The sequence below is a fragment of the Camellia sinensis genome, chromosome 13 (genome assembly GCF_055761805.1).
Source record: "Camellia sinensis isolate YWXY chromosome 13, ASM5576180v1, whole genome shotgun sequence".
NCBI classification, from domain to species: Eukaryota; Viridiplantae; Streptophyta; class Magnoliopsida; order Ericales; family Theaceae; genus Camellia; species Camellia sinensis.
In genome coordinates, this window is record NC_138973.1 from 2934280 (window position 1) to 3044271 (window position 109992).

A 109992-nucleotide genomic window follows, 5' to 3' on the forward strand; every position below is an offset into this window, starting at 1 on the left:
AGACTATAATTGCACGAGTATCTTGTAAAGTGATTTGCATGGAAAAAATACAATTTAACTGTAACTTAGAAAAAATATGAATTACTAATAGCATTATAGTCTAGAAGTTTGGAAATATTAAACCAAAACCATCACACACAAAGTCTAACTTATGCGTAGCTTTAATCATTTGATTCTAGAAGAGTTTAAAATGAACTTTGCATTTTTTTCAACTTATTTCTCGACCAATAACCAACAATGCAAGATCCAAGAATCGTAGATGATCCTCACCCAAAAAACTCTTTCAACAAATTAATGCACAAATTAGCTTCTCTCTTTTTTTAACATAAATTTTGTGCGACCTTTATAAGTTCATGTGCTAGTGAAAAGCTGCATTATGATGTACGTGTGTAACAACAACCCGCAAAAACCATGGCTAGCGAATGATTGGTTGGGGCTTACTTATACTATTGGTGTGATTGTTATGGCCATTTTTTTCACAACCATTGGTTCTACAGATACATTGATTGGGGGGGAAACAATCTTTTACAAGCACCGTATGCTAGGACTCGATTTTGTAACCAACCTAAATTTAGACATAAATAATGATTAATGAGCATAAACAATTTTTACAAAGGTTTCCATGCACAAGAAAAAAAAAAAAAAAAAAAACACATTTTTCTCCTGGCACCAGCAATGCAGCAACAGCAGACTCCCCATAATTGAATCGTTGACAGAATCAATTTATAAACCTTGTATAAGAAAAGAATTGCGCAATACTAACAATTCATTTCTAATGAATCATGAATTTGAATAAAACAACATTGAGACTTCAATTCCCATGAAAATCCAACAGATATCGAAAATAACATCTCCAGATACAGAATTAAGAGCTATAAATAAAAATAAAACTTGGTGCATTAGAAATGTATATACATTGTATCTGTTAATGAGGTTTTTCCACTTGCATTTACATTGATCAGTGCTTCTCCGATACCCTAACTCCCTCATTCTAAAGGAGACAACCTCCCAAAGTGTCTTGTTTCGCTTAGCAATAATAAAGTCTCTCTCGAACTCGGCACGAATGGCGATGAAGTCTCGGGTCTCTTGGTGGCTCCACTGTGGCACTCTCTCATCCCTCCTCGAAAATTCATCATCGTCTTAGCCGGCTAAGGTGGAGATCGCCACCAGATTAAGTTGGAGAGGAAGGGGCATTATCATCTAAGTCAGCCAACCTAGACCTTCATTCTCCCTCCCTCCGCTGCCGCCACCGCCACCACCACCACCGTGCATCATTTTATTAAATTCAGGAGATTGATTTGTTTCCTTTTATTTATTATTAGGGTTCGTTCAAGCAATTTGGTCAGAGAAGAGGACTCCAGACTTTGTGGGGTGGGGCTTCCTTTGTCTTTCCTTCTCCGGGAACAGAAAGAATAAATGACTAACAAAAATGTTTAAAAAAATAATAAAAAAAATAAAAAGTACTTATATATATGTCTGAGGGAAATGTAGAAAAACTGGTTTTAGTGTAGTGTCACACTTTCTTCACTACAAACATTCTCGTTGGTGTAGGATATGGGTTGTGGGTGTTAGTAGCCTCATTAAAAATTCCATGGCTCATGGGTGACTTGGGCCAGGTCTGACCCAACCTATCCACTCATGGCTTGGTTCAGGCTCTAGTATGGCCTAGTATGGTCATGCTTATAGGTAATTTTTCATATTAGTGTTGGGAGTTTTGCATTGATTAAATTCCTAATACATATAATCTTTTCGTCCTAAATATACAAAATAATTATCATACTCAAAATTTTGGGATAACTTGGGAATATGGTAAGAATGATGAAAAATGGACTGAGGATAAAGGCACCGAGATAGCGTTTGGTAGAGTTTTCTAAATATGATTTGGGAATAGAGTTGCATTTTGAGTTTGTGAGTTTTGGAATTATGATTTGAGTGTAGAAAATTTGTTTGGTTATGAGTTTTGAAAAGAGTTTTGAATTGAGTTTTGAGTTGAGTGTAGAATTGAGTTTTTAATGTTTGATGTGACATGTAAAATAAGAAAATTTGTTTGGTTATGAGTTTTGGAAAGAGTTTTCAAAACTTAATTTAAATTGTTATAACTCATAACCAAGCACTATAGCGATCCCGATTTTTCCTCCATTGGTTGTTGTATCCCGGACTAGGTACCGTGGTTGTCTGTTGTTGTATATGTTGCATTTCCATCCTTTAAGTCCTTATATTTGAGTTTTAGGATGTGTTGGGCAGGTTTGTAACAGGTTGGGTGTATTTTGAAACAAATGGTTGCTGCCCAGATATTGGTGTCTTCGCTCAAGTGAGGCTTTTGTCGCTCGAGTGAGCTCTATGTTTTAGTTCCTTCGCTCGAGCCAGGGTTCCTTCGCTCAAGCAAGAAGTCTTGCGCTCAAACTTGCGTCTGCGTCTAGTTTGGACCTGAAGGTTGCATTTCTTGGCTTGAGCGAGCTTTCCTTCGCTCGAGCGAGTGAGCTGTATGTTTTGGGTTTCTTCGCTCGAGCGAGCATTCTTGCGCTCGAGCGTGCTTCTAGGTTGCAGACCTGAAGCTTCAAATTGTTGGCTCGAGCGAGGCTTTGTGTGCTCGAGCAAGGTTTTTTTGTGTCTGGTCGCTCGAGCGACCACTCCTTCACTCGAGCGAGCCTCGAATATATCAGTTGGCAGCAGCGGATTACATTTCACTTTTTCATCATCTTCTTTACTCAAACCCTATCCCCAGCTGTTTCTCTCTCTATATTCATCTTCTCTCTACAAATCCATCTAGGTCTAGTGGTCTTTTACCCTAGTTCCTTTGTATAAAGTGTAGAGCATGGTGTGGGCTACGTTTTGATCCGAAAATCTTTGAATTTGGAGCATCTCGAGTTTTCTTCATCTTCTCCTTTAGGTCTCTTCTCTTGAGGTAGGGATACCCTACTCCATCTTATGAGTTTTGACATAAATTTTAGTCATTTTGATTAGATGGTATTATTTGGTAATTTTGGGAAAGTTAGGGTTTGTTTTAGAGTTATAAAAATGGGGTTTTCTAATGTTAAACTCCATGTGTATATGAGACCTTGGAAAATGGAATTATTGTTGTTAAATTGATGAAATTGAACCTTAGGGTTGATATTTGAAAAAGGGGGGGTAATGCCCTAATTATGTTGAATAATTAATTTGAATAATTGATTTGGGGAAATATGAAATTGAGTTGGAAATCATGAAATTGGGAAATTATTAGATTGAATGGTGTAGTTGGATAAATAAATCACTCACCTATGAAAATGTTGATACTTTATCTGTTTGATAAATTCATTATCTGTTTAGAGATAAATGCTTTGGGCTATCGGTGGAGGATAGTCTTGATTGTTGTAGACACTGTATGTTGATTAGGGAAAATTGAAACTGGTCACCTAGAATATGTCATTGAATATGACGATTGGAATAATACATCGAATATGTGTATTGATTGATCATTGTATATGATAAGTGTTTAAATACATTGTATATGTATATTGTTTGGGAGGAGATAGGGGATGTACTCCATGGTTTGAGAGGAGATAGTGGATGTACTCTTAAACCTATTTGGGAGGAGATAAGGGATGGACTCCATTGATAACTAAGTTGGCCGGAGTGTCCAGGGTGAAAGTCTCGAAAGTCTTAATTACGTTTGCATAACGTAGATAATTGAAGTATTGGAAGTGTTTTATTATGAGTTGTAGTCTCATTTGAATTGTGGATAAAGGAAGTGTTTTAACATGATTAATTGTTTGGCCAAGTACTGAGCCATGTTTTTGAATCGAAATTGTATAAGTGAAGGAAAGTGGAATGAAAAATGGATGTATTTGTTGTTGAATTGAAAAGTATTGTAAGTTGGTTTATAAGTGTTAACCATCTACCGAATGCTAATGTTTTAGTTATTTCTCATACTTGGTTTAGTATATCTCTATTGGGCGTTGGCTCACCCTATATGGGACATCATTTTCAGGTTCAGGTGATATGCCACCTCCAAGGACGTAGCTTGGGAGGCTTAGAGGCTGAAGATCTTTTTGTTGTTGTCTTTTTGATATTACATGTAAATTCAAGCCAGCGGCTTATTTTGTATAAAGAGTTAGAACTCTTCTTTTGTTGTACCCAAGTGTTGACTTGGAAAGTTGTAAGCCCGTAGGGCATTTATTTTTGATGTCAACGTGTAATACTTTTGTACTTAATACTCTGATAAATGAAAATATGCTTTATTCTCTTATGTCTATGCACGTCAAAAATGTTGGGTTTATATATATTATTTTAAGGGCGTGACAAGCATACTACTCCAAACTCTATTGAAAATTCTGATCAACACTCATAACCAAACTCTTTTTAAAATTCAACTAAAAAAATTAATTATTAACAGAAAATACCATTAATCAAATTTTTTAATTGAAAATATTATAAAACAAATAATTTTTTTCAAAATAAATATCAATTACTGATTTAAAATAACTTTTGATTGTAAACTCTTTTGATTGCACCACTCGTGCATTCTGTACTCACTGTAACATTAATATCTCGCTCATTTTCTCTATTACCAAACAACAGAGGTAAAAAAAAAAAAAAAAAAGGTTCTCACATTTCCTTCCATCGCTATCCTCTTCCTCTCTCTAATCTCTCTCTACACCTTTTTTTTTTTATGTGTGGGTTCTGTGAAGGTGAATTGCAAGAACAAGCAACGAGTTCCATTGTAGCTAGCTCTTTACCTTCGAGCAAATCCATTGTTAAAGAGTGTAGCTCCATCGATTTTTTTTGTGTGTGTGTGTGTGTGTGTGTGGGTTCTATGAAGGTGGAATGCAAGAACAAGGAATGAGTTCCATTGCAACTAGCTCTCTACCTTCGAGAAAATCCATTGTTAAAGAGTGTTGCTCCATCGAAGTTTACACTGTATAAGAAAACAGAAGGAGAACATAAGAAGAGATCAAGCAAAAGGATGAGTGGCGATTGACCGAGAAGCAGGAAAAGGTGGAGTGGCAGTCGACCAGCTGGAAGTCCGGGTGGACAACTGGCTAGATGTCTTGGTGGACGACCGGCTCAGCCACTTTTACCCAAATCAGAGAACCCATTCCACCTTCTCAGCTATTCCATACCAGATCGACTGAATGATATACGTATCAGCTGTGAACCATCTTTAGCTTTAAATTTCATTGCACGTGAAGCTTTTTAGAAATGGATAAGACCAAAGAGAGAGAATATGTACATTGGGAAGCTTTTCAGAGTGGAGAAGACGAGCCAGAGAGAAATCTACCAAACAGAAAGGAGAATTACATTTTGAAATATGTGGTGGAATTACATTTTGAAAACTCTATCCAAACATGAAATGAAAATGGAGGGATGGAATTACATTTACAGAACATAACCAAACACAGCCCAAGTCTCTCACCAGTAGAGACTTTGACAGCAATTACACTGGTGATGCCATCGTAGTTGCTTTTCATTTTCCAACAATCTTAATTTTGGAAGGATTTTAATTTGTTGGTGACTTGTAATATGATTTTGTTAAAAAAATTTTGTTTTTTATTTTAATGATTGTGGTTGTATTCTTTTAGTGGTAACGGACTGTTAGTGTAGTAGAAATTTGGGAGTTGATTGGTGGCAAAAGGGTGCACAGGTGATAATGGTGGAGATAGTAGAGTTGTATGTGATGCGCGATTGTTTGTTGTAGATAAATTGTTTGTCACATAGAGAATAGAGATAAAAGGGGAAATGACTAAAGTATATTTTACACTTGAAAGTAGTCATATGGCATTCGCATGCATTTTTATGAAAAAAATGCCTAATGAAAGTAATTTATGGGAATAAGTTGACACAAAATACAAAATTTATGGTGAAAATTGAGTCAATTAAAATTACGAAAACTAAAGTGAGACAATAGGTAAAGTATAAGAACTACTACCATAAAGAGTGATTAAAATTTTGTCTTTGACTAATCTTAAAATATATATGTAATCCTTGAATTCTATATGAACTTTTAATTATTAATCTCCTTTTTAAAGGTTCCAACAAATAATTTAAGGATTGATTTGACAAATGAATTTTCAATAGTTATATTTTTGTTTTTTTTTTAAAATTTATTTTACTTAAGTTGATTCAGTTGGCAAATGGTCATTGTTTTTTGTTATTAAAAATTTTAGGCGAGGATTTCACCCTCTTTTTTTTGGTGTTTCTTTTTTAATTTGAATTTTTTTACAAACTATAAAAATTATTAGAAGTAAAAAAGTATACTAAAAAATTTAAAGAAGTTAATAAATTATAAAAATTCTTTTTTTAGCATTTAATAAACCAATTTAATCCAGTACTTTTTTTTACTTAAAAAAATCAGATAAATAATTCGAAACAAAAATGTCTTTTTTTTTGGGGGGGGTCAAAGGTAGAATGTTGAGTGATTCTACTTATACCACCAAATAAACTCCTTACAACCATTTTCTTTTTACACCACACCCAAAAATTCCTCTCTTTACACTTCTCATAATGCCAAACTTACTCTCATCTCTTTCATCCTAACATTCCAAACCCTAAGGCCCCATTTGTTTTTGGGTTATGGGGAGGGAATTGGGATTCATAGTAAGGTGAGACTCACTAATATCATGTTTGTTTTGAGAGATGGAGAGGAGATTCGTAATCCCCTCCGGACTACGAATCCCCTTAGGGAGGGGATTAGGATAGGCCCATGGGACTTGGTATTAGTCCACCAGACTATTTTTTTTTTTTTAACATGTTGGCCATTTTTTTTAACATTAATTTTTTGTATTTTTTGTTAAGTAAAAATCATTGTTTTATTTGTTTTATTTTTTTCTAGAATTTTTTTTTTTTACATGTTGGGAATTTTTTTTGAACATTAATGTTTAATGTGTTTTGTATTTTTTTATTTGTTTTATTATTTTATATAAAAATAATTTAACAATCCCTACACCAACAACTATCATCAAAACAAACACAATTTACTTAATCCCTTCACTAACAATCCTCTCACTATGAATCCCCTCAGTATGAATCCCCTCACTATCAATCCCATCACTATTAATCCCCTCTATTCTACCTCTAAAAACAAACAAGGCCTTATTGTACTTGTTTTCAGAGATAGAATGGAGGGGATTCATAGTGAGGTGATTAATAGTGAGGGGATTAAGTAAAATTGTGTTTGTTTTGATAATAATTGTTGGTGTAGAGATTGTTAAATTATTTTTATACAAAATAAATATAAACTAATAAAACAAATAAAAAATACAAAAACATTAAACATTAATGTTCAAAAAAAAAATGCCCAACATGTAAAAAATAAAAAAAAATAAAAAAATTCCAAAAAAAAAATAAAACAATGATTTTTACTTAACAAAAAAAAAAATAAATAAATAAACATTAATGTTCAAAAAAAATGCCCAATATGTAAAAAATAAAATTAAAAAAAATAGTCAATCCCCCTTCTAAGGCCCAATCTAATCCCCTCCACCATCTCAATCCCTTCCCTAAATCTGCAAACAAACACACCATTAAATGGGTCTCACCTCTATTCTAATCTCATTCCTCCCTCTATACCCCAAAACAAATGAGGCCTAAAAATTATAGTAACTAAACTTGCAGTTTAGACAACAAGTACAATAAGTCAAATTTATAAGGGTAAATTATAAGCATCAAACTTGGTGAAAAATAATGTATATTAAACTTTTTGGCTTTAATGTATTTTCACAAAATCTCAATGAAAATTATTGTAATTTGTGTTGCAAAATGGTTTTATAAACTTTTTTTGTGGCTATATTTGAACAATAATTAAGGTGAGTGTTAATTTTGACGGATCCAAGTGGGTTCATGTTTAATGTCGCGTAATGAATAACATTACGTATTTGGTTGCTTATAACTATTTTCAGATAAATAAGAATTCTGTTAGGTCCCTTTATTGTCAAATCCGGGTACAAAACTTTGTGTTGAAAAAGTTGTAATTTTTTCTATGTTTTTGTCTTTCCTGCTCGAGCGGGACCATTTGGCACTCGAGCGGGGATTGGGGTCTCTCAGTATTTTGTCAGGTCTGTAAAAATACTGGAAGGTGTGATTTTGTGCTCGAGCGGGTTCTCAAGCACTCGAGCGGAACTCTATTTTGTCACACGCATATTTTGCTAAAGCTGCTCGAGCGGGCTGTTGGGCGCTCGAGTGGAGATCGCAAGCTAGGTTTGTCTATATATATCTGTTTAGGATATTTTTAGGTGTTACTTTTCCTAGATCTTATTAAAGAGTCCTAGGGTTTGGTTTGAGGTTTTCTTCTGAGGTTTTTGTGAGTTTTCCTTGATGTTTTTGAGAGAGTTCTAAACTTATGATTTGAGATTCATATATCAAGGAGTTTGTTACTTTATATTCAAGAGATTTCTTTTCGGTGGATTCCGAAGATTCAAGCGTAGAGTTTCAAAAGGCGTTTGATTCTGTATGTAGTCGTTAATTTGACAAGTGAAGTTGTGGATTCAACTTCAGGATTGATCAGTTCCGAGACGAAGGCGTGGTGAAAGAGTTACAGAAAGTGTGAAGACAAATTGACTGAGTTGGGTAATTTGTGTATTATCTTTGTAATCTTTCTTTCTTCAGTAGTGGATTGATTAGTGGCATTTCGCCCGTGGTTTTTTATTACAATTGAAGGTTCTTCAATTGTGATTTTTTTCCACGTAAAAATCGTTTGTGTCGATTTATTGTTTATTCAGAAAAATAACAATCTAAATTACTTTCGTAAGTGCTTGATGATTTAGATTGTGTGTTTTGAATAATTAGGATTTTGAATATTTTAATCTTGATCTAATCACGAATCACTTAGGATTTTCAATTGGTATTAGAGCAGGTCACTCTTTGTTTTTATCTAAACTATAAGAGTGTGATTTTGTGTGACTAGTGATATGGATTTTATTCGTGAAGGTAACTCGACCCATAGACCTCCTTTACTCGATGGTACAAACTATTCTTACTGGAAAGCTCGTATGAGAGCGTTTTTAAAATCCATCGATGAGAAAGTCTAGCACTGCGTGATCTATGGGTGAAGTGAACCTACTATCACCATTGATGGTGTTGATATTCCTAAACCCCTTGATAAATGGGACACAACTGATTACCAAAACTTGAGTTGGAACAGTAAGGCTCTCAATTCCCTGTTTTGCTCCGTCACACCTGAAGAGTTTCGTCGTATCTACACATGTGAGAAAGCAAAAGAGGCTTGGGACATTCTTGAAACGATTCACGAAGGTACTACCTCTGTCAAAAGGTCAAAACTTCAACGTCTCACCTCCGCCTTTGAAACCCTTTTTATGCGTGATGATGAGACGTTTGATGATTTCTATGCAAAACTTAGTGATATCGTGAATTCCTGTTTCACACTCGGGAAAAAAATCCCGGAAACTAAAGTTGTTGGAAAAATTTTGAGGCCATTACCCGAGAGGTTCCAATCAAAAGTGACAGCCATTGAAGAGGCTCAGAATGTTGATACCCTCAAGCTTGATCAGTTGGTTGGAAACTTGCAGACTTATGAAGCCCACCAGATTTCAAAGAAAAAACAAAAAGATAGTGTGGCTTTCACTAGTGCTCATAAGACTGCAAAAACTCCGGAGACTGAATTTGATTTAGAGTCTGAGATGACGGCTATGTTTACTAAACAGTTTAAAAAAATTTTGAAGAAAAAGAAGCCTAATTTCAGATACCCTATTTCAAAAGACAAGAGTAATGAAAAACCCAAAACTTTTCCACCAAAACTTGCTCCAAAAACTGAAAAGAAAATTGTAAAGGGGCAAGGGGTCAAGTGCTATGAATGTCAAGGGTATGGTCATATTGCCCTTGAATGCCCTTCGAAAAAGAATCAAAAGAAAGTCTACACTGTGACTTGGGATGATGAAAGCGGGTCGGAACAAGAACCCGAAGAACTTGAATCCGGTGAAGATGGGGATGGTGCTTTCATGTCATTTTGGTCCACTTTCACTCAACCTCTTCCAAAGCCAGCAGAATTAGCTCGTGGTCAGAACCTGCATCATGCCCCCACCTTTGATAGGAGTAACTACCTGTATTGGAAGATCAGAATGAGGGCGTTTCTGAGAGCTTTTGACCTAGAAGGCTGGCAAGCCATTGAAGAAGATACAGAAAGTGCTGACAATCCAAGCAATCAAAGAGCCCTGATCACTATTCGTGGAGCAATTTCTGCTGAAGAACAACAACGGGTTGTTCATTGCACAAAGGCTAAAGAGGCATGGGAAATTTTGAGCCAATTCCATGAAAGAGCAAATCCACCTTCACCACAATCCAGCAACTTTTCTGCCTTAGTTGCCCGACTGGATGAGGTCAAGAAGAATGAGGAGCAAAAAGATGATGATGAAACATCTACATCTGAAGACAATGATGAGATCACTGCTGATGATCTACAACAAGCTTACGAAAAGCTTTATGATGAATCTCTGAATCTATCTAAAATCAATGGCAAGCTCACTCTCAAGCTCAAAGCATGTGAAAGTAAGAATGTCAAGCTGAAAGGAGAACTTGTAGCAGCAAAGTAGAATATCATCAAGATCTCAAGTGATAGGCAAGACTTATATGGAAAACTTCTATCCTGTGAAACTGAAAGGAATGAACTTCTGAAGGTGTATCCTACATATGAAGAGAAGCTTGAAAGCCTTGAGATGTCACAAGCTACATTGGAAGAGATAGTCTTTCAGAAAGATGAAGAACTTTGTATTGCTACAGCCACTATTGCCATGTGGAACAAAGGTTCCACATCTTTAGAAGACATCCTCGGGTCTCAACAAATGGGTTGTGACAAAAGTGGTCTAGGCTATGGTGCAACATCTCACATGACAGGCTTCTACTTCACATGATCTAAAGACTCAAGCAAAGGGAAAACTGAAGGTAGACCAGGCTAATCCCACTCTTCATCTACCTAAAAGGGGTAAGATCGTCAAAAGGGAGGTAAAACCTGTTTTTATTTGTCATCACTATGGTAGGTATGGCCACATTCGTCCTTATTGCTTTGAATTGTTTGGTAAGGTGCCTCAAAAGGGTAGAAATTCGAATACTTTTTAGGTTAGGAGACAACCTTACATGTCTAGGTGGAATACCAAGTTTCATGAGGGTGTTCACAACGCCAAGACATATACCAAGACCACTAGACCTGATTTTGTTAAGACCAAAAAGATTTGGGTGAGAAAAGATGACTTGACGTGTTTAGTTGTTCACACTACTCTAAAAGCACATGACTCACACATGTGGTATCTTGATAGTGGGTGCTCTCGTCACATGTCTGGTAACAAATCCTACTTTACCTCCCTTGAAAAATATGAAAGAGGAATTGTTACCTTTGGAGATGGCGGCACTTCTAGGGTCATTGGTAAGGGCTCTATAAGTGTTGCTGGTCTTCCCAAGCTGGATAATGCTCTACTTGTTGATGGTCTTAAAGCAAATCTTTTGAGCATTAGTCAAATGTGTGATTCCCATCATGAAGTATTGTTTTTAAAAAATAAATGTGAAATTTTGGATAAAAAGGGAAATACTGTCTTACATGGGGTTCGCACATCTGACAGCTGCTATGGGATTGTCACTACTAATGATCTCACTTGTCACTCTGCCATCATAAGTAACATTGATTTGTGGCATCAAAGATTAGGTCACATGAATTTCAAAGACCTAACTAAGATAGCCAACAAAGAGCTTGTGAGAGGAGTACCTAAACTGGGTAAGAATTTGAGCCATGTGTGCCGACCATGTTAACTTGGAAAGCAAACCCGTGCCCCTCATAAATAGGTGAACAGCTTTACAACCAAACGTCCTCTTGAATTGGTTCACATGGATTTAATGGGTCCTACTCGCACTGAAAGCATTGGAGGTAAAAGATATATTTTTCTAACTGTTGATGATTTTACTCGATTTTCTTGGATGAATTTTTTAAGGGAAAAATCTGATACGTTTGATGCTTTCCAGGCTTTAGTCTTTAAAATCCAAAATGAACAAGGTGTTTCCATTGGGCGTATCATAAGAATCTGAACTGATCATGGTCGTGAATTTGAAAATAGTTCATTTTCGGATTTTTGTGATATGCATGGAATTAAGCATGAATTTTCTGCACCCATTACTCCACAACAAAATGGAGTGGTTGAGAGGAAGAACAGAGTTGTTCAAGAAATGGCTAGGGTCATGCTCCTTAGTAAGAGTCTTCCTCCAAAGTTTTGGACTGAAGCCCTAAATACTGCTGTTTATGTCATAAATCGCGTGTATTTAAGGCCCGACACTTTACAAACTCCATATGGATTATGGAAGGGATTGAAACCTAATGTAAAACACTTCAAAACCTTTGGGAGTAAGTGTTACATCTTCAAAGATAGAGAGCCCTTGGGCAAATTTGACTCTCGAAGTGATAAAGGTATTTTTCTAGGGTATTCAACCAACGGTAGGGTTTTTCGAGTCTATAACCTGCGAACTTCATCTTTAATGGAATCTATCAATGTGGTTATAGATGACACATGTGCACCTACTCCAGCAACAAATGAGGATGACAATGGTGAGCCTCCAATCTTGGATACTGAACCACAAAATCAAGGAGAAGCTGCGGACCAATCACAAGAAATTGTTACAGCACCATCCTCACAGGTAAGTTCAAGTCCAAAAAGTGCTCAAAGGGACATCACTCCTGTTGCTTCTGTCACCGCAAGTCCTGAGCTTAAACCATCAGCAAGGGTGAAACTGAATCATCCAGCTCAACAGGTGATTGAAAGTGTCTCGAATCGAATGAAAACCCGAAAATAGATTCGGGATGAGGTATCACATATGTGTTATGTTTCATTAATTGAACCTAAGAATTTTAAAGAGGCCTTGCTAGATGATAGTTGGGTTAATGCTATGCATGAAGAATTAGGTCAATTTGAATGGAACAAAATTTGGACTCTAGTTCCCAGACCTAGAGACATGAATGTGATAGGTGCCAAGTGGATCTTTAAAAATAAATCTGATGAGAATGGTATTGTTGTTAGGAATAAAGCCAAGTTGGTTGCTTAAGGCTACACACAAGTAGAGGGTGTTGACTATGATGAGACGTTTGCCCCAATTACACGTCTCGAATCTATTCGTATTTTGCTTGGTGTTGCATGTTTTCTTGGCTTTAAATTGTTTCAAATGGATGTGAAAAGTACCTTCCTGAATGGGTACTTGAAAGAAGAAGCATATGTTGAGCAACCAAAAGGGTTTGAGGACCCTAAATGTCCAAATCATGTCTACAAGTTAGACAAGGCTTTGTATGGATTGAAACAAGCTCCTCGGGCTTGGTATGATAAACTTTTACATTTCTTCTTGATAATGACTTTCAAAGGGGTAGTGTGGATAAGACTCTATTTGTGAAACATACTAACTCTCATATTCTTGTTACTCAGATTTATGTTGATGATATTGTGTTTGGATCCACTACTGATCATCTTGTGAAATATTTTTCGGATTGCATGACACATGAGTTTGAGATGAGCATGATGGGAGAGTTTTCTTATTTTTTGGGTCTTCAAATTAAATAGTCTCCTTCAGGTATGTTTGTTTCTCAGTCTAAGTATGCCAAAAATCTTGTGTCAAAGTTTGGTCTTGAGTCTGCCAAACATGCACGCACTCCCATGAGCACCAGTCTTCACCTTTCCAAAGATTCTTCTGGTACTGATGTTGATCCTACCCTTTATAGGAGTATGATAGGGAGTCTTCTTTACCTCACAGCCAATCGTCTTGATATTGTTTTCAGTGTCGGTGTTTATGCCTGTTACCAAGCCAGTCCTAAAGAGTCTCACCTTCTTGTGGTCAAACGCATCATCAAATATGTTAATGGGACATTGGGGTATGGGGTCTGGTTTTCTACTGATACTACAGCTAAAATTACTGGTTTTTCTGATGCCGACTGGACAGGGTGTGCTGATGATAGGAAAAGTACATCCGGGGGGTGTTTTTACCTTGGGAATAATCTGGTTTCCTGGCATAGTAAAAAGCAAAATGCCACCTCCCTTTCGACTACTGAAGCTGAGTACATTGCTGCAGGGAGTTGTTGTGCACAAATGCTGTGGATGAAGCAAACGCTTCATGATTATGGAATAGAACAGAACACTTTCACTTTTTTTTGTGATAACACAAGTGCCATAAACATTTCAAAAAATCCTGTCTAACACTCTCGCACCAAACATATTGACATCCGTCATCATTTTATTCGAGAGTTAGTGGATGAAGGCCTTGTTGTTTTGGAACATGTACCTACTGAGCATCAAAAAGCTGATATTTTTATAAAACCCCTTGATCTTCTTCAATTTGAGTTTCTTCGAAAGACCTTGGGTGTAATGCTCGGTAACTAGGTTGTCTCCTGTTTTTTAAGGTGAGGTGAGTGTGAGTGGTTGGCTTACTGTTCTTGGATATGATAATCAAATTGTTATTGAGTCCTGATATCTTTGCATCAATATTTTATATGAACACTGCTCATGTTGTTTACAAGATCTCATTCTTCTTTGTTCATAGCTCATTCTGAATGCCCATACTCATTTACTTCATGATCTTATTCTGTACACATCCTTGAGCTAAATTGTTGCAGGGGTTTCCGCACAAGTGATCAAAGTTCTCTATGGACCAGTAACAGTGTTTCTTGTACTTTTTCAGAGGAATTGACCTATATTAGTATATCATGAGCGATGTTGAGTCTCTTAACTATCTACCATCTTTTTTCACTTCCATGGTTTCTCCCTCAATTCATTGAAATCCAGGCATTAGGAAAAGGCTACCTCAGAGGCACCAACCAGGTCATCCTTTTTCATTCCATTTGTCTCTGGTTTGGTCTCTATACTCTTAAGCATGCATGCCACCAGTGAGTGCCCACAAGAAAGAAAAGTTCAAAAAAAAAAAAAAATCATTGATTGAGGGAGAGCCTCCGCGTTTACTCAACAAATACCCCGTGATTCCTAATGGTTTGACTTTTCTCTGTGATGGTCAGTTACTCTTGTCGGAGGTCCAGCCATCTGATCACTACGAGGATTAACTCTAGCTTTGTGACTCTTAAGGATTGCACACACACACATTTTATTTGTGAGCTCTCATGTGTGTTTTTGAGTTATGCATTCTTCTGATGCTTATGGCTTTGATTATATTCTATCTGTTTTGTTCATGACATGGTGCTTCAAATTTTTTTTACAAATTTTCAGGACTCATGATTGATGGATTCTTTTATCCTAGTGGTATAGTCATTCACTTGGATTCCCTGCTTATTACAGGTCATCCTAGTTATTTTTTTTGTTTTTATATAAAAAAAATAAAATAAATAAAAGGGTCTCCGCTCGAGCAGACTGTTCCATGCTCAAGCGTGTTTTTTAGCCTTGCAGCATTTTTGTCCTTGTTTTACAGTTCTGTGAGGGGTGTTTTTGCGCTTGAGCGTCCTTCTTCACACTGGAGCGATTATCTGCTTGCCTTACCTCACACTTGAGCGCTCTTAATTACACTCGAGCGGACCTATTTTGTATAAAACTCCCTCCCTTGACACTTCAGGTCATTTTTTTTCCTTATTTTTCCGTCTCTCATCCCTAGGGTTTGGATAGTGGTCTTTGTGTGCTCGATTCCACCTTCCTTTTCCCTCTTCCTTGCCGACGTCACCTTTGGTAAGTTTTTTCCTCTCTTCTTCTCTGTTTTTTTTTTCTGTAATTTTGGCTACAATGGGGGTTGTATTTCGTTTTTTTTTTTGGTGTTTTGTGTCTAGATTTGTTTGTTCCCTTCTCTCACACACTTTCACTGAGTCGTCTTGATTTTTCATGTTGGTTTTCATGTTTTTTCTGTGTCTTGTTATGTCCTAGACCTAGGGTTTATCATTGTTCATTTTTATATGGTCTCATGTTTTTGATGGGTTTGAGTTCGAATATGCTAACTTGGGTATCCCATCATGTTGATTTGGGGGTATTGGTTCTGATTTACAAGGATTTTGATCCTTAGTAGCTATGCTTAGACTTGGTTTGCTATCCCATGCTTTGAGCTTGTCTTTGCCAATTCTTGCCCTGCACTATGTCATCACTATTATGAATTATGGTTGTTGATTTACTTCTTTTGTTATTTTTATATTCGTTTTAAGTATTGTCAATCTCCATCTCATTATTACACTTGTTACTAATGGTTTGCTTTGGTCATTGTTTGGTTTGGTTTTTGGCTTTGTTGGGTTTTTGGGTTGTAGTTGTGTCTCATCTCATCATGTCTGCCCCTAAGCGCCGAAAGGCTACAATGTCTCGTCCTGCCTTTAATACTGAGAGGTTTCAGACAGCCAAACAGGCCAAATTGTTCCATAAATCTTTTGAAGCTCGAACTGTTTACCTAGAACGGAATGTCCAGCCTAACACTTTTGAGTCCATTCAAATCCGTCCATTGTTTGACCCCCCAGGTGGTGATTTGGTGTTGTCTTCTTCTGGTCGTCAAAATCTCGACTAGGTTCGAGAATTTTACTACAATATTCAGCAAATTAGTGACATTGAGCCTTCTTTCACTACCTGGGTTAGGTCTCAATCTATTTCTGTCACACCTGATCTCATTCGTAAGCTTCTTAAGATTGAGAGAGTCTTTCCTAAGTTCTATCCTTTTCCAGTCTGTCCCACCTGTGATTTCAATAATGTGGCTGAGGTGTTATGTGGTGTTTCCCGTACTTGGCCTAGGGGTGCATTGATTAAATAGTTTGAACTCCTTCCGCGGTTTAGACTGCTTAATCTTATTGTTTGTGCCAACATCCTTGTGACCACTCACTCATCCGAAATTAATCAAGACCAAGGACTTGTTTTGTTCTGTATCGCCCGTCACATGTCTATTGATCTAGCCACACTGATTCTTAAGAAGATGATAGGTGTTTCTGGGAATAAACAGTTAGGACTTCCTTATGGTTGTATGACCAACCGTCTTTTGTCTGAGCTTAAGGTCCGAGTGTTAGAGGATGATGAGTTTGCTTTCCCCTCCCGACCATTCACTAAAAAGACTGTTTCCCAGAGTCGTGCTCACGTTAAGGGGAAGTCTTCTAGGGCTAGTACGTCTGCAGGTACAGCTGCTGGACTTGCTGAGGAGGCGGAGTTTAATGCAGCCACAACTGGTGGTGAGGAGGATGCTGTTCCACCCCAGGCTTTTCATGATCAGCTTCAGCATTTTGAGGAGGCTCTGACACAGAGGTTGGACTTTCTGGATGCTCGCTTCGATGCATTTGATGGCCGCCTTGGGCAGTTAGAGCAGTCTGCCATCGAGACTACCACTCAGCTGACGCACATCATTTCCTTACTTCAGATTCTGCAGCCTTCGCCTCCCCCTGGTGCATGATCTTTGTGTTTTCTTCCTTAATTCCCAGTCAAAAAGGGGAAGTATTTCTTGGTGATACATGGTGATTCATTGGACATTGGTGGTACATGTTTTGTTGTTTTGACGTTTGGTTACTTTTCATGTTTGGATATTGTGGATAGTTTGTCATCTGTTGGATACTGTATCATGGTTATCTTTCTATGTATGTTTTGATATATTCTTATATAGTTCCACGAGTTTTGTTGTTCTGGTATGTTGCTAGCTATTTCACAGGTGAATGTTGGATGAAGTTGGATGGATGGATTGATCACATGGCAAGATTGTTTGATAATAGAGTTGTTTAGAGTCTTTTTTCTTTGTTATTAATCTTGTCTAGTGCGTGTGTTTAAGGACAATTGTTTGGAAAGGTTTTGTCCGGGAAGTGACAAAGGGGGAGATTGTTAGGTCCCTTTATTGTCAAATCTGGGTACAAAACTTTGTGTTGAAAAAGTTGTAATTTTTTCTATGTTTTTGTCTTTCCCGCTCGAGCGGGACCATTGGCGCTCGAGCGGAGATTGGGGTCTCTCAATATTTTGTCAAGTCTGTAAAAGTACTAGAAGGTGTGATTTCGCGCTCGAGCGGGTTCTCAAGTGCTCGAGCGGAACTCTGTTTTGTCACACGCATATTTTGCTGAAGCCGCTCGAGCGGGCTGTTGGGCGCTCGAGCGGATATCGCGAACAAGGTTTGTCTATATATATTTGTTTAGGATGTTTTTAGGTGTTACTTTTCCTAGATCTTATTAAAGAGTCCTAGGGTTTGGTTTGAGGTTTTCTTCTGAGGTTTTTGTGAGTTTTCTTGATGTTTTTGAGAGAGTTCTAAACTTATGATTTGAAATTCATACATCAAGGAGTTTGTTACTTTATATTCAAGAGAGTTCTCTTCGGTGGATTCCGAAGATTCAATCGTAAAGTTTCAAAAGGCGTTTGATTCTGTACGTAGTCGTTAATTTGACAAGTGAAGTTGTGGATTCAACTTCAGGATTGATCAGTTCCAAGACGAAGGCGTGGTGAAAGAGTTACAGAAGGTGTGAAGACAAATTGACTGAGTTGGGTAATTTGTGTATTATCTTTGTAATCTTTCTTTCTTCAGTAGCGGATTGATTAGTGGCGTTTCGCCCGTGGTTTTTTATTACAATTGAAGGTTCTTCAATTGTGGTTTTTTTCCACGTAAAAATCATTTGTGTCGATTTATTGTTTATTCAGAAAAACAACAATTTAAATCATTTTCATAAGTGTTTGATGATTTAGATTGCGTGTTTTGAATAATTAGGATTTGGAATATTTTAATCTTGATCTAATCATGAATCACTTAGGATTTTCAAATTCAACGCACATTTGAGCTTCGTGAAAATGAAAGTGGGCTTCCTACATATTTGTAAAATGTGCTTGCTCCATATAGGAAATGCTTGAGGTTTTTTATGAGTATATAAACTCTAAGTGGATACACTTGGGATGGGTCCCAAGGGGCATCCCAAGTTTTATAAGGAGGGGAGTTATAACAAAGTGAGTTTAACCCAAATTCACCACACATGCACGGGTGCAGTTGTCGTCTAGTCAGGTTAGTCCATACTATATTTTTTGAACAAAATTCGTTTGAATTTTTTCAAAATTTCTTGCTGGAAAATTCGAAGTTCAAATTTGTTTTCTTTTCGATTTTGCACCAAAATTTAAATTTGTTTTCTTTCATTCATTCAATTTCTTTCCAATTTTCGTTCTTCATTATCTTGTTCTTCTCTCTCCTCTGGTTTTGCATTATCTGCAAATAGTTTTAGGAAGAGTCAGTGAGAAAGAAAGAGTTTCAACACTGGTTTGGCTCACCAGGCTTGGAATTGTTGTGCTACATTTCTAAGATATAGTCGTTGCCTCTTGGGAGTTGTCACGCCCCGAATTTTAATTACTCGGAAACATTACCAAAAGCCTTTAATTTAGGTCCATTTTTTTTTTTTAACTATCTCTTACCCTTGAGTAATAGAAACATGATAATACATGTTCGCTCTCATAATGAATGCAATAATAACAATAGTACATGCCAAGCTTTCGCTACGCAGTTACAAATTAATAATTACAAACATTAATGTACAAAATTCATTCTAGCACATCTACTATGAAATTACACTTGACAGACACATGAACTTCTTAACTCTCTAACCAATCCATCCGAATTCTCTTCCTGTAAGAAAAATGAAACAACAAGGGATAAGCACAATTACCCAATAGGAATCTCATAGTTCTAAAACAATAACCATCCTATAGATAGAGATGATCATGCATGCAGGGTGATACCATATAGCAGGTGACGTTTCGTAATTTCAAAATATCAAACATAGAGTACCTTTTTCTCAAAATTTATTTAAACATTTAAGGAAAACCTTCAACCATAAAAATTATCCCTTTTCATCAGAAAACCATAAATCATTTTTGGAAACAAATTTGTTTAAGGAACAACATCATTTTATATTTATTAACATATTCCAAAATATTTCTAATTTAATTTCCATCTTAACATTCCTCTTTTTATTTCCATTTCCCCATTTTTACTAATTACATTTATTATAACATCATAACCTCGAGTTCAAGTTCCCTTAATACTCCAAAACAACCCGCATACATTCTATTCCCACCAGTCTATTTATATTTATTGTAACTCCTTAACATAGAAATTCAAATCTCCTTTATATTCAATAATAGTTATCCTACACTCAACTCCTACTTGTCTAACAACTACATCACATCCACACTTGCATTATCAATTATAATTCAACATATCACAACTACATGACATTCACATTTGCGTTATCAATTATAATTCAACATATCACAAGGATGATAAACCCTTTTTAATTCAATTTCTCCATTAATTACAAAACAAAACTCTTAATCTTTCCTTATAGTTGCAAATAACCTGGTGAATTCATTATCACCAAACCCTTATCTAGTTACTATTTCACTATCCATTCTTTTCAAATAATTTCTATATGCGTTCCCCTTCCATGCCAAATTACACATCAAATTGTGATTTCATAAGTCCATCACAAATCACACGCATCATCACCGATTCAATGCATCTCACAACACATTCCACCTTTTGCTGACTTGATACGGCGAGATAGTGGGCACCCAATTCGTAATACCCTCCACCTTTTGCCGGCTATTATACGACGGGAAGTGAACTCTTAAAAACCATTTTTGTCAAAAACAATGTTTTTCCACATTTACCGACTGTCACACGGTAGGACGTGGACCCCAAAAAACATTTTTCAACTTTAAAACCATCCACACATTTCCTGGCTATTATACGGCAGGAAGTGGGCACCTAAAACCATTTTCAAAACCATCTGTTTTTTCACTTTTGCCGGCTATTATACAACAGGACTATGTGGACACCCAAAAATCATTTTTCCACTTTGCCGGCTATTATACAACGGGACTGTGTGGACACCCAAAAATATTTTTCCCACATTCATCCAACGATAAGCCTAGACAAGGCATTTGGGCACCTTTAATTCCAAAACCACACATTTTTCGGTTATTATACGACGGGACGTGGACCCCAAAAAACCTTTTTCAATTTTAAAACCATCCCTTACACTTGACGGCTATTATACGATGGGAAGTGGGCCCCAAAAAACATTTCTGACTCCCCGCACAGATACCAACCACAACACAACCCAACACAACTCAGGTCAACCCAACACAACTCAACTCCACACAACACAACACAACTCAACACAACATAACTCAACATAATTTAATATAACTCAATACAATTCAACATAACACACAACAAAATTCAACAAAACCATTTCAACACCATTCAATACAATTTGGCATAATTCAATACAACTCTTAGACCTCCACATCATCATTTCATCACAAAGCTCATATCATCCATACCATTAGTAATTTATTTCCCCTAAGTTTGGTTTCATATTATAACATAATTTAAAATATCAACATTGAGGCCTCAATCGTAACTCTTACATAAATTTTCAAATTCTTTAAAATTTCAATTAAACTTGTACATTTGTAATTTAACACCTCAATTTCATGATTCTACTATCAATTTAAGCAAAACCATCATCTATCTTCATGGACCAAACTAGGGTTTTTAAGAGAAATCAAAACTTTTCACAAAACACGTTTTATTCCAACCCTTCTATTGCCTTTACACCTAAACTTACGACCCAAACCATAACCCAACAAGTAAACCTCAACTCTTCAAACCCTAATCCCCAATCTCATGATTAATCACAATCTGCATAAAAATATGAACTTTGTATTTATATAAAGAAAATACCACAAATCTATCTATGAATAAGGGTACTAAAGGAGAACTAGAAACCCCTACCTCTTGATACAAAGAGATGATGACCCAAAAATCATTGGTGACGAAACCATGAACTATTCGGACCAAAAGGAAGCCCTTGGCAAGATCTCCAACCTTTCTCAAAGGACCAAGATGAAAAGATCACTCTAGGGGAGTAGATTTAAAGATCTTGGTTGAAAAAATTTGAGTTTAGAGAGAGAAAAGAGAACTCACGATTTGAGAGGGAAAATGGAGAGGAAAAATAATGAGAGAGAAGTGGTTTGGGTCTATTTATAGTAGTAGAAAATAGTCCTAAGGTCAATGAAAAGAATAAGTCAAAAACCCCCAAAAAGTAGAGCCCAAACCAGTCCAAAAATCTGAAAATTACACACAAGTGTTGACCCTTCGGGCAGAGGTGTCGACCCTTCAGGAAGAAAAGCAATGTGTGCAACAGGCATGGTGTCAACACCTCCTAGATTAGTGTCGATACTAAATTTCAACAAGCAACTTCCAGATTCAGCAACATACAAGGGTCGACCCTTCCCAGACTGGTGTCAACCCTTGAGGCCAACAACAAAAAGCAAGTGTCGACACCACCAAGATTGGTGTCGACCCCAAAACAAGATTTCCATGTTCCCAAACAACTTTTCAATGTAAACAAGCGTGAATGAACAATCCTAACAAGATTAAATTGAATTGTACTCCTCCAAAACCAAAATACAACAACTCCAAAAGACTACCAAAATGAAAATAAGGGAATTAAATACACTCTCTAATGGATTAAAGGATGTGAGTGTCACAGGTGTAGTAGGCGTCGGTAAATCTCAAAGCACCGGAGTGAGGATGAAATCTACTTTAAGGAGAGTGTGTCTAACACAACTCAACTTAAAATTTTGCAATTTTAAAACACTGTAAACATTAAATTTGGAATTTAATTTTCATAATTATTTACTTGTTTATTTTAGCTATACATTTAAAATACGCACACATTATACAAAAGACTGCTAAATTACTTTGAAAATATATATAAATAGATAGGTCAAACCAATAAAAAAAATGGATCACATTAGAGCAATTCCAAAGCCGAATCCACTTTAAATTTGGTAAATGCATTACTTGTAAAGTATGTGTTTGTATGCATTCCATAAATCTGCTCATTATTGATTTGAAATTGGATTTACAAAATTTATCATAGGTTACATCTAAAAAAGTTGATCTATATATACATCTTGTATTTCATTAGCCCATGAATTTTTGTGTTCACATTGCAAAATATAGCATCTACCAAAAATCTTATTATCCCCATGATTTCTTGACCTATGATTTCTTTGACCTACACATATAGATGCATATATGTGAAATGGACCCACAATGCTTAGTGGTTGCATATGTGGCTACAGGAGGAGGTGGAGAGCGGGGGACCATACACTCCACAATTTTCATTTTTCAAGCCTGTCCTTTCAAGTTGCCGTTGTAATTCACTTGACTATTTTATCCTTGAGTTCACTAGTTTCCCAATGGAGGTCACAAGGGCAATATAGTCATTATGGACAAATTCAGAAAGCAGGTTTTCAGGTATTACCAGATTATTTAGTGGAGGTGAGACCCACTAGGTATGGGCTTCTCATTATTTAGAAAGACCCAAATCATCATTTTAAAATTTCACTAAATTATTTACAATTCATTCATTTTATTGGCGCATTTTACTTTTAAGAGTAATACTACAAATTCATCTTTATCAACTCATAAATTATACAAAAATTAATCCATCACACCTTACCTAAACCTTACAGTATACAAATTAATTTCCACCACACAATCACCACCCCAAAAATTTTGGGTGGATAAGTTTGAGGCTGTATACTTTCCCTATTTTTAATCCTACCTCCACCACCAGTAGTCGTCGCTGCTCTATTTTTGCTACTTGTCATTGCCCAACCCCTACCTCGCCACCTCTCATCCTATCCTCACCTACTCCCACCATTCATACCCTAACCTTCCTAACCCTTCTTCTCCATCCCTCCTTACACTCCTCACTTGTAACACAATATGTTGATAAATTTGTTAAAAAATACTACACATAACTAATAAAATTTATTCGTAAATAATATGTCATAGTAGAATTTTACTTTTTGAAACAGAATTCACTAAAACAATAACATTCATTTTTTTACTAGTATTTTTGGGCAAAATGTTATTAGTCAATGCACCAAGTGCATTGCTTTGTATTAAGACTCAGGTGAAAATAATTTATGAATAGGTAGGAGTTTTAAAAAGTGATGTTTTAGTTAAGTTCGATCTTAATCAATTAAGAACTAAACAAGTTTAATTTGTTGGACTAAGTAAAGTAATAATTACTGTTTTTTGTTTTCTCTTTCTAAATCATATTTCATAAAAATCACCTTCAAAATAATATAAAATTACACGCAAATAACACTTAAACATCTCCCAAACTATTTTACAAACATTGAACAATACTTTTTACACATTGATAGGTGTAAACACTAAATTATTAAAATAAAAATTAATATCGTTTATAAAACATTTTTTGAAAGAAAAGAAATATATACATATGTATATATATTTTTTCAAAAATAAAATTTTAATTATTTAGAAATTGTTTGGAATGATTGTACATTTTTGAACTTTTTATGAAAAAATATATAAAAATAATAGAGAATCTATATATTATATAAGGAAAAGAGAATTTTTAGTGAGGAGCCTTGTAAGAATTTCAATATTTTACACTAATTTTCTTGATTTAATCAATTAATTTTTGTGTAAGTTAGTTGCTCTTTTGACCTAGCCAATTATGTTCACTACAAGAATTTTCACTTTTGGCGACTAAATTTTTAGTCACCAAAAGTCAATTTTTAGTTGCCAATGGCTTTTAGCGACTAAATTATTTGGTCGCAGCATTAGTCGCTGAAGAATTGTCGGGAAAGGTAATTGGCGATTAAAATTACTTTAGTAGCCAAATGTATTCAATTACTGACTAAATTTTTAGTCGCCAAAAGGTTGGAAATAAAATTAAATAGCACATTTTTGGCTACTAAAGGTTTAGTCGCCTAAAGTGTTATGTTTTTTACTACTAAAATTTTAGTCGGCAAATAGTTTGTGTTTTGGCTACTAATATTTTAGTCGGCAAAAGTGTTATGTTTTTGGCAACTAAAGGTTTAGTCGCCTAAAGTGTTATGTTTTTGGCTACTAAAATTTTAGTCGGCAAATAGTTTGTATTTTGGCTACTAATATTTTAGTCGGCAAAAATGTTATGTTTTTGGCTACAAATTTTTAGTAGGCCAAAGTTTTTTTATTCTTCAACTTTTGTTTTTAGCTACGAAATATTTTAGTCGCCAAATGTTTGATTTTTTTTTTGCTACAAAACTTTTGGTCGCCAAATGTTTGATTTTTATTTTTTTTTGCTACAAAACTTTTAGTCGGCCAAACTATTTTCCCAATTTCTTTTTAGCTACTAATCATTTAGTCGCAAAAAAATGATCTTATGTTTTATCACAAAATTATAATTTCTTCACAACCTGTCTATATTCCATGCAACCTTAATACGCATGTAAACAAAATAATACGTATACTATCAATCATTCCACAATCTACATCCGTATACAAAAAATGAATAACTTTAAATGTCAAAGTTCATACAAACCAACTATTGACCAAACTAAAATAATAATTCCATACAAAATATAGAATCATATAAAAATCAAAGCCTTTCGTATACAAAAAATACTTTCACAAAAGCAGAGGAAGACATAGTTAGCAGGATTACACAAAAGTGTCAATGTCCTCCATAAACAAAAATGTAGACTATCTACAAGTCCATGCCAAAAGCCATCTACAAAAAATAAAAAAACAATTGCATCCATTACAAAATATCAATTCAGAAAAATATAGGAAAAAGGTTGTAATAACATGCATTTAAGGTAGAACAATCTATAAAAATATTTTTTTGAAATACAATCATATGTATGTATCATGAAAGATTTATTTCAAACTTGATTTAAATTTACAAATAATACAATTTTTAGGAGCATACTTCTTCATAAAATAAATTTTTACGAGTAGAATGTTTTGGTGGTAAATTTATTTTAACTCTTCTTCATTCTCATTTTCCTAATCAAAGTAAAAAATTAAGTAACCTACGGGGTTATCTCCATAACCATATCACGCTTTCTTAATACGTTTACCACCCAAATGACCACCGTGTACGATGAAACGATGGCATCATTTACAATGAAAATGTTGAACATTTATTGGATGTCAAACTCTCCCTTTTTCGAATAAGTTTAAATTGTTTCCGGCTCTAACTCCCAAACTACGTGTGCTAATGACATTCCGTCTATTGTCACAAGTCATATATGTCACGGAGAAGCTGGCTGTGACATCCCTACGGTGGTTCCGGGGCTGTTTCGATTTTTCGCTCCCTTAACGCCCTTTTTCGGTTAAGCTTAAGGCGTTTTTGGCTCTAACTCCCAACCTACACATGCTGATTACATTCCGTCTGTTGTCACAAGTCCTATTTGTCACGGGGAAGGTGGCCGTGATATTCGTATGGTGGTTCGAGGGCTGATTCGCATTTTCACTCCCTTAACGCCCTCTTTCAGTTAAGCTTAAGGCGTTTTTAGCTCTAACTCCCAACCTAGACGCGCTAATTATATTTCGTCTGTTGTCATAGGTCCTGTTTGTGACGAGAAAGGTGGGTGTGACATCCGTACGGTGGTTCTGGGATTGTTTCACTTTTTTGCCCCCTTAACGCCCTCTTTCGGTTAAGCTTAAGGCATTTTTGGCTCTAACTCCCAACCTACACATGCTAATTACATTTTGTCTATTGTCATAGGCCCTATTTATCACGGAGAGGGTGGTCGTGACATCTGTACGGTGGTTCAGGGGTTGATTCGCATTTTTGCCCCCCTTAACACCCTTTTTCGGTTAAGCTTAAGGCATTTTTGGCTCTAACTCCCAACCTACACGTGCTATTTACATTATGTCTATTGTCATAGGTCCTATTTGTCATGGGGAAGGTGGTCATGACATCCATACGGTGGTTCGGGGGTTGATTCGCATTTTCGCGCCCTTAACGCCCTTTTCGATTAAGTTTAAGGCATTTTTGGCAGTAACTCCCAACCTACACGTGCTAATTACATTCTATCTGTTCTTATAGGTCCAATTTTTCACAGGGAAGGTGGCTGTGACATCCGTACGGTGGTTCTGGGGCTATTTCGCTTTTTCACTCCCATAACGCCCTTTTTGGGTTAAGTTTAAAGCATTTTTGGCTCTAACTCCCAACCAACACGTGCTAAATACATTTCGTCTGTTGTCACAGGTCCAATTTGTCACAGGAAAGGTGGCTGTGACATCCGTATGGTGGTTCGGGGGCGGATTCACATTTTCGCCCCCTTAACTCCCTTTTTCGGTTCACTTTAAGGAGTTTTCGGCTCTAACTCCCAACCTAAACATGCTAATTACATGTCATCTATTGTCACTGGTCCTATTTGCCACGGGGAAGGTGGCCGTGACATCTATATGCTGGTTCGGAAGCTGTTTCGCATTTTCACCCCTTAACGCCCTTTTTTAGTTAAGTTTAGGGCGTTTTTGGCTCTAACTCCCAACCTAAACGTGCTAATTACATTTTGTCTATTGTCACAAGTCCTATTTTCCACAGGGAAGGTGGTCGTGACATCCGTACAGTGGTTCGGGGGCAGATTCGCATTTTCGCCCCCTTAACTCCTTTTTTTCAGTTAACTTTAAGGAGTTTTCGGTTCTAACTCCCAACATAAACGTACTAATTACATATCGTCTGCTGTCACAAGTCCTATTTGCCACAGGGAAGGTGGCTGTGACATTTGTATGCTGGTTTGGAAGCTGTTTCGCATTTTCGCCCCCTTAACGCCCTTTTTCGGTTAAGTTTAGGGCATTTTTGGCTCTAACTCCCAACCTCAACGTGCTAATTACATTTCATCTATTGTCACAGGTCCTATTTGCCACAGAGAAGATGGCCATGATAACTGTATGCTGGTTCGAAAGCTGTTTCGCATTTTCGGCCCCTTAACGTCCTTTTTCGGTTAAGTTTAAGGTGTTTTGGCTCTAACTCCCAACCTACACGTGCTAATTACATTCCATCTATTGTCACAGGTCCTATTTGTCACGGAAAAGATGGCCGTGACATCCGTACGGTGGTTCGGGAGCTGATTTGCATTTTCGCCCCCTTAACGCTCTTTTTCGGTTAAGTTTAAGGCATTTTCGGCTCTAACTCCCAACCAAAAGGTACCAATTACATTCCGTCTATTGTCACAGGTCCTATTTGCCACGGGGAAGGTGGCCATGACATCTGTATGCTGGTTCGGAAGCTGCTTCGCATTTTTGCCCCCTTAACACCCTTTTTCGGTTAAGTTTAAGGCGTTTTCGGCTCTAACTCCCAACCTAAACATGCTAATTACATTCTGTCTACTGTCACAGGTCTTATTTGCCCCGGGAAAGGTGGCGATGACATTTGTACGCTGGTTCAGAAACTGTTTCGCAATTTTTCCCCCTTAACGCCCTTTTTGGTTTAGTTTAAGGCGTTTTCGGCTCTAACTCCCAGCTAACATGTGCTAATTACATTCCATCTATTGTCACAGGTCCTATTTTTCATGGAGAAGGTGGCTGTGACATCCTTACGGTGGATCGGGGGCTGATTCGCATTTTCACCCCCTTAACGCCCTTTTTCGGTTAAGTTTTTGGCTCTAACTCCCAAGCTACACGTGCTAATTACATTCTGTCTATTGTCACAGGTCCTGTTTATGACAGGAAAGGTGGCCGTGATATCCGTACGGTGGTTCCGGGGCTGTTTCGCTTTTTCACTCCCTTAACGCCCTTTTTCGGTTAAGCTTAAGGCCTTTTTGGCTCTAACTCCCAACCTACATGTGCTAATTACATTCCGTCTATTGTCACAAGTCCTATTTATCATGGAGAAGATGGTCGTGACATCCGTATGGTGGTTCGGGGCTGATTCGCATTTTCGCCCCCTTAAAGCCCTTTTTCGGTTAAGCTTAAGGCATTTTTTGCTCTAACTCCCAATCTACATGTGCTAATTACATTCTGTCTGTTTTCATAAGTCCTATTTGTCACAGGGAAGGTGGCCATGATATCCGTACGGTGGTTCGGGGGCTGATTCGCATTTTCACCTCCTTAATGCCCTCTTTTGGTTAAGTTTAAGGCATTTTCGGCTCGAACTCTCAACCTAAATGTGCTAATTACATTCCGCCTGTTGTCACAGGTCCTATTTATGACAGGAAAGGTGGTTGTGATATCCGTACAGTGGTTCCAGGGCTGTTTCGCTTTTTCACTCCCTTAACGCCTTTTTTCAGTTAAGTTTAGGGCATTTTTGGCTGTAACTCCCAACCTACACATGCTAATTACATTCCGTCTGTTGTCATAGGTCCTATTTATCATAGGGAAGGTGGTTGTGACATCCATATGGTGGGTCGGGGATGATTCGAATTTTCACCCCGTTAACACCCTTTTTCGGTTAAGCTTAAGGCATTTTTGGCTCTAACTCCCAACCTACACGTGCTAATTACATTTTGTCTGTTGTCACAACTCCTATTTGTCACGAGGAAGGTGATCATGACATCCGTATGGTGGTTCGGGGGCTGATTTGCATTTCCCCCTCCCTTAATGCCCTTTTTCAGTTAAGTTTAAGGCATTTTTTGCTCTAACTCCCAACCTACACGTGCTAATTACATTCCGTCTGTTGTCACAGGTCCTATTTGTCACGGGGAAAGTGGTCGTGACATCCATACAGTGGTTCAGGGGCTGATTTTCATTTTTGCCCCCTCAACGCCCTTTTTCGGTTAAGTTTAAGGCATTTTTGGCTCTAACTCCCAAAGTACGTGTGCTAATTACATTCCGTCTCTTGTCACAAGTCTTAATTGTCACAGGGAAGGTGGCCGTGACATCCGTACGGTGGGTTTCGGGGCTGTTTCGCTTTTCTGCTCCCTTAACGCCCTTTTCGGTTAAACTTAAGGCATTTTCGGCTCTGACTCCCAATCTACGGGTTTGAATTATATTTCGTCAATTGTCACAAGTCCTATTTGTTATGGGGAAGCTGTTCGTGAGAGCCACAAGGTGGTTCGCCGGCTGTTTTGAATTTTCGCCCCCGAAAAGCCCTTTTTCGACTAAGTTTAGGGCGTCTTCGGCTCTAACTCCCATCCTATTGATTTGAATTACATTCCGTCAATTGTCACAAGCCCTATTTGTCATGGGGAAGCTGTCCGTGAGAGCCACATGGTGGTTCGGGGGCTGTTTTGAATTTTTGCTCCCAAAAAGCCCTTTTCAATTAAGTTTAGGGCGTATTCAGATCTTACTCCCAACCTATTGGTCTGAATTACATTCTGTCAGTTCTCACAAGTTCTATTTGTCATGGGAAAGCTGTCCGTGAGAGCCACACGGTGGTTCGGGGGCTGTTTTGAATTTTCTCCCCCAGAAATCCCTTTTTCAACTAAGTTTAAGGCATATTCGGCTATAACTATGGTAAAGCCATAAACATTCCTAGTGGGTTGATTGAGTGTCAAATGAGAAGTTAATGCATGTAGAATCTGATTCAGAAGTGAGATTACACCACTTTTCATGAGTACGATCGTGATTACAAAAGTGAGATTATATTTTAGCTTCCATTATGCAATACCAGACAGAAATTGAAGAGGCAAATAAGATTAAAAATTCATCCAAGTTTCAAAGAAAGTAAGGGAGTTTTCCAATTTTCATTTATCAATTAAATAATATTTGAAGGAAAAGATGAGAAGTATCAAAGAATATGATAGTCTCCTAGTTTTCATTTGCCAGTCAAATGAGGGACAAGTGCATGGGCAAATTTTGTATTATTAGCAGCAATGACAATGTTCTGCATGAATCCATTATCTTAAAACATATATTTACATAAGAGTATGGCAGATTGCAGAATAAATATATAGGATATGACTAGAGGACTAGAGAACATACTCAATGTATCCTTTAGACAGTTCACAACCACCAACAAGACCAGGTCCTCCAATTGTTGGGTGCTGAAATGAAATAAAAAATCAGACCGCTTGGCGTGAAATATCATAACTTAATCTAAAGAGTTCTTAACAAGTACCTCAATAATAACAATTTAGAGCCATTCACTATAACTAAAAGAGGAACAGAAGTGCAAATAATAAGTATATATTTTACTGTTTATAAGCAATAAAATAATTGACCACATGATTGCACACTCTGTTACTTGCGTATTTGGATTTAATTTTACCATTAATTCACTTCTATACTATAAGATTCAATGAGTGAAATTAATATAGATTTAACACGCTTTGAAATTTCCTAACATTTAATGCAAGGAACTTCTGACAAATTCACCTTTGGCACTTAATATCAAGGAACACCCCTCCCCTCTCTTCTTCTCTTCATGCATTTTACCACTCCTAAACGAACAATCTAATCTCACCACCTTTAAAAATAGTCCCTTCCTTCTATTCAAATGCCTTACCTACCTTTCAAATATTCCCAACCCATAACCAAGATATTTACCCTATCTCTCATTGGAATGGGAGGTTGAATAGAAGGGTAGCTGACGATTATCGAGTAAGCTATTTGTATGACATCTAATAAACTGGCAGAAGTATAATTTCAAACGTGTCCCAAGCATAGGAGAAACTAAAAAATCAAGGGCTAACCCATCACCTCATCTAAGAAATCAAGAAACAAAAATAAATCCGGATCTACAACTTGCAAATCAACATTTGAGAGAAATTAAAACATATATAAAATAACTACTATGCATTGAACAAGTCTTTGTGATATCATAAAAATACACCAAAAAAACAGAAAGTGATACCCAAAATCAACTTTTAAAATTATCCAAACACGAACTAAATAGATTATTCTTATCAAAATGAAACAACCAAACTCATCAAGTATAGTTTAGTTGCATTTGTTGCATTTGTTGCATTTTTTTTAAACTTGTCAAGTATATAGACTTGATAGAAAGAATAATGTCAAATTGGAAAATACATGAAGCATACTTGGGGCATTGTGGAGTTAAGTTTTCATTTTACTTGAGCCTTACTTAACATTTACATTATGCAATGCAGCCAAGATGATATGGGACTTGCAAGAAATCAATGTTGATATATTTTAATTTATTAATAATCATTAGGACCCACAAAAATGCTATTGCTAAATTTTCATTTTATTAGGACTTTAAGGCCCTGTTTGTTTCATTGGATATAAAATTGAGGATATAATATAATGTGGGATTTAGTCAGGATATATAATTAGTAGGATATAGGTATTGGATAATATATCTCCCAATTCATGTTTGTTGACTTGATATGTATTATCCATGTTTGTTTTACAAAATATATTGTGGGATATAAACAAGTAATTTTCAAGATTGCCCTCATAATATATTTTAAATACCCATATTGGAACTAATGCAAATAAACAAATTAAAAATTCAGAACTAATGCAAATAAACAAATTAAAAATTCATATTATTTTTTATTGGAACAAATTAAAGATTCATATTAAATTCAATAATTTTTCCAAACAAAAAATAAATTATATTATATTAATGTCAACCTAATAATGATAAAAATATATATTATATGAAATTCAAAAATTATATTAAATTAAATTCAATAATATTATATTATATTAAATTCAAAATTTATATTAAATTATATTACATTATATTAAATTAAATTCAATAATTATATTATATTACTTCAAAAATTATATTATATTATATTAGATAGACAAGAGGGTAAATTGGACTTTTTAAATCATATCTCAACCTATGGGATATGATATAATGCAGGGGTGGTGGTATTGTATATCCTCCAATTTTGGGGGATATACAATCCCATAGTATATTGTATCCTCTTTAAAAAAAAATTGCAAACATGGGATATGTGGACCCCACAGTATATAATATCCAGTCCCACCCTTTATATCCTGGAATCAAACAGAGCCTAAGAGACTTACATGAGAATTTTAGTGGTTATTACGTTCGATAGAGTTAGTTTTAATGTGTTTGGTAGACTTGATTTTAATGTGGTTTTTATGTGAGAAATAAGTATTATCATTTAACAAAGGTAAATCATAAACAGACTAGAACAATCTAGTTCCAATACTGAGTATGGTAGTTCAAACAAAGAAACCAAAAGGCCAACTGAAATAGAATCCATAATGTTGTTTCTTTATTATCAACAGAAACAACTACATCTCTATACAAGTAAAAACAAAAATTATTTAACTGAAGCTCAAGATTATTTTTTCTTTCTATTTAACTGAAGCTCAAGATTAAGAAACATTTAACTGAAGCTCAAGATTATTTTTTCTTTCTATTTTTATTTACAAGATGCACATAATTTATTTTTAAGCAACTCAATGCCCAAACCGGCTTTTGAAACTTCACTTTGTTAAAATCTTTAGCCTATGATTCCTCTAAAAAGCATCATCTACGAAGCAAATAAATTTCCTTTCTATAATAAGTGGAAATGTTCACTTAACACATTCAGGAATTCTACAATCCTCCTTCTATTCCTCCTTTATAACCCGTATTCCATACAATTAGATCATGAACAGTAAAACATGTTGTTGGACTCCAAAGTCAACTTTTTCATTAATAGAGAACAAGAACAGCATTTTTATTGCCATGTCTTACAATAAATTATCAAACTCTTGGCATAGACTTAGTCCTACATCAAAACTAAATTTTCTCAAAAAGTCTTGAAAAAGATAGCAAAGATGTCACTATCTGGCAGGTAGCTAATTGTCTATAAGCTATTCGATAGATCAATATGCTAAGATAAATTTTAGGAGACAAACCTAGGATCCATAGTTACTTCGTTTGCTGGTCATACAATTGTACTTGGTTGAAAAGGGCTATGTTGTACTCTTTCTTCCCCATATGTGAAGACGGGCCATGTAGGAATCAGACAATTATGTTCTAACATGAAAATAGATACAACTATGGATTAAGATACGATACTGTCAACTGCTGCAATAGCGAGGGGTAGTCGATTCTTAAACTTTCAAACACATTTTTAAACATTTGGGTATTAAACCAACAAACCAGTCCTCAAAACCTCTCTATGATATTTTTACATACACTTGGTGAGCATAAATCAAAAAGATTAGTTTGATTACCAACACAGGAAAATAGACCAACCCTTTTTCACAAACATTGGCACATGAGGAATGAATGAATGACAGATTTCTCTTGCAACCCACTGAAAGTTGCATATATATATATATATATTCTTGATTTCATTAATTAAGCCGAAAGGGGGTCATAGGAAGGGAAATAGGGGGTTTTGCAGAGGGGTTTGGGAAGAGGGTTTCCCCTGGTGGTAAGGGAGTTGCAGAAAGGGGGAAAGGGAAAGAAGAGATAGATTGAAAAGGATATATCTATTACTTCAAAATAATTCACCACATCAATTTTTTTATAATTATTTCGGTAAAACTTTATTTTTAAACTACTAAAATACAACAACGGTTAAAATTAAATTATTTAGGCCCTTCCATTTTTAAACAAAAATTTGGGTCTTCTGTGAGACCAAGGTCGACAGACCCAAGAGAGAGAGAAAGAGAGAGAGAGAGAGAGAGAGAGAGAGAGAGACCGAGAGTAAGAGAAAACCTGGGAGGGTGCGGCGGTGGTCGTCGTGATTTGCGACGGCGGTGGCGGTGGCGAGCGGCAGTGGTCTGCGCTAAGGTGAGGTTGGGTGAGGTTTGGTGCTTACAGAATCTGTGTGTAAGAGAGAGCATCAGATGTGTAAAAATAAACAGGCGCCAACATTTATTCATTTCCCTCTATTTCATTCAACCTTTAGCGACAAAACTACTAATTTGTCCAAAAATAGTGACAAATGTTATTAACGGCGACCAAACCATTAGTCGCCAAAAGTGAATATTGGCCGACTAACTTCCTGGTAGCCAAAGACGAACAGTAAATGTCTGTTTTGGGTTGGAAACAAAATACATAAATAAGTAATAACGAATCGCGACTGAATATTTTAGTCGCTAATTATTTTTTAATCCCTCCAAAATTTGAAATCTCCCTCCAAATATTTTATTTTTTGCGACTAAAATATTCTTTTGTAGCTAAAGATAAAAAATAATATTTTTCTCTTCATTCGGCTACTAAACAATTTTAGTAGCTAAAATTAACTATACGACTACTAAAATATTCTTTTGTCGTTGAAAAAATACTTTTGGCGACCAAAAAAAAATTCCCAAAAGTGGTATTTTTTAGTCACCACTTGTGATATTTTTAGCAACTAATTTTTTTTTTTTAGTTGGCAATAATTAATATTCCCAACTAAAAAAAATTAGTAACTAATTATTTGACTTTTGCCCAACTAATATCATTTTTTAGTCACCAAAAGTGGTCGCCAAAAGTGCATTTTGTTGTAGTGGTTGAACTACAACAAAATAGGATTTTGGTACTAGATTTATGTTTTAGAAGGCAATACCAAGCTAGGAAGGATGGTGGGCATCGTAGGACGAGATGGTGGGACTTAAAAGGGGATAAACTAGAAATATATAAGAATCGAATGGATAAGAAAGGTACTTGGGACTTCGAAGGTGATACTAACACTATGGGGAATTCGATGGCCAATTGTATGAGGAGAATCTCAAGGGAAGTGCTTGGAGAGTCGAAAGGAACGGGACCCAGCTCTAGGGAAACTTGGTGGTGGAGGAAAGAGGTCCAAGCGGTAGTTAAGGCAAAAAAAGAGTGCTTTAAAAAGTGACAGAAGGATAGAACTAAGGAAAACCTTAAGAGCTATAGATTGGCTAATAAAGAGGTCAACAAAGTAGTGAGAGAGACTAAGTTGCAAGTTTATGATGACCTATACACTAGACTAGATAGTAAAGAGGGAGAGAAGAGGGTATACAAACTTGCTAAGATACGGGAGAGGAAAACAAGAGATTTTAATCAAGTAAAGTGAATCAAGAGTGAGGATTCTAAGGTATTGGTGAAGGATGATGAGATTAAGGAAAGATGGAAGAATTATTTTGAGAAACTGTTAAATGAGGAACATGGAAGTACGACAATAGGGGAAGAAATAATCAGTAATACGATAAACCAAGACTATAGGTTCTATCGCAGGATTAGGAATTTTGAAGTGGAGATTGCACTTAAGAAGATGAAATCAAATAAGGCTTTAGGACCTGATGATATCCCTATTGGAGCTTGGAAGTGATTGGGTAAAAAGGGAGTTGCTTGGTTGACTAGGTTGTTTAGCAAAATTTTGTTGACTTGGAACATGCCAGATGAGTGGAGGAAGAGTATTTTAGTGCCAATCTATAAGAATAAAGGTGATGTCCAGAACTGTAACAATTATAGAGGAATTAAGCTAATGTGTCATATAATGAAAGTATGGGAGAGGGTGATGGAACGCCGATTGCGAGACATAACAGAAGTGTCAGAGAATCAAATTGGGTTTATGCCTGGTAGGTCAACAATGGAAGCGATCTATCTTTTGAGGAGAGTAATAGAAAAGTATAAAGAAAAGAAAAGAGACATTCATATGGTGTTTATAGATCTTGAGAAAGCATATGACAGAGTGCCCCGAGATATAATATGGTGGGCGTTAGAGAAGAAAGAGGTGACAAAAGACTATATTGACGTGATTAGGGACATGTATGAAGGGGTGGCGACCACTATTAGATCGCCAGCTGGAGAAACAAATGAATTTCCTATCACTGTAGGGTTACACCAATGATCTACCTTAAGTCCTTATCTTTTTGCTTTAGTTATGGACGAGTTGACGATAAATATTCAGGATGACGTGCCATGGTATATGCTTTTTGCAGACGATATTGTGTTAGTGGATGAGACTAAAAAAGGAGTTAACACAAAGTTGGAGATTTGGAGAAAAGCTCTTGAATCTAAAGGATTTCGAATAAGCAGAACTAAGACAGAGTACATGGAGTGTAAATTTAATAACAATAATAATGAAAGCAGAGGAGAAGTGAAGATTGAGAACCAAGAACTGCCTAAGAGTGAACATTTTCGTTATTTAGGGTCGATTATCACAACAGCGGGAGAGATTGATGCAGATGTGGCCCATAGGATTAAGGCGGGATGGTGTAAGTGCAGAAGTGCGTCGGCGTATTGTGCGATAAACGAATACCCACTAGACTAAAAGGTAAGTTTTATAGAATGGCTATTAGACCAGCTATGTTGTATGGGACGGAGTGTTGGGCAACCAAGAAACAACATGTAGATAAGATGAGTGTGGCTGAGATGAGGATGCTAAGGTGGATGTGTGGTAAGACTAGACAGGACAAGATTAGGAACGAGTGTATTCGGGAATGGGTAGGAGTAGCACCGATAGAAGATAAGTTGAGAGAGAATCGTTTGAGATGGTTTGGTCATATTCAACGGAGACCAACAAATGCAGTAGTGAAGAGATGCGATGCTGTAACGGTAGATGGAAGTGTTAGGGGACGGGGTAGGCCTAGATTAACGTTAACTAGCGTTATAAATAGAGATATGAATCTACTTAATTTGACTAATGAAATGGCCTTTGATGGGACTTAAGGCTTGGTTTGGTTTGGTTGAACTATTTTCGATTTGACTGATTCGTTGGTTTAATAGTGATCTTAACAGTTTTATCAAAATATATTAATTTAGATTTGTTTGATTCGAAATAAACTAAAAATTGACCTAATTAAAGATTAAATGATTGATATTATTTGATTCGAAATAACTTTCCACCCAAACAATTATTAATGTTTATTTTATATAATCCCACATCGAAAAAAGAAGGAAAAAATGATTTATTTCAATTATGGAAAGTAAACATATGCTCATATTTAATTGTAGTCTTGTGCATATTTCAGTTGAAAATAGTTTACATTTTAAAATAAAATTAAATTAAAAAATTTTAATTAATTAATTTTTGTGTAATTTAGTTGGCATTTTGACCGATTTTAATGATTTTATCAATACGTGTTGTTTTATTTCTAAAAGGATATATTTAAGTTTTACGACAAACTTTAACATAAAATAAACTAAAACAAAAAAATTCATAAAATGAAATTTATTTTTATTTTCTTATAAATATATATTTTTTTAATTTATTTTTAATTATTTATTTAACTCATGCATTGCATAAGTTGATATGCTAGTTAGGCTATGTTGGGTATCATCTTTTTGGGCTAAAATAGTCGTACAAAAAAAAAAAAAAAAAAGAGCTCAATAAGAAAAAATATTACATCTAAATTATAATCATTTTATTTTTTCTCTCACAAAAGTCAAAAAAATCGAAAATTCTATTCCAAACGAGACTTTTTGACCTCAAATTAAAATAGTCAAAAAATTAAAAAGTCAACTCATATTTCAAACGAAGGCCTAAGACAATTTCCAACGGTGAATCAAATTCAGTATCAAATTTGAATTTGATGAAAAAAGTCGCTTTTTTGGCTCCAACGACCGATATCAAACTGAGAACGGAACAAAATTTTCATCAAATTGAGAATCTGCGGGAGCCTTCACCAATTCACTGTGCTGTAACGTTGTAAGTGGGGCCACGGTCAACCTGTTGGACGTCCGGCCAATCGACCGGTAAAAAGTTCAAACAGTTCAAATATTCAGATTCAAACAAATAAAAAAATATATATATATACATATATATATTTGTCTTACCAGTCGACCCTTGCCTTTGATGACAATCATTGGAGCAATCTATATCAAATTAAGAAAATAGTCTTTTTTTTACTCAGATTTAATGAAAAAAAAGTTAAGCATTAGAGATGTTTTAATATTACTCAAATAAATGTATTTATTTAAGATGCGAAACAAATTCTTAATTTAAGAAATTAAAAAATAAATCCAGTGGGGGGGGGACAATTGGGCTTTGAACAACAATAATTCGCGCCATTAAAAAAAATTTATTACTAACATTAATGAATTAGAAATGTCAAAAAAAAAAAAAAAAAAATTATCCACTGTAATGATGCTAATATCCACTGTCACATATTATTAAAACATCACTTTTACTACACTCAACCATTTGTAAACTTTGAAAAATGTGTACTAGCTTTCTTTAGCTTCGTACGTGCGGAAGGTCGCCGTTCTCACGTGCCAATCCACTTTGCTCTCATTGGATGTAGTGATGCCCCTTTAATACGAGCATCTCTCTTTCTCTCTCTCTCCCCCCTCGCAATCTCAAATCTGCATATAACGGAGGAGGTTTTGTAGTTTCTCACTTTACAGCTCTACTTTGATTCCTCTCAGCTCTGATCGCAGATCGAATCAAGGTCTGTGTTTCTTCTCTGATTCTATTTTTCTATTTCTTTTCAATTTTTTTTTACTCAACAAAAAATTAACTGAATAATCAAAGAAAATGTGCTCACAAATTCGATTACTGTTCTTTATTTTGTTCAATATTTATGGTCTCTCGTCTCGATTTAAACCATACATTACGTATTTTCGTCTTTAAATTTTGCATTCTAGTGTTTCCGAAGCTGTAGTATCTCCAACCCTGTAAATTTATGTAATGTTTATATGCTAATAATTGGGGCTTTTAGGTGCAGAATTTTGAGAAATATCAAAGCTTGAATGGAATTGGGCCGGTTAGTTGGGTGTTTTGTTTGTAATTGAGTTGAGGGTAGCTGAGACTCTTAATTGGGCTTGCAAGTGACTTGGAATTAACAAGTGAGTTGGGTGAAGGGATTCTAAGGTTGTTTTTTTGGATTCTAAGGTTGTTTTTTTGGAACTAGTCCAGACTTCTTTTATTTTATTTTCTGAGTCGATAGGCGAATTTATTTATTTATAAAGTTAAGTTGGATGTAAGGCAAAACAAAAGACAGGAATCTAAGTATGTAACACAAGGGATTTGTGATGAAAACTAAGAGTGCGACAGCTATGCAGTACAAGCGAGCCGAAGTCAGCGAATGGGTTGAATTGATGGTGAGCAGCAGGTGAAGGTAGATAATAAAGGATAAACAGCGTGTGAATCTGTTTCCGGAATTGTTTTATGGTGGCCCATAATTTAGCTACCATACTATTAGTCAAACCAATGCATTGTGCAAAACCCATAACCCAGTGGCTAGATTGATCTCTAAAGACGCCTGCTAGGCTGGCTGGACCTGGTGGCCCAAGAGCACAAAAATTAGTTTAAGAAAATCCAACCCTGGAGATGTCCATCTGAAAAGGATTTTACACCGAGAGGGCAGAGGTTTGGTAGTGAAGCCAAGAAAGAAGTATTCCATGGTTTGTTGGAGTATCATTTTAATGTGACGGTTGATAGACTTCGCCTAGTGCGAGAAAGCACTGAATTCAATCCTTAAAAGGAAGGACATTGTAGATTTTATGATCAACGGTGGATGAAGTCAATTCCATATATGTATAGATTGCGGCCATACACAATCACAAGGGCATGTATAGAACTTTCATCCGCTTGGTTACGTCGGTGGTAAAGAAATGATGGGGAGATCCAGTTTAACATGATCGCACAAATATATGTGTGTGCAATGCTATAGAAAGTAATTATTATTATTTTTTGGGGGAGGGGGGGTAGTGTTTGTGCCAAAGCTAAGCAGGATACCACAAATTTGATCAAGTAAGGTAGGTGACAGTGTGTGAGTGAAAATATCTAGTTTTCATATTCCTATAGTTCTAAGGTCTTTGATTTGGAGAGTTTCCCATGCAAAAGGCAGAGAGGCAATGAAAAGGTGGTGAAGGGGTCCTTGTGGGAGTCATTTGTCATACCAAAATGACTTGTATGAGTGAAAGCTGATTCTCTATTGGATGTCTATAAGAAGCGTATCACGGGCTTTGAGAATTTGCTTCTAGAGAGGACTGTGTGTGGTTTTGGGCTGGGCTACCCAGAAGGAAGAAAACCCTCTATCTATTTTGGGGGATGTAACAATGTTCCATTTAAAAATAAGTTGAAGCTCATCCCCTAACATGAGTAGAATGAGGCAAGAATATTTGATAGCGTAAGACAATCTTTGTGGTGGCACAACAAAAAAGTGGATATCATCCGCTAAAAATGAGTGCAAGTCACCTAATCCTCCTTTTGACACTTCAATAGGGTGAAGTTTGTGAGCTTCACAAGCAGAAGTAAGATCCAGTGAGAGCTGGTTGATCCATAAAATGAAAATATATGGTGATAAGGGTCCCCTTGTCTAACACCATATGTTGGAAGAAAAAAAAGAGTGGATGGCATACTATTCCAAAGAATAGAGAAAGAGACCGTAGAGACAAATAGCATCACAAGATTAGTAGAGTGCTTGGGAAGACCATGTTGGGCAAGTGTTCCATAAATGAGAGACTCAATCAACGGTTTTGAGCGTGAGATGCATTTTTCGAAATGAGCATCACATTTGTATTATTTAGTCCTTTGGAATTGAGCATGAGCAAAGATGTTGCAAATTGTAGAGCAAATAACATGATCAATGATTGGCTAACACCTTCGAAAGAATCCAAAGTGATAACCATTCGATGTTGCATCACACAATTCATAGAAGTGCATCAAAAGCTTTACAAAGTTCTCCGTTGAATTAAGTAATAAACTTTGTTTTATATAGACTACGGATATTTCCTTGACCTCTAAAAATCGATTTAAGACCAAATAAAACTTATAAATCATATTCAATACAATAAGGTACTAAAGTTTACTTTGTCCATAACTCCTTCCTTTTACAAACTTGGGGTGCCCCTTAGGTCCAAACCAACCCAAGTATTCTCACATAGAACTTATATACACATATAAGTTATCTTTAAGTTTCAATTTGGGACAACCATTTCAAGGAAACTCACATTTTACTTTTTTAATTGTCCATTCCACGAACCCAAAACCGACGTCAACTTCCCATTCACTCATAAATGGTTTTGACGAACCGTTTTCACCGTGTGACTTGCCATGCGGTAAGTAACACGTCACCTCTTTGAACCCACTCCAAAAGACGTGTGAGCTCCACTCAAATTTGGATTCAAAATAAACCTATAAAAAATCATAATTCTAACAATTCTTCACATGAATGGAATTTGACGGAGAGAAAATGCAACAACATGATCTTGTTACAAAGAGCCCAGAAATTAAAAATATTCTGCAAAGGATAGGTAGCTTTTGGTTTTGAACTTTCCCTTGTGAGACACTATTGAATTTACTAGCTAACCAGTGAACATGATATCTTGAGCTGTTCAGACATTTGTGTAAACCAAGACAATAGAACTCACACAGTATATTACCAAACATAGTTTAGTTCTCACTATTGTGTTCATTTTGGCGGGCCCTGAACAACTTGGTATTTCATGCGTGCTCTAGAGAGTTGTATCCCTTCACAAATCTTATAGAACCGGCCCAGTTCACACTCACATAGGTGATTCGTATGAAGAGTATCTTGCCATACTCCACTAGGTATTCCTAGATATAAGAATCATTAAAAGTATTACTTAAACCTAAAACGCTGCAGACATCACTATTTCATCATAGAAATGGGTACGAGTCTAACTCCCCAATGATCCTTTTGAGTTCTACACAACTCAGTTGTCCCTTTGAACCTAGATCTTGGGATCTCCAATCAACTAGGTTGGGTTGCTGTTGTGGTAACTCTTATTTAATAAGCTTAAGTCCCATTCCCCTCGATGAATTCTCAACTAACTCTCTTGCTAACCCTTTGGTTAGTGGATACACTATGTTGTCTTTAGATTTCACATATTCAATGGAAATAATTCCTTTAGAGAGTAGTTGTCTTACGGTGTTATGTCGACGATGAATGTGTCGTGACTTACCGTTATACATATGATTATGTGCTCTACCTATTGCTGATTGATTATTGCAATGTATGCATATAGAAGGTACTGGTTTTGGCCACATTAGAATATCTTCAAGGAAGTGGCAAAGCTATTCTACTTATTCCCAACTTTATCTAAAGCTATAAATTCTGATTCCATAGTAGACCTAGCAATGCAGGTTTGTTTGGAAGATTTCCAAAATATAGCTGCACCACCAAGAGTAAAGACATACCCACTGGTGGATTTTGAATCTCTAGTATCCGATATCCATTTTGCATCACAGTATCCTTCAAGTACTGTTAGATATCTAGTATAATTTAGCCCAATGTTATGAGTAAATCGGAGATATCTTAGAATCCTTATAGTTGCTTTCTAATATTCTACTCCTGGATTACTCGTATATCTATTTAATTTGCTTATTGCATAAGTTATATCAGGGCGAATGCAGTTCATCAAGTACATTAAGCTTCTAATAATTTGGGCATACTCTAATTGAGAAATACTTTCTTGTACATTTTTAGAAAAACAAATTAACATCCACAGGTGTTCTAGACAGATGATGATCATCTTTACTGAATTTGTGAAGTATTTTCTCAATGTAATGTGATTGTGACAAAGCATAACTTTCTGATATTTTGGTAATTTTCATACCAAGTATTACATCAGCAGTCCCTACCTATGTCTTTCGTGTCAAAATGTTTATTCAGCATTTTCTTGGTAATTTTAATCATATTATTATTACTACCTATGATGAGTATATCATTCACATAAAGACATACTATAACATAACCTATGTTTGTGTTTTTAATATCAATACATTTGTCACATTTATTAATTTTAAATCCATTTGACATTATTGCCTTGTCAAATTTTTCATGCCATTGTTTTGGTGCTTGTTTTAAACTATATAATAATTTAACCAATTTACACTCTTTTCTTTTCCTGGAACAAAAAATCTTTTTGATTGTTCCATATAAATTTTTTCATTTAAGTCGCCATTTAAGAAAGCGGTTTTTACATCCATTTGATGAATTTTTAGATTATACAAAGATGTAATGGCAATTAGTATTCTAATGGATGTTATTCTAGTAACTGGTGAGTATGTGTCAAAGTAATCAAGACTTTCTTTTTGTCTAAAACCTTTGACCATAACTCTTGCCTTGTATTTGTCAATTGATTCATCCGCTTTCATTTTTCTTTTGAAAATCCACTTGTAACCAAGAGGTTTACAACCTGGTGGCAAATCCACCAATTCCCAAGTGTGATTTTGCAAGATGGATTTAACTTCACTATTTACAGTCTCTTTTAAAAAAGGAGCTTCAGGACTGGACATAGCTTCTTTGAAAGTTAAAGGCTCATTTTTTAACAATAAAGTTAGAAAATCTAGACCAAAAGATTTTGAGGTTCTAGCACGTTTACTATGCTTAGGTTCCTTTTCATCATTTTGATCTTTCTCTTGCTCTTGTTCTTGTTTTTGTTCGTGATCATTACTAGTAATAACATCATAAGATCTTTTATAAATACTAGTCTTTTGTCCAGTTTTATTAGGAAACACATGTTCAAAGAATGACGCATTCTGAGATTCAATAATAGTATTTACATGCATTTCGAAATGTTCCAACTATTCTTGGCATAACTAATGAATATGCAATCAACAGTTTTAGGACCTATCTTAGTCTTTTTAGGACTAGGAATAGCCACTTTAGCCAAACACCCTCACACTTTTAAGTATTTTTAGGATGGTACTCTCCCATGCCACATTTCATAAGGTGTTTGATTCACTTTCTTTTAGGGTACTTTATTAATAATGTAATTAGCAGAAAGTATTGCTTCTCCCCATAAGTTCTGAGGTAATCCAGAACTTATTAATATTTTAAAATCTTATTTTTCTTTTCAGCAATTCCATTTTACTAAGGTGAGTAAGGATCGGTGGTTTGATGAATTATTCCATATTCTTTACAAAACTCACCAAAAGGTAACTCATATTCACCACCTCTATCACTTCTTAGTTTTTTAATTTTCTTACCAAGTTGATTTTCAACTTCATTCTTATATTGAAGAAAAGTTTCTAAAGTTTTATCCTTGGTTCGAATTAAATAAATATAATTATATCTAGTATAGTCATATATGAAAGTGATAAAATATTTTTTCTCACCTCTAGTTTGAATTGATTTAAAATCACAAATGTCACCATGAATTAATTCAAGTGGTTCCGTACTTCTTTCTAGTGTATGAAAAGGAGTTTTGGTTAATTTTGCCTTTAACACAAATATCACATTTATGATTTGGATCAATTTAAATTTAGGTAAACATTTCATATTAATTAATTTATGCAAAGATTCATAATTAACATGTTCTCATTTGCTATGTCGCAAATTTGAAGACTTAAGCAAGTGAGAAGAAGATGTATTTTTATTAATAATAAAGGATACAGCAGTCATTGCATTCATTTTGAAAAGGCTATCAGACATGTAGCATTTTCCTACATAAATCCCATTTTTAGTAAGTATAAATTTATCACTCTCAAACACTAGCTTAAGCACATTTTTACTCAACAGAGATCTGGAGACTAGAGTCTTGCGGATGTTTGGCACATGCAGCACATTGTTGAGCGTGAGTTTCTTTTCAGATGTCATCTTCAGAATAATCTTTCTTTGTCCTTCGACTTTAGAAGTCGAAGAGTTGCCCATGAATAGTTGTTCGCTGTTGTCCATCACAGAAATAGGATGTGAACATCTTTTTGTCGGCATAGATGTGGCGAGTAGCACCAGTGTCCACCTACCATTCTTTAGGATTTTCGACAAGGTTTCCCTCGGAAACAGCTGTAGAAAGATTTATGTTTTCTACACCATTGGAAATTTTGTCTACCTCGGTCATATTGGCTTGAGTAGGCTTCTTGATCTTCCTTTGCCTTTACGCTTGCTATGGTAATCTTTGGCCCAATGTCTCTCTTTTTGACAGATGTAACATTTGCCATTAAACTTGTACTTCTTAGTTTCCCCTCATTTAGAGCCTCGTGAGAAACTTTCTCCAGAAAACTTTCGTTTCTTAGCTTTTGGTACATGTTCCACTACATTTGCCTCAACTCTATTGGATGCTTACCAGTCCGTTTCTTAGAATTGCGGTTGTCCTTCTAAATCTTCAAACGCACAATCAATTTCTCCAATGTCATTTCTTTGCGCTTGTGTTTGAGGTAGTTCTTGAATTCTTTCCAGCCTTGTGGTAATTTTTCAATTAAGGTAGCAACTTGGAAGGATTCACTAATAGACATGCCTTCTGCATGAATGCCATGCAGAATAAGTTGAAGATTTTGAACTTGACTGATCACAGTTTTTGAATCAATCATCACAAAATCCAGAAATTTGCCAACCACAAATTTCTTTAAGCTAGCATTTTTTGTTTTGTACTTGTTCTCCAAAGACTCCCAAAGTTCTTTTGCCGTCTTGATAGGGTTGTAGACGTTGTACAATGTGTTATTAAGTCCGTTCAAGATGTAGTTTCGGCGAAGGAAATCAACATGCTTTCAAGCATCGACTGCAGCAACCACTTGTCAGTCGATTTCATCTTCTTTTAGAGTAAGAGCATTTTCACGGAGAAAATGAGCCAGGTTCAGAGTAGTAAGATAGAACAGTATTTTCTGCTGCTATCTTTTAAAATCAGTTTCTAAGAATTTCTCTAACTTTTCACCGTAATTGACTAGCACAGTCACAACAGAAGGAGAGGTTAGAGCAATTGCAATCACCATATCAGTATTGGTTTGAACATCAGTCTGACTAGTTTCAGTGTCCATGAATTCTAAATTATAAACACAGAATTTAATTTTGTAAAAGTAAAAGAAACAAAAAATTGAAACTTTTATTTTCAATTAATTTGAAAATAAAATTCTATTTAAACAAATTAATTCCTCAAAGAAAAATATTTCTATAACACTTAAAAAATTAAAATATTGAAAACATAATTTTAATTAATGAAAATTCAGAAATTATTTATGACAACTAAAATTAATTTTTGACCAACTTCACAAATGAATATTCTGAAATTGTTAATGACTACCAGTATATTACTACTAGTTGTCAAAGAAAATAAACAGTATATTACTACTATTTGTATTTTACAACCAGAATATTATTTTGTGTAAGCATAGAAAATAATTTATGTAAGAAGAAGAAAGAAAGATAAGGAAACAAACAAAAAATTGTGTATAAACAGAATAATTTGACTCTATCTTAAGATTGTTGGAACAATCTTCTGTGTATAACAAAATAATGTGAAACAAATCAAACAAATAAAAATTAATTACTTACGAAATTTATTTACTGAAATGAATAAGTACAAAAATTGATCAAGTCAAGTGTGTGACACTGTCCTTGAGACAAATTCGTCCCACTCTGGTGCTTATGGATAAATGACGTCTATCTCCTAGGATACAATGATTTACACAGATTGTAGTAGCACTCCAAACAATATGTACGGCGAACTAGAACCTGTGTTCTATACTCAGAAATTTCTCTAAAAACTAGTATGAAGAATAATACAAAAAGAGCAAAATTGGGAAGAGAAATGAATTTTTTGGATGAAAAAATCTGCTGGAATGAATCTGGATTTATAGGCAAATTGGTGACTATTGGACAGATCCGAACAGGTGCAAAAATCTGTTTGAAACCAGGTTGATCTATTGAAAACTGTTGGGCAATTTTAAATCTGTCTGGGAAGAATAAAATCTGTCTAGGTGCAATATGTTAAAACAGGTTGAAAAACAGTCTAAATCTGCTTGGATTGGTTTGGAAAGGACACTGGTTGGGAGCAAAAAATTTGAATTCAATTTTTCCTGCAAGATTTTTTTGGAGAAATTCAAATAAACTTTGTCCAAAAAATTAAAGTTAGGACCTAACCCACAACCCGTACTCGGCCTGGCCCAACCCAGCTCAGACGAACGACGGCGGAGCGCACGCGCGCATGTGGTGGTTTGGGCCAAAGCTTACTTTGTCCATAACTCCTCCCTTTTACAAACTTGGGGTGCCCCTTGGGGCCCAACCAAAGTATTCTCACTTAGAACTTATATACACACATAAGTACTCTTTAAATTTCAATGTGAGACGACCATTTCAAGGAAACCCACATTTTACTTCTTTAATTGTCCATTCCATGAACCCGAAAACGTCAACTTCCCATTCACTCATAAATGGTTTTGACGAACCATCTTCACCGTGTGACTTGCTATGCAGTAAGGAATACGTCACTTCTTTGGACCCACCCCAAAAGACATGTGGGCCCCACTTAAATTTGGGCTCAAAGTTGGCCCAAAATAAGCCTATAAAAAACGATAATTCCAACACTCTGCCTCTTTCTCTCATTCTCGCAGAAATGTGACAGTCGCGGTGATGGTGGATTGCAATGGTGGGGACGCAGATATGAAAGTGTTGCAGAAGGGGGTAGTTGCAGCAGTTCTCCGTCACCCCCATCTCCTCTTGTCGTTGCCCTCCTACTCCTTTTTCTCTCATCCAAAAACCCAATCCTAGGTTTTATCTATTTCTGTCTCTCTTTCTCTCGCTCTAACAGTGGATTGTGGTGGTGGATAAGCAAATCTGAAAGTATTGCAGAATAGGGTGGTTGAGGCAATGGTGATGGTCATGGCAGTAGAACGACAGAGGAAGTGGTGGCTGTAGCAATGAGGGTTGCGAAGGTGGTTGAGACAATAGTGATCGCGATGGTTGAACGGTTGTGAAGGTGGTGACATTGGCTGCCGGAGATAGAGCAATTGTTAAAAGTGGTGGTTAGAAGACTAAGGGTTTGAAATGTTGGGATGAAAGAGATGAGAGCACGTTTGGCATTATGAGAAGTGTAAAGAGAGGAATTTTTGGGTGTGGTGCAACAAGAAAATGGGTGTAAGGAGTTTATTTGGTGATACAAGTAGAATCACTCAACATTTTACCTTTGACCTAAAAAAAAAAAAAAGATTTTTGTTTTGACTTATTTATCTGATTTTTTTTAAGTAAAAAAAAAAAATACTAGATTAAACTGGTTTATTAAATGCTAAAAAAAGAAATTTTTATAATTTATTAAATTCTTTAAATTTTTTAGTATACTTTTTTATTTCTAATAATTTTTATAGTTTGTAAAAAAATTCAAATTAAAAAAGAAGCACCAAAAAAAGGAGGGTAAAAACCCCACCTAAAATTTTTAATAACAAAAAACAATGACCATTTGCCAAATGAATCAACTTAAGTAAAATAAATTTTTTAAAAAAAAAAAACAAAAAATATAACTATTGAAAATTCATTTGTCAAATCAATCCTTAAATTATATGTTTAAACTTTTAAAAAGGAGATTAATAATTAAAAGTTCATATAGAATTAAGGATTACATATATTTTAAGATTAGTCAAAGACAAAATTTTAGTCACTCTATATGGTAGTAGTTCTTATACTTTACCTATTGTCTCTTTTTAGTTTTCGTAATTTTAATTGACTCAATTTTCATGATAAATTTTATTTTTTGTATCAACTTATTCCAATAAATTACTTTCGTTAGGAATTTTGTCATAAAAATGCATGCAAATGCCATATGACTACTTTCAAGTGTAAAACATACTTTAGTCATTACCCCTTTTATCTCTATTCTCTATGCAACAAACAATTTGTCTACAACAAACAATCACGCATCGCATACAACTCTACTATCTCCACCATTATCACCTTTGTACCCCTTCGCCACCAATTACCTCCCACATTTCCACCACACTAACAGCCCGTTACCACTAAAAGAATACCACCACAATCATTAAAATAAAAAAAAACAAAACATTTTCAACAAAATCATATTACAAGTCACCAGCAAATTAAAATCCTTCAAAAATTAAGATTGTTGGAAAATGAAAAGCAACTACTATGGCATCACTAGTGTAATTGCTGTCAAAGGCTCTATTGGTGAGAGACTTGGTTCCCCTATCCGCAGTCCATTTTTCATCATCCATATCACAGTCCCAAGTTATCCCAAAATTTTGAGTATGATAATTATTTTGTATATATAGGATGAAAAGATTATATGTATTAGGAATTTAATTAATGCAAAACTTCCAACACTAATATGAAAAATTACCTATAAGCAAGACCATACTAGGCCATACTTGAGCTTGAATCAAGCCATGAGTGGATACCTGGTCCAATTCACTCATGAGCCATGGACTTTTTAATGAGGCTACTAGCACCCACAACCCATATCCTACACCAATGAGAATGTCTGTAGTGAAGAAAATGTGACACTACACTAAAACCAATTTTTCTACATTTCCCGCAAACATATAAGTACCTTTTTCTTTTTCTTTTTCTTTTTTTCTTTTTTTTTTTTCCAAACATTTTTGTCAGCCATTTATTCTCTCTCTTCCAGGAGAAGGAAAGACAAAGGAAGCCCCACCCCACAGTCTGGAGTCCTCTCCTCTGACCAAAACGCCCGAACGAACCCTAATAATAAATAAAAGGAAACAAATCAATCTCCCAAATTCAATAAAATGATGCATGGAGGTGGCGGTGGCGGTGGCGATGGCGGCGGCGGAGGGAGGGAGAACGAAGGTCTAGGTCGGCTAACTCAGATGATGATGCCCCTTCCTCTCCAACTCAATCAGGCGGCGATCTCTGCCTTAGCCGGCGGAGACGATGACGAATTCCCGAGGAAGGACGAGAGAGTGCCACAGTGGAGCCACCAGGAGACTCGAGACTTCATCGCCATTCGTGCCGAGCTCGAGAGAGACTTTACTGTTGCTAAGCGGAACAAGACTCTTTGGGAGGTTGTCTCCTCCAGAATGAGGGAGTTAGGGTATCGGAGAAGCTCTGATCAGTGTAAATGCAAGTGGAAAAACCTCGTCAACAAATACAAGGTATATACATTTATAACGCACCAAGTTTTATTTTTATTAATAGCCCTTAATTCTGTATCTAGAGATGCTATTTTTGATATTTGTCGGATTTTCATGAGAATCGAAGTCTCAGTGCTGTTTTCTTCAAATTCATGATTCACTAGAAATGAATTGTCAGTATTGCACAATTCTTTTCTCATACAAGGTTTATAAATTGATTCTGTCGGCGGTGCAGTTATGGGGAGTCTGCTGCTGCTACATTGCTGGTGCCGGGAGAAAAATGTGTTTTTTTTTCTTCTTTTTTTTCTTGTGCATACCTTTGTAAAAATTGTTTATGCTCATTGATCATTATTTATGTCTAAATTTAGGTTGGTTACAGAATCGGGTCCTAGCATGCGGTGCTTGTAAAAGATTGTTTACCCCCAATCAATGTATTTGTAGAACCAATGGTTGTGAAAAAAACAGCCATAACAATCACAGCAACAGTATAAGTAGGCCCCAACCAATCATTCGCTAGCCATGGTTTTTGCGGGTTGTTCTTACACACGTACATCATAATGCAACTTTTCACTAGCACGTGAATTTATAAAGGTCGCACAAAATTTATGCTAAAAAAAGAGAAGATAATTTCTGCATTATTTTGTTGAAAGAGTTTTTTGGGTGAGGATCATCTACAATTCTTGGATCTTGCGTTGGTGGTTATTGGCCAAGAAATAAGTTGAAAAAAATGCAAGTTCATTTTAAACTCTTCTAGAATCAAATGATTAAAGCTACTTATAAATTAGACTTTGTGTGTGATGGTTTTGCTTTAATATTTCCAAAGTTCTAGACGATAATGCTATTAGTAATTCATATTCTTTCTAAGTTACAATTAAATTGTATTTTTTCCATGCAAATCATTTTACAAGATCGTGCAATTATAGTCTAGAATGATGGATTGCATTTGCAAAGAAGACCTATAGTGATCGATGAACCTTATGGACTTTGCTTCTATTTGAAGAACAAAATGAATTTAAGGAAATATGTTTGCATTTACTTTATTGCATCTTAGAGCATTTGATGTACCATGTCCCCTTCTTGTTCCAAGTACTGAACTCATTGATACAAGAATCCTTTGTTGATAAAAATTGACAATCTTAGAAGGAACATGTTTTATTTTCTTCATCAAATTTCTTAATTGATAGAAATTGACTCTTATTGATATGAGAATCCATCAAGGATAGTATGTGCTATAATCATTAAAGACGAGTGAAGCTCTTCCAGCTACACACACCAGCACATGCATATATGCACACACATGTGCCCTCCAAATAGTTTTGGAAAATGAACTTTTATTGTTCTTTTCGATTTCTTTAAATAAATGAGATTTGAGTGTCATATTCAATGGTATGTTTGAGTATTTGGTTTCTCATCTAATAAATGTTTTGGCTTATTATCCAAGTTCTTTGAGATTTGTTTTATGACACAGTACAAAACAATTTTGATTTGATACATGATACAGTAGGATACCATTTGACTCCTCTTTGTGTCTGTAACTAGAAAGAACTTTGTCCAAGGTCCGAAGTAGTTTAATTTGAGTTATTGTGCATATATTAAGGTTTTCTCTATAGGGAACTACTAACGATTGCCCATTGGATTGTAGTTAGGGCTGTTTTGGGAACACTCTAAAATAGCCAAAAAGTCACTACAAAAAAGTCGACTCTTTGCTCTACTTTTTCGCATGTCTTTTCGTAAAAAGTCAAAAAGCCAATTAAAATAGCTACTTCCCAAATCAGCCCTTAATAGTGGTATGTGTGTAAAAAGTGTATTCACATATGTGAAAGTGTATAGAAATATGTAGAAGTGTATGGGAATTAGGGGCGGGAATCCCTGACTTGACATGATAACACAATTTGAACTGTTCACGAAGTTAGCTGGTGAGGGTTGACCATTTTCTGACACGAACATGTAAATGACATTGCCCTCTAACACCAATATTAAACGGGTCGTGTTCGGGTTGAACCCATGTAGCCCAAAGTGGACACACTTGATTTGTTTAAAATTACGGTTCAACTCATTAACACGAATCCAACCCCAACCCATCCATGACATGTGGATGTGTATATATATAAATATTTTATCGAAAGTGATCTTGGCCATTCATTTTGTATTCAATAAAACTAATCTCCACCATTCATGTAAGTATAAAAGCTAAAGACATGGAATGGATGGAACCCTAGAACTGCCGACTCAAGAGAACTCGTTTCGCTGTAGAAGGTTAGAAATCATAGCTTGATTGACTTAAGAACTTCTTCGATCGGTAAGCTTCTTTGTCCAAACGACCGCTGATCCGTAAGCTCATTCCTTTTATGGTTTTTGGAACTTCTTTTTTGTAGAAATTGTAGCCCATTTATTCTTCGTTTCAGATTTTCTTCTTCGTTTTGTTTGATAAGTTTCTTTGTTTTAGATCTATAGAAACCCTAGCCCTTTTGTTTCAGATCGTTTTTCTCATTTAATTTGTTTTGGTGCTGTAGATCGATCTTTAGAGTGGGGTTGATTTGATTCTCTATTATCATAATCTTACGATTCACGATTTGATTTACAATTTATGCAAAATCGATACGAAGCTATGGGTGAATTTCTTTTGGAAGTGAATTTAAGGTGAATCACATGATTTACAATTGATTTATGATTTGATTCACTTTTTACGATTCATGCAATTCTTGAAACTATTGTGTCCGACATATTTTGATTATCTTTTTCGCCTCTTTTTAGTGAAAATGACATTATACAACTTCTAATAATGTTTAGTATGAAAATAGGTAATATATATACATGATTTTTTGTTATTTTGATAATTGAGAAGTTTTTAATAGGATCCAATTAGATTTAGTCAGACCAATATTTTTCATTTTTTTCTTTAAAAAAATCATAAAATATCTTCTAAGATATTTAAGGTTAAAGTAATTTGCACCATGAATTATCTACTGCTATTTTATTGAAATAAATATGGTTCAATAAATATTTCAATTAATTCTTTCTTACTATTGAGTCATTGTTACTTGAAAAGGTATGTAATGTATGCTTATAGTCCATATATTAACATTGTTGTTAAGTTATTGTTACTTGGAAATTGATAGTTTGTCCTTGTTTACTTTCTTTATTAAAAAGGGTTGATAAGAAATATCGAAAAAAAAAGGAAAAGGTAGATGATGATCTTACATGGGAACTTGGGTTAAGAATCTATTAGATCACGTGCTTATCATTCAAAACAATATTTCATTGATTTAAGTTTAAATATTTCATGTTTATGTGATCTATTTAACATTTAAGTGTATAGATATATATTTTTCTTAGTAGTTAAGAAAAAGTGACTGAATCTTTACAATTAATAATTCGATTTGATTCGCTATTCGGTACTAGGCCATTTTGATTCACAACTCGAATTCCGATTTGACAACTATAATACTTCCAATCTAGCTAACTCTCAACTATGATTTGTCTATCTGATAGTTATGCATATGCATGTGTTTATATTTGTGCATCTACCACAGGTTACGGTTTTTTTTTTTGTTTGTTTTTTGAATGTTTGGGTCTCAAAATACAGTAGCTAATCAAAGTTTGTCTCGTGTTGTGTCGTGCGAGTTAAACATGTTAATGAATTAATCGTCTCAATTTTGTCATTCACGGGTTAACACAGTTATTGGCAGGTCATGTTAGTGTTTAAACAGGTTGTGTTCGTGTTGAGGATTTTTTTGACACGATTCAAACACAACATGACACGACATGTGTGAATGTGTATTGATATTCTAAAATTGTTTTAGAATATATTAGAGAAGATTTATTTTCCCTCATTTTCAAGTTATTTATTGTAAGTTTTAGTTTTAGTAACTTTGTTAAGCTATAAGATCATGGATTTGAAGTTCGCTGATTATTTCAGGGGAAGGAGACAGGTGATCCAGATAACGGCCGGCAGTGCCCATTTTTTGAGGAATTGCATGCAGTATTTACAGAAAGAGAGAAAGACATGCAGCGAACGCTCCTTGAATCCGAATCTGGTGCTTCACATGCAAAGAAGAGGGTTAAACGAATTGGTGGAGATCCTTCCTCTGAAGAATTGTCAGATTATGAATATGAGGATGAAGTAGAAAGTGGCAATCCTCGAAAAAAGAAGGGTGAGATAGAGAAGCGGTTGCGGACAGCTGGATCGGACAAGGCTTCAAGACAACCTAATATGGGTAATACTAATAATAGTGGTAATAATCTTAGCAGTATTCAGGAAATGCTTCAGGAATTTTTGCAGCAACAACAGAGGATCGAGATGTTGTGGAGGGAGTCAATAGAGAGGCATAACTATGAGAGGCAGATGTTTGAGCAGGAGTGGCGGCAATCAATGGAGAAGCTTGAAAGAGAGAGGCTGATGGCTGAACAGGCTTGGAGGGAGAGGGAAGAACAAAGGAGGATAAGAGAAGAAAGCCGGGCAGAGAAGAGGGATGCTGTCTTGACAATGCTCTTGAACAAACTTATCAATGAAAATAATCATTGAGGGTAGATTAACTGAGACTGTCACTCAACCAATCTCTTCAGAGTTCGGACTTCGGTGGTATCTTTTGAATGGTGGTTTGTTGATACTAGAAGTGAATGCAGGAGAAATGAAAAAATTTGAAGTATAGAACATTGAACAAATAGATAGCGCGATTATTATAACTTGGTATACAAATTGGACTTGTTTTTGTTATTTTGATTTCTATAGAATTTTTTTTTTTTAGATCATGAGAAGCAGCAATTTCAGTTTGTGGGAGTTGCCCACCTGCAAGAATTGTATGGTGTTCGAGATTTTCAGGTTTCATTCTTACATTTCTTGTACATGTTCATAATTGAGATTGAGATCTATGTTCTGTTCTTCTAATATATAATTTTCCTTCTTTTCAATTTATTGGCACATGCTTTCTTTTCTTGCTGAAGTGATGTTTTTTTAGTTGCTGAAGTGATGTTTTAAATTGATGGAAAGTTATATACATATTATTTGTAATACTTTGATCTAATGGAATTTAATTTTGGATGAGGGAGGGGGGATAGGAGAACGAAATCCCGAGACATGAGTCTAATTGCTGAGCTTGGCTAACTGTTAAGGGTTTGGTGCTTTTCTGCACTGATGGCCCTTGTTTTTGTGGCATCCAATATAGGCTTTGTTTGGTGTAATTTATTGAAATTATTGAAATTGTTTACATGGTTTTTTTTTTTTTTTTTTTTGTTGGCACATAAAGAGAAGAATGACGCTCTTCCATCCTACCTCGTCTGTGGCAAGGCTTGAAACTCCCAACCCCTGATAAGTGAGGGTTGGGAAAATGCCATACAAGATGATTATATGAAAGTTAGGGATGGAGTGCTTTTAAATTTTGTTTTCTTTTTATCAATTTGAGAAATTTTGGATCAAACAAGCCATACATGTGTGTAGTAAAACAGGCCATTCACATGTGTGTAGTAAAACAGGCCATTCGTGTACTTCTGGCACTTTATTTTTTCTCTTGCCTAGTCTATGTAGGGGTGCATCTGTCTAGTGTTCTTTTGTTTTAGGAAACCCTCAAAATGTGTATGCACTCCTATTATGTAGAAGGGTGTGTGCTAAAGAGGTTTCCCTATTTGTTTAATAGGTTGTTTATTTGCAATGTTGTTATGACAAATCACATAGTAAATCATAACAATTTTTTTATTTTTCTTTTTCTTTTTCTTTTTTTTTTTTTTTTTTAAAGATTCAAAGGCTAGAAGTGAGGTGGCGTATATTGTAGAATTTTTTTACAAAATTTACGGGATTGCTGAATCAAATCAATATTGTCAATTTATAAGGTTAGATATTGATAGAATAAAGTCTCATCCCGCTTAACCTTTTTACTTGCTTTTAAGATATAATAGATAGAGCACATTGTATCGTTTTTCGAGTGCAAAATGAATAAATTAATGGATTTAAAGTGTCATTAAGGAGACAAAGCATTAAAGGTGATTAATTTGAAGAGGAAAGAAACCATATGCATTTATATATGCAAATTAAAGAACCTTCATATGCTACTTCCAAATACAAGGACTCTCATATTTATTTGGTAACTTTGTGCTTGATGTGTTATTTTTTTGAGGAGAATAGAGCATGACAATAAGACTCGATAAGAAAACTTTATCCACTAGGTCAACCTTTAGTCGTTTGTTATCTGTTTAATTTGAGATGGAATTTTGGTTCATACTCTTTGCATCTCTGTCTTTCTCTGCATTCCCTCCGAAGTCTTTTACACACTAAAAAACTTTCACCAGGCCCTCCTACCATACCCTTCTTAGGTAACATGCTACGGCTTCTCAAATCCTCCCAAGATTTCTCCAACTTGGAACCCAGCCTCCGCCGGCTACGCACCAAACATGGCCCCATTCTAACCCTCCATATCGGTTCATGGCCTTCCGTCTTCATAACTACCCGTGAAGTTGCCCACCGAGCCCTAGTCCAAAATGCCACTATCTTCGCCAACCGCCCACAAGCTATCGAAACTGTAAGAGGAGCTAATTTAAGCCCACTAAAATATTTAGGCCCAATAGCCCAAGATTAGTGGGCCCGAATTTATCGCAAGTCCAAGATTGGTGGGCTTGGATTTATCGCCGTCAAACGGGCTGAATGGCTCTAAGCCTCGAAAGGGTTCGGATCCACGAACCTAGAGACTTACTCAAGCCCGGACTCGAAAGGGTTCAGATCCACGACCCTAGAGACTTACTCGGGCCCGGACTCGAAAGGGTATTAAGCAAGCCTAGAGATCCGAGGCACTCGGACTCGAAAGGGTTCGGATCCACGAACCTAGAGGTCCGAAATACTTGGCTTCGAACGGATTCAGACGCAATCTAGAAGTCGCTCCGTTAATGAGTCCCAGAACACTTACGGGCTCGGAGCTTTCCGGGATCTACGCACCAGAACCATGGGCGTAATGGAGTTCGAACAAAGGACCCGGTCCCGAGGACGGTGAGTGGAGACAAATTCACTCTTCGGTTAAACTAGCCTATACCCGGGTCGAGGTGGCACGACCCCGGGGGGTCCATGAGACTCGGCAATATTTTTGCGGCAGGACGTCCTCTGGGACTACCCCTGACCCTTTGGGATAATTGGGGATCATTGGTTAGGTGTGGCTAAGAAGAAGGGTTCGCCGAGGGAGTGATCTCCTCTTCGGGGTTTTCTCATCCTCAGAGAAGTCACCTCCTCGGACAAGGTGGTTAGAGAGAATATCCCCCATGTGCCTTGCACATGGGCTCCATCCTACATCATGAGGTGCCTATAAATAGCACCCACCCATAGCTTTACAAGGGATGGATTTTGGAGATTTTTAACTCTTGGGAAAGAACTAATTTCCCTTCTCCATTATCAACCTTGAGAGTGAAAGTGGGAGATCCTTGGAAGAGCCTTGCCATTATTCTATTCTCTAGCCATTTTGCCTTCTTCTTCACCCAATCTCTTATCTCCATCATCTCCTTTGTTGTTGTGTTCCTAAGTTGAGATTATTGAAGAATCTAAGCCTCTCACTATATTCTAGAGAATTCGAAGTTGTTCTTCAAGGATCTTCGAAGATCTTCGAATTTTCTAACTCTTTTCTTGAACCCTTTCCTACAGAAACCACCAAAGTTATCTTTAGCAACCACCACACTGTTAGTTCTGCGGCCTACGGATCATTGTGGAAGGTTCTTCGCCAAAACCTTGCATCTGTCTTTCATCCTTCTCGGTTAAATGTATACTCTGGTGGTCATAAATGGGCATACAACGTATTAAAAAAAGAACTACTAGACATAGTTGAACAACCAGAATCAAGAAACAAGGCTATCCTTGTTCAAGATCATTTTCAACATGTTGTGTTCTATTTACTTGCCTACATGTGTTTTGGAGATAAACTAGAAGAGAAGGTGATAAAAGACATAGAGGCGGTGCAACGACTGGTCCTTGCCAATTTCATAAGATTCAATGTGCTCAACTTCATGCCAAGGTTGGGAAAGATTGTGTTTCAAAAGCTTTGGAAAGAACTCTTGGAGATTCGAAAGAAGCAAGAAGACGTCCTCATTCCACTCGTAAGACAACGTCGAAAGAAAATAAACAATACAAAAGGGGGAGATGAAGGTGAATCCATTGTCTCCTACGTCAATACCCTTTGTGATCTCCAACTTCCCCAAGAAAACAATGCTGAAACAGAGCTCTCTGAAGGCGAGATGCTGAGTTTGTGTTAGGAGTATATCAATGGCGGTACTAATACATCCACCACCACATTACAATGGGTTATGGCTAACTTAGTGAAGCACCAAGAAATTCAAGAAAAGCTATATAGAGAAATCAATGCAGTGGTGAAAAGAGGAGAGGAGATCAAAGAACAAGACTTGGAAAAAATGCCATATTTAGAGGCCATATTGTTGGAGACTTTAAGAAGACATCCACCCGAGCACTTCATATTGCCACGTGCCGTGACAGAGAACACTGTGATGGAAGGCTACGATATACCGATGAATGCCATGGTGAATTTCACAGTGGTAGAGATGGGTTGGGACCCAAATGTGTGGGAAGATCCAATGAAGTTTAGACCAGAGAGGTTTATGAGTGAGGAAGGAGGAGAGGAGAAGATGGTGTTTGACATAAAAGGAGCTACAGAGATCAAGATGATGCCTTTTGGTGCAGGAAGGAGGGTTTGCCCTGCAATTACATTGGCATTGCTTCATCAAAAGTATTTTGTGGCTAATTTGGTGAGGGATTTCAAGTGGACAAGTGAGGGTGGTGAAGAAGTTGACTTGAGTGAGAAACAAGACTTCACCATGGTCATGAAAAATCCACTCCAAGTACACATCACCATAAGGATGAATTAAAGAATATTGCTACGGACTCATAATTTGTGCGCTGAAACACACATTAATTCTTTTTAGATATATTTATGGGCATAAGATGTCTCCAATTTCTAATGCTCACCATTTCAATAGCTATACCAATAAAGACGTTCTTTCATAATACTATCGTGGTCATTAAACTAATACATCAATATTATAAAATATATATTTCAATATAAAAGATATGATAATATTATTTTTTTCATCTATATAATGAATTTTTTTGATGAAAAATTAATTATGTCAAATTTATAAGACTTGCTGTATTTTTTCAAACCTAAAGAAAGTGAGCGTAATTGTTTTAAAAAAATAATTAAGCCCACATTAAAAGGTCATAAAAAAGTTTAAAAACTTTCAATATTAATTGAAAACATTCGTATAAAATAAAAATTAATTAAAAGAAGAAAAAGAAAATAAAGACTGGTGTAGATAATGTCTAAAAGCTCCCTCCGTGTTTTTCTATTTTTTTATATTTTAAATTTGGAAGTAATGATAATAGGTAGTCCATGGCCGATAATGAGCGTCAAATGTAATCATATTTTTGAGCCAATAGAGAACCGTTGTTCCTTTCATTTGAGAAATTATTATTTAATTCAGGACAACATCACGTGAGGTACTTATTTCATTCTTATTGTTTAGATTCTTTTATTAGTGTGGCATACTAAAGTATTATTCATCAAACCATTCACATATCAAATAATGATAGAGCACGAACTAAAGTCGCACCTAGATCACCCAATAACTTCTACATTCATTTTCATTTCACCATCATCACCAGCATTGAACCGACGTGCATTTTGCATTGAATATTTACTCGATAGATAGAGAGAAAAAGAAAGAGAACAGGAAGAGCTTTCACTCCAAATGGAATCCAACCACATACATAGAATAATAATAATAATAAGCCAAAATGACACCTTTTTTCTTGTGTCCTTAGCTTTTAGTATATTCTCTAGACCAAAATAAACACTCCATTGATCACAACTTCTTAAAACAGATTTATGTCAATTGGATATACTTATTTTTGTGTTGTAAAAAAAACAACCTCAATCATGTTATTAAAAAAGCAAACTTTCAAACTTTTTAACTAACACCTAAGAAAAGTTGTTGGATTCATAAAATTTGTGTGATTCATGTGAAGGGATGTTTTATGTGAATTGTGAGGTTAATCGAGATACATGTAAGCTTGACTCGAATACTCAATTATGAGAAAGAAAAAAAAAATTGTTGGACAATAATTCATCCCACATGATGTAAAAACTTGACTCTTGATCATCAATATGATAAGAGTAAAAATTATAGTAACTAAACTTGAAGTTTAGACTACAAGTACATTAAGTCAAATTTATAAGGGAAAATTATAAGCCTCAAACTTGGTCTGAAGTTACTAGGAAAAATAATGTATGTTAAACTTGTTGGCTTTAATGTATTTTCACAAAATCTCAATGAAAATTATTGCAAAATTTGTGTTGGAAAATGGTTTTATAATTTTATTTATTTTTTGTTATCTTTGAACATTAATTAAGGTGGGACCCAAGTGTTAATTTTAACGGATCCAAGTGGGTTCATGTTTAATGCCGCGTAGTAAATAATATTGTGTATTTGGTTGCTTAAAATTATTTTCAGATAAATAAGCATTCAACGCATATTTGAGTTTCGTGAAAAGTGGGCTAAATGTGTTTGCTTCACATAGGATAGGCTTGAGGTTTTTTATGAGTATACAAGTAGATACACTTGGGATAAGTCCCATGGGATATCCTAAGTTTTGTAAGGAGGGGACTTATAACAAAGTGAGTTTGACCCAAATTCACCACACACACACACCACACACACACGGGTGCATTCGCCGTCCAGCAGAGTCAGTCCATACTATATTTTTTGGATAAAATTTGTTTGAATTTTTTCAAAATTTCTTGCGGAAAAATTCAAAATTCAAAATTATTTTCTTTTCAGTTTTGCACCAAAATTCAAACTTATTTTCTTTCATTCATTCAATTTGTTTCCAATTTTCATTCTTCCTTCTCTTGTTCTTCACTCTTCACTGGTTTTGCATTATCTGCAAATAGTTTTAGGAAGAGTCGGTGAGAAAGAAAGAAACAATTTCAACACTGGTGTGGTTCGTCAGCTTGGAATTGTTATGCTACATTTCTAAGATATAGTCGTTGCATCCTGAGAGTAGTAGATGCCTGTAAATCTCGAAACACCGGAGTGAGGGCGAAATTTACTTTAAGGAGATTGTGTCCAACAAAAGCCTCGACTTAAAGTTCTGTAATTTTAAAACATTGTAAACATTAAATTTGGAAATTAATTTTCATAATTATTTACTTGTTTATTTTAGTTATACATTTAAAATACTTACACATTATACAGAGGACTGCTAAATTCTAACAATTTGATCATACCATAAAATTGTGTTACAAATTAATTATAATTACTTTTAAAATATATATAAATAGATAGGTCACACTAATGAAAAATGAATTACATTAGAGTAATTTTAAGGTCGAATTTATTTTAAATTTAGTAAACGTTTTGTTTGTAAAGTATGTGTTCATATGCATCCTATAAATCTGCCCGTTATTGATTTGAAATTAGATTTACAAAATATATCATAGGTTATACATCTTGTATTTGATTCTCCCATTAATTTTTGTGTTCACATTGCAAAATATAGCATCTGTCAAAAATCTTATCATCCCCATGATTTCTTGACCTATGATTTCTTTGACCTACACATATAGATGCATATATGTGAAATGGACCCACAATGCTTAGTGGTTGCATATGTGGCTACAGGAGGAGGTGGAGAGCGGGGGACCGTGCACTCCACAATTTTCATTTTTCAAGCCTGTCCTTTCAAGTTGCCGTTGTAATTCACTTGACTATTTTATCCTTGAGTTCACTAGTTTCCCGATGGAGGTCACAAGGGCAATATAATCATTATGGACAAATTCAGAAAGCAGGTTATCAGGCATCACCAGATTATTCGGTGTAGGTGAGACCCACTAGGCATGGGCTTCTCATCATCTTCGAAAGTACCAAATCGTCATTTTAAAATTTCACTAAGGCCCCATTTGGAGACTTACTTTTTTAGCTAAAAAGTCAAAAAGTTACTTTTTAGCTAAAAAGTCAACAATTCATACAAAAAAGTCAAAGATTCTCTTTTCTCTCTACTTTTTGCACATCTTTTCGTAATTAGCTAAAAAGTCATCCCAAACATATAAGTTTTTTTTACCTACTTTTTTAGTTTAATAGTCAAAAAGTTACTAAATTAGCTTGTTCCCAAACGAGGCCTAAATCATTTATAAGGGTGTTGTTATTAGCATTGCATGAATTATTTTAAACTTCTCAATTTTTAGTTTTTTTTAATTACAATAATAACCTCAAATAAAATTATTAAAAAATATATCATTAATTTTGGGACACTCTATCTTATAATTAAACTCACACATTACTACATCATGAATTAGGGTTTATGAGAGCACTCACTTCCATCACCACACATCCATCTTTTCCAAATATCACCTTCAAAACTTACTCATCCTCAAAATCTTGAAAACTCTTTGACAGCAATATTCCGGCAGTAACAATAGCAACTATTTGATTACCCACACTTTTTCGGCAATGATAATGAGTGAAAATTTTTTCAGTAACCACAACTCTATAAAACGAGAAAAGTACAACAATAAAAGTTCAAAGGAAATTTATAACTTTGATGGTGTTTTTAACTCAAATGAGATTGATCTTATAAGGGTAAGTTTCTTTAAAAAAATGGCAAAAATAATAAAATCTGTTCATTATATTGTTTAGGACTGAACTCCCGAACATATGACTGAAGTTCGGGAACACAGGCCCAAACATTGTTTATTTGTTTGGGAACCAATAATCGAACATTAATCACCGAAGAAAAGGATGAGGCGAGAGAGAGAGAGAGAGAGCAGAGACAGTAATCACACTTGACTCTTCTTCTTCTTCTTCTTCTTCTTCTTCTTTTTCTTCTTCTTCTTCAGGAGTTTTGTTGGCTTTTTTGAAAGGGATGTTTTTTTGGGGTGTGAGGGTTCAATTGAATTGGTGAAATATTTTCACAAGGATAATTTTGGTATTATTTGGAGGAGAAAAGAAATTTTAAGGGTTTCAAAATTTATAAGTGAGGGTCCAAAATAATAGATTGGGTGCTAATAGCACCACTCTATTTATAATTCATTCATTTTATTGGCGCATTTTACTTTTAAGAGTAGGGGCATTTTTTCATAAATTCATTTTTATTTACTTATGTTCCATTTAGTCCATATTATTTTTTTTATATTTCAATAAATCCTATGAGTGACATAGTTATCAAAACACCCCTAATAATATTTAGATTTACAATGTGAATGTTCTGTGATGTGAATGTTCACATCGACAATGTGAATGTTTATACCATCAATGTTAATATGTCAATGTGAACATGCACTCGTCAATGTGACTATTCACATTGTAAAATATGAATGTTCACATCACCAAATTGCTAATTGTTCAAAAAATATTTGTAAAGGTAGAAATGTCCATAAAATACTTTAAATATGAGAATTAGGATTTAGTAGATCAAATATTCAAATAATAGGATTTATTGTATTATAAGAATATCTTATAGACTAATTGAGATACAAACACTTAAAAAATGATTTTATAATAAATCTCCTTTAAGAGTAATACTACAAATTTATCTTCATCAACTCATAAATTACATAGATATTGATCTCCACCACACCTTACATAAATCCCATACTATATAAATTAATTTTCACCACACAATCACACCCAAAAAATTTTGGGTGGATACGTCTAAGTCCCTATACTTTTTCAATTTTTAATCCTACCTCCACCACCAGTAGTCGTCATTGTCCAATTTTTGCTACTTGTCGTAGCCCAACCCCTACCTTGCCATCCCCCGTCCTATCCTCACCTACTCCCGCCATCCATACCCTAACCTTTCTAACCCTTCTTCTCCATCCCTTCTTACACTCTTCGCTTGCAACATGATATGCTGATAAATTTGTTAAAAAATATTACACAACTAATAAAATTTTTGATTTTTTCTTATTCGTAAATAATATGTAATAGTAGAAATTTAATATTTCAAACAAAACTCACTAAAACAATAACATTATTTTTTTTAGGGGTGCAACTCGGGCGAGTTTGGTAGGGTTGGAAGGTTGTCCAACCCCAACTCAAGTTGTGCTGAGACCTGCCCAAGCCCGCCCATGCCCAAATTGTAACTCGAGATTGTCTGTACAAGCTCGACCTGAGTTAAACTTGAATTTTCTGAGTTGCTTGAATTGTAAATGAATTTCAGTTTTTTTTTTTGGCTACATTATTAAATTATTAAAATTTGATTCTATTTACATTTTTTTATTATAGAAAATCATTAATGCCATCAAAATAAATAATTTATGTAATGTAAGAGAGATGTCGCTATAGTAGTTTTTACAATTTATGAGTGGAAATAAAAAAAAAAGTAAGATTTTATGTTATTTGTATATATAATATATATTCAATATGATTTAATAATCTAAATTACTTTAATATCATGCAATGGCTAATAATTTATATGTATATTTAATATTTTTTATATATCTGTATATGTATAATTCGGGTTTCAGGTTGTTTGACGTCTTTGCCTAAGTCCTCCCAAATTTAATTCGGGTTTTAGAATTTTTTCCAAGCCCATACTGAATTTGAAAATATCTTGTCCAAGCCCTAAAAAAATTCATGCTCGGTTCGGATTGCTTGGGTTAATCCTGTCTAAGTTGCACCTCTAATTTTTTTAGTAGTATTTTTGGGCAAAATGTTATTAGTCAATGCACCAAGTGCATTGCTTTGTATTAAGACTGGGGTGAAAATAATTTATGAATGATTAATACTACGGATCATGAAAAAAATATCATAAAATGTATCATGAAGATTTTTCATCTTTTGATTAATGTGTGGTATTTTATTATATATGTAATCCAAAAGTAGAGAATCTTTCATGATCATCATCATGATATTTTTTTTATGATACTTTATGAATAGGTAGAAGTTTTAAAAAGTGGTGTTTTAGTTAGGTTCGAACGTAACCAATTAAGAACTAAACAAGTTTAATTTGTTGGACTAAATAAAGTAATAAATACGGTTTTTTGTTTTCTCTTTCTGTATCATATATTATAATATTTCACAAAAATCACTTTCAAAATAATGTGAAATTACACGCAAATAACACTTCAACATCTCCCAAACTATTTACAAACATTGAACAATACTTTTTACAAATTAATAGGTGTAAACACTAAATTATTAAAATAAAAATTAAAACTAAAAGAATGGTCAGCAATAATATATAGCAACGGGCTAACTCACCTTGAGCAACAATAGGATGAATGAATGTCGACAAAGAATTGGTTGTCGTTCGACAATGACCTAATTTACCATGGGAGAATAGGTTAAAGAGAAATGATTGGTACATTTTTGTGATATGAAAGAATGAGTGAATGTTAAAATAATTTTCTTGAGTGCAGTGGAATTATATCATTTTATAATGGGTTTTTCAAATTTAAATTTGCATGCTAAAGGTGAGGAATTATATCATTTTATAATGGGTTTTTCAAATTTAAATTTGCATGCTAAAGGTGAGATCTAATTTTATGTGTTAAATATTTATTAATTTATAAAGTTACACATGTGAGAAAAAGAAAATGTTAATTGATCTAATAATTGACAATAACTAATTCTTGAATAACTCAACAAAAACACTCTTTAAAATGAGATTAGTTTTGGTATTGTGAGAGATGTAATGCAAATTGAGTTCTTTCAACCTTTTTAGTCAATATAAAAATAAATTAATAAGTATAAAAAGAAAAAATTTAAAATTTGTTACATACTTTTAATTGGGCTTGGATTGTCTCCAACTAGACCATCTAGTTTGGGTCACTTTGAGACCATTTAGATCATAAATTTGAATCGTTTATTTTGTAGAGTTTGCCGAGAAAATCATTTATACCAAAAAATTCAATTGATTTGATATCGGAAGCATCGGATCACATTTATTAAAAAAAATACTGTTCATTACTTTTTTCTTTCTTTTTTTACAATTATAAATTTAATTAAGTGACTATTGATATTTGATTAGCTTAATTTTTTATATGAATAATCTACTTGACAAGCTTTACAAAATAAACGGATTGCATTGCCAAAATGAGTGAGTCAGATAGACAATCAAGTCCCTTCATAAATTACATAAATAGGTGTTTGGAATGATTGTATATTTTTTAACTTTTTATGAAAAAATATATAAAAATAATTGAGTGTCTATCTATATGTTATATAAGCAAAAGAGAATTTTTAGTGAAAAGTCTTTTGAGAGTTTCAATATCTCATACTAATTTTCTTGATTTAATTAATTATTTTTTGTATAAGTTGGTCGGTCTTTTGACCTAGTCGATTATGTTGAACTGTTTTCAGTTTGACTGATTCGTTGGTTTAACAGTGAGCTTAGCAGTTTTATCAAAACATATTGGTTTAGATTGATTCGAAATAAATTAAAAATTGACTTAATTAAAGATTAAATGACTGATATTGTTTGATTCGAAATAAACTTTATTAATTTTTATTTTACACAATCCCACATTAAAAAAAGAGAGAAAAAGTGAGTGGTTTTAATTATAGAAAGTAAACATATGCTCATATTTAATATTATAGCGTTGTGCATATTTTAATTGAAAACAATTTAAATTTTAAAATAAAATAAAATTTAAAACTTTTAATTAATTAATTTTTGTATAAGTTAATTGGTCTTTTGACCGATTTTAATGATTTTATCAATATATCTTGTTTTATTTCTAAAAAGTATGTTTAAGTTTGGGAAAATTAGACTAAGGTCTCTCTCCCATTTTTAATAATGAAAGAGATCTATAATATTATTTTTTGATATCTAAGGTCCCTAAATCCCACACTTATCTATTACAAGGAAATTTGATACACCCCCAAACAACAAAACAACAAAACTTCAAAAATGTATTTGTAATTTTAAAAACTCGGTCGATTCGATCCATTTGCAAATCTCTTTTTATTTTTTATTTTAATAATTTTTTGATTCAAGAATGGAGCTCGATTCATCTATTATTTGTAAGTGTTTCCAAAAGTGCTCCAAATGGCACCAGAAGATCTATGAAGAATGGTTCATTTACTCTAATGCAGGTTGGTTTGTGTGAAGCAATCTCTCTCTCTTTCTCTGGATTTTTTCCTCCAAATTGATCCTTATTGATAAACTCATTTGGCGATGGACGCATTACGAAACGACCTGATCAGGTTCTTTTTTTTGGAGAGGTTATTTGATTGATGTTATTTATTTGGTTACTGAGAAAAAGAATTGCTAATTTGTTCTCATAGTCAAGTAGTGGTGTTATTCTCTAGAAAGAGGTGATTTTCTCTAGGAAGAAATTTTCTAAAATTTCTTTGGACCAGAGAATTTCTCTAAACTCTGGATTGAATTTTCTCTAACTTGGATTAGAGAATTTTTTTAGATTGAATTTTTTCTGGTTTGATTTGAGGGACCTTAGACATTATGAAATATTGAATGTCCTTTATAGTATAAAATCTTAATACCAGGATCTTAAAAAAATCCCCTTTAAGTTTGACGACAAATTTTAACATAAATATTCATAAAATGAATTTATTTTTATTTTATCATAAATTTAATTTTTTAATTTATTCTATTCTTTTATTTTTTATTAATTAAATTATGATATTTATTTTTTATTGTGAACTTAAAATATAACTGCAATATATATTCTAATAAAATGGTTAACATTTAGGAGATGTTTGAGATAAACTAAATAAGTGACTTTTTGACTTTTTTTGGTTATGCCAAACCAAGCCTTAATTTATTCTACATTATTTTTTTATACTTTTTAAATAAATTTTATATTATTATTTAATTTTAAAATTATTTTTAATTATTTATTTAATCTGTACATTGCACAGATTCTCATATTAATTAATATGACGGAAATAAATATATTTATTTAGGATACATGAAACAGATTCTTAATTTAAGAAATTTAAAAAAATCCGGCAGAGGGAGAGAGGCATGTATCTTAAGATGAGGCTCGTGGTGGACACAGTTGGACTTTGAAGTGTGTGTACTAGCTTTCTTTCTCTCTAAAGCGTCGGTCACAGGTTTCGTACGTGCGGATGGTCGCGGTTCTCACGTGCCAAATCCACCTTGCTCTCATTGGATGTAGTGATGCCCCTTTAATACGAGCATCTCTCTCTCTCTCTCTCTCTCTCCTCGCAATCTCAAATCTGCATATAATGGAGGAGGAGGTTTTGTAGTTTCTCACTTTACAGCTCTACTTTGATTCCTCTCAGCTCTAATCGCAAATCGAATTAAGGTCTGTGTTTCTTCTCTGATTCTATTTTTCTGTTTCTTTACAATTTTTTACTCAACAAAAAATTAACTGAATAATCAAAGAAAATGAGCTCACAAATTCGATTACTGTTCTTTATTTAGTTCAATATTTATGGTCTCTCGTCTCGATTTAAACCATACATTACGTGTTTTTGTCTTTAAATTTTGCATTCTAGTGTTTCCGTAGCTGTAGTATCTCCAACCCTGTAAATTTATATAATGTTTATATGCTAATAATTAGGGCTTTTAGGTTCAAAATTTTGAGAAATATCAAAGCTTGAATGGAATTGGGCCGGTTAGTTGGGTGTTTTGTTTGTAATTGAGTTGAGGTTTGCTGAGACTCTTAATTGGGCTTGCAAGGGACTTGGAATTAACAAGTGAGTTGGGTGAAGGGATTCTAAGGTTATTTTTTTGGAACTAGTCCACACTTCTTTTATTTTATTTTCTGATTCGATAGGTGAATTTATTTATTTATAAAGTTAAGTTGGACATAAGGCAAAACAAAAGACAGGAATCTAAGCATGTAACACAAGGGATTCGTGATGAAAACTAAGAGTGGGACAGCTATACAGTACAAGCGAGCTGATGTCAGCGAATGGGTTGAATCGATGGTGAGCAGCAGGTGAAGGTAGATAATAAAGGATAAACAGCGTGTGAATCTGTTTCCGGAATTATTTTACGGTGGCCCATAATTTGGCTACCATACTATTAGTCAAACCAATGCATTGTGCAAAACCCATAACCCAGTGGATAGATTGATCTCTAAAGACTCCTGCTAGGCTGGCTGGACCTGGTGGCCCAAGAGCACAAAAATTAGTTTAAGAAAATCCAACCCTGGAGGTGTCCATCTGACCAGGATTTTACACCGAGAGGGCAGAGGGTTCGTAGTGAAGCCTAGAAAGAAGTGTTCCATGTTTTGTTAAAGAATCATTTTAATTTGATGGTTGATAGACCTCGCCGAGTGCGAGAAAGCACTGAATTCAATCCTTAAAAGGAAGGACATCGTAGATTTTATGATTAACGGGTGGATGAAGTCAATTCCATATATGTATAGATTGCAGCCATACACAATCACAAGGGCATGTATATAACTTTCATCTGCTTGGTTACATTGGTGGTAAAGAAATGATGGGGAGATCCAGTTTAAACATGATCACACAAATATATGTGTGCAACGCTATAGAAATTATTTTTTGGGGGAGGGGGGGGTAGTGTTTGTGCCAAAGCCAAGCAAGATACCACAAATTTGATCAAGTAAGGTAGGTGACAGTGTGTGAGTGAAAATATCAAGTTTTCATATTCCTATAGTTGTAAGAAGGTCTTTGATTTGGAGAGTTTCCCATGCAAAAAGGAGAGAAGCAATGAAAAGGTGGCGAAGGGGTCCTTGTGGGAGTCATTTGTCATACCAAAATGATTTGTATGAGTGAAAGCTGATTCTCCATTGGATGCCTATAAGAAGCGTTTCACGGGTTTTTAGAATTTGCTTCTAGAGAGAATTGTGTGTGGTTTTGGGCTGGGCTACCCAGAAGCAGGAATGAGAAAAGTATTTATATTTTAAAAACTGGGCCCAAAAAGAATGAGGATGAACCCAAAGTCTCCATGCAAGATTAAAATAAGCTTGTTCTAAAGCCTTGTTTTCTTGAACCCCAACCCTCTATCTATTTTGGGGGAAGTAACAATGTTCCGGTTTAAAATAAGTTGAAGCTCGTCCCCTAACATGAGTAGAATGAGGCAAGAATATTTGATGGCATAAGACAATCTTTGTGGTGGCACAACAAAAAAGTGGATATCATCCGCTAAATATGAGTGCGAGTCGCCTAATCCTCCTTTTGACACTTCAATAGGGTGAAGTTTGTGAACTTCACAAGCAGAAGTAAGATCAAGTGAGAGCTAGTTGATCCATAAAATGAAAATATATGGTGATAAGGGTCCCCTTGTCTAACACCATAGGTTGGAAGAAAAAAAAGAGTGGATGGCATACTATTCCAATGAATAGAGAAAGAGACCGTAGAGACAAATAGCATCACAAGATTAGTAAAGTGCTTGGGAAGACCAAGTTGGGCAAGTGTTCCATGAATAAAAGTCCATGAAAGGCTATCAAACGTTTTATTGAGATTGAGTTTTGCTGCAAGGAGGCCTCCTTTCCCATGTTTTTTGGATATGTTGTGCATGATTTATGGGGGGGCATCAATCAAGATTTTTAGGAAGCTCGCTAGAAAAGGCGAATGAGAGACTCAATCAACGGTTTTGAGCATGAGATGCATTTTTCGAAATGAGCATCACATTTGTATTATTTAGTCCTTTTGGAATTGAGCATGAATAAAGATGTGGCAAATAGTAGAGTAAATAACATGATCAATGATCGGCTAACACCTTCAAAAGAATCCAAAGTGATAACCATTCGATGTTGCATCACACAATTCATAGAAGTGCATCAAAAGCTTTACAAAGTTCTCCATTGAATTAAAGGCATAAACTTTGTTTTATACAGACTACGGATATTTCCTTCACCAACTAGAGTAGGATTTCTAAAAAGGAATCAAGATTTTTGACCTCTAAAAATCTATTTAAGACCAAATAAAACTTATAAATAATATTCAATACAATAAAGTACCAAAATATGCTGAAGGAATAAAACTTAATAAATCATGTAGAAAACTAAATACATTAATACTTGGTCTAAATTATCATAATGTAAGACTCTATTAAATTAAAATGTATTACCAAAATATGATGATTACTGTGATATGCACCTATGTAGCATGTTTTTCATTTATACCAGATGGAGATGATTCATGCAAGCCTAAAAACTTACTGATATTTGTAATTTACATTTGAAGATATTGTAATTTTTTGGAATCATTATCGTTTTAACTGTACGTTTTTTCCACTTCTTTTTTTGCAGGAATCTTTTTTTCATTTGCATATTTGGCTGCTGGATGGCATCATCAACCAGATAACTATATGTTCAAGGGTGAAGCCAGATGATTTATAGTAGCTTTATTATGCTTGAGCAGTCCCACAATGGGCATCTTTTCTATGAATTGTCAAATGCCATTGCTTCTTTACATTGTATTGCTTTCTGTTCTGATGAACAATACAAGAGCTCTCAGTCCTGATGGTATGGTGATATACTTTTGTGTGTGTTTTTGTGAGTCTTATTTATCCTTCTTTTTCCCTTGGTTACCAGTGATATGTTAGGTGGGGAAATTGTTTGATATTCTACATTCATACCCACAGTTCTTACTGATTTATTTATTTTGGAGACGATTTCCAAGTTTGCTTGCTAGTACTGGTATGTGGTATTGTCAAAATACCAGCCAACCAAACCAAGCCTTGAGTCCCATCAAATGGGGTTGACTACATGAATCCTTCTTCTCCACTCGATTCTATCAAAGGCCATTTGGTGTCAAATTAAGGTGGTGTTGTCAAAATATTAGGCGGAAATTATTGACAAACTAATCCAACAAAGAAGGTTGTTCTATGAAGCGTGAATATAGATACGGCCATATGGGATACAGATATAATATAATACGGGTATAGCAATAAGAAAATATATGGATATGGCCACGTGGTACAACTAGGTTACATTCATAAAAAAAATATTTTTATAATTTTTAGTAGTGTATTATAAGAATAGTGAGAACCCATTCTTTCGGAATTATGTTTTAGTTTAAGAAGCAATATCCATTTTTCTTTTTTAATGTTTAGTAGGTCCTATAAAATATTTATTTCAATAAATCTAAACTCATTATATTACCCATTTGCTTTCCTTGTCAAAATTAAGAAAATTGATTTCAAATTATGGATACATTAAGTATCAGATATGTATCCATGAGTATTTGAGGAGCATCGGTGTCCGATATGGATTCGACTCTATTCTAGAACTATCCGTGCTTCATAGGTCATATTTTATAGTTCAATTTCATCACATCTTTTGGTTACTTTCTTTTTTATTTTTATTTTTATTTATTTATTTTTTCTTCTTCTTTTTATAGAAGAATGGTTATGTTCTATTTTTTTAGAAATCACTCTCCAAAACATGGTGAGAGAGTGATGGTTGCAAGCATTTGAATGGGTTAGCTGCTGATTGCATTTCTTCGGTCAGACCTTCAAATGAAAGATTCCATTTTTTTTATAAATTTTTTGGCAGTCTCTCTCTCTCTCTCTCTCTCTCTCTCTCTCTCTCTCTAGTTTTATTGTGATGGTATATGAAACCTTGCTTTTGCCTTGTAGGTGTGGTGCTTATAAACTTTAGGACAGCCATTGTGAGTTCAGATGGTGTCCTTCTTCAATGGAGACCAGAGGATCCTGATCCATGTGGGTGGAAAGGAATAAAATGTGATCCAAAAACCAAGAGAGTGATATCTTTGTGAGTTCCAAGGAAACATGATTTCAATCCTTGTTTGATGAGAATTATTTAATCGCTTGCCTTTGATAACTGCATCTAATCAAACTTAGCTCTATATAGAATGGAGTATTCCTTTGCTTTACAAATATGAAGTTTATTGAGATTTTGGTGCTACTTGTCATCGAACATATAGCTGAATATATAATGTATTAAGATTTTTTTTTATACTTTTCATCAAATGTATAACTTTGAAGTTCGTAAGAAAGAACAAAAGGATGATAAGAGGGTTTGCGTATGCTTTATCATTTGTTGGCTACTAGAATTATTTTTCTTATATAAAAGTGGTCAACTATCTGCGATGGTATGTTTATGTGAAGCATTAATGGTGTCCTTCTTATGGATTCTAGTGGAAATGAATTTGTAGGATGTCATTTGGAGCTCATACTTGAAATATTGGCATTATTGTAACTTTTGTTGTCATTTCAAATACTGAATGATATACTTGAGAATATCTTAGCGTTGTGTATAATACATGCCCAATTCATACTTTTGACTGCCAAATTGTTTTTTGTTCTTTATGATGCTATGACTGATTCAAGCTCTCTATGTATATCCCTTTTTTCTTCCCCCGATTAAGTAGTTAATGGTTTATTTGCACTTGGAAACCCTTATTCAATGAGGTTATATTTGTCAGCTTAGCTATCCAACTAAACTATAATTTGTAGATTTTTAGGCTTTGTTTGGGGAGGAATAGGGACTTCACAAATAAAGTCAAAGGACAAGTACTCAATTGCTGTCATTTTATATGTATGTGGTTGCTTTTACCTAATCTTCAGATATTCCTATAATGTAATAGCTTGTGAGCGATTAACTACTGCATATCGTCTTATGAGACTAGAGTGTGGTGTTGACAACTAAAACAAGTGAGAATAAAGGTTATTGCCTTGAGTAGGAATCCTAGAATTTGTTTTTTGGCGTTGGAATAGTGTTACTATGCTTGGATTGTTTGTCAATGCTGGGCAGGATTACTGCATATTGACTGTGGCTGTGGTTGTTATGAAATACAAAGGCTGTGTTTAGTAGAGTTTTGTAAAATTAATTCCACCCTCACATTCTAATGCTATGTTTGGTTTGAGTTTTCAAATCATAATTCCAATTCAATTTCAAAATACATTTTGAAAACATGTTTGGTAAACCAGATAATTTTTAAATTTTTGGTCTACCCGGTTGACCAGCTGGTTGACCGGAACAATACTCTTATTTTTTAATATATTTTTATTTTTATTATTATTATTATTTTTTTTGCAATTGCCAATCGCCACCTTTTATTTGGAAAAAAAAAATATTTCTTTTTTATATTTTTTAAATATAGAAATTATTTTTTTAGACCAAAATGACAAATTATTTTTTTGAATTGAATTTTAAAAAGAATTTGGTTATGAGTTTTGAATAGAATTTTCAATAGTGTTTTGAGTTGTGCGTTTGGTTATGAGTTATAAGTTATAAGTTTTTGAATTAAGTTTTGAAAACTTTTTTTAAAACTCATAACCAAACAACTTTTTTTATTTCACATGTCACATCAAAAATTCAAAACTCATAACCAAACAAAATTTTTCTTTTCAAATCATAATTCCAAAACTCACAAAATTAAAATACAATTCTATTCTCAAATCGTAATTTTAAAACTCTACCAAACACTGCCAAAGATATTCCATGAATGATATAAAACTAATTTTCACTGCTATAACTCCAAATATTCAAGGATTGTAGGTTCTATTCCAGATCTAGAGTGTATGAAACCTCATTTATCTTATGTTATAGATTTCCTAACTGGAAAAAGGGAAAATGTTTCTGTTGCATTTTGTTTTGGAATATCCATGATTTTAACCTGCCTATTACTGGAAAGCTTTGCTGATTTTAGTCAATAGTTGTCTTGCCCCATCTTCTTCATGCTAGAATTTGACTTGTGCGAGAGTTCAGGCATATCTCCTATTAGATGTTTTCTTTTTTATAATAAATATTTTGTCCTTTACATATTTAATTCTTCTCTTTGGGCTTGTTTGGTTTGTATCTTAAGATACAATTTTTGAGAAAAATTTTCAAAAAAAATTGAAAATCACTTTACATCAATCAATCACTTTTTCTCTTTGCTCTCTCCTCTATTCTCTCTCATTCTCAATCATTTTTTCTTCACACACATCTACTCAACTATAACAAAATATCAAATCATCCCAAACTCCCAAGCACCAAAACTATTTTCAAAATATACAGCCAAACAAACCAAAAAAATTTCTGAACTCTCTCCCCAATTTTTTTTTTTTGAAAATTTATCTCAAAACACAAACCAAACACACCCTTTGTTTTACCAAAAATGTTTGTAATTGTGTTTTGTTTTGCATTATACGTATGATACAATATGAAATGTAGAAATAGATACATTGTATGATATTTGATTTGACTTCTGTAAATATGATTTAAATGATAATGTTAGGCATGCTTTCTATCTTTTATTATGCAGGAGCCTTCCTTATCACAAATTGAGTGGATCTATATCACCAGATATTGGGAAGCTAGAGCATTTGCAATTTCTGTATGTATTTGCAAGAATGTTTTTGTTTTTCTTGGTAGTTGATGCACATAAGCTTTCAAAGAAAGTCTCCTCCTTTAGCTGATACTATACTTTACATGTATTGTAGTGCTCTTCATGACAACAACTTCTATGGGACAATTCCTCCAGAATTGGGAAATTGTACAGAGTTGCGAGCACTGTAAGTAGTAGTTTTCTAATAAGAAACACATGCTTGTTTTTATTATTGCTGAATACAGCAGAAGAAATGATTTTAGCAATATTATTAGTTAATTTGTGATTTATATTTGAATGATGAATTCTTTTAGAATTATCTCAACTTTCATTATTCCATTGATTTTACAAGGATCTGCATCAAAATTCGTTAATTAGGCACTATTTTTTTTTTAAAAAAACTAATTGTTGTGATCTATTTAGAGCATTATGAATTTGATTTGGCCTTTAACAAGGACCTTTAATGTGATTAGTCTTTTGAAGATTGTTATGATTTGAGATCTTTTTTGGTATTGGCTGAATGAGTACTTTGTCAAATCTGCTGTGAAGCTACTTCATTTTTCTGCTCAAACTTGGCATTAGCTAAATGAGTTGATTTTTCTATTCCATTTTTCTGCTTAAGTTTTATGTTTGTATTTGCCCTTCCATTATGAAAGGAACAGGGAGAAAAAAAATATGAGAGCGTGAGTTGGGGAGGTTTTGTATCATCTGCAAATTTGGAAATTTGAGATTGTGGACCTCGGCAGAGAAATATTGATGCTGGTGGAATTGATACTTTAGACTCTCCATTACACTTGTTTTTCATTGTTCACCTTGGGATGGCCTGCACTGATCCCTTGAATCTGACAACCCAAATAGTTCTAGTTTTAGTTTGCTAGGCTCACAATAATGGAAACCGATAGTTTGCGCCTCATAGTTTAGATTTCTTTTGGTCAGATGAAGGTGGTTTATTATTTAAATTTTGTGCTTGTGAAAAGGAAACTGAATAGGTTTTGAGCATATAGGGAGGAGGTACACAAACCAAATAAGTTGTCTGTGTCAACTTTTCTTTTATTTCTGTACTGGTTGACCTCTCTGAGTTTCAATTTTAATGCATCTTCTTTACAGATATTTGCAGGGTAACTACTTAAGTGGATTAATTCCTAGTGATCTGGGAAATCTTTCAGTGCTTGAAAATCTGTAAGTTCTTTCTCTTATACAAATTAGTGGTTGCTGTTATGCATGGTCAGGAAATTAGTTTTAGTGAAGCGGCTGACAAATATCCTTTCAGTAAGGTAAGGTTGTGCCGAAACCTAGATTCAGATTATTCCAATTTAAAGATAAAAATTAGCTAAGCTTTATGGTTTTCATGCGTGTCTTTCTTCTAGAAGTGAGACACGTGGGTGTTTAAACCTAATTACCCTGTAGTCATGAACAACATGAAACTTGGTACTATGCATAATGGTTTTGAAAATCCTCTTTTCTTTTTGGGCTGTTGGAATTTACTATTGACAGTGAAAAAAAATTCTCGATGGGAATGAATATATTTCAGACAAACTGTGAAACATCATAATCAGAAACTGAAACTGGAACTCCGCTCATCTGAAGGTGGTTTTTCTTGGATTTATGGTATGGTCTTAACTCCAGTACATTCAAATGAAAAAGAAGGGAAATATACCATTTAGACAGTTTGAATTCTGTGAATTTTCATTACCGAACAAGAAAAATGTCAATTATTTCAACTTAAAGCGAATGATCTTTCGAAATGTCAAAACTATCCAATTGATAGCCCTCTATGGTGTGCTAGTTTTGACTTCTTTGAATTTGTTTCATATGGGTTCACAATTCGGCTTTGATCATTATGGACCGGTACCAAGATTGAGTCCTAGGCAAGTTGATAACAAAGCAAAATAGATGGGCACAATGAAAATGGCTCCTTTAGTGAAAAACAAAAATATTTCATGGCCATGGCTTATGAAAACCTTCACTATTACAAGAGGGGCATTCTGTCAGTACCGATAATCAGGGAGTCGATAAGCAAATTCCTGTGGATGTCTATTTTCCAGGCTGCCTCCCTAAACAAGTGGGAAGTATATACTATTGAATGAATGAAACCTAGAAAAATCAGGTCTGAGTAAATGAGAAATGCTGAGAATGAGGATTTAGTTTTCACTTATGAAATTTCATCTGAAGATATCTGTCCTTCAAGCAAGTGTGATTGGTAAAAACCTTGAAATTCTGGAAAGAAAGAAATTGCAGTGGCTTTTTCTTGGGTTAGAATGGTTCTCTACCATTGTTAGCTGGAAGGGAGGTGCTGACCAATAATAAGATACTATCACATTAGGAAGTCTGATTTGCTTTATTTAACATATTTATACCAATTGGTGCTGCATTAAAAAGTATTTCACTAGATAGGTGCTGGAAATCATTAAGGTGGTATCTCTTTAGGAAATCTGAGTCGGTTTAGCCATTTTTAAAACACACATGATTTGACATTGCACATTAAAACTAATTCAATATTACACCTCCTGTTGTGACAGGGATATCTCTAGTAACTCTCTAAGTGGATCTATTCCACTATCACTTGAGAAGTTGTTCAAGCTCTTAGCTCTGTGAGTAGGCCAACTTCCTTCATGATTACTGTTTGATTGATTTCATTGAGCCTGAAATTAATTGTTACAATCTTATTTAATGTATGAAGAAACGTGTCGACCAATTTTTTGGTTGGGCCAATTCCATCTGATGGTGTGCTTATCAACTTCACGGAGAGCTCGTAAGTACAAAGCGTTGATTTTATTCCCTTGTCATCAAAGATCTGTTATGTTTACATTCTGTAACTTGACATATAATGTGGTTCCTTGTATTGTTTGTTTGCATATTTTTTCAATAATTGCTTTTGTGTGGCGTGCATGTAATTGTGTAATACCGATGAGACTCCTAATTTTAGAACATCTTTTTGAGTATGTTTAATTGTTTTTTTTTTGCTTTTTTGTTTTTTGTTTTTTGGGTATGTTTTATGGTTTTCATGATTCTTGTGATCATGATTGAACATCATTCTAGTGCCTAAAGAGCTGCAAGACATTGTCATGCTATACAGTTTTAATATAAAGCACTTGTGCAGCTTTGTGGGTAATCGTGGTTTGTGTGGGAAACAAGTCAACAAGAGATGCGATGAGGCTGGAGGTCCTGCATCAGACTCCCAACCCTCTTCAGGTAAACCTTTGTAAGAAAGTGGCTGTATAGCATTCTATACAAAACCAAGGCCTTTTTTTTTTTAATTAAAATTTTTTGAAGTCAATGACCATAAAAGCCTCAATTTATATGGTCAAGGAATTGAAAATTTTGCTGTATGTATGGCTACGGTGTGACCTCTTTAATACTGTCAAGTAGGAGGAGCTCATTTATGACATTGACAGTCCTCCAAACCAAAGTTTTTAAAGGTGAATGCATACTTTAAGGCGTTTTACCCTCATGAGGTGAGGCGTAAGCCTCAGGGCGTTGAGGCGTAAGCATTTCAAATTTTAATATTTAGTGAATAAATTAAATATTTTAAAATAGTAGAAAAAATAAAAACAATTAAATATAAAGGGGTAAATACTTCTCTCCTTGAGGTTCTGAACATTCTACTACATAAAAAGGAAGTTTTCCTTTACTGAAAGTGAAATTGATATTCTTGACTTTAGTGATTGAGCTTTTCACTTGACCATTAACTCTGTTTTTTTTTTTTTATTGATCATTTACTTATTTTTTCCTGGAGAATATAGTTGCAAAAAAGGTTTCTTTTTATTTTTTTATGTTTAAACAATCTAATAGACTATGTTTAACAAAAGCCCAAGGCAACTTTTGCATGTGCGTACTCCTCACATGCTTATGCGCAAAAAACGTACAAATTGCACTTAAGGCGCATGTCTCAAATTGTGATGCACAAGCCTTTGGGGAGCAATGCCTAAAAATCAAAGTCCTGATACATTTTACCTTAGCCTCGAGGCGAGGCGAGCATCGAGGCGAGTCTTAAGAAAACCTTTTAAAACTCTGCTCCAAACATTCCCGGAAATGTGTTGTATATGCCTCAAAACATGTCTGTCTAGTGTTTTATTTTATAGAACAGTGACACATGTTGAGCTTGTGGCAAATATCTTTTATACAAAGTAAGAATATTTATACGTGTCAGAAGCAATATCGATATTAAGAGGAGTCGTAGCAGTAATATCTTTAATATACTAGTGGTGTGGCATGCAGTGCACCTCATCCTATGCAATCTTCTTGTTTTAATTAATATTTTATGCTGCTGTTTATGTATTTGTAGTACAAAACCAAGGGAAGAAAAAATACTCTGGGCGACTACTTATAAGTACATCTGCTACTGTGGGTGCACTACTTTTGGTGGCATTGATGTGTTTTTGGGGCTGCTTTCTTTATAAGAAACTTGGTAAAAACGATGGTAGAGGCCTTGCAATGGATGTCAGTGGAGGTGATTCTCTCATTATTACTACTTCACGAGTTATCATTTGAAAGCATTCTCTTGCTGTTTTCAGTTACATCTTTGTGCTTGTATATTCCAATAATTCGACCATATACATTTACAAAGTCTTATTGCTTCAGGCGCATCAATCGTGATGTTTCATGGAGACTTGCCATATTCTTCGAAGGATATCATTAAGAAATTGGAGACTTTGAATGAGGAACATATAATTGGTTCAGGGGGCTTTGGGACAGTGTACAGGCTTGCAATGGATGATGGTAGTGTATTTGCTTTGAAAAGAATTTTAAAGATGAATGAGGGCTTTGATCGCTTTTTTGAGAGGGAGCTTGAGATTCTTGGAAGTATAAAGCATCGGTACCTAGTGAATTTGCGGGGATATTGCAATTCTTCAACATCAAAACTGTTAATTTATGATTTCTTAGCTGGTGGTAGCCTAGATGAAGCTCTTCATGGTGAGATCTGTTTTTCTCTTATGTTTATCTTTATTAGACACGTGTGATTTGATAGGACATGCATACTTGTGCGTACACAAATTTTCATTTTTGTTATGTTGTAGAAACATGGAAATTTTCAGGTTTGGAGGCATGTTAGCCATCTTCCAGAAAGTCAATTTACGAAGCTAATAGAACATGTTAATTTCCAATCAGAGAATTAACCTTATAAGACACATATAGCAGACCATTTATCAACAGAAGGCTAGACCATTCTGAATTCTTGTCATGATTGTTTTGAATAAAGCTTAGTACACTGTCTACACAGCCACTGTTCTTTCTTTGAAAATTCTAAAATTGAAGTTTTGAACTCTTTGATTACTTTGGCTTGTCCAGATTGTTTACAAATTTGTCAACCTTTAGACCATGATTTTTTTGCTACATGATTTTCGGGCACAATTTTGAGAACACTTCTGTCTTCATCAGAACAACATTCAAGGAGGCCAAGTCCACTTTTTTATTCTCTTCTTTGTATAGGCTTTCGGGGAACTTAAAATATTTTTAACAACTTCAGTATTTTTGACTAATTCTTAGGTAGCATCTAGATGGATGTATTTGAAATGAAGGGATATGAGGTTTGAGTCTATGGTGTATAGGAGGCTGGCCATTAAAAGATCATATCCAGTCTACAGGTGTATTTGTTTGAGTCTACAGAGATTTTCAGGTTCATAGGCATGCTAGCCATCTTTAACCATTTTAGCTAGTCTCCTCTCCATTTTGCTTCTCCAACAGGCTAGTCATCATGCTAGTTCTTTTACCTCTCACCCTCTTGGCTAGCTACATTTAGAGAGCCATTCCACACTAGCTAAATTTTAGAATTTAAAAAAAAAAATTCTTCGTGTCTCTCTTTCTCTATCCTTTCTTTTCTCATTGGAGAATGCAACTTAAAAAAGAATAATTTTTAAAATAATTAGCTAAAATAAAGAACCTTGTTGGAGTACATGCATAAAAAAGTGGCTAGCCAAAACAGATATTGTACTTTTTGATATACTTTTGCTAGGCAAAATACCTTATAGTGTTGGAGATGCTCAATATGATTGACTTTGTATTTTTCTTTTGATAACAGAAAACAAAGTTTGCCTTGAGTTGCTTGCCTAATGGATTACTTGTGTCAATAGATATGTCTAGAACAACTACCTAGTCTAAGGATGAAATAGAAAAGACTTAGAAAATATGAGGAAGAAGAACTCCGAAAATATGAGGAAGAAGGAATATATTTCTGTTATATTCAAAACTTCTTATTTTACAAGACCAAATGACACTCCTTATATAGGAGATATTACAAACATCATTATAACCCATTATATGCCACTTACATATTATATATTACCACTATCTACCACTATCATATTATATACATGCCACTATCTACCACCAACACTACTATCATATTCTATACATGCCACTATCTACCACCAATACCACTATCATATTCTATACATGCCACTATCTATCACCAACACCACTATCATATGCCACTATCTTATTATATGCATTAACACAAATTTCCAGCACTCCCCCTCAAGCTGGTTTGAAGATATCTTCCATAGCCAGCTTGCTAGTCAGCTTATCAAATTGCTTCTTGTGTAGTCCCTTCGTTAGCACATCAGCTAATTGTTCACCTGTTGGAAGGTAGGTCATACAGATTATGCCAGCATTGATTTTCTCCTTGATGAAACGTTTATCCACTTCTATATGTTTTGTGCGATCATGTAGAACTGGATTATGAGCTATAGATATAGCTGCTTTGTTGTCACAATAGACCTTCATAGGTGTCGGGTGAGAAAGCTTTAATTCTTCAAGAATTCTTTTAATCCACATTACTTCACAGATTCCATGGGCAACAGCTCTGAACTCTGCTTCTGCACTACTTCTAGCTACCACATTCTGTTTTTTACTCTGCCATGTAACTAGGTTCCCACCTACAAAGGAGCAGTATCCGGATGTTGATCTCCTGTCTGTAACACTTCCTGCCCAGTCTGCATCTGTGTATACTTCAACTTGAAGATGTCCATGTTTCTTGAACAGTAAGCCTCTCCCTGGAGTTCCTTTCAAATATCTTAAGATCTTATAAATGGCCTTAAAGTGCTCTGCCCCTGGTGAGTGCATGAATTGACTTACCATGCTGACTGCAAAGGCAATATCAGGCCGCGTATGAGACAAGTAAATCAATTTCCCGACAAGTCGCTGATATTGTTCCCTCTCTTTGACTTCTTTAGCCTTAGCAGCTTGTAACTTCAAGTTAGGCTCGATCGGAGTCTCCACCATCTTACAACCAAGCATACCTGTTTCTCCAAGGAGATCAAGAACATATTTTCTCTGATTAACGAATATACCTTTCTTGGATCTTGCAAATTCCATTCCGAGGAAATACTTGAGGGCTCCCAGATCCTGAATGTGAAATTCTTTTGCGAGTTTCTCTTTGAGGGCTGCTAACTCTGCTTCATCATTACCAGTTAAAATGATGTCATCAGCATAAACAATCAAAATTGCAATTTTACTGTTTTTTGAATGCTTATAAAATATTGTGTGATCTGCTTGACTCTGCGAGAAGCCACAACTGATAACTGCCTTCCCAAAGCGTTCAAACCATGCTCTTGGTGATTGTTTGAGTCCGTATAATGACTTGTTCAATCTGCATACTCTGTCGCTTCCAAGTCTCTGCTCAAATCCCGGCGGTAGGCTCATGAACACCTCCTCTTCAAGATCACCATTGAGAAATGCATTTTTAATGTCAAGTTGATGTAGAGGCCAATCTGAATTTACTGCAAGAGATAACAGTACTCTGGTGGAATTTATTTTAGCAACAGGAGCAAACGTCTCCTGATAGTCGATCCCATAAGTTTGAGTGAAGCCTTTAGCCACCAGTCTCGCCTTGTATCTCTCAACGCTTCCATCTGCGTTACATTTTATTGTAAACACCCATTTACACCCAACTGTTTTCTTGTCTTTGGGTAGATCAACTATCTCCCAAGTACCACTTCTCCTTAAAGCATTCATCTCCTCCATGACTGCTAATTTCCAATTCGGATCATCCAATGCTTCCTGTATATTCCTTGGAACAAACAAGTGTGAAATCCTAGATGTGAAAGCTCTATGGTTTTTAGACAGTCTTTGATAGGAGAGGTAATTTGCAATAGGATGTTTAATGCAATTTCGGACACCTTTCCTAATTGCTATAGGAACATCAAGGTCGGAAATAGAAGGAATAGGATTACCTAAAATTTCGATGCCAGAACTCGGGTGGACATTCGGGTCATTAGGATGGACATTCGGGTCATTATTCCTCAGATGAAATCGCTTCCTAGTATAAACCTGAAGCTCAGGATTTAGATCATTTTGTAGTACTTCTCCCCCTAAACAAGAATCTTCTTGACTAGGCACCATAGAACTTGGTTCTCCTAAGTGATCATTATCAGACAAATGTGGTTTTTGTGTAGGATAAATGACATTGGGGAGCGGGATAGAAATATCCCAAAAACGGTCTTCTACTCCACTTGTCTCCCCCTGAAGAGAAGTGTTGGGGAAATAGGATTTTGTTTCCACAAATGACACATCCATACTCACATGAAATTTCTTGGTTTGAGGATCGAAACACTTATACCCCTTTTTGTTTGAGGAATAACCCAAAAAAACACATTTTATAGCACGGGGGTCAAGTTTTGAACGAAATTGACTAGGAACATGAACATAGGCAGTACATCCAAAAACTTTGGCGGGTAAATCAGAAAACAACCTCGTGTCAGGAAAAAAAGTTTTGAGACAATCGAAAGGTGTTTTGTATGTTAACACCTTTGTAGGCATCCTGTTTATCAAATAAGAGGCTGTTAAAATTGCTTCACCCCATAAATATTTAGGAACATGCATGTAAAACATTATAGCACGTGCTACTTCAAGTAGATGTTTATTTTTTCGTTCTGCAATGCCATTTTGTTGAGGGGTATCCCGACATGTAGATTGATGAAAAATCCCATTTTTTTCCAAAAACTCACCCAACTGCTCATTGAAATATTCTGTTCCATTATCAGAATGTAAAATACCAATTTTGGTTTGAAATTGGTTTTCAATCATATTGTAAAAATTTGTGAATAAATTTTTCACGTTAGATTTTTTATTCATCAAATAAATCCAACATAAGCGGGTATGGTCATCAATAAATGTAACAAATCATCTTTTACCAGAAAGAGTAGTGATTTTAGAAGGGCCCTAAACATCACTATGAATCAAATAAAAAGGTTTGGAAGCCTGGTAAGGTTTTGGCAAATAAGTAGAGCGATGAAATTTTGCAAAAATGCAACTTTCACAATGAAAAGAAGAACAATCAATCCCTTTAAATAATTCTGGAAATAAATGTTTCAGATAAAGAAAACTAGGATGTCCTAGCCTATAGTGCCATAGCATTATTTTTTCTCGAACAGAGATTGAACTAGTACTATTAAAGCTCTGAGCTTTTTTATTACAAACAGATACTTCATCAAAGTAGTAAAGACCTTCAAGCATCCTAGCATGCCCAATCATCATCCCCGAGTTCTGGTCAATGGGATTCAAAAAATGTAACACGACAATTAGAATCCTTAGATAGTTTACTGACAGACAAAAGGTTACATGCTAAGTTGGGGACGTGAAGAACAGCATTGAGATTATTTTTCTCAGTTAGTTTAATAAATCCTTTTCCTGCAATAGGTGAAAAACTACCATCGGCTATTCTGATTTTGTCATGACCAGAACAAGGGAAATAGGTACTAAATAAATGGGAAAAACTAGTCATGTGATCGGAGGCACCGGAATCTATGATCCACGGAGAGAAGTTTAGGCAAGAGAAGGCTTTAGGATTTCTACCTGTTTGTGCCAACAAAACACTAGGAGTACCGGATGAGGAGTTGGATTTTATCAGCTTTAAGAGTTGATCAATCTGCTCTTTGTTGAAAGGACCTGAATCGGCTTCATTAGCGGTAGGAAAGCCACGATTCTTCTCTCCTTGTTTGCTGCTTTTCCAGTTGACAGGTTTGCCATGGATCTTCCAACACGTTTCGCGTGTATGGCGAGGCTTGTTGCAAAAATCACACCAGACCCGTGGCTTATCATCAAACCTGCGCTGGTAATTTGCAGCCTTGTTGGCCGCAGCATCGCTAATTAAAGCAGAAATTTCAATTGATTCACCAGTACCTTTTTTCTTAAGCATGACGCTCCTTCGGCTCTCTTCCCTTCTGACTTCGGCAAATACTTTGCCAATGGATGGGAGAGGAGGTCTGCCAATAATTCTTCCTCGCACTTCATCGAACTCAATGTTGAGGCCGGCAAGAAACTTGTAAATACGGCTGTCTTCCACAGTTTTCTTGTGGTGGTTGCAGTCGTCAACCGATTTCCATTCGTATGTGTTGAAGATGTTAAGATCCTGCCACAACCTTTTCAACGAATTGAAATATTTGGTGACGGAATCATCTCCTTGACGAATCTCTCCCAACTTCAAAGTTAATTCGAAAACTTGAGATTGATTTCCTAGGTCAGAATACATCTAACTAACATTATCCCACAATTCTTGTGCAGTAGGATAGCACATGTAATTAGAGCTTATATCCTCCTCCATGGAATTGACCAACCATGTCATAACCATGGAGTTTTCAGCGTCCCAACTGTCGAACAGCGGATCATTAACAGCAGGAGCCTTCTTGTCACCAGTGATGTAACTGATCTTTTCTTGCCCACGGATATACATCCGGACAGATTGTGACCAGCGGAGAAAATTATCACCATTTAGGCGGATGGTGGTGATTTGGACAGAGTGAGAGTTTGACGTTTTCACCGGAATGGCAGCGGCAGGGGTTGAAGTGGTTTCGGACGTGACTTCCGACATGGCTATGACGGTTTTAGGGCTGTTGTGTTTTTTGTAGCTCTGATACCAACTTAGAAAATATGAGGAAGAAGAACTCCGAAAATGAGGAAGAAGGAATATATTTCTGTTATATTCAAAACTTCTTATTTTACAAGACCAAATGACACTCCTTATATAGGAGATATTACAAAAATCATTATAACCCATTATATGCCACTTACATATTATATATTACCACTATCTACCACTATCATATTATATACATGCCACTATCTACCACCAACACTACTATCATATTCTATACATGCCACTATCTACCACCAACACCACTATCATATTCTATACATGCTACTATCTACCACCAACACCACTATCATATGCCACTATCTTATTATATGCATTAACACAAATTTCCAGCAAAAAGCAAAAATATTGCTGATTACCTTGAGTGATAAAACGAAAATGAGTTGGGGGTTGCATCCAAGTGTCACCCAGTACCAAAAGATAAAAAATGGAGTTATTTCCCGTAAATAAAACATGGTGGAAGCCAATCTAATTTGGTGTTACACTGTTACTTTTCTCTAAAAGATCAAATTAAGTTCTCTGAATGCCCCTCTTTGAGTAGACTCCTTATGACAGCTTGACTTGCTTTGACTGTGTTGGGCTGGAAATCCTGCCCATCTCATCATGAGAAAGGTGTGGTAAAAATCTTTTGTGCTCATCTCATCAGGTGGTTCTCTAGATGGATTTGAATGGAACTTCTTCATTCCATGTTAACAATTATATTATAATTCATTTTCTGTAGCTCTGAATGAAGATGTGCAATTATTTGATACCTTTAACAAGTTATCATGATGTATCAGCAGATATCTTACAATATTCCAGATATGCAAACAAATGATATTACAAAATCTGAAGCTCTCAGTTTTATTTGGATTCCATATTGGCCAAAAAATTGTTCTGGATTCATTTGTTGCTGTTTAATTCATGTGATGCCTAGTAGGCTAGTGGAATTTATGATATATTTTGATTTTGAGATGTGCAACTTTCATCACCTATGGCTTTTCTCTTCACAATATTGCAACACTGCAGTCTGTAAATTTGCTGCTTGAATATATGGAAAACATTGTTTTGTTCTGCTGGTATGTGCAGAGAGATCTGAGCAGCTGGACTGGGATACACGACTAAATATCATCATGGGAGCTGCAAAAGGGCTGGCATACTTGCACCATGATTGTTCCCCACGAATTATACATCGTGACATAAAGTCAAGTAACATTTTGCTTGATGGGAATTTTGAGGCTCGAGTATCTGACTTTGGATTAGCCAAATTATTAGAAGATGAGGAATCTCACATTACGACCATTGTAGCTGGAACATTTGGGTATCTGGCTCCAGGTAAGGCAATTTAAATTACACACTCAAATGCTCAAAACTTTATTAATGAGATTGTTAGTGGTTAATACTACTCTTGATGTTGGTTTCACTAAGACTGATGTGGGGCAGTCTGATAGGTGGGTTTGAGGCTACCCTGCCTAATTACATAATAAAATTGGGAAAGCAAACTAGATGACATGAGGATAAAATAGGACTCAAATAAAACCAAAATTCAACTGCACGAGGTCCTAACTGGATATCCTGACTTGATATCAATAAATTTTCAAATTTTGCTGCTTCTTTAAATTCACTTTTTTTTTTTTATTTATTTATAGTTTTAATGGACTGCATCAAAGTTGTCAGGAAGACGCATTAGTTATGATGTTGACTTTATGTCAATTTGGTTCTGGTCACGAAAAGTTCTCTCATACACTAACTAATCTATATAATGGGTCAGGCTAGGTAATCTCAAAGGCAAGGGAGTAGTGAAGAAATTGACTATTAATTTTTTCTGTTACTTCATTATTAAAGAATTTGAGATAATTTTGTGTGCGCACTTTGAGAATGAAAAGAATAATGTGGGTGCCTTCTGGATTTAAGATATTGAACAATGTACCTCATATGATAAAATCTGCTGTTTCAGTTTTTGACTCTCAATTGAACTTGAGAAGCAGCAGGCATGTGGAGCACTGGCGCAAGTTTTTTCTATTTTGTAATGCTGTATTATAGCTACTGTGATTTTTGTAGAAGCATTCAAAGTTGTCTATTCTGAATTGCGTGTATTACTTCACTGGCAGAATATATGCAAAGCGGTAGAGCAACAGAAAAGACTGATGTTTATAGTTTTGGGGTTCTGGTTCTTGAAGTAGTGAGTGGAAAGCGACCCACTGATGCAGCATTTATTGAGAAGGGCTTCAACATTGTTGGCTGGGTACTTCTCTTCCCTACACGTGTTTACACTGCTTTCATTCAAATATGTATGACATGATTGTGGAGTTCACAAGGCGCATTAAGCTTCTTATTTTCCTTGATTAATGATTTCATATGAATCTTCAGAAGATCAGAGGTTCCAGCCTCCAGATCACCAATCTCTTGTTTTGAAGGGAAAAAAAACAGAATTCCAGAGATGTTAATTTAATAGATAATAGTGAGTTCACTTGGTACAGTTTATAGCACCTTGACATGACTGACTTTCAGATATGTTTCTTCTACTATGCACGTGCGCATTCTGAGATTTGCATTTGTAACAGTCACATCTGTTGATAAACTGTTATGTTTTTTTGCAGTTGAATTTTCTAGTCACAGAGAGTAGACAACGGGAGATTGTTGATCTACATTGTGAAGGGGTTCAGATTGAAAGTCTTGATGCCTTGCTCTCAGTTGCCATCCAGTGTGTGTCTTCAACTCCAGAGGATAGGCCCACTATGCACAGGGTGGTACAAATACTTGAATCTGAGGTCATGACCCCTTGCCCAAGCGACTTATATGATTCCAACTCTGATTGATGCCCTGAAGAGACGATGAAGAATTTTTCGTGTCACTCTCTGCTGCTTCCTTGGAAAGTAGAGAAGTGATATAAGCAGTGAAAGGGGCTCCAATCTCTGTGAAGGTTCATTCTTTTACCCCTAATTTATTCATTCTTTCTGCATATTAATGACAGATGGCCCCTTTCATCTGTTCCCATTGTCCTAGTTGTCTATGGAGTTGGTGGTTTGTCGTGAATGGCATTACAGGTCAGTTTGGATGCATGCTCGGTTTTCTTTCTACTCATGAATGCAATTTCCACTTGTGAGAGTGATCTATTTCATCCTTTTTCTCCTTTCCTGTTCTCCTTTATATGTTTCTGTAATCCCTCTCTAGCTGTATTCCCAAATTAAATGTACATGACATTTTCTAAATTAGTTTATGCCATGTTTCAGAAAGATTGTTTGTTGTTGCCATTTTTGTATATTATTTTCGGATCACAATAATTGGTCCCCTTGGAAGAATATGCAAAATTATTTATTTATATGTTTAGTTTTGCCAATTTGGTATGCACTTTTTCTGTAAATATTGTATTCAGTGGCTTGTGTACTTAAATATTGTATTGATATATTCAAACAGAGTGCTTTAGATTTTTTTATTTTTTTTGGGAGTAAAGTCTGTTGGGGGGAAAAGAGGAAAAGTTACATTTTTATGTGAAAAGCAACAACTACCTCTACAATCATTGTCATCGTCGCCATAAGTACCGACCTACAACTATTCATGCACACCATCTGCAGCAATGGTCACCCCCTCCTACCTCAGCACCACCACCCCTCTACCATCTATCACAACAACCATTATCCACTCCACCATCACTATGCCATTGTTGCATAACTGCCACTTCAATATCACAATATAAAACTTCATTACCACAATATAAAAATTGAAAGAAAATTTAGAAATCATTAATTTAAAAATTTTATCATTCAGTTTTCAGTATTTAAATTTAAAATTTTAATTTTATCAAAACACTACCTAACAAAACAACTAATAATTAAGGGAGCACTGTCCTTTACAAAAGTGTTTCAAAATCATGCAATTCTTATCAAACTCAAAAATGAACATGGAACTATTCAAGCCAAGGTTCTCTCCTTGCAGCTTTATACTTGTGCTTGTCCTTGCAGGCCTTCGGGTTTACTTTTAGGCCCAATTTTAATAATCCGAACCGTTTATATTTTATGATTTATTCAGTATATCATACCTGTAAAAAATCAAGTTGATCGGATATCAGAAAGCATGTGTTCGGAAAACTGTTTATTAAATTCTTTAAAAAATAATTTTTAGTTCAATTTTTCGAACACATACTTTCTGATATCCGATCAACTTGATTTTTTACAGGTATGATATACTGAATAAATCATAAAATATGTACGGTTCAGATTATCAAAATTGGGCCTGCAAGGACGGGTGCAAGCACAAAAACTGCAAGGAGAGGATCCTCATTCGGAACTATTCTCCCTCTGCTTTTCAATGTACTTTAAAAAAAAAACACAAAAAAACACGAAACCAAAGGATAAATTAGAGCTGGCATTACTATATGTTGTGTAGATGTGTATATTCATATTCATAGAAACATGTTTGTATAATAAGTAATTCCATGGAATGGAATACAAATCTACACAAAAAATATAGGAAGAATTACATGTACACTTAAAAAATCAATAAAATATAGGTGGAACTATGCAATATGAACATATTTAGCATCAATACAGATCTGACCGTTGCAACAAAACATTTCAATTTGATTCCATCCAAAAGGTGCACTAATGTTGTTCATAACAACTCTTCCCACTATACCCCATTTACAAATAATGAACTAAATTCGGAGTCCAAAAGAGAATTATCTTTTGAATTTTATACACAGCAAATAAAACAAAACAAACTATTTTTCTTTCAAGATTTAGAAAACTTACAAGTATACACTCTTTAGAGCAAAGCGGCATAACAACAGAATGCAGAATTCAGGGTGATGAATTTGCTTCCATTGCCTTACTCGGTGGTGGAGCTTTATCTTGCCTTACTACATATGCAGAGGGAAACCATCCAGCTTCACCCTTGCATTCACCTTCAGACCATCCCGTAGGAGCCACCTGTTGAGCACCACCACCACAGAAGTTTAATAATGAGATTTACTCTATTTAATATAATATATAATTTATACAAATATAGCACATAGATATACAGTGTTTAAAATGAAATAAATAGCATATAGATGAAGATATAGCGTATAGATGAAGACTAGCATATAGCATATAGATGAAGACTATCCCAAAAATAAAGCAACAACAATAGCATATAGATGAAGACTAGCAGTGATGACAAGACTTGCCTGGCGAACTACAACATAGTCATCAACTGAAAGACTTACTTCACCTTCTGCTTGAGCATCAAATGAGTGTATAACCTGAAAGACAGAGGGAAAAAAGCATACTTTAAAAGAAGGGAAAACAATGATGCCAACTTCATAGGTATTTTAAAGATTTTGAAAGCATCATGACACTTCAAAGTGAAAAAGATCCTTCTGCAAAAGGGCAAAGTCAACTTAAGCAAGTAAATAGTTTGAAAAATGGTAAACAATTCATGACACTAGAAGAAAAGTTTCCAAATTCTACCCTTGGGTAATGCAAACTCTCACTAACCTTGCACTTACCATTCAAAAGCTCAAGAGTAAATTTTAAAGTTTTAAAGACGTGTTTGCTCGAATTGAAAATGAGATGACTCTGGTCAATGCAGACAATATTGTCATAGCCAACACAAATGCAGTAACATAACTGGGCAGAGAATGACGAGCAAAGATATTATATCTTTCTACATTGCATGAAGAAGAGATGCTTTATGTTCTTAAGTTGATATTCAGAATAGTTGGCTACAAATTTAAAAAACATCAGCTGAACATGGTAAAATGATTTAAACTCGATAAAACAACTCTGAGACCAATTTCGGGATATGTGAAGTGAGCAACCATGAATGTATACAATTAAGCTGAAAAAAGTAGACGATTTCTAAAATTGAATTGACTCCAATGGAAAAAGTTCCACCTCATGTGCAGTAACAGATCCTAGAGAGTTCAAAGAGCTTACTTTTGCAATGAAGTAGGTATCATTTTGATGCTCATCTTGAGGAACATCAGGTCCATCTGAAATAGTATCATCAAGCACAGGTGAAACATCTGCATCTCTCTGCATAGTCACTGATTGCGATGAAGACTCGTTTAGTTGCTTCTCCAGTATCATCTAACTCCAATAATAAACAGTAGGCATCCGGTCATAATCTTTCCCACAGCAATGATAAATAAGAAGGTTTCTTTCCAGGAAGACAGATAAATCTTTTCCAGGAAAAGATAGAAAGTCATGGTGCACCATTACAAACCTCAGCATGTAGCTCATCCAAAGTGGCAATGATGTTTTGATGATAAGATTTCTCAGCACCCACCTGTAAGTGAAATTCATGTAAGGTCCTAACAACAACATTCAACTAAAAGGTCATGCTCAGAAAAATAAAATGCCTTAATCCAAATTGCCATTGTAAGAATGGAAACAAGAAACATCAATAAAAAGGGTTCTTCGTTCTTATTGCAAGTTTCTAATACCAATCAGGATTTTAATTCATTATAACAGACAGTTGAAATAATATATTCCTGGTTTTCAGGAACTCTGACAGCAAAGCCTTTCACCAAGCTATATGAGAATTTTATGAGTGGTCACTGGGTTGCATTTAAATATGACTAGTATTGACCAAAATCAATTTTCATGACACAATAGGAAAATTTAATAAGAAAAAACTAATACACCCTGCATATTCATTTTGAGAACAAAGGATATTTGCTACTGCATATGCGAACTTGGAAAATCCCTTTATTGAGGAACACAACAGCTGAATATACATTCTGACAACATTATTATTTTATTTTTTTTGAGTGGAAGAAAAGGAGACAACATTGCAGCATATGTAATGAACTTTTAGTTATGCATATTACTGGATGCATATCAGCACAAACAATTAGCAAGCGAAGTTGGGAAGTTATGATGCCCCCATAACAAGTACTTGCAAGAGGCAAGTAACCTGCATACTAGTGACAAGCAAAATATATACAAAACAAAAATCTCAGACTAAATACCATGGTAAGAAGCTTTCGGAAAGTGGTCCTTTGCTGCTGATCCTCCACTGACAACATAGCAGTGATTGCTTCCCTTCCAAGGGCCATCAATGCAGACCTAAGTTCATTCAATTTTCTTTCTGCATTTTGAAGCTTTATTGAAATCTCTGCTGAAATGGAAGGATCTTTACACTTTGATTGACGCTTTATCACTTCAACTGCCTAGTAAAATGATATATTCAATATATCACTACCACCATTCCTCTAGTCTACCACAATACCACCAAATATACCCAGATGTGAAATCAAAGAGTACCTGTGCTTCCACTTCTTGGCGGAGTCTGTCATAACGATGAGTCAAATGGCGAGCATCCTCCAAAGGAGCTCCTGTTATTGATGCCCGTAATGGCTCAGAAACCTGCAAGTAATAAACAGGGTATAACCCCTCCCCCCCCCAAAAAAAAAAATTAAAAAAAAATACCACAGAAAAGAAAAGAAAAGAAAAAAATTGGAGAACTCCAAATCTAAAAATATCATGTCATAGCATATATTCGCTCTTCATGCATTTTTAGGAAACAAACAAATGCACAAAGAAACAGATGTAAAATTCAGAAAGCTAGTGATGAAAACTTCAATTATGACTAAAAGTGACCAAAAGTAATTGTTTACTATTCCTAACGAGAAGATCCAACAAAATAACAATTAGCCAACATTTGCATTATAGCTGCAAGTAGAGAGCTGTGATAGAATATTCTACAGCTGTAATTGGACAAAACTTTTTAGTATTACAATTTGACCCCAATTAAAAACTTTTAATATTACAAACATGTCTGGGGCATATCTAGGCACGACACATGTATTCTTGTTGTGTCGCCGACATGTCCACTGAAAAAATAATTTAAAAAAGTTCATACACAATATATGGCTGGCCAGTCTGAAGAGTGTCTGTGTCTGTTATGTGTCAGAGACAGATACGGGAACTAAAATGATGTGTCAGTGCTTCATAGCCTTCAACCTCATCAACAAAGCTGATTGAATGATGGAGGGCAACTAAGCACTAAAGAAAGACTCAAAAGCTTTGGTATCAAGCATAGCATAGTAAGTTATTTCACCCATTCCATTTGAATGCATGCGATATTGACCTTGATTTTCATGTGACTGGTCGTCAAATACCCCCTACCACAAAGCGAAAGACAGGTCCTCAAAGGCTAAAATTGGTATCACAATGGTCTCGTATAAATTAAAAAAGTGGAGATGTAACCTGACTACCAAGGATTCCGAGCATTGCCTCCCTCTCATTTTCCATTGATCTGTGTGAGGTACCAAACTGAAAAGCAACCCTTGCAAGAGGAGATCCGGCACTTTGATTCTCAGTCCCATACTTGCAACAATCTTCAGCTAATTTTCTTGCTACAAAATTCAAGGTCAAACATTTATATCTTCCCTCGGAACTGTGACGAAAACAATATAGAGAGAATTCGAACCACACTCACCAATCTCCATTTGTTTTTTGCCTGTTGAAATAAAACCTTCAACACCACGTACAATATCTTTTTGAAAATGCTGTGCAACATAATGCATTTTAAAACTTCGATCACATAAGAATTAATGTATTGGCTGAAGTTGTGACATGTGCAGAAGGATCCATTTATTAGATCAAACAAACGAACTTAATAAATCAAGAAATCACTTGGCAAGGATTCAATTATCTATACCTTAGCTGATCTTGTAGAAATGTAAAGATTTTGAAGTTGCTGGTGACACTGAAGTTCAGCATCATCAACCAAGGCAGCTTCATAACCTAAATGTCCCAACTGTCTCAGAATTGCCTGCCAAACAATGAACATTACACATGTTATGTCATGACAGGATCAAACCATCAGTAGTTAAAATATGAAAGCCGTGTCATGCTTGATAAACTTGGATACACACATGTTTTCCCCTCTCCCATGAGTTGTACAAGAGGCCAACGTGGCTGAGTAAAAATTCATAGAATGGATAAACAAACAAACAAACAAAAATGTGAACCCAATTTTTATGTCATGATATTTTGAAGATCAAATCTCAAAATCAATACAAAAGATGCATCCACATTTGTCAAACTTCACTATAACAAACATGTTTTGCTCTCCCACTTATCATACAAGCGGTGACTTTAGCAGAGAAATCATTATTTCAATGGATAAGTTTTCTTTTCTTACTCTAGGCAGTAGGATAGGGAATTTGACGTGCAAGCCCCTATCTCATTCTACCCTCCCTCCCCCCCCCCCCCCATTCAATTAGTTTCTGCTACCTATTTCAATTGCCTCTGCTTATCCTACTGTCAAATTCCATATCTCAGTGACTCAAAGAGGCGTGAAAACAAAATGTACTGTTATAGAAAATGAAAAGGAGATACAACTCCAGTTCCTTTGCAAATTTGTAAGATCTTTGATGCAAGAAAAATGGCTTGATCTGTATCGTAGTTGCAAGAATTCAACCAATTGGACACTGGAAAGTACAACACTCTGGACTCGTTAAATCCCCCAAACAAGTCCATACACAAAAACCTCAAATTCCCAATTCATCCAACTGATTTCAATAAAAAGTGAATCAAGATTTAACCAAAGAGTAGTGAAAACCCAACATAGTATGCACAGACATACTCATTTACGTACAACTCAATTAAGCAATTACGCCATTAACAACCACAATAATTAAGATCCTCCCTCAAACACGAAATCAAAAAGGACCACCAAAGCCTATCAGTACTCTTCCAACTGTTGAAATTGAAGAAGAAGACAAAAACCCATAATTCAAAAGTTCAAAATTCTCAGCAACCAAACAGGAAATTAAATCGAAGAAGAAGGTACCTGTTGCTGTTTGGCTACTTGTTCCCTTAGTTTGGTTGCTTGCTTTTTAATGGCCTCCATTGGGTATTAAGCTGTCTACTTTCGTTTCACAATTCCTTTATATGTGTGTGTACATATGTATAATTCATGTATATATGTGGGTATTTTGTATAGACAACAAAAAACTATAAGATTATTATTGTATATGGAAGAATTAGCGAAGCCCTTTCGTGCAGATCGACAGAGGACGAACAATCACAGACTCACAGCGTAGGTAACAACACTCGTCAACAGAGAGTATACCCAAAAAGCAGACTAAAAAGAAAGAGAGAGAGACAGAGAGAGAGGGTGTGTGTGCCAACAGTGAGTCTTTCGGCATATATAAAAAAGGTTTTTTTTTTTTCCACACTGTCAATGAGAGAGAATTTTTGGCATAAAGTTGTCTTTTTGTGAATTCGAAAAGTTCTGGGCTTTCTTGTTCTCCTATTATTCATCTTTTAATTCAAAAGAGAGAGAATACTCGGTTATTAGTTTCATTTTTAACTGTTTAGAGTAATAACAATCTGAAGGTCTATTCTTTTAGGGACAGGCTTCGTTTAGAACAGATTTTTTTAATAATTTTTTTATTTTTTTGATTAAAATATAATATAAAAAAAGAAAAAATTACCAGTAAATCCTATGTGGTAAAAAGTTAAACCATTTAGTCCTACAAATTTTCTTATGCATCATTTAGTCCCACTATCTACATCAGCAACATCAACAATATGGTTAACATCATCAAAACATTAGCTACATTAACAACATTAACTGCACCAATCGACAATATCAAACATTAACAAAATATCATCCAAAAAAAAACATCAACATGAAAATCATCAACATCAACATCATGATGTTCAGGACTCCTTCTCCAAAGATCACGGCGGCGGCGCTGGTGAAGCGGTTTCTCGCCGGTAACCCGTCGACGGTGTCGACACAGGTCGGGGATCATATCCAATTGGCCTACACTCACCATAACCAGTCTCCTTTACACCCCAGGCATAACTGATATATATATATATATATATATATATATGTATATATAATAAGTTTTCAAAAAATCTGATCGCTCGTGGTTTGGAGAATTTTCTTTGATGCTTCTAATAGTTGACTGATTATTTCATGAATATTTGTTGAAACTGCAAGTTTTGATTAACATGATCTTGGTTGATTTGAAGGTTTTTCCAAAATCGATTAAAAAAATTACATTTGGTTTCCGAGAAAATGGAGGCGTCGGACTTGATTTTGCAATCATATTGATTTTGTTTTTTGTCTGGTTTTATTGCATCGAGGGAGTGCTATTGGTCAACTTTTATCAAGCAATTGCCCTCGTACTATTATCTACAATTTGGATTGCGATTTTGTTTATTTTTGTTTTATTTTGTTGTTAACGATGTGATGGTTGATGTTATTTGATGATAATGTTGTGATGTTTGGTATTGTTTTGATGATGATTTTGATGTTGTTTTGATAATGATGTTGTGATGTTTGATATTGTTTTGATGATGATGATGTTGTTTTGATGGTGTTGTTGTAATATTTGATGTTGTGATGTTGTGTTGTTGATGATGTGATGACGTTTGATGATGATGATGTTGTGATGTTTGATATTTTTTTGATGATGATATTTGTGATGTTTGATGTTGTTTTGATAATGACGTTTGATGTTGATGATGATGTTGTGATGTTTGATGTTGTTTTGGTGATGAAGTTTGATGTTGTTTTGATAATGATGTTGTGATGTTTGATGTTGTTTTGATGATGATGATGTTGTTTTGACGATGATGATATGTTTGATGTTTAATGGTCATTAACATTGGGATAGGACCTAACGGTTCATAAGAAAATTCATAGGACCAAATGGATTACAAGATACAAATTTAGGATTTATTGGTACATCCCCATAAAAAAATTAATATATTTAAGATAGTTTTTTAACTTTTTATTAAAAGATGTACAAAAAATAGAGAGAAACGAAAATTTTTAACTTTTTGATATAAATTGTTAGTTTTTTTATATTTTTAAATAACTTTTTGACTTTTTAACTAAAAAAGTTACTTGTCAAACGAAGTCAACCAACAATAACAATTAAAAATGTGATGTTATCTTTATTGTGATGTTAGCTTTATTTATTTGCCTATTTATTTATTATTTACTTATTTACTTGTATCATTTATATTTTCACATATTGTCTATTTGTCTATTATACTTATTTATTTATATCACTACAATTATTACCGTCCATCGTTGGCATCGACCATTATTAGCGATTTTTTTGATTGTGATCCGATAGTCTAACGGTAATGGGGTCAAAATAATAATAACATCCTTCAAAATAATAACTAGTTCATCTCATCAAATAATTATATCCTTGTCATAGAATAAAAGCAAAACAATTCTTAGACCTAATGCCATACATACCAAAAAAATTGAATTTTTCACCATTTTTTCCAAGGAAATAAAGAGAATTATTTATTTATTTTTTTATAACCAACAATGTTAAGATCATCAAATTTGTCACCAAGTCGTGTTCTAATCAATTGACCAATTGATTGACATAGCTTAGAATTAACAGAGTTGGTTGATTGGCAATGTTTTGAAACAAATTTTGTAAAATAATTTTCCTGACAACTAGACTTATTATTTTACAACTTCCACACAATATGAAAGTATAGTAGAATATAAATTACCCAAAAGATTGCTTAATTGGTTAAGTGTTACGTGTCACTGCTGGATTAAACTCCTCTATTATGAAATTATAGTTTGCTAAGCTAAATAAAAAAAAATTACTTAATATTTGATCAAAATACTCTGATCTTCTAAAATGTGAGATACACATAAACCTAAAAAACCTGGATAATGTGTTATATAATTATTTCTTGGGACTTTTATTGATAAATCTCATTTAGAAGTGTTTTAATCCAAAAAGTCTATGAAGGAATTTATTAACCCATTTAGTCCCATGTATGTATAGTTTTATTCGATAAAGTCTTTTTTCTTGATTTACACTCTTTTTTTAGACTCTTATGCCTTTATATTTAATTTTGATACCCTTATAAATATTTTTTGAACGGTTAGCAATTTTATGATATAAATATTCATATTTTAACATTCACATTGGTAAAAATGTAAAATTGGCCCGTGGGCGGTCCGAAGATTGCCCCCGGGCTGGGGCAGGCCTGGTCCGTTGACAATGTGAATATTCACATTGACATGTTAACATTCACATTGATAGAAGTGTAAAATTGGCCATGGGCGGCTCGAAACCCACCCGTGGTCCGTGAGCTACCCAGGCTAGGCTCGACCGGGCCTGTTGACAATGTGAATATTCACATTAACATATTAACATTCACGTTGATAGGAGTGTAAAATTGACCCGTGGCCCGTAGGCGACCCGAAACCCACCCGCAGGGCCGGCCCGACCCGTTTACAATGTGAATATTCACATTGACATGTTAACATTCACATTGATAGGAATATAAAATTGGTCCGCGGCCCGTAGGCGGCCCGAAACCCGCCTGTTGCCCGGGGCGGGACGGGCTGTAAATATTCATATTTTAACATTCACATTGGTAAGATTGTAAAATTGACCCGTGGCCCATGGGCGGTCCGAAGCTCGTCCCCCGAGTCGGAGCGAGCCCAGTCCATTGACAATGTAAATATTCACATTGACATTTTAACATTCACATTGATAGAAGTGTAAAATTATCCCGCAGCCCCTGTGGGCTGCCCGGGGCGGGGCGGGGCGGGCCCGGTCCGGCCCGTTGACAATGCGAATATTCACATTAACATATTAACATTCACGTTGATAGGAGTGTAAAATTGACCCGCGACCCGTAGGCGGCCCGAAACTCGCCCGCGGGCCCGGCCCGGCCCGTTTACAATGTGAATATTTACATTGTCATGTTGACATTTACATTGATAAGAGTGTAAAATTGGCCCGCGGCCCGTGGGTGGCCCGAAACCCGCCTGTGGGCCCGGCCTGGGCCGTTTACGATGTGAATATTCACATTGACATGTTAACATTCACATTGATAGGAGTGTAAAATTGGCCCGCGGCCCATGGGCTGCCCGAAGCCCGCCCGTTGCCCGGGGCGGGGCGGGCTATAAATATTCATATTTTAACATTCACATTGGCAAGAATGTAAAATTGGCCCTTGGCCCGTAGGCGGTTCGAAGCTCCCCCCTGGGCCTGATCGGGCCCGGTCCGTTGACAATGTGAATATTCACATTGACATGTTAACATTCACATTGATAGAAGTGTAAAATTGGCCCGCGACCCGTGGGCTGCCCGAGGCAGGCTCGATCCGGCCCGTTGACAATGTGAATATTCATATTAACATATTAACATTCACGTTGATAGGAGTGTAAAATTGACTCGCGGCCCGTAGGCTGCCCGAAACCCGCCCGCGGGCTCTACCCGTTTACAATGTAAATATTCACATTGACATGTTAACATTAACATTGATAGGAGTGTAAAATTGGCCCGCAGCCCGGAGTGGGTTCGACCGGTTAATATTCACATTAATAGGAGTGTAAAATTGGCCCACCCGAAGCCCTCCCGCGGCCCGGGGCAAGCTCATTTGGGCCCGAGCCCAGCCCGAGAACTTGGGCTAGGACCTGGGCCATCACTTTGAAGCTCGGCCCGCATAAGGCCCATTTAAGGCTCGGCCCGCCAGAGGCCCGGTGTCTTTTTTGTGGAAAATAATAAAATTTTGGGAGAAAAAATTAAAAAGAATTTAAAAAAATGGTGAGGCTCACCCAAGCCCGACCCAAGCCTAAGTCTAGGCCCATGCCCCTTGGCTTGACTCACCGGGGCACCCAAAGCCTGAATACCTTTGTGCCAGGGCTAGGGTCTAGGCCTAATTTTTTGGCCCGTGGGCCGGTCCGGCCCGACCCGAATTTTGGCAAGCACCCACGAGGCTTTACATGGGTTGGCCCCGACCCGGGCTGGGCCGAGCCTCTACACATTGATGATATGAACATTCACATTAACGGTGTGAATATTTACATTGACAGTGTGAACATTCACATTGACGGTGTGAACACTCACATTAGGGGTATTTTGGTAATTATGTCACCCATAGGATGTGAATATTCACATTAGGAGTATTTTGGTAATTATGTTGCCCATAGGACTTATTGAAACATAAGAAAATAATGTGGACTAAATGAAACATAAGTAGATGAAAAGGGTATTTTGGTCTTCTTACCTCAAATATGAACATTCACATTGACGGTGTGAAATTCACATTGACGATGTGAACATTCACATTAGGGGTATTTTGGTAATTATGTCACCCATAAGATGTGAACATTCGCATTAGGGGTATTTTGGTAATTATGTCACTCATAGGACTTATTGAAACATAAGAAAATAATGTAGACTAAATGGAACATAAGTAGATGAAAAGGGTATTTTGGTCTTCTTACCTCAAATTGGAACATTCACATTGACGATGTGAACATTCACATTAGGGGTATTTTGGTAATTATGTCAGCCATAAGATGTGAACATTCACATTAGGGGGTATTCTGGTAATTATGTCACCCATAGGACTTATTGAAACATAAGAAAATAACGTTGACTAAATAGAACATAAGTAGATGAAAATGGTATTTTAGTCTTCTTACCTCAAATAGGAACATTCACATTGACGGTGTGAACATTGACGGTGTGAACATTGACATTGACGATGTGAACATTCACATTAGGGGTATTTTAGTAATTATGTCAGCCATAGGATGTGAACATTCACGTTAGGGGTATTTTGGTAATTATGTCACCCATAGGACTTATTGAAACATAAGAAAATAATGTGGACTAAATGGAACATAAGTAGATGAAAGGGGTATTTTGATCTTATTACCTCAAATAAGATCTAATGGAATAGTAAAAAAGAATATGGGTTGGATGGAATAAATCTTTTAGAAAAATGATTTAGCAAAAAAGCTCCCTTATTTCTTTTGTTTCAAAATTTAAAATTTTATAACATTTGTTCTTCATAAATTTTATAATTTTGAAACCTATTCAAGAATATCTAACAAACAACAAAGCTATATTCAATATAAAATTTTGAAAAAAAAAAGAGAGAAAATTTTCAGTTACATAATTTTTCACAATTTTCTATATAGAAACCGTGAAATTCACAATTTATGCACCAAAAAAAAAAAAAAAAAACTATGAAAACTTTTATTTTTACAAACACAAAAACAGATAAATATTATATTTTTCAAAATTCTCAATTTCTAAAAAATTCACAAATTCTATTCAAAAATTGTAAAATATCGTAGTTACTCAGACAAAAAATAAATAAAATTTTACAATTTTTCAATTTGAAAAACTATTAAATTTGAAATTTTACATTTCCTCAGACATAAACTATGAAATTTAACAATTTTAGAAAACTAAGAAAGTTACTTCAAAAATTGCTAAATTTCATAATTTTTTTATATGTATAATTTCATAATCCATTTTGATTTTGTATCTCGATAAGTGGATTCCAAAAATTTTAATTTTATTTAAAAAGATTATGCGTAAATTCCATTGACACCCTCTAAGATTTATGTTTATTGTAGCTTCCCCCTTAACTTTTGAAAATTACATCCCCTCCCTAAGGTGTAAAGTTTCATTACAGATTGCTCCCTCCAGTAATTTAATTTTTTTAAATACCAATTTTGCCCTCACTGGGTAAATTACATTGACACCCCTCACATTTTAGAAATTACAATCCCCTCCCCAAGGTTTAAAGTAGCATTACCAACTACCCCTCGGTTAGTATTAGTTGAAAAAAAAAATTAATTGGAAAAAAAATTATTTGAAAAAAAAATTAATTGAAAAGAAATTTTGTTAGTCAAATTTTTAAATTTCTGTTTAAAAACCAACGTAAACTCATTTTTTGAATTTACGTTTTTTTCTCAAATTTACAAACTAAGACAACTATTTATAAACCAAAAAAATTATCAAACAAATTTTTATGACAGTTTTTTTTTTAATTTTTGTAAATATAAATTTAAAATTGAAAACAAAATGGTTACCAAACAGGCCTCAGATGGTAAAAATGTCACAAAATTAACAAATAATTAAATAAGTTACCAATGTAAGAAATGATTTATCAAAAGATTCTTAGGCTATGTATGGTTTGATTTTTAGAATTTTTTTTTTAAAAATTAAAAATTAATTTGGTTAAGAAATAAAAAATAAAAACTAATTATCATTTTTATATAATTTTTATCTTTAGAGTGTAATAAACATAAACCTCAAAGGGTGTCAGTGTAATTTTTATCTTACGTTGGTTTTTAAATAGAAATTTAAAAATTTGACTAACAAAATTTTTATTCAATTAATTTTTTTCCAATTAATTTTATTTTCAATGAATTTTTTTTTTCCAACTAATACTAACAGAGGGGTCAATTGGTAATACTATTTTAAACCTTGGGGAGGGGTTTGTAATTTTTAAAATGTGAGGGGTGTCAATGTAATTTACTCAGTGAGGGAAAAATTGATATTTAAAAAAATTAAATTGCTGGAGGGAATAATCTATAATGAAACTTTAAACCTCAAAGAAGGGTATGTAATTTTCAAAAAGTGAGACAAAAAATTGTAATAAACATAAACCTCTAGGGATGTCAATATAATTTTCCCAAAGATTATACATAATGAAAAATTATGACATTTTGAAGTTTGAACCAAACAAAATAATTAACTTGATGTTATTGAGTGAACAACAAAGCCCTCCCACTAAAGACAAATTTATCTGAATTTTCATTAAAGTTAGAAGAACAAACCTTATTAAGAAAATAAAATCTAAGGTGATCTAAAATTGCCAATTATATACCCATAAAAAATTTCCTATTTAAATATTGATTGTAGAAGTAGGTAACAATTAAGCAACAAATTTTTTTTTTTAATCCCCATAACTGTATTAAAATTATTCAAAGTTTATTAGCCTATAAAACCAAACACTTAATCTAACTAGTTTATGGAACTCACATATTGCTCACCTCCAATCACTGCTCCTTGTCTTACGATCAAATATTGAATTAACAATCCTATAAATCCAACATAAATCCGCCTTTAATACCATTCAAACATTCTCAAGAATTAAAAAATGCAATGCTTAGATAGCTGGTGGTACCCGTAGTCACACTCTAATGATATCAACGTGGCCTAATAGAAAAACAAGGAAAAAGATTGAAGCCTCTAATGTTTCGAATTGTTGTTGTTGTTATTGTTTGTTTTTTAATTTTTTTTATTTGTTCTTTTTATTTTTTTATTTATTTTTTGGACTGTATTGGTTTGGTTGTATTTTTATTTTTATTTGTTGGGCTGTGTTGGTTTAGTTGTTTTTATTTATTTATTTGTTGGGCTTCTTTTTTATTTATTTATTTATTTTTTTTAAGGGTGGTTATGTGTAGGGGTGGGTTTAGGATTTAGGGTTTAAGATGCTTAGGATTTTAAGATTTAGGGTTTATGGTTTAAGAGGTTTACGGTTTTAAAGTTTAGGATTTAAGATTTTAGGGTTTAGGGTTTAAGAGGTTTAGGGTTTAGGTTTTAGAGTTTAGGATTTAGGATTTAAAATTTTAAGGTTTAGGGTTTAGGATTTAGGGGCTAAGATTTGTAGCGATCCTAATTTTTCTTAAGTCATTATTTAATATTATTATTACTTTTTTATTTTTAACTTTATTAATTGCGTGAATACATGAGAATTTAATGTGTTATTTAATTAATTTAATGTGACACTTAATTATATATAATTAATCTGAATATTTATATATATGTATATAAAAAGTGTTATATATATGTATTGATCATATATAGCATATTTATATATGTTGTATTTATATTGTATTTGTATAATATAATATAATATACAAAAAAAATGGGTGTTATATCATGAGAGGGCTATCAATTAGGTTATAAGTATAGCGATTCCGGTTTTTACCCGATTCTTGTGGTACCCTGGACTCGGGTTTAATGCTTTCATATTGTTATTTATATGTTGTTTCCCTTGTCTCTCATTGTATTTTGGTAATCGGGATGTGGTTGTGTGTTTGAAATAGGTTAGTTGCGTGTCTCTCCAAACCTGTGATATCTAGATTTTGGCTCTTCTGCTTGAGCGGGTATTCTTGCGCTTGAGCGGGCTTCACAAAATTTTCTCCTCCGCTCGCCGCTTTTCACGCTCGAGCGAACTGCGTGTATAATAGTCCGAGAAGATGTCATTTTAAATCTTTTTTTTTTCTCTCTCTCTCTCTCTCAAACTTTCCAAAAAGTTTATTCTTAAGCCTCTCTCTCCAAAATCACTATCTCTCTAAGATTTCATCTAGATCTATTGGGATTTCCACCCTTGTGCTTTTGAGAAAAGGATAGAACATCTCAAGATCTACATTTTGATCCGAATAGAAGTGGGTTTCGGTGTTCTTTGAGTTTCTCTCTTGTTTGGCTCACCTTCTTCGTTTGAGGTAGGGATCTTTCTACACTTTTCATATGATATTTAGCCTAGTTATTTGTCTCTTGTGTAACAATGGTGTGATTTGGGGATGTTTTAAACAAACCTAGGGTTTGGACATAAAATGGAAAGAGGGGTTTTGGGTGAAAGTGAAATTAATGCTTATGGGGTTTGAAAATGATGTTGTGTTATGTCTAATTTGGTAATCTTGGCACTTGGCTAACATTAGGGAAAAAGGAGAAATTGCCCTAATTGAATCAAACTATTACTTTGTACAAATATTTGAAATTGACATTGAAAATATGAAACTGAGAGGGTATTAATATGAATGGTGGGATTGGTTATGTATTAACCCATTCTTTGAAAGTTTGAATAAATTATCTGTCATGAGATTGTATACCTGTTTAGAAATATATGTATTAGGCTATCAGTAGATGATAGCTTTGCTTGTTGTAGAAATTGCATGTGGATTAGGTGAACTAAAACTAGTCCATGGTTGGTTGTCATTGAATATGGCAATGTTTATATACATTGTATATGTATGATTGTCTGGGAGTGGAAATGGGATGTACTCCATTGCTTGATTATGTGTTTAAATACATTGCATATGCATGAATGATTATTTGGGAAGAGAAAGGGGATGGACTCTATTATAATTAAGTTAGCTGGAGTGTCCTGGGTGAAAGTCCCAAAACTATACATGGGTGCCAAGCTTGCAGACGAAATATCCATAAAATGGCAATTGTTGTGCTTGTATAGCCTACGTTTACATGGGTCTCGTTTGATGGTTGCCCGCGGATGAAATATCCGTAAAATGGGAGTTTGAAGTGTTTATGCATATGTGTTGTATGACTTGAAAATTATTGAGTTATAGCCTCAGTTCGGTTGTTGAAAAATAACGAAATTGACTCATGGATTGAGACAGATAAGTGAACGGAATATGAATTGAAAGCAAGTGGATTAAGACTTCAAATTGATATCTTATGAGTATATAAAGTGGTGAAAAGTTTTATCATGAGCATTGTTTATGCACTTGTACTTATACCTTTACTAAATTTCATATACTGAGTTAGATGATTTCTATTGGGTTGTGGCTCACCTTATTTGGGAATAACCTTTTCACGTAATGATGACATGCCTCCATCAAGGCAACAACATTGGAGGGACCTTTGGGAAGCAAGAGCTTCATGTTTTGTTTATTTTGTATAGCCTATGGCTAAATATGTATTGAGCGAAGCTTATTTTGTTGTAACCAAGTCAGAGTTTGGAAATGTGTAAGCCAATAGGACATTCATTTATGTTAAACTCTTGTATTCATTAACTTTATGTAATTAAATGACTAAGACTCTGATTTATGCTATCATTTATATGTATTTGTGGATGCATTTATGATATTATTTTGGGGGCGTTACAATAAGCATTAGGAAAAGAAAGAAAACAAAAAGAAAAGAGGGTTGTGTGCAGCCGAGAGAGAAAGAAGAGAGGAAAAAAGGAAAAGAAAGGGGTTAGGGTTTTATTTTGGGAGTTTTATTAATTCTTCAAGTAACTCTTTGATCTTTGAAAAATAATTATGAGTACAAAACTCACTTCCCTTGATTTATGTTTAATTCTTTGTTTTTATTTATTAATTTGATGTTAGTTTGATTTTGTATTTACATGAAGATGATAGATTGATTTTAATTATTTTGATTAGTTGTGTATGTCAGGTTTAGGGTTTTATATGTATTTATTTTATGGTTATAATCACACTCATGGTTATATGAAATTAAAATAAACTTAGAACCCATAGATAAATTCCTTATACTCTACCATGACTCCATGGATTGTTGTTTTATTTGAGTGTTGGTGAGAAGGAGTGTATAAAAAAAAAGTGAGGATTATGAGATTTATTTAAATGCCTTAGGCTTGGCATTGTTATATTTGTTCTCATGAGTAGATGAGAGATTGTGTGTATATATATATATATTGTTGCATCGTTCTCATGAGTAGACGAGTGCTTTGATTTACACGCGTACGTATATATTAACCATCCAAGGAATGTGGATCAAACTCGGGACGATATCCCCATGGAAGTTTGGCTTCGGAGCGGTGTTAGGTATACAGGATGCACATAGGATGTATATGTAGGCCGGAAGTGAAAGGCCAAAGTGGTGAAGTTAAGGTATAACTAATTAAATATGAGTTTATTGTTATAGTGTGAATTGTATTGATTTGTACATTTTGAAAAATAGTAAACGACCTCGATAAATTATGAAATTTGAGCAGAGACATGTATATGTGATTTTAGAGAATTTTTTGTGTTTTAACTTTTTATAAAAAAGATCGATTAGAACTTATAATCGGATGATCTTGGTTATAGTAGTTTTGATTCATGTTGGCAATGTAGATTTTAGGGGCTGTTTTAACCCACGAAAAGAGCTCATTTTTATTGGTTTTGTGTAAACTGAAGTAAAAAATTATTCTGAACACTTTTTGTGTTTTGAACTTTTTTGAAAAAATTCATTTTACAGCAGTTTCTTTTTGTTTTCGGTTTTAGATTTTTCAATCAAATTTCGTTTAGGATTTTTTATTAAGTTTTTTTCTCAACCTATTCAGTTTCTACTAAATTCGTCCACGTTACCTTAGGAAATTTGACTATGTACAACTTTTGTTTTTTGAATTTTGGTCAATTCGAATTATTTAAGTATGAAACAATGCATTTTTATACTTCTTCAACAAGTTACTTATGATTAAATTATACTAACTTTATTTTTTTTGCAGAATGGTGGGTCTTACTAACTTTTTATGCAAGGCTAACCTACCATATTTTTATTCTTATTTTGTTTATTTTATACTCAATTTATGTTTCGTTGTGTACAGATAAGAAACTAAATGCCGCCGTGTAATAACCCGACCTTCTTATATGCTTTCTGGTATGCTTTCTGTCTTTTATTATGTGCACTTATATGGTTAATGTGAGATTCCATGTGAAATTAAGTTTAATTGAGTGAATTATATGACTATTGGTTTAGATCTGTCCATTATGATAAAAATCTATTACAATCGTGACGTTTGGAATAGTAATTGAAAGCCTTAGAGGTTCGATAACCCGAAATTGACTTTATAATTGTGATGAGCATGATTTTTAGATTATAATATGAATTTTCGTAAAAATTTTATTTGGAACGATTAAATTGATTAATTTATGACTAACCCTTAAATAAACCTTTTAAACTCTTTTGTTGGTCACTTGTTATATCATACAAATAAAAATATCTCCTGAGAGAAGGAGAGAGTTAGAGAGGGAGAGTAAGGGGAGAAAGCTTTAACAAGAAACAAGATTGGAAAAATTGAGAAGCATTGTAGAGATTTGAGCTCAAGATAGGTACAATTCACCTAGAATAACCTCTCTAATTCATTTAAGCAAAAACTTTCCTATATATATGTAAGTTAGGGTTTATAATTAAGATCAAGTGTGTGATAATTGGTTTATTTGAAGAATACTTCTTGTGTTTGGTTGATTTGGAGTTATGTTGAGCTATAAGAAGGGGAATTTCAATTTATTTCTTTTAGTTTCACATGTTAGAATCCACCCATACATCTAGATGATGGTTATATATATGTATATATAATATTCATACATTAATCTAACCACAAAAGGGGGTTAAGGTCTAATCAAGCTTGTGATTCATGTTTCTAGTGTTATTGTATCTTGTAATTCGCATTATGGTATTGTTATGTTATAATATTGAGATGATTTTCTCATGTGTTCCCCTTTGTGATGTGGTGACCTTGTTGGATTTTGGCTTTGATTCGGATTGCTCAAAACAGGGGCTGCGACCGCACGTGCGGGACTCACAGCCGCATGTGCGGAAAACAGGGGAATTAGAGGTTGGGGTACTGGAATAAATGCATGTGCGGGGCGCACGTGCGGCCCACCTTCCCGTACCTGCGGCGAGGGGCTTCCGCACGTGTGGCCCAAGAGGAAAAACCCTGTGTGTTTCTTTTCTTCTATTTGACCTTCTGGGATTGCTAAAATGTATATTTGAAGCTTTTAAAATACTTGAAATTTAATGAAGGTTGAATGAATCAGATATTGATTAAAAAAGGAAACGACCAAAGAAAAGGGACTAATTTATGCGTTGCATGTGTATGTAGGTCACATACAGGAAGGAACTATCGTTCCGCCGCAGCACTGTGAGTAATAGTAGTGTACCTTGTATTCTATTTATTTTGATAATCATCGTTGATATATCATTACTCATGAACGAGTTATGTTTTGATGTGGTGGATAATTGGAATTCTAATATTGTAAGATTTGAGCAATAGCATAATTATGGACCCGAGGTCGTTCTGTTTTGCTATCAATGGGCTTGAGGCCGTTCTGATGTGAGCTACTAAATATTGGCGGCCCTAAGGCCGAGGG

At 34.9% G+C, this 109992-nt stretch overlaps 3 protein-coding genes and 1 pseudogene across 9 annotated transcripts; 3 read left to right on the plus strand and 1 right to left on the minus strand.

Moving 5' to 3' along the window:
- The first annotated feature begins 38681 nt into the window (after positions 1–38681).
- LOC114267592 (trihelix transcription factor GT-3b) lies at positions 38682–55172 on the plus strand. Of its 3 annotated transcripts, XM_082901242.1 has the most exons (5): positions 38808–38925; positions 44307–44384; positions 44968–45022; positions 49796–50282; positions 54181–55172. In XM_082901242.1, exons 4-5 carry the CDS (start codon positions 49917–49919, stop codon positions 54784–54786), a joined length of 972 nt encoding a protein of 323 aa, XP_082757368.1. In that variant the 5' UTR covers positions 38808–38925; positions 44307–44384; positions 44968–45022; positions 49796–49916; the 3' UTR covers positions 54787–55172. The 3 variants fall into 3 exon arrangements, with proteins under 3 accessions (XP_028064442.2, XP_082757367.1, XP_082757368.1); XM_082901241.1 differs by lacking the exon at positions 44968–45022 and having other exon boundaries at positions 38796–38925; XM_028208641.2 differs by lacking the exons at positions 44307–44384; positions 44968–45022 and having other exon boundaries at positions 38682–38925.
- On the plus strand, positions 55013–59108 carry LOC114267632 (cytochrome P450 89A2-like; annotated as a pseudogene).
- Positions 59109–68264: 9156 nt separating this feature from the next.
- Positions 68265–89674, plus strand: LOC114267590 (LRR receptor-like serine/threonine-protein kinase FEI 1). 3 transcript variants are annotated; one of them, XM_028208637.2, is made up of 14 exons: positions 68265–68536; positions 71459–71674; positions 72790–72925; positions 75423–75494; positions 75601–75672; positions 76593–76664; positions 78005–78076; positions 78166–78237; positions 78586–78677; positions 79771–79935; positions 80067–80399; positions 87424–87669; positions 88446–88579; positions 88935–89674. In XM_028208637.2, exons 2-14 carry the CDS (start codon positions 71578–71580, stop codon positions 89151–89153), a joined length of 1782 nt encoding a protein of 593 aa, XP_028064438.2. In that variant the 5' UTR covers positions 68265–68536; positions 71459–71577; the 3' UTR covers positions 89154–89674. The 3 variants fall into 3 exon arrangements, with proteins under 3 accessions (XP_028064438.2, XP_082757369.1, XP_028064439.2); XM_082901243.1 differs by lacking the exon at positions 78166–78237 and having other exon boundaries at positions 68333–68536; XM_028208638.2 differs by lacking the exons at positions 78005–78076; positions 78166–78237 and having other exon boundaries at positions 68333–68536.
- A 60-nt stretch (positions 89675–89734) lies between these two features.
- Positions 89735–96653, minus strand: LOC114267591 (SH3 domain-containing protein 1). Of its 3 annotated transcripts, XM_082901246.1 has the most exons (11): positions 96121–96653; positions 94984–95097; positions 94762–94831; positions 94530–94678; positions 93585–93686; positions 93290–93490; positions 92542–92604; positions 92253–92405; positions 91502–91576; positions 91086–91262; positions 89735–90012 (listed from the first exon to the last, which is right to left on the minus strand). In XM_082901246.1, exons 1-10 carry the CDS (start codon positions 96178–96180, stop codon positions 91134–91136), a joined length of 1116 nt encoding a protein of 371 aa, XP_082757372.1. In that variant the 5' UTR covers positions 96181–96653; the 3' UTR covers positions 89735–90012; positions 91086–91133. The 3 variants fall into 3 exon arrangements, with proteins under 3 accessions (XP_082757372.1, XP_082757371.1, XP_082757373.1); XM_082901245.1 differs by lacking the exon at positions 89735–90012 and having other exon boundaries at positions 90894–91262; XM_082901247.1 differs by lacking the exon at positions 89735–90012 and having other exon boundaries at positions 90894–91262; positions 94762–94885; positions 96121–96416.
- Between the last annotated feature and the right edge of the window lie 13339 nt (positions 96654–109992).

Coding starts and splice junctions, on each gene's coding strand:
- LOC114267592 (XM_028208641.2), top strand. CDS start 49,917: ATGATGCATGGAGGTGGCGGTGGCGGTGGCGATGGCGGCGGCGGAGGG. Junction 50,283..54,180: donor ACCTCGTCAACAAATACAAG/GTATATACATTT, acceptor TGATTATTTCAG/GGGAAGGAGACAGGTGATCC.
- LOC114267590 (XM_028208637.2), top strand. CDS start 71,578: ATGGGCATCTTTTCTATGAATTGTCAAATGCCATTGCTTCTTTACATT. Junction 78,678..79,770: donor AGACTCCCAACCCTCTTCAG/GTAAACCTTTGT, acceptor ATGTATTTGTAG/TACAAAACCAAGGGAAGAAA. Junction 80,400..87,423: donor CCTAGATGAAGCTCTTCATG/GTGAGATCTGTT, acceptor TGGTATGTGCAG/AGAGATCTGAGCAGCTGGAC.
- LOC114267591 (XM_082901246.1), bottom strand. CDS start 96,180: ATGGAGGCCATTAAAAAGCAAGCAACCAAACTAAGGGAACAAGTAGCC. Junction 94,832..94,983: donor TTTCTACAAGATCAGCTAAG/GTATAGATAATT, acceptor TATGTTGCACAG/CATTTTCAAAAAGATATTGT. Junction 91,577..92,252: donor ATACCTACTTCATTGCAAAA/GTAAGCTCTTTG, acceptor TCTGTCTTTCAG/GTTATACACTCATTTGATGC.